The sequence below is a fragment of the Brachypodium distachyon genome, chromosome 3, assembly GCF_000005505.3.
Source record: "Brachypodium distachyon strain Bd21 chromosome 3, Brachypodium_distachyon_v3.0, whole genome shotgun sequence".
Taxonomy (NCBI): Eukaryota; Viridiplantae; Streptophyta; class Magnoliopsida; order Poales; family Poaceae; genus Brachypodium; species Brachypodium distachyon.
Window position 1 is genome coordinate 7,445,442 of NC_016133.3, and position 121,596 is coordinate 7,567,037.

Sequence of the window (121,596 nt, forward strand, 5' to 3'; positions counted from 1 at the left end):
TTTGCGAGGAATCGCGAAACGAACAAGTGTAGCAGCGAGCACTGTTATGAGGCCTGGGTATTCCTGAGTATAGCTAAGGAATGAGGGGCATAGAAATAAAAAACCCTAGAACAAATACGTGTCCTCCGACCTCTGATTTGGGTGTGGCGCACTGCTGAGGTGGGGTTGGTGATTGCGTGCAGCCATGAATTGGAGATTTAGTAGCGTATGGTTTCAACTCTCCACAGCAGTGGAGAACTCCACTAATGAATGCTCATCTGGTTAGTGTTTTTGGCCGATTTTGCTCCTGATGTTGTCATTGGCGGAGTTACCCGGCTATTTAGCCTAGGATTACCACTTGCTATTGATATAATTATCCAACCTTTAAGTTGAAGTTACCAACATGATAGTTTATTTAGTAACCAAGGTGTTCATGATACAGTTATCACGAGGTCATCAGTTTAGTTATCCACCAAAGCACTGATGTAGATATAATTACATGATTGTTCAGCGATAAGATATAGCCTAGTAACTAGTTGTGAACAGTTTTGGAAACTCAAGTATTATGGGGCTGATAACTGCTAAGTTATTACAACAAAAGCCGTCGTCATGCAAGTAATTTACATGTACATGACTAATCATATAAGATATAGCCGAGTGACTAGTTGTGGACGGTCTGGTAACCCATGCGTTTTTGTGTAGGTAACTTCTGAGCTGTAGCAAAAGTCGTCGAAATGCATAGGTGTACATTGTTGTTCAGCGATAAGATATAGCCCGATAACTAGTAGTGAATGGTCTTGGTAACTCAATTATTATGGGGTTGGTAATTTCTTAGTTGCAACCAAAGTCGTCGTTATGCAAGTAATTTAGGTGTACATGACTGATCAGATAAGATATAACCCGGTAACTAGCTCTGAACGGCCTGGTAACCCATGTGTTTTTTGGGTCGGTAACTTCTGAGCTCCAGCAAAAGTCGTTGAAATGCATGTAATTTAGGTGTACATGGCTGTTCACATGAAATATACTAGCTCGGTAACTGTCTGCGAACGGCTAGGTAATCATGCTCAATTGGGCTGGTAACCGATATCCACCGAATAACTAGTTTTGAATAGGCTTGATAATTTATGTATTTATCATTGGTAACTGTCAAGTTTGAAAAAAAGTAGCCGAAATATATCCAAGTGGGATCTAGTTTTGAAGAGCGGATCGTAAATCGGATGTGCCGTTACAGAGTTAAAGTATTTTGAATTTTCGAAACATGAAGAATCTTCACTGACATCACCATTTTCGTCTTATTTGCATGCATGCAGTACATACCGTCCTTTTTGTTTGGTTCCACGGAGAAATATGCGGAAGGAAGAGACGTGCAGTACCTAACCAGTGGGATGACGGACTCACGCGCACTCACAAAACGGATCAGAGGAAGAATGACGGGAATCGTACGGTAGCTATGATAACTGCCATACGTTTGCCATATAGTCCGGTCCATCCATAATAAGTGTCCATAGTACACCTTATCATGGATCCGATGGAGTACAAAACTTTCATCTTACACTACTTTACATGTTTTCAAAGCTATAAAAACTTTACTACGGGAGTATTTTAGGTTTTGAATAGTCACGCTACTAGACTGTTGTACAAATATTAGTAGGAGAGAGAACAAGATCCGTCCACGAGGAGAGGAAACAGGTCCACCCAGAGGAGAGAGAACAAGAAGAAAGCATGGTAAAAACATTGGGAGCGTCTATTTCTCTGTCAACTTAGAAATAGTTATTTCTCAGTCAACGATCATAACCATCCGATTAAGATTTTCTCATCCTTTCTACTTGTATGATCTTGCACGAATCTCAGTGATTGGATCCAACAGTTGATAGCATTGACTTAGAAATAGTTATTTCTCAATCGTCTTAGAAATAGCAAAACTGGAAAACATTTGATTACAAGAATGTTTTGATTGGAGTGGAAATCCTTGTAGATTCCTTTGAAGTATAGTTGTTAAAAGTGAGATGGTGACAATATAGAAACTTGAACAAGCATAGAAAGAGGCCAGCCGGTGAACCATGCATGTAATAGTGTAATTAGTGTTTCAAATGAATATGGCATACCCCTACTTAGAGATTATTTTAACGAAGTTGTTTGTTTTATTGTACTAAAAGTTTGATTGCTAGGTCTAAATTTAATAGCTAGCATAATATATTGCCTTTATCCTATAGAATTATTACCTTGAAACAAATTAAAGTTTTCCATTGTTCATAAAATTAAAGGATCGGCTAATTTTTGCTTTATCTGACGGGTGACGGCTATGCATAGCTTTACCCAGGATTCACATTTTGGCTAATATGTTCAAGAAAAATCAGACAAGACAAGACACGTCACAAAGTAAACTAAATATCTTTTACCAACTTTTATATTTCAAATACTATAAGGCATCAAAGTATTGCCACTCTCCTAGTTTCATTAATAACATAATCATTGAGAATCATTCCAACTTAAGTGAATTATCACGATCTACAACAATGACAAGGCAGTGTTCAACCAAAGTCACTCGTGTTTAATTAACACCTCCTCCATTAACTAAGATTTTTCACACTATGTATATCCAGAGACTTTAGCATGCATGAGCCCCATCAGCCTGCATTATTTCCGGAAAGTAGATCGCCCTTTTTCTTGTGGGATGACAAAGTAGACCAGTTAGTCCAACACAGCATTGCTAAGCCAGCTAGCTGCTAGTGCCCCCTAAAGCACTCTACCCCCCTAGAGAGCGACGTTCAGTCACCATTGATCACACCACAAAGCGAAGACACATGTAAGTAATTCTTTTTTCTCACAAAAAGACTCCGACACCAAAGAGGCCAATCTCTCACCATCTCGCCACTAGACCATACCACAGCCCTACAACAGTAAACTTAAGCAAAGCAGCCGTTGCTTAGCTTAACCCCACCCACGAAACGTTCAAAAAGCCGCTTCCCTCTCTCCCCACCACCTTTTCCCGCACTTGCTTCTCGATCTCCCTCCTCTCTTCTCCCCCCCTCGCAAAAAAGCCTCACCACTCACAAACGCCAAATCAACCGAACCGGAGATCGAAAGCAGGCGAGAGGAGATCGCCAAAAAAGCGAAAGCCGCCACCTCCGCGCCGGCCCGGGGAAGAAAGTGCCAAAGCGGTAAAGCTTAGCGGCGAAGGAGAAGAGCGAAAGCGAAAGCGAAGGCGGGGGCGTAGATAAAAGCCGCCATGGTGGTGCTGGCGTTGATTGCTCGTCTCTTCCGCACGGACGTACGCCTCCCGCGATGGAGCTGGAGATCGTGGAGGTCGGGCCGTCGAGCCGGCCGCTGCGGTACGTGCCGGCGCCGGCGCCGCAGTGGCGGCCGCCTCCTCCGCCGCCGCCGCTTCCGCCCCCGCCAATGACGGCGTCTTCAAGCGCGGGCAATGCGGAGGCGGGCGCCAGCGGGGTGCCGGTGGCGCAGCAGTTCGACAGCGAGAAGCTCCCGCAGACACTGCTGGAGATACGGCCGTTCCTGCGCGTCGCCAACCAGATCGAAGCCGAGTCCCCGCGCGTGGCCTACCTTTGTAAGAGCCCTCACGATTGCGCTTTACTTCTTTTTCTATGCTTCTTCATCTTATGATGGTGGTGGGCTGGGGCTTTCTGGCGCCCGCAACATGTTCGTGGAAATGCCGGCAACCAGGGGAGCAACCTGGGTGAAAGATCCACATGTGGACGCCAACGTGTTTAATTACATGGTGCAATGCGTTTTGTTATCTTGGATTCTACTGGTGAGTTTCGGGGATACGAGACCAGCTTGAAGAGATTCGAGGTGGTTTTGGTGCTATTCGTTTCAGTTAAGGAATATTCTGTCTTGTTCGATATCCTCTGGTGTTGGAATTTGGTGGTTGGTGATCATGAGTTCTGTTGCTTAGCCATCTACTGCTGTCCACCTTGGCTATCGATGCTATTTTGGTTACAAGTGGTACTTTTGAGATTCCTCAAAGAAAAAGGGTCTGTTGGGCTTGACCGCTTGAGGCACATCTTCTTGAATATTCAGTCTTTCCTTCTCATGGAAAAGAGGAATATGACACACGATCAGATTTTAAGTGCTTATATTTCGAAGTCTGGATGGTCTGCCATAGAACCACTGGTCAGAGCTTCTATTTATTCTTGGTAACAGTCAGAGCTGTCATCGTCTAATCAGCTAATGTTTCTTCTGCAAAGTACAGTCCTCCCGAGTTGGTTATTGGAAGCCTTGAAAATAAAGGTTGTCTGATCAGCTGGCGAGTAAAAAAACCATAATTTGTGCTGCAGTAGAAATTTACATCAGTTAACATAACTAATTATTAGGTGGCGTAACTTGTGACACTGCATCACTGAAGAGCTCATTGGGTAGTCACTAGGAAAGAAAGGCCAAATACCTCAATTACCATCTTTCATTCGGTTGGAACCTGTCCTTTTTTTTCACGTCATGGAGTATTTTTCTTGGTCAATTAAGCAATCGGTTTCCAGTGGGGAGCAAATTATTATAATCATTTGATAGATCTAGGAAAGCAAAAGTGAGTATTTTCTACAAGCTATATTTTTTTGTGCTTTTACAGGTCGATTTCACGCGTTTGAAAAGGCTCATATGATGGATCCCCGTTCAACAGGGAGGGGTGTTCGGCAATTCAAAACTGCACTTCTTCAGAGGCTGGAGCAGGTGTGTACATGACAAAAATGATCTTAATTCTTATGGCATGAATGCATTTTTATTTAGTTTATATATCCTAAAGATTGAAGCATAATATTCATGCCATACATATATATCCCATCTTAGCAAACAGTTTTTGTTTCATGACATCAATGCACATTTTATTTTTTATTTCACTGGGATATATTCACATGGTCACTACCTTTCTTTGTTAATAATGCGCCTCATGTTGGACTTACTTTTCAAACAGGATGAGAAAAGCACATTGTCGAAGAGGAAAGAAAGAAACGATGCTCGAGAGATTAAATCATTCTATGAGAAGTAATATTTTTTCTAAGCAAACCTGCAATGCAGACTACTTTCTTAGGCAACACTGCTGAACTCCTGTCGTCAAAACCAAAATGTGATTCCTGTTCTGCTTCCATAGGAAAAAGCAAGCTAATTCACACGAACTCGTGCCTGTCCTGGGAGAAGTTCTGAAGGCTGTTCTCATCGGGACTGGTTTGGAGGTTGTGATATTTTTCACAAGTTGATATTTATTATGTATGATGTGCTATGTAGTTAACACTTTCATAAATTCGCAGAGCCTTATTGCTGGTGAAGATTTTGCAGACAAGTCAGGCCTTTTCCGATACAATATTATTCCTCTTCATCCTAGATCAAGTCAACAACCAATCATGCTTCTTCAAGAGGTTTGCATATTTTTTCAACTCAAAACCCCATGAAGTATCATCCAGGTATACTATTTGTCCAAGGGCAATTGAAGTGTCACTTTCTAGTAAGGTCATGTCTCATGGCATCTTCATGTTTGATGTAATACAAAACGCTCTGGATCCTTCTTGGTGCTAGGGTCTGTCCTGAGCTGTCCAGATGGTATTTGCCGAGAAAATAACCAATCCTCATCACTGGATAAATTTTCTATACAACCAAAGTATTAATGGGCTAGTGTTCTAAAGAATCTGTTTTCCCTTTTCTAAATATGGGCTTTATCTATACTCTCATAAGATTCGAGCTGGTGGCACTCCGTTCAGCCTCACCAAGACTACCTCTTAAGTTGCTAGAAAATTATCATAATTTCTGTCAATTGTATGTAGTAGGCATATGTTTCATGATCTTTAGTTGATTCAGTTGGTGTAGGTTTTGGGATATTTTTTATTTAGTGCCTGTATTATACATTTTTAAGCATTATCACTACTGTTAAATACACATATAGCTTGCATGAAGTTTGCTATGATATACTATTGTTGCAGATCAAAGTTGCAGTGTCTGCGGTGTTTAACGTTCGAAGTCTTCCATTAGCTAACGTCAATGATGAAAAAACTCATATGGATATTTTTAGATGGCTGCAAAGTTGGTTTGGGTTCCAGGTAGACTAGTGAATTATTAAAATCTTAAGTAATACTATGGTTTTTCTCTTGCATTTCAGCTCAGTAATTTGGCTTGCTTTTTTTGGTGGTGTAGAAAGGGAATGTTGCCAATCAAAGGGAGCATCTCATTCTTTTGCTTGCCAATATGCATGCTCGGTTGAATTCCAAGTCATCCTCTGCTCCAGTGGTACTCATACATGATTATTTTTTGCTTTGTCTATCTTTTGGTTACACTAGCATTTTCATATACTTGTTTTTTAGCTTGATGACAGAGTAGTAGATGAATTATTAGCGAAAACATTCGAGAATTATCTGACCTGGTGCAAATTTTTGAGGAGAAAAAGCAACATATGGTAAACATATACAATTTTTCATTTCTTTAGATTTGACTAGAGATAATTGAATATCAGATTGACTGAATTTTGAGGAAATATTTTCTTAGTTGTACTGTTTCTCTTTTTATTGCACCTTCAGGTTGCCCTCTGTGAAGCAGGAGATTCAACAGCATAAACTTCTGTACATAGCTCTTTATCTTCTTATATGGGGAGAAGCATCAAATTTACGACTTATGCCAGAATGCTTATGCTTCATCTTTCATAATGTATGTAAAATATTTGTCCTTCACATCTTTGAAGTCTTGAAATTGTTTTCATACAATAGATCCATCCTTTGTAGTTTCTATTGGCTGTATGAATTCTTGTTACTGGGTAATAAAAACTATCATGCAAATGGTTCTGTCTGAAGAATCTATTTATACATGATAACATGATATACTATTTTATGGCTAGTTCATAGACATTTTTCATTGACAAGGGATGACAATGGCATAACAATAAACTTTCTAGACTCAACATATGCCTAGCTAAATTATTTTTGGCACAGTGTTGTGTAAATTGCGTTGGTAAGGTTGAAAGCCAGATTCCTAGTGCCAGCGCCACCTTATAAGCAACTTTAGACACATGTAGGATATGTTGGCACATATGCACCTGCAATGGTTGTGTGCATCAGTCAATGCAGAAGCTGGGGGTTGTCCCCCTTTTCAAAGAAAAATATGGACTTGCAAATGTGCATCCATAAAGATGGTCATATGTGCACTATACAAGAAAGACAAACCGATGATCAACTATTTATATTGTATGGTGCACTATATGTTGACCCTTGAAGCACAAACATTTGTGAAGCATATGACATTCTAACTTATCTGAAAGAACATCCGATTGTATCAAATTCTACACTGTTTGTTTCCATAGAAAATGGCCTGAGTTACCTGCTTTAATTAGCAAGACACAGATTGTATCAAGTGTTTTGCATGCTTTTAATTAAACAAAACAAATTACTGTCACCAGTCGATGGAATATATTTGCTGAAGAGTAATTCCTGCTTATAAGTAGTATGTTGGAATTCTAATTTTTTTGCAAAATACTTTGACCCACAATTGATCCGACTTTTGCAAATAAAGATAACCACTTGTTGTTTCAGATGTCATACGAGCTATATGGAGTTCTCTCAGGAGCTGTAAGCTTAATTACTGGAGAAAAAGTCAGACCTGCATATGGAGGAGAAGGCGAATCATTTCTTAACAAAGTAGTGACACCAATATATGCTGAGATATCTGCGGTCTGACACCACTGCCTTTTAACCCTTCGTTTTAACACAGCTTTGGAAGTCTTAATATGATATCATTTTATTTTTTTGTAATGAAGGAAGCTCTAAAGAACAAGAACGGAGTATCTGATCATTCAACATGGAGAAACTATGATGACCTCAACGAATTCTTCTGGTTAGATACCATTTTTGTTGGCGTATAGTCTTTGATACTAAAGTGTTGTACTAAATATGTTACAATGTAGGTCTGCTGACTGCTTCAAGCTTGGCTGGCCCATGCGCCTCAACAATGACTTCTTTTTTACATCAACTAAAAACAAAAATTCTCATCAAAGTGAGGTACAAAATCCCACAATGCCTCATGGATCCTCGTCAGCACAAAATATTGTTAATTCAGAAGCACCTGACCAAACACAACAGGTACTAAATATATGAACAATGACCATCTCACAACGTATTGCAATATTTGAATTATATATCTAGGAAAGCAGGAAGCTATCTTACATTTTATTCAAGTGAAACAGCTTTATATTCGTATTCACCAATATTGAGGATGTAAGCCTAAATAGCAAAATATTCACTGCTTAGAGTTTGCTCTAAATTTTTCATTCAGGAATGAAAGGTCTACTTTATGTTTTTGTTTTATGTGGTGATGTTGTAGTAAGCAAAGCTACCATGTAACTTAAAAGACTCAAATATATAGTAGAAGATGCATTGCTTGACTTATTATATAATACACAACTGATCTAGCTGCACATTTTCAATATCCATGCTCCCTAAACTTGTGTTTCATAATTAACTTGACATGTTTTTAGTTCTCATAGTGCAACCTAACGCTTTCATGTGCATTCACAAGTTTCGATTTTCTACTATTGCATGTAGCAGACTACAAATGACACATCTCAGCAGAGGTGGTTGGGGAAGACCAATTTTGTTGAGGTCCGTTCCTTTTGGCATCTCTTCAGAAGCTTTGATAGGATGTGGACAGTCCTTGTGCTTGGGCTTCAGGTTTTGTTCTTGCATCAATGGTTGGGGAGCGATCCATTTAGATATAGTTTCATCAATGCCAGATCTTTTGACACATGTTCTGTTTCCAGATTCTGATAATAATGGCATGGCATGGATTTGAAAGCCCTCTTCAGTTACTTGATCCAAATTTCTTTGAGGATGTCCTGAGTATTTTCATAACCAATGCAGTACTTCGAGTTATTCAAGGTTAATTTGGAATTTGCTTGCACATATACATATCATGAATTGCTGTGTTTTGATGAACTAGTACTAACACAGTGACATACCTATATTTTCCTTTCTTTGTATTGTTCTATCTTCATTCTTCAGTGACATGTTCAATCTTTTTTGCAGTAATCCTTGATATTGCTTTCTCATGGAGAACCAAGGGAACAATGAGATTTAGCCAGAAATTAAGATTTTCCATAAAACTTTTTCTTGCTGTTACATGGGCGATCATTCTTCCCATATTTTATTCCAGTTCTCAGAATTATGCTTGTTCTCATAGACGTCCTAAAAACTTTCTGGGAATGTTCTGCCTGTCAAATTATATGGTGGTTGTGGCATTCTACCTTGCAAGCAATGTGATTGGGATGGCATTATTTTTTGTCCCAGCTGTAAGTAGCTATATAGAGACATCTACTTGGAGAATTTGCCATGTATTGTCTTGGTGGTGCCAGGTATTTTCTTTTACTTTCATCAAAAGCAGAATTTGTTTGTTTAGTATTTTAGTTAATATGAGAGAATATCGTTTCTCATGAAATTAACTCAGTGGAATACATTGTCATGCCGTCTTATTTGAATCTAGTTAAATCTCCAAAAGAATTTTTACCCTTTTATAGAGCTATTAGGAAGCACATGGTACTGCACCACATGACTTGCATATATGCATGGCATTACACATTTACACCCTGATGTTGCACTGATAAATTGACAATGATATGTGCAGCCCCAATCATATGTTGGAAGAGGAATGCATGAAGGCCAAGTACCTTTACTAAAGTAACATATGTGTGTTGTTATATTTACACTTTGTTTTATCCATTTGATATGAGCTAAATATTTTTTCTGCGCCACCACAGGTATACATCATTTTGGACGCTTCTTCTGTCAAGTAAATTCTTATTCAGCTACTACTTTGAGGCAATATACATATCTCTCCCCCTCTCTCAATATATAGCATACATAACACGAATATAATTTCTATGCGCCTTTTGCTGTATTATGCAATGCACTTCAACTTAAGATTTATTTTGATCCTAGCTCCTCTGATGCATATAATGGTGTTATGTTAATGATAGAACATAGTAACATCAGTACAAGTTGTATTTGTTATTCTTTTGTTTTGTAGTATTTTTATCTTTGCATTTGTTCTGTATCACCCAACTCTACATTGTTTCTCTGAATATAACATGAGCAGATTAAGCCTCTTGTGGAACCTACAAAAGAAATCATGAAGGTCAATGTGAATAAATATGAGTGGCATGAATTCTTTCCACAAGGTCTTCCATCTGCCACTTGCTTAGTCAAAATTTTCCTCTTTTCCTACTCAATAGGGTATTGCATTAATAATTTACATGAACCCTAAGTAATGATTCTATCTACCGTTTTGTTTTGCACCAGTCAAGAGCAACGCTGGTGCAATTCTTGCAGTATGGGCCCCTATAATTCTCGTAAGGACTCTTACGAACTTCAGTATTTAATTTCACATATGGCTCTTAAACTACTTTATTTCGTTGTATTTTCAACAGGTCTATTTCATGGACACACAAATTTGGTATTCCGTATTCTGTACCATATTCGGTGGTATGTGCGGTATTGTTCATCATCTTGGTGAGGTGAGATGAAGTGCCATTAAAATTGCAATGTGTATTTCAGATGTTTATAGATACTTATTTCTGATTTTCAATGCTAGATTCGCACAATGGGAATGGTTAGAAGTCGATTCTGTACCTTACCAGAAGTGTTCAATGCTTGCCTTGTTCCTCGCTCAATGCCGAAAGAGAAAAAAGGAATATTGCCTAGTTTCTTGGAAAAGAAAATATTTAAGGTGGAATCCGTTTATGTCCTCTTTACCTCGAAGGATCTTTCTTGCCTTCCTTCTTGTTATTTCTCAGATCATATTCTTTTGCAGAATTTAGGTAAATCTGAAAGACATGACCCAACAAAGTTTGCTCTTGTTTGGAACCAGATAATAAATAGCTTCCGCTCAGAGGATTTAATAAGCAATAGGTACATTTTAATGATTGCAGTGCGACATAAGTTTCATCAGGAGCACTTCTGTTCTCTTTCAAATTGCATTTGTTTTGCAGAGAGATGGATTTGATGACAATGCCGATGTCACTGGAGTATAGTTCTCGTTCTATTCGCTGGCCCTTGTTTTTACTTGCCAAAAAGGTAAGTTGAAATATTATTGATACATGGCAGCCCTTGGCCTGGCTGCAATAACACTCTGCTCTTTTAAGACACCACATAATAAGTTCACGGAGGCAATTTATTTTTGAGAAATTGAGAGAATCTACGGTGTTTCTGACATTTGGCAGTGAGTGAATCTATCACTCGAAATATAAATATATAATATAATTTGGGAATATAAAGCACAATACCTGCCAATACTGGATTGTTTTTACCATGTATAACATTTTTCTCTTAACCGTTGAAACACTAGCACTGTTAGTCAAAACACTAGCGATGGATGGGCAATAATTTGGGAATATAAAGCACAATACCTGCCCGGGTTCAAGCCGGTTGAGCGGGGTCTGGTGGTGGCCGACACCACTACTCACCAACTAAGCATCAGTTGGTTCCCATCCTCTATATGCTTAGAGGCATGCTTGAATAATTCCTTTTTTTTTGCGGGGGATGCTTGAATGATTCCTTGTATTGTACTATTTTCATCCCTCATGTAAAAGTTATTCAAAGTCTTTGATGATATGGTTATTAAATCTGTCAACAAAGTTTTATATGTTCTTATGCTTGTCTTCCTTCCATGACAGTTTTCAAAAGCAGTTGATATGGCAGCAAATTTTACTGGAAATAGTACACAACTATTCTGGAGAATTAAGAAGGATGATTACATGTTTTGTGCAATCAACGATTTCTATGAATTGACAAAAAGTATTTTCAGATTTCTCATTATTGGTGATGTAGAGAAAAGGTAATCATTTTACTTCAACATTACCATTATTACTACATCTGGTCTCATGGTTTGTAAAGATTTGGCAGTACATGCTCCCGTGAATATTATCATGATGTTCTACAGATTCTATTCAGGGTGATAGCTGCCACATTTGCTGAAATTGAAAAGAGTATTCAGAACTCAAGTTTATTGGTCGATTTTAGGATGGATCATTTGCCTTTACTGGTTGACAAAATTGAGCGGTTAGCTGAGCTTCTGGTAATCACTTCATTAGTATTATTGTCACTCTTTCCTTTTTTTACGGTCTACTACACTGGTGAAAGTTTTGTATTCCTAGTATTTTTGTAACCTATACCAACATCAAATCCTTATATCTTTATTTCAGTGATCTGTAATTAGAGGATTATTTTATTGTGCCTTTTGCCATACTGGTCATCTGTTTTTTTCTCTCGAGAAAACACAAGCAGCATGCCTTATTGTATTGGTAGAAAGGAGAAGTTATGTACACGCGTGAAAGCAGGCAAAACAACAAATAACATGAAAAGATACTAGGTGATGGCCGAGAGGTGGTAGAGCCTTTTTATTCCTTAGCCTCGTCCTTGATGCTGTCCAGGAGACAGGTCATGGACCGTGTCTCCCCGTGGAAAACACATGCATTCCGCTGATTCTAAACCCACAATGCTGAGAGCACTACGATGGAGTTGGTAGCCGCACGTAGGGGTTCCGAGGAGGTAGGCACGGCACTCTTCCACCAGTCAATGAATTGTTTGCTGACTTCAGGAACACTGGTCATCCATCAACAATGACTTCCTGGAATTACTAAACCCACAAAAGGTTACAAGGGTAATGACAGAGGTGGCTCGAATTACAGAAGTAGTTAGCAGTAATACCAATGGGTGTGAAGGAGGATGAGTTACTTCCTGGAATTCAGGAAATTGATTGCTAGACTTGTTTCTGTGTCTAGTCCATTAGGGACCCATGAGATGGTGCACCATTGAGCAGCAGCAACCTAGGATCGGCTGAGATTACTTACTAGCATACATAACAGTTTGTATCATAGAGAATAACAAGGTATTACAGTGACATGTTACATGGTGATAGATCAAAAAGATAAATAAGTAAATAGCAGTTTTATTTTAATTTTCAGAAGGTGTGAGGGGATACTAGTAGAGTAGTAACGAATTGCAGTGTGTTTCGTTTATGGGGAGTGGATATGACCTTTTCTTCTATTTTGAAGTCTGTTATGTTAGCGTATAATTTTCTGCTAATGATTACCCAGTATACGAACAAACAAGGCCTTGGGTATGAGGTGACAATTTTACTCCAAGATATCATTGATACCCTGATCCAAGATATGCTTGTGGATGCTCAAAGGTAAGAATGTTATTGATCATTCTGTGCTTTTGTATTCTTTGTTTCCTGGTTACCAGCATAATGATCTCCTCTTTCACCAGTGTATTGGATCAGATTAATTCTTCTGAGACACTGATCTCCGATGATGATGGAACATTTGATTACTACAAACCAGAGCTCTTTGCGTCAATCAGCTCAATATCAAAAATCCGTTTTCCATTTCCTGATACTGGTCCACTGAAGGAGCAGGTCTGACATAACCTTTCATTCGCTATGACAGAGTTGGGGAATGGTAGTAACTCTCTGAATGATGAGCTTCTTTGATATATTCAGGTTAAACGTCTGTACCTACTGCTTAACACAAAAGAAAAGGTTGCCGAAGTACCATCAAATTCAGAGGCTCGGCGACGCATTTCATTTTTTGCCACCTCTCTTTTCATGGATATGCCGGCTGCTCCCAAAGTCCGCAGTATGTTGTCATTTAGGTAATACCTGGCTTTTCAAATTGAAAGGACAGTCCACTTCTAAACCTTGAACCATTGCAGAAGTTCACTTTTCAACCTTCACCTCGAAACCGGTTGTTTTTAACCTTGAACTGTTGAATCCATGTACATGAACCCCTCGGCCCTATCCCAAGCAATTTTGAGTTGACTCGAACGACAGGTGGTATCACTTGTACACGTTAATATCTTGCTATTTTAAGTAAAGCAATAAAAAAATCGAGAAAATCTGGAAAGAAACCTGAAACTTTTTAGAAAGTTCAGAAATATTCCAAAAGAGAATCATAGAATTGTTGAAAACATATTGGTAATACACAAACATATGTGGGGATTTACCCTATTTGCGGGTTACCAAATGTTAACCCATTTTTTTCTGGATTTTCTTGTTCGACCTCTAGTAAGTTTCAGATTTTCACCAATTTTCTCAATTTTCTATTATTTTTACTTAAGCTGCTGACATTTCAAGGTGCTGGTGTGTATAAGTGATTCCACATGTCCTCCAAGTCAACCAAAACCACTTCAGATATGGCCGGAGGGGGTAAAGTTATCAATGCACACGGACGAAATTTTTGTTCTTGAAAACGCAAGAAACATATAGACACATGCAACCCTCCTGCATTCTCTGAAAAAAGAAGTACTGATCTCGAACTCTCTCGTGATACAACCATGTAGTTGATCCACAATGTATACCTGAACTGCCTTTATCAATTGTAGTAGTAGATACCTGATTTTATAATACTGACATAACAAATAGAACCGAAATCCACCAGATAAGTACTTCAGTACGGCATTCAAGTGGAACCAAAATCCACCGGATATTTTAAGCTCTGAACGTTTTGGCCTTTATGTGTTTCAAGCAAGTACCACCAATACGATCATGACCAGTTATCATTAATATTCCCTCCGTTTCTAATTAATTGGCGCCGGCTGTTTTGCAAAGAAACCCCTGTATTCCGAAATAAACCTGCAGTCCATGTTCTATCGGAACTTTTGCAAAAAAAAACCTGTTGTTTTTTGAAATCAACGCGCAGTCCACGTTTAATTGAAGATGTGGGCTGCAGGTTTATTTTGGAAATTTACAGGGGTTTCTTTGCAAAACAGCCGGCGCCAATTAATTAGGAACGGAGGGAGTAGTTTCTTTCAATATAAGCAAGTCGTGTTGTCAATTGTAATTGCTCTTTGTTATGAAAATTCATGTCTACATCAATAATAGAAGAAAGCAAATATAGTGAGCATATGTTGATGTCACGATACTTTGTCCAGCATAGTAACTCCCTACTTCATGGAGGAAGTAAAGTTTTCGGAGGACGAGCTTCATTCAAATCAAGACGATGCATCCATCCTTTCCTACATGCAAAAGATATATCCAGGTCAATTATGTTCCGTACTTTCATTTCCGCCTACTTTCTAATATTCCTACTCCCTGCATTGATTTCATTTTGTTACCAAGACTCCTTGTTCTCATTATTTTAGATGAATGGGCACATTTTTTGGAACGGCTTGGTTCAAAGGTAACAATTGAAGAAATCAGATACTGGGCTTCTTTCCGTGGTCAAACACTAAGTCGAACTGGTAATCTGGATTATTGTTGTCATTTCTTGTAAACTTATCTTTGGAGTCCCTGGCTACAAACTTTCTGACTCTTTCCATTATGTACTATCTAGTACGGGGCATGATGTATTACAGAAAGGCATTGAGACTACAAGCTTTCTTAGACAGGACAACTGACCAAGGTGCGCATAGAAACTTTACTACCTTTCTGAATCTTTCCAACCTGTCCTCATCATTAAATTTGAAGTAGTTTTTTTTTCTTCTGAAATGGGTAGAGTTGTGAACCAGTTAGCATCTGAAGTTTGATCAGATTGTTATCAGATAACTGTTCTGATGCTTTTGTAGCTCTCATCTTCATATTTCTACCGAAACCGGTTTGTTTCCAAGAATTCACTTAAAAAACTGTGCAGAATTATACAAAGGACCTGTGGTGCCTGAAAGAGGACAAAGTAAGAGAAACATCCACCAGTCATTATCATCTGAACTAGATGCGCTTGCGGATATGAAATTTTCATATGTCATCTCATGCCAAAAGTTTGGGGAACATAAATCTAATGGTGATCCCCATGCTCAAGACATTATTGAGCTGATGTCAAGGTATGTTTTCGAAAGTATAAACCTGCAGAGTAATTATTATCTCTAGAACTGTGCTGATATTTTCACTTCTTATGTGCCCACCAAAGGTATCCAGCTCTTCGTGTTGCCTACATTGAAGAGAAGGAAATTATAGTACAAAATAGGCCTCACAAGGTTTATTCTTCAGTTTTAATAAAAGCAGAAAATAATTTAGACCAGGTAATTATCTTAACTTAAGACTAAGAAATGCAGACAATATGGTACCCTTTTCTATTTTGTCAGTTCAAGTGCATAACCATTAATATCCTTTATTGTAAAAACTTATGATTTTTCCATCGAGTTCCTCAAATGCTTGTGCTTGCATATTGATTGCTTTCATAGGAGATTTACCGTATAAAGCTGCCTGGCCCACCCATCATTGGAGAAGGGAAGCCTGAAAATCAAAACCATGCAATTATATTCACCCGTGGAGAAGCTCTACAAACAATTGACATGAATCAAGTAATGAACTGGACCTTTTTGTAAAGTTTTGGTTCTCTATAAAAAACTTTATTTTCACTTACATACGGTTGTATCAGGACAACTATCTGGAAGAAGCTTACAAAATGAGAAATGTCCTTCAAGAGTTTGTTAGGCATCCTAGGGACCAAGCTCCAACCATCCTTGGGCTTCGAGAACATATCTTCACAGGAAGGTCTGTAATTGTTTTTCAACACATGTCTTTCAAACTTACAATGTTCGTTTGGATGATATGATATTATTGTTTGTGCAGTGTTTCATCGCTTGCTGGATTCATGTCATATCAAGAGACAAGCTTTGTTACAATTGGACAGAGGTTCCTTGCAGACCCCCTTAGGTAAAAACATGCTTCTTTAATTGATTTTCTAGTGTTAGCAATGATGGCATGAACAAATTCCTTATGTTGTAAGTTTTTAATCTGTGGTAAAATTTATGTTTTCATGTTAGATATATGTATGTTTTTATGAAGGATTTATAGTATGTGTATATAAAAATCCGTTCTATGAAGTTCATCTGTTATCTAAATTGTCATTTCGATGGTTTCAGGGTACGGTTTCACTATGGTCATCCAGACATTTTTGATCGGATGTTTCATTTAACCAGAGGTGGTGTAAGCAAAGCATCTAAAACTATAAACTTAAGTGAGGACGTCTTTGCTGGTAAGTTAATTTTCTCCTTCTATTGAAACTAAATGGTCTTGCTAATTTTGAAGGAGCTGCATCTTCAATATTAACTTTACAGGGTATAATTCCATATTGCGACGCGGACATATAACTTATAACGAGTACATTCAAGTTGGCAAAGGGCGTGATGTTGGTCTTAATCAGATATCTAAATTTGAAGCTAAAGTTGCAAACGGCAATAGTGAACAAACACTTAGCCGAGATATCTACCGGCTGGGGAGGCGATTTGATTTTTTTAGGATGCTTTCAATGTATTTCACAACAGTGGGGTTTTACTTCAACAGCCTAGTATGCTCTCCCTTCCTCCTTCCCTCCCAAGCTCCCTCCCCCTCCTGCTCAACTGCATGTGCATGGTAGAAATCATAGAGAGGAATAACCAAAATGTAAAAATAAAAATACTACTCCACCTTTTAGAATTTGTTCAGCTGCCACAAGTAAAGGTCCATGAGCATAATATTTTCATAATGATTAATAACCAAAATTTAAAAAGAAATGCCAACTTTTAGAATTTGTTTCAGCTCGCACTTAACACTATCATTTAGCTGGCAGCCCTAGATTCAAATATTGCATGTAAAAATATGTATCTAATTGTAGTTCTTGGATTCCAGTGTAATCAATGGTTCTCTTAAAACCTGCTAGCTCGATGGACTCTTTGGCAGTTGAAGTGACCTGCATCTAAGAATCATCTAGTCATTACTGGCTGGACCAAGCTTCGGTTTCTTCTTCTGCCAGAGACATGTAGATATAGTATATTTTATTAACTAAGGTTGGTTGTCCTCGTTGCACCACTATGGCTGGAGCAATGCTCTCCTGCATCACTGTGGCTGGGGCTGGAGTGGTGGAGACCTGCACCATGAGGAGAGCATTGCTCCAGCCCCAGCCACAGTGGTGAAAGTCAGAAGTTTCACCAGTTAGGAAGCTCTAGAATCTCATTTTTTGGTGGGAAGGGAGGTTAGGAAATAGAGTTGTCGTTAACAATCTTATGTAGGCACCACCAAAATATGGTGAGGTGTCACGCTTCATTTAGCAAATTTAGCAATCTCTGTAAAATCTTTGGATAGTCCAATACCACCTTAGAACCTAAAAAATGTTTAGTTTGAGGAATGGAATAGGTTCGTCATTACCATGACATTCCATATGGCCACAATGCCAACACGAGATGAGGAATCTGTTCATGCCATAAAAATCAGTGGAGAACCCACTGATGGAAACCTGAACTAGTCGCTTTCTACAAAGGTTTTTTCTTTCTTAAAAAAATTAGGCTTAGTTTGTCGTTTCCGAACTATGCTGCGCTGAAATTATTTATAATCTACTGTGGAAAAATATGCACGAAAAGCAGGAAAAAATTGGTTAGCCAACAATAAAACAAGCAAAAGCCCGTGCGGCAAACGGGGTTATGCCCCAAAAATCAGTGGAGTCTCTTGATGTATACGGGGAAAAAAAAATCTGTAATGGATGCAAAGTAGGTGGTTGAAACCTGAACTAGTCGCTTTCTACAAAGGTTTTTCATTTTTGAGAAAAAATAGGCTTAGTTTCTGGTGACTGAACTATGCTGCGCTGAAATTATTTTATAATCTGCTGCGGAAAAATATGCACGAAAAGAAGGAAAAAATTGGTTAGGCAAACATTAAAACGAGCAAAAGCCCGTGGGGCAAACGGGGTTATGAGAATCCACCGCAATACGAGATGCGGAGTTATTAGAGTTTGACTTTGAATAATGACAGTAGTACCTTTTACGCGTTCCATGTCTAAAGATCATGAAAATCCATATCCACTCAATAAAGTTTTGAAGGTTAAGAATATGACTAGTTGACTATTATATCCTTTTGTTTATGATCATGATTCAAGGGGTACAGCAGAAAACAATCATTTGTCTCCGCTTTGTTTATGTCTTCTCTGTATACACTCATTTTTATGTGATCCCTTGCATCCGATATTTTGTGTCAATATAATCCTTAAATTTATCACCAACAGCGAGTCTTACTGTTTCAATGGGTTCATATGTTGTGCAGATATCAGTTGTAGGAATTTACGTTTTCCTATATGGACAACTGTACTTGTTTCTTAGTGGACTACAGAATGCTCTGTTGATTAAAGCTCAGGCTCAGAATATGAAGTCCTTAGAAACTGCACTTGCATCTCAATCTTTTCTCCAGCTGGGACTGCTTACAGGATTACCTATGGTGATGGAGTTAGGATTGGAGAAAGGTTTCCGAGCAGCTTTCAGTGATTTCATTCTCATGCAACTACAGGTTGCTTCAGTTTTTTTCACTTTCTCTCTTGGAACAAAAGCACACTATTATGGACGTACTATTCTTCATGGTGGTGCTAAATATCGACCAACAGGGCGTAAATTTGTAGCTTTCCACGCAAGCTTTACAGAGAACTATCAGTTGTACTCCCGGAGTCACTTTGTCAAAGCATTTGAGTTGGTATTTCTTTTGATAATCTATCATATCTTTAGAACATCCTATGGGAAGGTTCATGTGATGGTCACATATTCGACATGGTTTATGGCAATGACTTGGCTGTCCGCTCCTTTTCTTTTCAATCCTGCTGGTTTTGCTTGGCATAAGATTGTTGACGACTGGGCAGACTGGAATAGATGGATGATGAACCAAGGGGGAATAGGAGTGCAACCGGAGAAGAGCTGGGAATCGTGGTGGAATGCTGAGAATGCACATCTCCGTCACTCGGTGCTGAGTTCTAGGATTCTTGAAGTATTGCTCTGTTTACGCTTCTTTATTTATCAGTATGGACTTGTCTACCATCTCAAGATATCTCATGACAACAAAAATTTCCTTGTCTATTTGCTTTCGTGGGTTGTAATAATTGCCATTGTTGGGTTGGTCAAGGTACATGTTACATCTCCAAAATTTTATGTCCTTGTTTCACGGAACTATGCTGCTTAATTGTTATACTAATTTATTTTTGAAAATTCTTATGTTTGTGTGAAATTTTACTGCAGCTTGTTAATTGGGCTAGTCGTGGGTTGAGCTCAAAGCACCAACTCATCTTCAGGCTCATAAAATTGTTGATATTCCTGGCAGTGGTGATTTCCTTTATCCTTCTCTCTTGCCTCTGCAAACTATCCATCATGGATTTGATCATCTGTTGCCTTGCATTCATCCCAACTGGTTGGGGCCTCCTCCTTGTAAGTATCAACAATGCACTCTACCAATTATGCAATGTTGTATTATTTTCCTTGATTTGCCCTAATTCTGCTTTTACCGACAGATTGTTCAGGTTCTGAGACCAAAGATAGAATACTATGCGATATGGGAGCCTATTCAGGTCATTGCTCATGCTTATGACTACGGAATGGGTTCTCTGCTCTTTTTCCCAATTGCTGTACTAGCATGGATGCCTGTGATCTCAGCCATCCAAACTCGAGTTCTTTTCAACAGGGCATTTTCGCGGCAACTGCAGATACAACCTTTTATTATTGCCAAAACTAAACGGAGGTAGTAGATGGTTTCATTCTTGCCTATGCGAATTGGAGATGTGAATATGGTCCATTGGTTGGTCAGAATGACGATGAACCTCTCTATTCTGGTGTATATATATATTATGCGGTATCATAGTTTGCTCCATTATTCTTTGGTTCATGTCTTTGACAAATCTAACAGCTCAGCTTTGATGTAGATATCGATGTATCTTCATCATATATATAGTATCAATTCATGTCCGAAAGTGTTCATTTTCTTAAGGAAAAATGGAACTGTTTTTTGACAGGTCATGTTATGATGAGTATATATCAGAGTAACACGGGGCTCTGCTTTCTTTAGTAGAACACACCATTGATTAGATTGTTCGATTTTGCGATCTTATTATGTATTCTGTCGTTGGTGAACTGTTCAGGCCAGTTACGTCTGGATCTAAAAAAAAAGGAAGCAACAGCAATGATCCCAGTTTCAGTTAACAGTTCATACAAATCCATCCATTCAAGCATCCCCAATGGAATGCAAGCTACGCGCGGCGAGCCATCAACTCTTCCATGAGCCGTCCGACGTCACCGTAGGACGACCCGCCGTGCTCCACCGCTGCCCTGGCTTTCACGCCGAGCTCCATAGCCTTCCTCCGTATCGCGTAGCCGTCGCCAACATCGTTCATCACTCCCCGGATGGCTGCGGCGATCACTTCGCCATCGATGACCCGATGCGTCTCCGCGATGAATGACGCGTAGTCCCTGGCCCCGACGCTGAGCCCGGCCCCGAGCATCTCCACCACGAGCTTCTCGTTGAAGAACTGGTCGCCGAAGCGCGGCCACGTGACCATGGGCACGCCGGCGCTCACGGCCTCCAGCACCGAGTTCCAGCCGCAGTGCGTCACGAACCCCCCCAGCGCCCCGTGGTTCAGGATCGCCACCTGCGGCGCCCAGCCCCGGACGATGATCCCCCTTTCCCCTCGCGCCATTAGCTCCGCGAACCCTTCCGGCATCCACTGCTCATCATCCGATGCGCCCGTGACGACCCACACGAAGCTCTTCCCCGAGATGTCCAGGCCGCGGGCAAGCTCCCGTAACTCCTCCGGCGCGAAGCTCGACAGCGTGCCGAATGAGACGTACACCACGGATCCTGCCGGCTTACTGTCGAGCCAACGCAGGCATCCGTCTGCGTCAGGTGCCCCGGGTGCCGGTGCCGGCGCGACAGGGCCGACGAGCCAGACGCGGCGGCCGAGCGTGGCCTGGTAGTGCTCGACGTAGTCCGGCTCCAACTCGTGGAAGCTGTTGAAGACCTCGCCGAAGCTCCGCTGGTCCTCGGCGTTGACGGTCTTGAAGAAGGCGAACGACCCCGGCTGCTTCCGCGGGTCCACCATCTGGCTCCGCCTCAGCTCCACCCGGTGCGGCAGCCCCGCCAGGGAAACCATGGCGTCAGGGTCGTCATCATCGTCATCGGGGCAAGAAGAAGAAGAAGACGACGGCGGCTGATGTTGTTCCATCGGGTTGGTGCGCAGCATGACGTCGGTGCACGCCCGCGCGAACATGCTGGTGCCGAGGAACGCGAGCCTGGGGACGCCGTGCGCCGCCGCGGCGTCCACGGACCACTGGAAGTGGCTGTCGGCGACGACGGCGTCCGGGGCCGGGTGGGTCTCGGACAGGAACCGGTCGAAGGGGTCGCGGAGCAGCTGGATCGCGCGGAAGAAGCTGTCGCGGTCGGCCGGGGTCTTGAGGGCGCTGCCGTTCTCGACGCCCGGAGGGAGCCCCACGTCGGGGAAGGGCACCACGGAGATGGAGATGGAGATCGCCACACGGGGATTGTTGGCGTTTGCGTTTGCGCGGTCGACGGCGGGGCGGATGATGGCGGCGTTGACGGGCGTGGTGAGGATGGTGCATCTGGCGCCGTGGGCCGCGAAGAGCGCGGCCATGTCGGCGATCGGGATCAGGTGGCCCCGAGCGAGGAACGGGAAGAAGAGGATGTGCGGCGGCGGCGGCTGCTGCTCGTCTTTGCTAGCCATAGCCGCCTGGCCGGAACGCCGGCACGGGTCTTCTTGGGAAGAACACGGCCGGCTAGTTGGTCAGTTTACGAACAAGAGAGTGATGATGATAGAGCTGCAACGTTCAAATCAGCTGCAAACCATGTCCTACTAACGATCAAATTAAGTCCTATCGTCATTCGCCACCCGAGTAATTTTAGCACGAGTTCAAGGGCGTACGTCGTGATTGTAGCTGCAAGTTGTCAAGTTGGACGAAAAAGAAACAAGTATTGTATGGTTACTTGATCAAGTGACGGCCGGAAGGCTAAATAACCAACTTAAACTACTCATCGTGTGGATAAAGGTACCGGCAGGCCGGACGGCCGGCCACCCTTTTCTTTCTCTTTCTTTGCTGTTTTTCATGTGCATGACAGTGTCGCACGGCCACTGGGGCCGATCGACCACAGTTTTTGATTTTCAGAACACCCAGCAGACCCATTTGCGCATCTTATTCATATTTGTATAGATTTTTATACAAATCTAAATCACTTGTTTTCGGTAGGAAAAAATACTGTAAGCCGACGGGTTCCGTAATACAATTGCGGCCAGACCCTCGCCACTGAATAGGTACTACCCCTCGCGGCTCAAGCAGACCGGCCGTTCTGCGCCTCCTGTCAAAGGGCCAGCTCGTGGATTGCTAGCTTTGATGACTTGAACCGCTGAGGCCACCTTCGTCCATGCATCGTGCTCTACCCAAACCCAAATCCTTCTCGTGCATGCAGGCAACACTGCAATAGCCATGGCTGCCACTTGACTTCGTCGAGCCCGCGCCGATCTGTCCTATCGATGATGATGGGGAACGCCTGTGAAGTCTCCCACTCAGCAGTCAGCACCCAGGTTTTTTTTTTTTTGAGCGTCCTCCGACTCTTGCTTGGAACCTGGGAGTCTGGGTCTCTGGGACACGGACGGACAAACGGAACCAGGTCCAACCCAATCTGTGTATTGCATCCATGCCGGCCGCTTCCTCCGAGCCCAGAGGCGGACGCCAGCACCGCACTGCAGTAATGGGCTTGGCCCAGATACAGGAGGGGATCGAGGTGGGTTGGGTTTGATCAAGGGATAGATTGGCTTGCTGGATTCGGCCCGGCCGAGTGCACCGAGATGTTTTCGTTTTTTTTTCAAAACAGAAAAGGAATTGAGAAATTAAAAAAGCACTAAAATAAGATCAAACAAAATTCTGAGAAATAAATAAATTCCAATTCATATTTATAGGGAGTGTCTATTTCTCAGTCGCCTAAGAATAGTTATTTTTCAACCGACAATCGTAACCATCTAATGAAAATTTTCTTATCCATCGGACCTACATTAATATTACATGAATCTCAATGATTGAATGAATCAAAAGGTTGTTAGCATCGACTAACAAATATTATTTCTCAGTCACCTAAAAAATAGCAAAACCGATATTTATATGGAGTAAAATTTGAATGAAATCATTTACTTTTCTTCTATACAACTCAGCTAATTAATTCAAACTCTCCGAATTAATTTCAAATAAAATACATTTAAGGGACTCTTGCACTAGGTAACACCCATTCACAAAACAAATCCTCAGAAACACACGATGCTGCAGTTGTTTAACAGCAAGAGTTAGGGGGCGGGCCGCCCGCGAAGCATGTGATGCTTGCCGGCAAAAGGAAACACGTTCACTCGGTGAAAACTAAGAATAATATAGAAGGGGTCCAGCGACAGCCGTAGGACAGCAAGAGACGCGAATGCGCGTCGAGGGATATAGAAATGGCATGCAGAGAGAGAGAGGAAAAAAACTTTAACGGATGGCTTTGCAAGGAAGGCAAGCTAGCTAGCCAGGCAGCAAGCATCGCAAAGGCCAGATCGATGTGTGTGAGCAGTCTCGTGTAGCATACACATGCTGGGAGCAAGCAAAGCAGGAAGGCGCCGGTGCATGTGACACGCATGTGGAATCATGCATCCATCCATCGCCCCTAGCTAGCTTGTTCGATATGGTGCTGGGAGATGATCGAGAATGTCCTACGGGCAGGGGTGCACATGGGCAACGCATTATTTGCGCACTTGCTTGCAATATGGCCAGATGCCATTATATTGCTTAAGTGGACTTTTCGGATGGAGTCAGGATAAATAGCATAAATTGTCATAACCACTTCACGATCACGAAACACAGTGGAGTAGCAATGTAGTAGATGATCTTTTAAGACACGTTGGGCGATACTGTCATGTGCATGCCCGGCCATGCTATGCATATATGCTTCGTGTTTTCTATCCGGCTAACGGACAGCGGATGACAGAAGGGAAGAATATACCACCGGCCGTTTCAGTTCTATCCGAGACGTACGTATAGTAGCTTCATGTCGTCAGCTTCTGTACGGGCAAATGCATGTTAACGTCAACAAATTAAATTTAACACCAAAGTAGATAATAATATGATGCCTTTCCTTCTACCATTCGGTTAAGAGGGCCGGGAAACGCCCAACCAGGGGTCCATTCAACACATACATGATCAATATATATATGTCGTGTGCCTCACAATTCAAGATTCTCAGCTAATTTTCGTTGACAGAACGGAATACAGAGGACGGAGGAACTTCCAGAATACTGTGACCAGGCAAGCAGGGGCGACGCAGAAGGGGAATGTCGTCATGAAAATGCAATGTTAGCTCCCGAGCCATGACACTGGGAGGATCCTCTGTACGTTCACCCACTACGAATTTCCAGCGAACACTCTCAACCCTGTTATCACAAACACGAGACTGTTACAACGGCGCATCTGAAAATGTTTTCACCATATTGGCAAAATCTATACGAGTGACACATGTCCGTCCGACGGGGCTAATATACGGCACGCGGGATCTCTGACACCTACGTGTTGGTGCGAAGGGAAATGGTAGGTTCCATTGCTCCAAGTAGAGTTCTCGGCTGGATCTATACTGAGTGGATTGTTTAACTTTAAGTCCCGTGACTTTATGTGACTGACTTGTGGGTCCCATGGCTATCTGGTCCGCACGTCAGCCACACAAAGTCAGGTAACTCACCGCAGAGAATTCTATATACGTGGAAGCAGATTAAAGCCGGAAAGGCTCATCAATGCAAGAAAATCTACTCATCTGACAGAATCCGGATCTGGGGTGCAAATTGATGCCCAATTTGCTCTGCACTACTGGAAGCAGATTGGCAGGAAAGGGCTACTAGCAAGGGAGGGGAACAGCATCCAAACACACAAGACTCCCCTCTTTCTCTCTCTCAGGCCCACTGAGTGCAGCACGTGGTTGCCGAGACCTGATGAACTGCCGCTGCCAGCTGAATTCTGAAATCCAGAAGCAGAGATAAACTCCATGATCAACCACTACTTGCAAAGAAAAATAAATAAAATAAATATACAATACATATAATATAACTCATCTCCAATCTACAGTGGTATTCTCTCACTTAGCTGTTGCTAGCTGTCTCCTTTCCGCCCCCATCATGTGACCTCCATCCTTGTTCCTACCCTTTTTCCCTTTAAGAACTCACTCATCAGACTTCTAACTAACCGAGTAATTAATCAACCACAATCCATCCTTAACATGGGCCAACTACGACCTTCTTGAGCTTAAAACACATCACAGAGTAGTAGTACAGTCGGGCTACCAAAGCATCAGTGGAGTTAATGAGCAAAGTTGGTGACGATACTAATTAGCATTGACATGAAACGAAATGAAATGAAATGATATTATTGTCATGTAGTACTACTGCTAGCACCAATAAGTAACTACCACCATATCTCTTGGATCTAATTGATGCGTAGTCCTAAAAACACATGCATGGCGCGCCACTAATAATGGCCATAAAATCACCAACTTATAGCCATGCAATGCATCCACACTAATGTTAGCTTGCCCCCACCTTTGCATGTGATGTGCACCCACACACACACGCACAAGCAATATATACACATCTCCACCTACACTCCCTACACTTGTAGCCCATACACATTACACATTGCATACTAGTACTACTCCTAGCTTCTGCAAGCTTGAAGGGGAAGGAGCGAGGAAGAGTGGAAGAGAAGCAGAGCAGAGGGAAGAAGAAATGGCGCAGCTGCCTCCGAGGGCGCCGAGCGCGGCGGGGCAGCAGGACTGGTCGGCTGCGGGCGAGTTCCTCGGGTTCGCGGCGTCCAGGCGGGGTGCGCACCGGCGCTCGGCCAGCGACTCGGCGGCGTTCCTGGAGGCCGTGCCCATGGACGACGACGTCATTGGCGGCGGCGAGTTCGACAGGCTCGACGACGAGCAGCTCATGTCCATGTTCTCCGACGTCGACGCGCCGGCCGTGTCGTCCGACGGCGGGGGCGGCGGCTTCATGGACATGGGGGACGGGGAGGAAGGGTCCGCCGGCGCGCGCGCAATGGCCGCCGCCGAAGGAGGATACGGTGACCCCAAGAGGGTTAAAAGGTCAGCTTCGTTTTTTAGCACAGTTCATAATTACCGTGGTGAAACAGTAAAAGCACACAATTTTTTTACTTTCAACATACATTTGTTTACTGTATCGCTGGAGCCCACAATTATCTACTCCTAAATTCTCTTTTTTTTGCCGGTAGTCTACTGCATTCTCAGTGAACCGGTAATTTGGGTGTTCACTGTTCACCGCTCGCAAGAAAGAAGAAAAAAAATGTAATTTTGGCGTTAACTACGAGTAGCTGTTCAAATTAACGACCATACATACAGTTAGCAGACTCGAGTAATAGCTAAAGTGGATTTTAGCTAGGAAAATTTACCACAACAAATTTGTAAATTTCATTTCTGAATTCTTACTGAGCACAATTCCTGCAGTGACCAGACTAGACTGAATGTGTGGTACAACAACATTGCACACCTGATCCTTCAGAAATAAAAATAACATACATTTTAGGTTTGAATCTGTAATTTCAGAATTGAAAATTGAATAAAACATTGTTGAGAACTAGATGTAGTGCAGTAAGTATACTTCCTTCTCAATTTTATTTACGGAATTGCGCATTCTCGTTATACTGTATGCGAAAGTAGCCTGAAACATACTCCCTCCATTTCATCATAATAAGTGCCTCAGACTTATTATAAATTTGAGACGTACTATGGATCGGGAGGAGTACCAAAGACCATGAATCTGACTGGCAAATTGGTTGGTTGTTTTTGCTTCAGGATATTGGCAAACAGGCAGTCAGCGCAAAGGTCAAGAGTTAGGAAGTTACAGTACATCTCTGAGCTTGAACGCAGCGTCACCGGTCTCCAGGTGATCATTTCACCTCTCTTGCTCTCACACAGAAATATTACAGATAGACACCACAATGGCAAACTACAAAAGGAAATTAAAAGATAGTAGGAATTAGAGTATACACATTCAATGCTTTTTCACTAGATGTCTCCAACTTACATCAGATTTTTTCTGTACAATCCAGTCACTGATTTTTTTATTCGAAAAGGGGGGAAAAGCCCCGGCCTCTGCATCAATCGATGCACGCAGCCATACAATCCGGTCACTGATATTCTTGAACCAGATATTCACTGTCAAATAAGACATTTTTCAGAGATAACAAAAAGAGAAACTTAACATTTGAGGTCCCTTTGTTTGATCGGAAGCTTATTTACTGCAGATGGAGGTGTCAGCGCTGTCCCCTCGAGTAGCTTTCCTGGATCACCAGAGGTCACTGCTCACCGTCGGCAACAGCCATCTCAGGCAAAGAATTGCCGCCCTCGCACAAGACAAGATCTTCAAAGATGGTAATGAACCGTCCGCCTGAACCCAGTGTTATGGTCTGCAATTTCGTATTCGATTGCACATTTGCAGCCCCAACCAGTGCAGTAAACACTCACAAAGAAAGCATACATTCTATTCGCATGTTAAATATCTGCTGATGGAAACTATATACCTAGCAACAGAAACATAAATTTCACAAAACGATTTTTCGATTTGCCTCTTAGTTAAGCCAGCCATGAGGCGTCTTGTTTAAGCTCACCCCAAAGATGCAATGCAGCTCACCAAGAGGCGCTCAAGGAGGAGATTGAGCGGCTAAGGCAGGTGTACCACCAGCAGCAGATCAAGGCCACAGGCGGCGCTGATATCGCTACGGCCGCCTCGATGCAGGCCAAGCAAGAGCTGCTGGCGTGCGAGGGAGCCGCAATGCGATAGCGAGAAATGGCACAACCAGCCTCTTTTTGTGGTGATTTTTCTTTTCTTTTGGTGATTCATCGTGTGGAAAGACACGACTGTTAGTAGATCATTTGTGCAGTTTGACCAAGTTCGTTGTTTTCTTTGTATGTGATGTTGGCTCACCCTAGCGATAATTGTGCTGGGATGGGAAATTGTTGGTGGATGTATTGTTTGGACCGTTCTTATATTTGTTTTCGGTAAAGATATCTGCAAGATGGTTTCTCACATTTCTTCAGTCTTGGGATTCTTGCAAACTGTCATGGCATACTAGATTACTAGTAGTATACTGCTTGCCATGTTAAAACTTGGTTTTGCCAAGCTCAAACAAGGGTAATGTCCGGGGTGTCATCATGAACACCTCTAGCCAACATGTCTACCCACACGCACGTTGTTGAAAGAAGAACGATACCGAGGTTGCATCCATATGTCATTGTCATCATACAAATACTGCTCCCGAGTTGGCGACTTCGAGTTCACCGCAGACGACCAACACCGGAGTAGAGTGATCGATAAGCCAACTTACTCATTGGTCAACTACATAGACCTGACCACATAGTAAACGCTGCTCCCGAGTTGACGACTCTGACTCCACCGCAGACGACTAACACTGGAGTAGAGTGATCAGTAAGCCAACTTACTCATTGTTCAAATATATAGACCCAACCCACATAGCAATTTTTGAAAAATCTCAAATGCCCGTGAGGTGGGATGGTAAGAGTGCAAAGTTTAGTTCCACTACCTTGCTATGACAGGGGAAGATTGCAAAGTGGCAGGAGATTGGGAGGAGGCATCTCCAATAGCTTGTAAGTTATACTGTGGATAAAAATATCCATGCCACCAAAACCAACAACACAGTATACAAGTAGTTCAATCGGTTGTATCTTAGTTGTCCAATGCCAAGTGAGAAAATATGCATACTTGCTCTCTCATTTTACTTAAAGTTTGTGCATGAGTTGTATGTTAATGTACTAGATAACTGTGGTTCTATTTTCGGATTCGAACAGTTTTGACTTCACATGGAACACTTTTTTTCTCAGATTTTTCCACATCGGATGTCACGATGGTGTCAGCCTCTCAGAAATGGTCCTTGAACTCCAAATCCGTATATATTTGGCCCGTCAATTATGCAATATGCATCATGGAATCCAATATGGAAATGTCTAGGGGAAATCGCACCACCGCTTGAATCCGGGTGTGAGACCAAAAGTATCTTGTTTTGCTAATCAAGAGAATGAATTTATATGATTTCGAGTTCATGACCATTTCTCTATTTTATCGCTAACGGAGGACCAAATGTACAGATTTCAAATTAATCGAAAGACCACTTCTACGTACACTTCTCTTATTTATCTACTCCATACTCTGTATCTTACGTGGTTTGCACCTTTCCAAGCCAAGTTTCACACGCCCTCGATTCCCGTTCATTATGTCTTGTCTAAGACATCGGATCAGCTCCATGTTTTAAATACTCCCTCCTTTTCACAAAGAATGGCACGCACGCATTTCAAGATTTTACTTTGACTAACAATTAGACTAATGATTTGATGGTTTTGTGCCACAAAAACTATGTCATTGGATTCGTATTTCAAAAACTGTCGGAGCACGGTCTCCTGCACCGGGGATGCCGAGCACCCCCTTTTTGGTTCGGCGGAGGGCGAGGTCATCGCTCCGGCGACCGCCGACGTGGCGATAGACTCGAGGTGTAGACACCAAAGTTTTACCCAGGTTCGGGCCACCCGGAGGTGTAATACCCTACGTCCTGCTTTGAGTTGTATTCACAAATTTGAGTGCGTACAGATCACCCGGGGAGTTCCCGGGTTGGCTACTTAGGTGAATGCTGTGCTATGTTCTAATCACTCGGGTTGGAACCGAGCGGAACCCTTTTACCGGTGTCATCGGTGCTCCTTTTATAGACAAGGAGATACCACAGGTGCCTATGCATGCAGCGTGACACGTTTCCAAGACGCGTGTCACGGCCGCACGAGACACACTTTGGTTGATCCGCGCTGGACGCCATGCAGCACCCTGTCTACTGTACACGGTAGAAAGAAATGGTTCGTAGGGTAGTCGCCCTAGCCTTGCTCAGCAAGATTAGGCCTGCCGATAAGACTCCTGTCGGTGCATTAAATGCACTGTGCCCGCCGTCTTGTCCGGTCTTCACTGTTCTGCGGGTCCCGCCTGCATGCCCGAGCGCGGGTTGCTAGGGTGGACCCTCCCGGCTAGCGCACCTGCTAGTTCCCGGGAGGAGTTCCTTCGGCTTCCCGGGACCGGGTTCCCGGGAGCGTCTTGTACTCGACCCATAGCTTTAACTTCACCAAAGGCCGACTCCTTGAGGCGGGCTTCCCGGACTCGTCGCTTCCCGGAAGGCCTTCCTGAAGGGGCTTCGTCACTGAGGACCCACGCGTCCCGTATCAGTGGGACCCCGTGGGCCACTGGTACGACAGTAGCCCCTGGGCGTGGGCCGGCAGCCTTGAAGCTCCTAGCAAGTGCTATCCTTGGTCAGTTGCCGGGCTACGCTCTATCTGACGCGTGGGTCCCAAGGGGGAAACCCCCTGGCACCTGGCCTCGCGGACCGCATTTATAGTTCCACTTCTTTGAGCGAAACGGTCAGGCGCCCGATTTCGTGCCTTATCTCCCTTAAACACCAGAGAGTTAAGGCCACGTCGCGCACCCCCCTCTTAATCTCCGATTCTTTAGGGCTCTTTATTGCCGATCGTAGGAGTGTCCGTTGCAGTCCGCCAATCCTGATAAATACCCAAGGCCGGCGGCGGGCACACTCCATTGTCTCTCGCTCCTGCCATCATCTCCTCCCAAGCTCCCCGCTCCCCAACTCTAACCGAACCACCTCTCCACCTCTGCCAATGTCTTCCAAGGGCCAGAACCGTCCCAAGGGGAGCACCAGCAAAGGGGATAAGGCCGGCAAGAAGGAGCTGTCGGACAGGGCCCGGAAGGAGGAGGAAATGCGGGCTAAATTTGCCTTCTTCCCCCCACCCCCCGGGTACAACGGCGAGGGGGTCGACAAGCTGGACTTGGCGCTGGCCACCAAGCACAACGAGCATGTTCCGACGCGGGTTCTCCCCGTCGGTGCGGAGCGCGACGAGCACTACTTCCGGATCTTCGGGAGGTTCATCCTTGCCGGATTCGTGCCGCCGCACTCCTACTTCCTTTCAGCCATCATGGAGACCTATGGGCTCATCATGGCGCAGCTTCACCCCATGTCGTTCTTCACATTGGCTGTTTTCGAACACCTCTGTGAAGCGTTCGTGAGGATGATGCCGTCGGTGGCACTATTCCGCCACTACTACTATCCGAGGGTGGAGAAGAAGGCTCCCCTGTCCTCGGGGGTAGTGTTCCGATTCTGCGACAGGATCAAGTCAGAATTCATCAAACTGGGGAAGAAAAAGATGAAGCACGAATGGCGCCGCGACTGGTGCTGGGTGCGCACCGACGAGCTCCAGGAGTTCCACGAGGAGCCCCTCGGGCCTCTGAAGGGCTCTGATGACTGGATGCTCCGCGACCAGAAGGACGAGGAGCTGGCCCCAATTTGTGCGAAGATCAAGGCGCTCCGTGAGGCTGGGCTCACGGACACGGATGTGGCACGCCACTTCATCGGGAGGCGCGTGGCCCCCCTGCAACGGCGCTCGCATCCGGCGTGGATATACACCAGGGCCGGCGATCGAACCCGGCTACAGCACACGGACCTCCTCCCGGAGGAGGTGCAGTTTTGGGTGAAGGGTATTACCGGCGAGGACAAACCTTACCGGCTGCCCCCCCGCTTGGAGCGCACCCGCTCCACGCCGGGATCCCGAACCCAGGAGCCCGGGATCTCCCACTCTACGATGAGTGGGAGATCATGGAGGACCCCTCGGCGCAACCCTCCCCCCCCCCCCCCCGCCGCCCAGGCCCGAGAAGGGCAAGGAGCCGGCTGCCGACTCTGGGAAAGGGGGCCAAGGCCGGGACTCCACCAAGGCAGAGGGCTCGGACTCCGACGACTCCTCGCCTGGCGTCGGAGGAGACCTCAGCGACGATGACGGCGACGACGATGTTCCCCCGACAGCCGGCAAAGTCGTGCCAGAGGAGGTCGACAAGGAAGAGGACGTCCCCCTGGTGAGGCGGTCCACGAGGCCAGCCACAACTCCAGGAGCCTCACGGTGACGCGGGGGCCGGTGCCTCCGGCGGCAGCGGCGCGGCTGCAGCAGCCGCTCCGACCAACCCGGCGACTCCGACAGTTCCCCCCGCGCGAAGCGGCCCTCCGGCGAGGAGCATCCTGGCGGGCAGGGTGCTCAAGCTCAAGCCGACGGGGTAAGTCCAATGTTGTCCATGTGAAATCATATGTGATGTGTAACATTGGCAAGTGTTTTAGATGAAACATTGATGTGGATACTTTGGATAATATGGATATTTAAGTGATGACATGTATCTTGTTTGGACTTAGTGCTTTGCTAGTGGTGTGTTGATCCATTAGTTTCTTATGTGAAAACATGGCGTGAGTTGTGTGAAACTTACCCTGAGTCAAGTCGTGGACTTGTGCTCGTACTGGTTATTTGTGGGTTCGCTTTCAGGTGTTGCCGGAGCTAGAAGAACGTGGTCGATGACGGGATCGAGAGACGAAGCTTGGGAAGCTGAGGTCGAGGATCAAGGTCATGCGGGACGTTCGTGCGAAGGAACAATGGAAGTGAAGACTACGATGATCAGGGAGGGCACCGGTTTGTCGTATGTTGTTTATACCGGAGATGTACGGTATTGGAGATATTCGATACGTGATGGTCGAATTTTGAAAACATCACAAGAAGAGTTGATGGCATGAAGTGACATCGAGGTGAAGATATGTAGGTCCAGCCGTGGCTGGATGAGAGCTGTTTAAAGATTAAACAGTAGCATCATCAAGATGGCGTCGGATGGAAAAGTGATCCACATGAAAGTTGTGAGCGTCGTCGAGACGAACAACTTTGCTTTTGGAGTCATCTCAATCCGAGGTCGTATGCGGGCCCCACGGGCAAAATACTGACCGGGACAGAGGAGTCCGTGTTGGATTCGGATTCGGTTTAGGGTTGCGAATTTTCCCTTATAAATAGAGGGCATCCTAGCTAGGGTTTTAGTAAGGACGTGAGGGAACTCAAAGCTTTGGATCTAGATCAATTCTTGGAGAGTTCTTGGATGCATGGTTGCATCTTTTGTAATCGATCGACATCATTGCAATAAAGAGATTCGTTGGCCGTGTCATCTCTGTTCTTCTCGGATCTTCGTGAAATGTTCGTGCTAGATCTTTCTAATACTTTGGTGCAGGTTCATCACAAGTTCATAATACTTTGCTGCAGGTTTATCACCGGATCAAGAGAAGATTGCAATTAATTCATCTTTCTTGTTATTCCTCGAAATTGGTTTTAGATTAATCCTCGTAACTTTCTGTCAGCTATTACTATTTTGATCATATCTTTTTATTGGTAAGTCCGATTGAGCTGATTCTTATTGTGTTGGTTAGATAATTTTAATACCTTTATTTTCCATACTCATACGTATTTTTTGGTTCATCCAATCAAAAGTTACGGCTGTTTTACTATCACGGACAGAAAGGTGATTTAGGGTTTGAACTTTCGGGAAAAGTTTTAATTTGCTTCCGCGCAATCATTCACCCCCCCTCTGATTGCCTATCTCGAAGTTATTTTGTGCCTGACTAATCTATTTTTGCGTTTTCCAGTTCGTCGAGGAAGAGGGGGCAGACCAGCGCGTCAACGGCAGCCCCAACCAAGAAGCCTCGCGTGGCATCGAGCGGCGGCGACCAAGACGCTGCTGACGCAGCAGTTGTGACGGCGGCAGCACCCGCTGGGGACCCAAGGATCCCCGATTCGAGCTCGCAGGGCACCGGCCCGGCGGCAGGTACGTGCAAGTTCAAACACTTCCTTTACCTATTCGCGCCAATCCACATGCTTGACGCAGGTGCCGTTTGTGCAGCTACCGGAGGGGTTCCGGTTGCGCCCGCGCCTATAGAGGTGCGGGTGATCGACCTCACTGGCGAGGTCAACGACGATGACCTCCACCGGAGCTCTTCAGCAATCGGACACGGCGCCTGCCGGGGCCGCGACTGCTGCTACAAGTGACGCCACGCAGGGGGCGCCGTCTGAGGCGGGCGACACAGAGCAGCCTCCGCCAGCCGGGGCGGGCGGTGGTGCCCTGGAGATGACCCCGAGCCCCCAGCTCGCCCCTCCGAACGAGCAGGGAGCAGCGGGGCTCGTCCAGGCCGGGGGTGCGCCATCAAATCCCGACACGCCCTCGGGGTCGCGGCGGGGTCCTCCTCCTCCGCCGGAGCCGCCTTCAGCCCGGGAGCGGGGAAGCTCGCCGGGCGGACTTGGGGTCGGATCGCCTTCGACCCCAGCGTGTTCTAGCAGGGACACCAAGTGATCGACAACATCTAGCAGCAACAGCGGATGCTCGTCGATTTCTTCAACGACGCGCAGCAGCATCACGCCTGCGTAGTGGCAGAACTGGGCGCAGCACGACGGGAGGCGGAGGAGCAGCGCACCGAGCGGCAGCGGCTCCGGGAGGAGCTCCAGCAGGCGCGGCAAGCCGGGGCAGCGCCTGCTGTGCAAGGGTGACGGAGGCGCAGGTCCTCCAGCAGCTGTGGGATCTCCAGCAAGAGCAACAGCGGGAGCTCGAGCTGGTAAAGGCCACACAAGCCAAGAGCGAGGAGGAGCACTGGGCGGCCCTGGACTCGTTCCAAAGGCTTCTGCAGGAGAAGACGGACTTACTGTCAGGCTACTCCCTGGAGATCCAACGCCTCCGCCGTGAGGTCGGAGAGCTGGAGACGGCGGCTACAGCAGCCGAAGCCTCAGCGTGCCGGGAGAAGGAGCTGCAGGACCAGGCCCGCTCCCGGGAGCGTGAGCTTGTAGGGTAGCTCAAGGCCGCCCAAGATGCCAGCTTGTCCCTTCAGGGCGAGCTCAACATGGTGCGGCAGGAACTCCGGCTAGTCGACAACGACAACACCAAGAAGGCATCGGAGATCGGTAGGCTGAAGTCCGAGTGCCGCGAGCACAAGCTGCCGGCCCGGGAGGCTCGCGGTGCGTGCACCGCGTTGCGGGCCCGCAGGACATGGGAGGTGGCCAGGTTGAAGAAGCTGGCTGACTCGGCGATGGAGGTGCTGCAGGGGTTCGACATCCCTGTGGCTTCCTTCGACGGGACAGACATGGGGAGCTTCACTTTGTTCTTCGCAGATTTCGTCGGCCGGCTCAGCGGCCTACAGAGCTGTGTGATGGCCTTGGGGGACCGGCAAGTCGGCCTTGCGGCCGAACAGGTCGCCGGGCAGATTCTCACCCGGGTCCACTCCGCCCACCCCGACTTCCCGTTCGAGTCGGTGTTCGACGCCTGGTCGGACGAGGAAGAGGCCAAGACCCACCGGGAGGCGGTGCAGGGCGTCGTGGACGAGATGGTGGCGCGGATGTAGCGCGGACGCGCCTGACATCGATGCAGCCGCCCCGGGAGCACCTCCCGCGTAGTTTCCTTCCTTCCTTTTTATTTTCCTGCAAACGGCGCGTGGCGCCTTAGAACTTTTTTATGTTAGCTTTCCCTTGTCATTATCAGTGTTACTCGGTAACTCGTTTGGCTCAAGCTTCAATATATATCCGATGCTATTTTTACTTGCTTCTTCGCTTAAGACTAGCTTGCCGGGGAGGGGCTCTGTCCTTCTCGTGTTTTAGCATTGCGTACCCGGAGACTTGCCAACTATGTGCCTGGCCAGACTAGGGATCCGGGACGGACCCGCGGTGCCGACCTAGGACCAAACCGCAACGGCTAGTCACTCCGCCTGTGGGTTAACTACCCCAGCACGCACGCCTCCGGGACGGACCTACGAGCCACGTGTGGGGGGCGTCCTCACCCCGCAAGCGTCCTTCCTACACTCCGGCAACACGGGGACCGAGCTTACCCCCAGCAAACCAGTGTTACTAAAGGGTAAGACCAAGGACCCAAAATGAGATACTTAGATTCTCGCCCTTTTTGCTCTTGGAGCACCTCGTTGAGAGCCGTGGCAAGGACGCTGTGGTAGTGCACCCTCCAGCGGCATGCGCGGAGGCATGCACCACCACAACGTCTTCGCGACACCCCTCGCCTGCTGCATCACCATTTCTGGTGTCGTTTCGTAAGAGATGTGGCAGGGCCGCGATGGTGGGAACACCCTCAACGACAAGCGCAGAGGGATGCACCACCATCGCCTCTCTGTGACATCTCTTGCCTTCTTGCCCGTTGCTGGCGTTGCACTTGTCCTAGTCCCCTTAAATAGCCAAAGCGCTGCTCTTGCCTCCACACGCCCGGGACCACCAGTCGCCGCGTGGAGGCACTGGCCCTGTCTCAGTTTCCTGCATCAAGCCTCGAAGTAATTGCCATATATGTTCAACTTACTCGCAATACGACGACACCCGTGACCACCCCACGAGCATCACAGTGTGCTTTCGCCTTATCTCTATCCTGCATGTCAAATTCCTGCAGTGCCCAAGGTACATAGCAATTTTTTTTCGAAATGTACGAAAAACAGTATGAACTGGATGACCTCCTGCCTCGCAGCCCCCGGGCACAGAAGAGTCAACCTCAGACCTGGTTGTGAGCATCTTTACATTTCCATGGTGCCTCGCTGGCATGTAGCACGTTGCGGACGGGTCCGGCAACTGATAGGCCTCGTTCGGGTCGTCCCGGTAACGAGTTTGGTTTTCGGGGTTCCGGCAGCCCCCTGCTCACAGCCAAGGATGAGGAGACAATTCTGTGCACCTAGAGCAGGAGACAGAAGCATTCACAAACAGCAGAGCACAATATTTACCAATGCAACACTTATCTTTTTTCAACTTTGTGCTAGCGGATTACAATCGGGCCTTGCCCGGCTACACTAACTTAAAGAGGCACGCTGCCGCAGTGTCACCCGTGGGTAAGGCACCACCGTTTCATGGGTAGAACTTGCGTAGGTGCTCAATGTTCCAACTATTGGGCACCAGCAAGCCTTCTTCAGTTTCCAACCGGACAGCCCCCGGTCTGGTCACCTGCACTATCCGGAAAGGGCATTCCCAGATTGGAGTCAACTTGTTCCCGGCCTTCGTTCCTTGTATCCGGCACGGGACGAGGTCTCCAACCTCGAGCCCCTGGGGACGGACTCTCCTGTCGTGATAACGACGGAGTCCCTGCTGGTAGCTTGCAACTCGTACAGCAGCCCGGCATCGAATCTCCTCGATGAAGGTAAGGTCATCAATCCTCTGCGTCTGTTGGCTCTTGTCTCCGTACGTGCATACCCGAGGTGACCCATACTTGAACTCGAGGGGCCGCACAGCTTCTGCCCCGTTGACGAGGGCAAACGGAGTTTGACCCGTCGCCCGACTCGGTGTGGTCCGCAATGACCACAGCACGGGCTGGAGTTCTTCAACCCAGTGTTTCTCATGGCCTTTGAGTTTGTCAAAGGTTCTCGTCTTGAACCCCCGCAGCACCTCTGTGTTGGCTCGCTCAACTTGTCCATTGGTCCTCGGATGAGCAACAGAGGCAAAGTGAATCTTAGTGCCCATGTCCTCGCAGTAAGCTTGGAACACCGCACTAGTGAAATGCGTGCCGTTGTCGGTGATAATGCCGTTAGGCACACCAAACCGGCACACAATGCCCTTGAAAAACTTGATGGTCGCCTGCGCCGTGACGGCTCGGACAGGCTCCACCTCGATCCACTTCAGGAACTTGTTGATGGCCACGAGTAAGTACCCGTAGCTGCCAACTGCTCTCGGCAACTTGCCGACGATGTCCAGCCCCCAGACCACGAACGGCCACGAGGATGGGATGACTTGCAGGGCTTGCACTGGTTGGTTGTTCTTCTTGACGTGAAACTGGCATGCTTCACAGGTCTTGACTAATTGTTCGGCATCGGCTAGTGCTGTCGGCCAGTAGAAGCGGTGCCGGAACGCTTTCCCAGCTAGTGCCCTGGAGGCCACATGGTGTGACCATGTGCCTCGATGTATATCCTCCAGCAACGCGCGCCCTTACTCCTGAGGCACGCAGAGGAGCATGACTCCGTTAGGACGCCTCCGGTAGAGTTCTTCGTCCACCAGGGCGTACATCTTAGCTTGCCGGGCCACTCGCTCTGCGGCAATGTCTTCTTCCGGGAGGATCCCGTCCCTGAGGTAGCAAATAATATCCGTCCCCCAGGGTGGTGGCTCCCGGCTAGTATATGCCACCAACTTGGCGGCATAGTCCCCTGCAGCTGCAGGGTCACCCTGAGTTGCTGGAGGGACTTCCCGGCAACTGTCTTGGGGTCGACAGAGGGCTTTGGCTGCCTCTGCACGAACACCTCAGGAGGCACCTTGCCGCGTTCCGCTGCCCATTTGGACAGTTCATCCGCAACAAAGTTGTCCTTGTGCTTTACGTGCTTGAATCGAAGTCCTTTGAACTTGGACTCCAATTTTCGCACTTCCTCCACGTACGCTGCCATCTGGGGCCAGTCGTAGTCCTTGTTTACCTGGTTGATCACGAGTTGGGAGTCTCCGCGAACAACCAATTGCTTGATGTCGAGAGCGATCGCCGTGCGTAACCCGGCAAGTAGTCCCTCGTACTCTGCCGTGTTGTTGGTGGAGTTGGCGAAGTCAAGCTGTATCACGAACTTGAGCTGGTCTCCAGTGGGCGACTCGATCACCACTCCGGCACCGGCGCCCTGCAAGCAGAAGGCGCCGTCGAAGTACATGACCCAGTACCCTTCGTCCAATGTGCCGGGAAGGCTCGCTTCCAGCTCTTCTCCCTCTATGCCTGTTGACGTCCACTCCGCGATGAGGTCAGCGAGAGCAGTGCTCTTGATGCTCTTGGTGTTGGCAAAACACAGCCCGAACTCCACCAGCTCCATCCTCCACTCGGCCACCCTCCCGGTGGTTTCACGGTTGGTGAGGGCTCTCTCTAGGCAGAACCCCGACACCACCGTGATGCTGTGCGCCTGAAAGTAGTGGCGCAGCTTCCTTGAAGCGAGCAGGATCCCAAGTAGAAGCTTCTGGACCTGCGGGTACCTTACCCGGGCATCATGCAACACCGTGCTAACGAAGTACACGAGATGCTACACTAGCCGCTAGCGTGGGCTGTCCCTCGGATCCAGGGGCAGAGGAGGTAGCCGGGGGTTCCATCGGCTCGCCGAGAGCCCCCGGCCCTTTCGTCCCAGCCCCCGGGACTTGCTCTTCCCTCTCGGCAACGAGCATGGAGCTCACTACCTGGTCCGTCGCTGCTAGGTACAGCAGCAACGGCTCGCCCGGTTTGGGGGCAACGAGGACCGGCGGCGACTTCAGGTACCTCTTCAAGTCCTGGAACGCCGCTTCCGCCTCGGGAGTCCAATTGATTGGACCCTTCTTTTTCATCACCTTGAAGAAAGGCAGGGCTCGCTTGCCCAGCCTTGAGATGAAACGTCCGAGCGCCGCAACGCACCCGTGAGGTGCTGGACGTCTCTAACCTTGCGGGGTGCCTCCATCTTTTCTATCGCTTCGATCTTCTGCGGATTGGCTTCGATTCCCCTGTGAGAGACCGAGAAGCCCAGCAAGTGTCCCGAGTCCACACCGAACGTGCACTTCTCGGGGTTAAGCTTGAGCTTGATCCTGCGGAGACATCTCCTGCAGGTCGCCGACGAGCGAGTCCCTATGCCGCGACTTGACGATGATATCGTCCATGTAAGCCTCGATGTTCCGGCCTAGCTGGGGCCCCAGACACTCGCACAGGGCGCGCTGAAATGTCGAGCCCGCGTTCTTCAACCCAAAACGCATGCACGTGTAACAGTAGCAGCCAACCGGGGTGATAAACGTTGTTTTCTCCTCGTCTGATGGTAGCCGGAGAAGGCATCCAGAAAGCACAAAGACTCACAACCCGCTGTAGAATCTACTATTTGGTCGATACGGGGTATAGGGAAGGGGTCCTTTGGACATGCACGGTTAAGATCAGTAAAATCTACACACATGCGCAATTTATTTCTAGCTTTAGGGACTACAACAGGGTTTGCTAACCAAGTGGGGTACAACACTTCCCTGATCGCCCCGGCGTTCTTGAGCTTCTCCACTTCCTGCTGGATGAAGTTCTTGCGTTCTTGTGCTTACCGGACGGGCCGTGCGTCTGGCCGCACCGCCAGCCGATGCTCGATCACCTCCCTAGGGACTCCGGGAAGATCTGACGGCTCCCAAGCGAAAACGTCAGAGTTCTCCCGGAGGAAGGCGACGGGGGCGCTTTCCTATTTGTCGTCGAGGCTCGCACCGATGGAGACGGTGCGTGCCTCGTTGCCGGCATGTAGGGGCACCTTCTTGACCTTGGTGCCCTCCTCCTTCAGCTTCGTGCCCTTGCTTACGCATGGGCTGGAGTAGGAGCTGCCCCCGGCATCCTGCCCGGGAGCGGCTCGCGTCTTCTTCTGTGCAGGTTGTTCACCCGCAAGTGGATCCTCGTTCCCGGCAACATCATAGTCGCCGGGATCTGCGGAGGTCTTCACGACCTCGCCCACACACCAAGCAGCGTCCTTCAGGTCGCCCTTGATGGAAAGAACGCCGTACGTTGACGGCATCTTCATCACGCCGTAGGCGCAATGGGTTGCCGCCACGAACTTGAACAGCGCTGGCCGACCATTGATCACGTTGTATGGCAACGGGGTGTGAGCCACATCGAAAATAATGTCCTCAGTCCGGAACGCTTCCTGGGAACCGAAATTCACCGGGAGCGTGATTCGCCCCATGGGCTGCACCACTCCGAGGTTGATCCCCCGGAACGGGTCGGTGGGCTTCATCTGCTCCAGGGGCAGCTGAAGTTTTTTCACCAGCTTGGCGGACAGCAGGTTGAGGCTTGCCCCGATGTCCACCAGTACCTTGGTCACCGTCACGTTGTTTATGATCGGCCACACTACGAGTGGGAGCACCCCTGAACCCAAGGGACGGATCGGGTGATCGTCCGAGTTGAAGGTGATCGGCACATGCGACCACCTCAACGGCTGCTGCGCCTCCACGCTGGGGAGGAGGGCACAGACCTCACGCGTGAGCCACTTCACGGCGGCGTGAGACGTGAGAGCATACGCTCCCCCGTGGATGCAGGCGACGTCGCAAGGCTCCTGGAAGCCGAGCTCGTCGGCGTCGGCGTCGCTGTAGACATCCTCGTGCTGCTTAGCGCGAGGCTTGTCGCGTCCCCGGGGAGGCCGGTCCTTTCAGCCGCGGGCCTGACCGCGACCCCCCGCGGGTTCTCCTTTGTTGCCGCCAGCTGCGCCACGGCTTGCCCCGCCGCGGGGGTTGTTCAAGCAGTCCCGGGAGAGGTGCCCGATGTCCCCGCAGTTGAAGCAAGCCCCGGCAGCGCGGCGCTCCTCGTGGGGCTGCTTGCACTTCTCCTTGATGGTCTGGAGAGTGCGGCAGTCCTGCGCGTCATGGGTGGCGTTGGTGTGGATGGGGCAGCACGTGGCCGCTACTGGCTTGCTACCTGATGCCCCCGCCGACGCCGCCTTCTTGGTCGGCCTCTGGGAGCCCCCGGCTCCGCGGCAGGCACTTGCTTCCCGCCGCATTCCGGGAGCTCTTCTTCCCGGAGCCCTCTGGTGGGTTTGCTGCTGCTTTGGATGCAAGCTCGGGTGCTAAGCGCCCTTCCTCGCCATCGCGCACTTGTGCGCGAGCGCGTAGAGATTCCTTGTGGTCCGGATCCGGTGCGTGTTGAGCTTCTCACGCATCTTCGGGTCCCGGACGTTGATGGCGTACATGTTAATGATGGCAGCCGCTTCCGCCTCAGGGATGGAGTAGGAGAGGTTGGAGAACCTGTTGGTGAAGTCCCGCAATGTCTCCCCCGGTTTCTACACGACTGTGTGCAGTTCCGCCATGGTTCCCGGGCGCTTGTAACCGCCCTGGAACGCGTTCACGAACTGCTTGCGCAGGTCAGCCCAGGAGGCTATGGACCCAGCGGGCAGGTTGAGCAACCAAGTCCTCGCTGATCCTTTAAGGATCATCGGGAACCAGTTGGCCCTGACCTTGTCGTCGGCGCCAATGGCGTGCATGCCCAACGTGTAGGCCAGGAGAAAATCCTTGGGATTCACAGTCTCGTCGTATGTCCCGAGCGTCGGCGCTCGGAACTGGCGGGGCCACGACACCCGGCGCAGCTCGCGAGTGAACGCGGCGCAGACGTCCTCGGCGCCCATGGGAGCATCTTCCTGCTCCTCTGGGCGCGGGCGTTCTGCTTCACGCCGACGCCGGCGCTCCAAGTGTGGGCGGAGGTCTTCCTGCTGGCGGGCGTTCAGGACGCCTCGCGCATCACCCCGTGTAACGGTCGGTGACGAATCCGAGGACCCCATGGGATCCTCGCCTCCTTGCCCTCCCGCCGGGGGAGGGTGTTCTCCGTGTCCTGAGATGCGGGGCGCGTCTCTGCGTCCCGTGTTCTGCCCCCGGCCTGAACCAGCCGGGGCGCCCTCGCCTTGCGGCTGCTGGGCGGTGAGTGCAAGGAGCGAGTCTAGCTCCGCACTCCATGCTTCATGCGTCGGCGTACCTTGCGGTGGCTCGTAGCGCACCATGACACGCGCAGCTATGATGGCTTCCGCCGGGGTCTGGGCGGGAGGCTGCCAATTCTCCGACCGGCTACCCTTCGCCCTGTCACCCCGTGCCCTCCGGTGAGTGGGGCGAGACTCCGTCGGCGTCGCACGCGACACGCGGTGCTCTTAGCGCAGCTGCCGCTGCGCGTCTTTAGCCTGCGAGGGGACTCACTGGCCGGCGCTTGCGGCATTGTGGCCGCTCGCGCGGCTGGGTTCGGCGCTGGGAGCCGCAGGCCCCCTCGGCCGGTTGTCTGCCGACGGCCGAGGAGGGGGAGGTGGCAGCTGCGATTGCTGCTGCTGCCGTGGAGGGGATCCCTGGTCTCCTTGTGCTTGTGACGCGCGCGCAACGTCATGGGACCGAGTGCGCATGGTGAGAGTGTCGCGCAAGTCGACCCGGGGCTCGTCTGCCTTCTTGGGCGGCATGGCGAGCTAATCGTTGAAGATGTCGTAGGCGGTCAACCGAAGCTTTCTGCACGCCCCCCTACCTGGCGCGCCAGATGTCAGAGCACGGTCTCCGGCACCGGGGATGCCGAGCACCCCCTTTTTGGTTCGGCGGAGGGCGAGGGGATCGCTCCGGCGATCGCCGGCATGGCGATAGACACGAGGTGTAGACACCAAAGTTTTACCCAGGTTCGGGCCACCCGGAGGTGTAATACCCTGCGTCCTGCTTTAATTTGTATTCACAAATTTGAGTGCGTACAGATCACCCAGGGAGTTCCTGGGTTGGCTACTTAGGTGAATGCTGTGCTATGTTCTAATTACTCGGGTTGGAACCGAGCTGAACCCTTTTACCGGTGTCATTGGTCCTCCTTTTATAGACAAAGAGATACCATAGGTGCCTATGCATGCAGCGTGCCACGTTTTCCAGATGCCCAGACGTGTCACGGCCGCACGAGACACACTTTGGTTGATCCGCGCTGGACGTCTTAGCTTTAACTTCACCAAAGGCCGTCTCCTCGAGGCGGGCTTCCCGAACTCGTCGCTTCCTGGGAGGTCTTCCTGAAGGGGCTTCGTCACTGGCGACCCATGCGTCCCGTATCAGCGGGATCCCATGGGCCACTGGTACGACAAAAACCTTTCCAACAATATAAATTTTTTAACATATAACCTACATATATTTGTGTGATCGTTGGTCAAAGTTCGATCTCGAAAAGCGTGGGCGCCATTCTTTGTGAAATGGAGGGAGTATTTTGCATTTGGAATCCATCGTGACTTGGGCCTAGAGTGTTTGTTGCATATATTTACGCGCATGCACAACTGCCGTTGCTTGTTCCACAGAACCTTCATTAGGCCCATGTCTTGACATGCTTAATTGGGGTTGACTTGGCTTGATTAAAATTGTTGACTCTTTTCAGCATGCAAACTACCGATATGTCCTCGAGTTTGACTTCTTCGTGCTAATTTTTTTTTCGAACTCTTCATGCTAAATTAATGGATAATTATACTTAAAAGATTTTTTTGAGTAAAGTACGGTTCTACCACGCGTCTTTGCCGGCCAAGTTTCATATGCCCTTCGGCGGCCTTCCCGTCCATCCCGTCTTCCGTTGATGATGTTGCCGCATCCCACCTGGAGCCCTGACGTGGGGGCGGCAGGCTGCATCCGGTAGTTTTTTATTACCTCGTAACCACATAAATTAATTACGTGTTCTTTGAGACGTCGGATCAGCTCCATGTTTTAAATGTTTTACATTGGAATCTATGGTGACTTATGCCTAAATTGTTATTGCATAACATTCGGTAGATCCTTCTTTTGCCATTTATGCGCATGCACACCACGGATATGTCCTGGAGTTTGACTTCTTCTTCGTGCCAAATTATGGGATAATTATACTTAAAAGATCAAACTGTAGTTTTAGCAGTAATTTTAAATGAAGTTCTCCACAGGGATTAATGCAATGATTCGTTTCCAAACCTCAAGTTAAATTCACAGATTAACAAGTTTTGGACTGAAAAGTAACAAAGAAACCACTAGATGTAATGTTTTTGGGATTTTCAGTTAACTATAGCAAATCCGGCATAGAAATCTGAACTAACTAAAGAAACAGACAGATTAACTGAAGAAAAACGACACTAGCAGAGATGATTTAGCAGTGACAAAGATAGGGTTTAGACAAGCATGTTGTTTTGGAAAAGGAGACAAATAAGAGAGGATTTAGAGTAGATTGACAGCAATGGGTTTGAGACAAGGGAAGGGTTTCAGATCAGGAAGAAATAGCACAGCAAGTCACAACTAGATCAAACAACAACAGCTAACTAAAGTACAAGAACATAACATGACAGGAAAACCGATCACAGATCAAACACAGCAAAATAAAGATTCTTCTCACGACAGAATTGAATTGTAGACAAGGTTAAGCATGTGAATTCAGCGGCAAGTTACAAAATCTCAACAATAACAAGCAAGAACAGACGATGAACTAGAAGAGAAAGTGGGTCAGGGCAGAGTTTACTGGAGAATTTTTGCTTCAATTGAGGTGCTAAGGACAAGGAAAGACCGCTCTGCCTAACTATACTATGAACTCGCAAATGAAGCTTATTAATCTCCATGAACATCCCTGGATCTCGCCATCTTCTTCTCCCTTCTTCCTCCTTCCCCCAGTTTCTGGATCTCAACTACTCCCTCCTCCTTGCTTGTGTGTGTGACGCAGAGAAGCTTCTGTCTTTTTATGCTCTCCTTCTCTTCTCTTCCTAAGCTCCCAACGTCATATTTTGAATTATGCACCCAGCCCCTTACTTTAGCAAACTTGACACCGAAGAAGATTCCTTTTTTGGCCAGCTTTTAGCTTGATCATCCCTTCTCCTTTTTCCTTTGTTTGCTTTTGCTTTTCTACTCCATGCTTCTCTGCACCTTTTCTTCATGATGTAGTAGGAAATAGTATTTTGGTGATTTTTCGCACATTTTCTGCAAAAAGAACACGCAGTGTTGTAAAATGACAAGTTTGGCCTTTTTGATAGAATTAATTCTAATTCAAGTGATTCAAATTCAAGTAGATCAGCACCAAATATTTTTGAAATTTATTTAAGAATAGGAACTGATCAAAGAATTTTTTAGTACAGGATGGTTCACATATGTTTCTTCATTCTCTCTCGATTATAATGTATGGTTTTGGCCATGCAGTCTTTTGCCGACCAAGTTTCATATGCCTTCCCCGTTCATCCCGTCTTCATAAGAACCGTGTGATCGATTACCCGTGGTGTTGGAGCAATCACTGCACCGGCAACGGAACAAGTGGTCCTCCTCGCCGTTCCTAACGGTGTTGCACAGGTAGTAGAAAGCAAACGTGCAGTGATGATGTTCAGGGGACTGATGATGTTGCCGCTGCTCCACCTAGAGAGCCCATGACGTGGGGGCGGCAGGCTGCATCCGGCAGTTTTTAATTACCTCGTAACCACGTAACCAAAATGTGGAAGGAAGTGGCTGCACACACCTGTCCACTCGTCGTGTACATTCCTGCCGTCCGCTCATCCTGCCTTTTTTCTTTTCTTTGCGTTGCCCTTCTTCGAGAAAAGAAAAGCCGGTCGCTTCTTTACAGCCCCACTAAATCCTGTGCTTCCCTGGCCCTGCTGCACAACAAGTTGCACCAGATCTCACAACAGACCACGTGTCGGTCGGCCTGGACGTCGCGATTCGCGAACGAACCCGCAAACGCCACCAAATGTCACGTCGGCCTCTTATCTCGCGCGCCGGCGCGGCCGACCCACACCAACCCACCACTCGCCGGCCCGGGCTAGCTCCGACCCATCCCGTCGTCACCGCGTCCGCGGACTTCCTAGCTTTTAATAAACGCCGCCACATGCTACGCCGCGAACTCATTGCATTCCGCTCTCGTCTCGCCCCCATGTCGCCGCCGCCGCCGCGCCGCATCCTGGTCCTCTTCGCAGCCCTCGTGTGCGCCGCCGTCTCTGCCCATGGCCGACTCCTCAGCCCAGACGGGCTCCCGGGGAGCGCCTCCTCCGACGCAGCGCTCCGCCTCCCATCGGAGCAGCAGCAGCAGCAGCCGGCGCCGCTGCGGGCGGCCGGGGAGGAGGGGTGCGAGATGACGTACGGGTTCCTCCCGTGCACGACCACGGCGGGGGGGAACCTCTTCCTCGCCCTGGCCTACGGCTTCCTCATGTTCAAGGCCGCCACCTACCTCTCCGCCGGCAGCGAGCTGCTGCTCGAGATCCTCGGCCCCGGGATCGTCGGCGGCCTCTTCCTCCCCATCCTCGGCGCGCTCCCCGACGCCCTGCTGATCCTCGGTCGGTCCCTTTTCCTTTCCCTCCCTTCTTTTCCCCCTGTTGATCGTCATGACTGATAATCACTCCTCTTAGTTTTCCGATCGTCGTTTTGCCTTTGGTACTTGTACTTAGTAATGCATTTGTTTATGTACGATTTCTCGCGATATTTTGCAGTTGAATGGTTAAACTTCTTATCATTTTAAACAGAGCAGCTAAGCTCTCTATACTTCACGGACCGAGGATAGGTTGATTATCTGATGATATAATATTGTTCACCTTTGGACGGATTCGCGTGAAAAATGTTTACTGTCCTGCTTGAATTTATTAATTATGATGGTGACGTTACATATCGAATTAAGTTTTATTCGTCCTACATATAAGCTTTTGTTAGTGCTCGATGATGCCTGTTTTTGTTGGAGAAATCGTGTGAAGCTGCAACAGTTAGATGGATAGTTTTTTTTTCGAGGACAGTTAGATGAATAGTATAGTAGACTGGACTCGTATAGGTACATAGTACAAAGTGATGATCCCCCTTTTTATGAAGGAATGGTTGCACTCTTGCGCGCATATGCTTATGACATGATGGTCAATTGATATTCCCTTGAGGTTTCAGTGTCATAACTGCCTAAATCTACCAAGGCAATACCATTACTACGTAATAACTAATTTTTGTGTTTCGTGTTTTCTACCTGATTTCATATTTCACAGTGCCTTTAATTGTCGTATGGATTTATATACTTGTATTTACGTGCAAAATGCATGACGTTTCTGCTTTTTTGCATTTCAGTTTCTGGCATCTCTGGTACTAAGGAGGTTGCTCAAAGTCAGGTTTTGATTGGAATGGGCTTGCTTGCGGGGTCGACAGTCATGCTTTTAACCGTACTCTGGGGATCTTGTGTTGTTGTTGGTAAATGTGACCTGACAGAGGATTCAACTCCAATTGATTCCCGTGATACGAAACGCTTCAGTCTTTTTGGTATGTTGGTAATCACTATTATTTCTCAAATTCCAATCTGGGGTCTTACCAGTGGAAATTGCATTAAGTTTAGCTGACATCTTCTTGACTTGCAAAACAAACTGTTGATCTTACCTGCCTGCTAGTAGTTTCATATACTTAACTACAATGTGATGCTTCACATCACTAAAGTAAGTTTAGAAGTGGCTCTTTATAAAAAAAAAGATAGTGGCTGCAGGTTTTCAGTTTGGATTCAAGGGTTTTAGATAAAGAATAGGCTTCAAGAAACTCAAAGGCATTTACCGAGTCACGCAGCCTACAAAATTATGCTTTTCACAACAGAAACATGTTTCTACATGCTATGAGCAACCGAGCATCATGGCTGCTAGTTATTATCTTCTTTGGCATAATCTAATTTACATGGTTTCTACTGGTACAAAAATGATGCATTATATCGTTCTAATATTTTACTCAAGAACATCTCTATTGTTGCAGGCTCTGGTGTTTCCACTGATCTGCAGACCAGCTATGCAGCAAGAATCATGGCGATATCTGTTCTTCCCTTCATTGTTGTTCAGATACCGAAAATTCTGAGGCTCCATTCTGGTCAACGTTTAACTATCCTGCTTGGGTTTATTGTTGCGGTGCTACTTCTGATTACTTATTGCCTATATCAGGTATTGTACTGACTTCAGGGAATTTCCTTATTATAATAAACATTTCCCTCTAGCTTAGAATTGTAAATTTTGTCTGAAAAGATATGAATTATTTGCATCAAGACACTGTGAATAAAATATTGAAGACCGTGAATCTGAATAACAAATGATACCTCTTTATCATCCATATGACCTTTTCTAGTCACTTCCATTTTGGTAAACGAACTGAAATCTGGTTACACATGTTCATTTACGAGCTGCTAATTTTCCTAGGGACTGTTGCAATTACTCGTAGTTGATTACAATCATATTTTGATCTAAATTGCTCCATTAAACAATACTCGCATCTTTCACAAACAGATCTTTCAGCCATGGATCCAGAGGAGAAAGTTAGAGTATTCAAGACTAAAGCATGTAATGTCTGGACTTCTGAGGCACGCCCAGAAGCATGCTTTTGGTCGCCTTTTTCATGATGATGGAACACCAAATGTTCCTGTGATAGAGAAGTATGCCACTGGCCCACATTGTGCCGCTTACCTACACTTGATAAAAGAAATTCTTTTAAATGATGCCGTTAAAATTTGCAGGTTATTTCACAAAATTGATCTGGACAATGATGGAAGGATAGAACGTGGTGAAATACAAGCTTTCATAGTTGGCGTTCAGTTTGAAGATATTGACTTGGATAGTAACCTGGCTGCAGACCAAGTCATGGCTGACTTTGATAGATCACAGAATAGTTTCATCGAAAAGGGGGAATTTGTTGATGGGGTCTTGAGATGGCTGGAAGAAGCTAAGCGTGCTGTTGTTGCTTCTGGTGCCTACTCAAAAAAGTTTATGGAAGATTTTCATGCCGTAAGTTTGTAATTACATGTTTGTGCAGATATTTTATCCATCAAGATAAATCACATCATCCTAGTATAATTTTGCAGACGGCAAGGGATGAACATGCTGCACTGCTTAACAAGGATGAAGAGGATGGTGAAGCTATTGAAAATCGAACCTGGACCTGCTTTAAGGCCGTTTTACTTTTGCTTCTGGGAGCTGCAATGGCTGCAGCATTTGCAGATCCACTTGTTGATGCCGTGCACAATTTTTCAAGTGCTACAAGTATACCTTCTTTTTTCATTTCCTTCATTGCGATGCCTTTGGCTACTAATTCCAGTGAGGCTGTCTCAGCAATAATCTTTGCTAGCCGAAAGAAGCAGCGCACTTTGTCTCTGACATTCTCTGAGGTATGTCTGTTGGATACCTTATGTTTAGTGTTGACTATTGGTGCAGTCAGATAAGTCACCTTCATTGTGATTGATTGCTTAGTCTCAAGCATTTCCCTCTTTCCTCTAAAACGTGTTACTCTTTGGCTCTCCTACATTGTTAACCTATTTATTTCATAAATTATATATTTATTAGATATTTCAAGGTACTTTTGGAAGAATTTAAAACAATGTTTTCAAAGAAGCTAAATTTCTTCAGATTGCGGACTTAGGCTTCGTTGATGTTTCGTTCTATAGTGAATTCAGTTTAATTAATCGATTGGCTAGTTCCTCCTAGGCCTAGCCATCCATTCATTTGATATACTTGTTTATTGCAGCCATTCATAGATTCATCAAGCTGTTTAGCTACCTTCTTTTTTCTTCATCAAGCTGCAAACAAATATTTACTATGTTTGAAACGTCTGAGAGGAAAGTCATTGGGTTCAGATTTTATCCAACTAAAGGACCTTTCTTGTGAACTAAGCCTTACTCGTTAACACAAAAGGACTGGATTGATGGTATTACCATTTTGAGCTCCAAGTTGGTTGAATTTAATTTACTAAAATATGATTGGAAAATGTGCTTCAAATAATTGAAATGCAAATTTGGTTGATTTGACTAATTTCTGTCATTGGTTAGTATAAGCGGGTACCAGCTTTCCGCAGTCGAACATGCATAATGTCGCTTGTTAGGTAGTACCTTACAGTTTGCTGTTGCACCTCTTAATCTCATGGGATCCCCAATCTAATTATGCCTCAGTTTCTGCAGTCATACAAAAAAACGAGAGAGAATTTCATGTGATGCCATCATCTTTAACTGCAGGTCTACGGTGGAGTGACCATGAACAACACGCTCTGCCTTGCCGTGTTCTTGGCTCTCGTGTACTTGAGAGGCTTAACCTGGGACTTCTCGTCGGAGGTCCTGGTCATCTTCCTCGTGTGCATCATAATGGGTCTCTTCACCAGCTTCCGGACCAAGTTCCCGCTCTGGACGTGCTTCGTCGCCTTCCTTCTGTATCCCTTGTCGCTGCTCATGGTCTACATCCTTGACTACAAGTTTGGCTGGTCGTAGTCAGCCTGACCTCAGTAGTGATTAGTGAGGATACGTCTGATGTAGATGGGAGAAATGTAGGCATGAACCACTTGTCTGCTGCTTGTAAACCTCATCGGGTATCAGTGTTAGCTGGGATCGATGGATTGCTGGCTTCGTACAGCGTGACAAAATGCATACTTCGGACAGTCACTAATAAGCTAAGATGGACTCTGTAATACGACATATTTATGTTCGGAACACCAGAAACGGTGTCACTTACTCACTTCTCCGGTCTAAGATAATCCTTGTGCATATATTTGGCAACAATTACAATCGCTTTTTACACAGCAGAACTGACTAATGAATTGCTGACCTAGAGAATTAGCAGACGATCAGACGATCGGCTTACCATCCAATGAGTCATAGCTCAAACGGAAGTACGGGGGCAATCTTATCAGAATACTCTCTCCGTCCAAAAATGCTATCGCCTTGCTTTTTCGGCCCGGTTACATTACAGATGCATCAGCCTGTTTGGTAGCCCTCAGAATACTCTCTCCGTCCAAAAATGCTATCGCCTTGCTTTTTCGGCCCGGTTACATTACAGGTGCATCAGCCTGTTTGGTAGCCCTCATTCATTTTATTTGGTAGAAATGAATTGAAATCAATTTTTTTATAGGATTCCATTAGGTTGAAACTGAATTCTGAATTAAAAAATCATGTTTGTGTGTCACATGGATTTGTTGAATGGGAGACAATTCCACATAAATGACAGCATTTAAGAAATGATAACTTCTAGAGAGAAGTGGGGGGTTAATCTGTAGTGTGATTCCAAGAAATTTTAGATTAAAATCCTGTAACAAATTTTGCGCCAGCCAAACAAGTTGATTTCTGAAATTCAAAATAAATTTGAGCATTCTAGACCCAAATAATGAGTGCCAAAGGAGCTTACAGGTGTATTTTTTTTAGCTCCTTTATTTCCCCTTCCATACAGGAAAACACAGATGGTTTATTGCACGGGGAAAACTTAAGGGACCATAGCGCATATGAGGCCACAGCAATTTTCTACTCTAAATCAATGACGATAGGTTGGAAATCAATAACAGCTCGTTTGGCACCCATCATTTCGGTTCAGTATCCTAGAATTCATTTTAGATTCCAGAAACCAACTTCTTGTTGGCTGGCGCAAAATTGGATAGAAATTTGATTCAAAATTCCATAGAACCACACCATAACTAAGCCTAATTTCTCTCAAAAAGCCATTATTTTTCCGAAACTGTCTCTCTCTAGAAATTCATGTAGCAAATGAACATGTTTTTTGAATTTGGAATTCAAATTTTACCAAATGAAATCCTATCAAAAGTTGGATTTCATTTCATTTCTATCAAATGAAATGAAAGGAGGAATGCCAAACGAGCTTAAGAGAAACCCTACGGGCGCGGAAGACCGGTAATGAATCGAATCAACAATGTACGAATATTCAATTGGTAGGAGTACACAATTAATATACACCCTCCGTCCAACAAAAGATGTCTCGACTTTCACTAAATTTAAATGCATCTATACACTAAGTCATTTCTAGATACATTCAAATTTTGATAAATTTGAGACATCTTTTATTGGACAGAGGGAGTACAGACATAACATGACACGGATCTATCTACTGATTTATCGATGCACGTCTGCAACGATGAGCTGCCCGAAATACCTCCAAACAGAACAGAGCAACACTACTCTCGTCGCTCTTAATATTCTGATGTGTTTAATCCCTGTAGTAATCTAAATAGCACGCACTCCGTAGCTTACAATGTGGCAAACCTGCAAACCAAGAGAAGATGCAGGACACATTGCATTGATCGACAAAAGCAATCAACCTTCTCAAAATGTTTGCAACTTTCGTAAAAAATGAAATTGCTTGCATTTACAGTTTTCAACACTATTCCTAGCAGCACATCACAACTTCACAAGTAGTCGACGTTGAGCACCACCTGATCCGGTGGCCGTTCCGGCGGCGGAGGGGGGAGCAGCTGGAGCACGCTGCAGCGGCAAACCGGGCACGTCGCGTGGTCGCGCAGCCACTGGTCGATGCACTCGGTGTGGAACATGTGCAGGCACGCCGGCATCCGCCGCACCGCGTCCCCTTTCTCCACCTCGCCGAGGCACACCGCGCAATCGGCGCCATCGACGCCTCCCCTGTGCACGTAGCTCGGTATGCGGTCCGCGGCGAGAGCGGCCCGCAGCTCGTCGCGGGTCGTCATCATCCTCCTCACCTCCCGCACCGGGCGCGGGAGCTCCTGCAACGACGACGACGAGGACGACGACGCCACCGTCCGTGGCGCCGGAGTCTCGCTGCCGTGCTGCTCGCGTGGTGCCCCCGTGGACGGTGCCGGTGCTGACGAGGACAGCCAGCGTGGCCAGGGCGGGCGCTTGAGGTCGGCGTAGAAGCTGCAGCAGAGGACGAGGCTGACGGTGGTGCAGAAGGTGGCGAAGATGGCGAACATGATGGCGTGGCCGGAGTAGGGCCGCTTAGCCTTGAGGAGGTGCACGACGGCGACCGGCATGGTCACGAACCCGACGGCGAAGATGGCGTGCGCCACCACGAAGTCGCTGCTCCAGTGGTAGCAACTGTCGCGCCTCCGCTGCAGGGCGGGCATCTGTGTGGGCTCCTCCGTTCTTGAACTCTCTCTACCTGGGATGTGGATTTGCCTTTGCGTGGGGAACGAGCGCCGGGGAAAATTACTCAGCTGCGGGAATCGAAAATATGTACGGAGTACAGTACTTGTCAGTAAGCTGCTTGGACATCTCAGCGGTCGTCATTGTAATGTGCGCGGCACATAGCTGGGAGATGAAAACGATGAGCTTACGCGTGTTAATTAGTGGCAATTTCAAGTTGGATCAGGTGTTGTCATTGGTGTCGTATGTATGCGACCGCGATGCATGCTGTAGTTTGTCCTTGTCACATGGGTTAGTGGACTACTTTAGGATTGTCCGAGGTTTCATTTCACTGTTTCTGCTAGAGCGGTTGCTTTACATCATCCATCGATTTAGTCCATGCTGAATGATGTGACTACATATGCTGTTTTTTCCTCTCCGTCTCTGATTTATTTGTCTTTTTATTTTTTTTGAAGGATGCCATGTCTGTTAGATCTGTTGTAAGGGATAGAACTGACTTAGAATCAATTCTTTCTGAACATGTACAATGTAAGGTGTTTAATCAAAATAAACAAGATTTTGAGTTTTGTCTAAGCACTCGTGCCTGTGTTCTATTGGATAGGTAATTAATTAGACACCTCTGATATAAAAATAAGCAATGGTGTTTAAAAGTAAACCAGTTTATTTTTTTTATTTTTTGATGAAACAACCATCAGCGGGTTATTTATTGCCAAAGGACGATCGAAAAAGAATTTCGACCACCGAAAAAGTGGCCCCGTTTATAAGGGAAACTGGACCGAAAAACCGAACAGAGAAAAAACATAGAAAAAAGAGAACACTAGAGGTTGGAGGTAGGGTTCAGAGGGTCTAGAGAAAAACCAGTTTAATTTTGAACACCACCTTAAGAACTTTGCATTCTGCATGTTCTTAGGCTCCAAATTCTTCAAAAACGGTTTACCGTTCTCTATTCATAGAGATCATAGTGAGAAAACCCTCATAAAACCATGTTGGTTTAATCCCGTCCCTGTCTTAATCCAAGGAGAATAGAAGGGATTGGAAGAATTCTAGTTCATTTTCTTTTAAATCCTTTCCGACATATCTATAAACTCTATAAAGTTGAACTCCACTAAGTTAATTTAGCAAGATGCACATGCAGACTATCCACGTCACCACCATGCTCAGCCTGGGCGTAACATGGGCAAAATAAAAAATAAAAAAACAAATCTCGTTCGGTTCCCTCTCCTTGCTCAATCTGCTCGACTTGGGAAAAGAGAAAAGAGAATCCCATTCCTTTCCCTCGCTCGATCTGCGCCAACAAGCGCCGGCGAATCGGAGCGCCACTCTCCTCCGGCTCTTGCTCCCTAGCGCCCGAGGTCCCACCACCCCCTGCTCCCTCGCCCATCCTGCCTCACCGCTCCAGGCTCCTAGCCCCTGGAAATCGCAGCCGCTCGATCTCCGACCACCGGCGTGGCTGCCTTCCTATGGACGGTGGAACTGAGCTGCCATGTCATCGACGTCTCTTCGAGATCCAGCCGCCACCTGCTCCCCAAGTGCACCGATACTACAAGAGAATCCTACATTGCCGGCGGCCCGAAGCCTCCGGCAAAGGCCGTCGGCACGAAGGCATACCAGCAAAGGCTTCTTTGCCGGCGGCCTTTTTACGGGCCCTTTGGTAAATCCTTTGCCGGAGGCTTTTTGCGGCTCTCGGCAAAGAAAAGTAGCTAACGGAACGAAACGGCACATGATGGCTTTGCCGGCGGCCAGCCTTCGCAAAGAAAAAAAACATAATTAAAAAATAAAAAGTAATTTATTTGCCGTAGACTGCAGCCCTCGGCAAAGAAAGTAAAAAGTAATTAAAAAAAGCAACACCGCCGGTGCTGCTGCAGGTCGCCGCTGCTCCTCCTCGCCACTGCTCTCGCGCTGCTGCTGCTGCTACTCGCTGCTGCCCCTCGCTGCTGTAGGCCGCCGCCGTTACTCCTCGCGCCGCCGGTGCTGCTCCTCGCCGCTGCTCTTGCGCTGCTGCTGCTCCTCTCTGCTGCTGCTGCTTCATGCCCCGCCGCCGCCTCTCCTCCTCGCTGCTGCCGCCCCGCCACTGCCTCTGCAACCCCGCCGCGGACGCTGCTGCCGCCCCGCCGCCGCCGCTGCCTCCACCCGGCTGCTGCTGCTGTTGGAGAGAGGGGAGGAGCCGCGCAGGGGAGGAGGAGGTGCGCGGGGAGCCGCGCAGGTCACCGGCACTCGGCCGCGTGGGGAAGAGGCGGCGTGCACGCTGCTGCCCGCCTGCATAGGAGCCAACGGAGAGGGAGAAGGAGAGAGCTCGTGGGGGAGAGAGATGATAGAGAGATAGGGCCATAGGGGGAGATAAGAGAGAAAGAGAAAAAGAGACGTGGCTGGAGGAGAGATCGGGAGAGATAAGAGATTGAGAGAAAAAAGAGATCGGGGGAGATAAACGATATCGATCCGTGGCGCGGTCACGTGGATCGGTGACGTGGCCGAGACTAGGCTGCCGGCAAAGAGTTTCAGGGGCTTTTTGGTTGACTACCTGAGCAGTGTGTCTGAGAAAAATTCGTGCCTGCCACTAGCCTGAGATTTTACTGTATTGCGCCTATCCAGGCATATTTGAGAAACTGTGTTCGGTTGGTGGCCCTGAGAAATTAATAAAGGTAGTACATATGCATGGCATTGGGTAGAGAGAAAGTAGATCAAACAATTAAAGAATCAAGTGCTTATGCCTAAGCTCAGGCCTCCTATTTTGGTGGCCTGATTCAGGGTAATTGCATGCGTGTGGGCTCAGGTCAGGCAAGGGAAAAAAGAGTCAGGTAAGCAACCAACCAAGACTCAGGCTTTACTCAGGTCAGACAAATTTGTCTCATGGTGGCAACCAAACAGCCTCTCAGCCTTATTTCTTTTCTTTTTCTTTTGCATGTATAAAATTCGTAAGACTTGACCCATTTAGTTATTTATATTAGTCTGTAATTTTTATCCCAAGTTTGCATACCCATAGCATGACACCATGCAAAAAATTGTCAATTATTGATAAAGTCTTAGTATTATTTCATTTTTTCCTATTAAACGGCTCTAGAAAATGATAAGTAATTATTTTTACATATGAGGTGTTGACTTTAATTCATATTACTCATCACTGATGCTAAGTGAAATCACGGTAAAAAAAATCAACTCACAAACCGTACAAATTATTGCGAAACTTGGTTCGGGACTTGAATTAGAAGGTTCATTCTCGAGATCGTTCAATTTGTGAAGAATGTACCCTTTCACTTTTGTGTATTGATTTGAAATTTTTATCCAAACCTTATATACCCAGAATATGACTCCATGACAAAAAATTGCTAATATTTGACAAAGTTTTAGTATTATTGAATTTTTTTTCTCTAAAACGGCTCTAAATACTGATAAATAATTATGTTTACATAAAAGTTTGTGATTTTAATTCACATTACTCATCATTAACAGTATATGAACCAATAGTGAAAGAATCAACTCAAAAAGTGAAAACAATATTGCAAACCTTGTTCAGGACTCAATTTGGATGTTTGAGCGCTAAGTTCAGAAACTTATACGAAGATGTTGCAATTTGTGAAGCATGCACCATTTTGATTTTGCGTATGGACCTGTAGTTTTTATCCCAAGTTTATATACCCATAAAACGACACCAAGCCAAAATGTGTTCTTTTTTGACAATGTCTTAGTATTATTTCATTTTTTTTCCTATTAAACGGCTCTACAAAATGATAAGTAACTATTTTTACATAAAATGTGGCCATTTCAATTCATATAAGTAATCATTAATGACAAATGTAAGCACAGTAAAAGTTTCGACTAAAAAATGAGTCAAATTAATGCGATGCCTTGTTCGGGAATCAAATGTCGAGGTTCACTCTCGACATCGTGTATTTTGTAAAGTATGTACCATTTTAGTTTTGTTTATTGACTTAAAAAATTTATCCCAATGTTATACACCTATAACATGGTACCATGCAAAAAATTGTGAAATTTTGGCAAAGTTGTAGTATTTTTTTTTCATTCTTCCCTATTAAAAGGCCGTAGAAAATGATAAATAAATATTTTTACATAAAAAGTTATCATTTTAATTCACATTTCTTTTCATCAATGCCAAATGAAATTACAATAAAAATTGGAACTCAAAAAGTGGTGGTTTAAATCATAATTTGAAAGAAGAGAGAAATGAACACAAACAGGAAAAAAACAGACAAAACTCTTTGCGGGAGGCCTTTTTTGCCCGGCCTTCGGCAAAGAGGCCTCCCGTCACGGTGTCGTTAGCTTCAGCGGCAAGTCCACGTGATCACCTTCTTTGCCGGGGGCTTTTGCTTTGCCGGAGGCCTTTTATAGTCTTTGTCGGAGGCTTTTCTTTGCCGGAAGACTCATCCGGGAACAGGTGATGCCGGCCCACGCCTGGGGGCAACTGTCGCACCAGTGGCACGTGGGGTACTACCGCTGCGCGACGCGTGGGCCCTGTCCCCGAGTACCCGGGAGGGTTTCGTCCCGGGCAGCAGCCACGAGCAAGCCGGCAAGCTACCAACTCGGAAGGGCTAGTGGGGCTTCGGGGAGTATTCCCGCCTGGGCACCTCCCGGGAAGCCGCTTCCCGGGAGGGGGGTTCCTGGTGCGTTGGACCTGGGCGCTTCCCGGGGAGCGACTTGCCGGGAGAAGGGGTTCCCGGACGCAGGCTCTCGCCTCAAGGGTGGGGCCCAGCAAGCAGAGCAACAGCTACACGCGGACGCGTGGCGGGCGTCGGGCGCGCGGCCTCGCCAGGGCGAGGAGTGAGGCGCACGGCTCATTAAATGAGCCGACAGGAGAGCGTTACCCGTCCAAATCAGGTGAACAGTGGCTGTCCAATCCTACCCTAGGGTTTTAGACCGCTAGCGGCGGAGGTGGCGCCCATGCGTGCCACCAGCTCACCGGGAGGGAGTTGTATGCCTCCCCGTTCGACACTTGTAATGCATGCGCCCCGGCACCTGTGGCATCCCCTTGATTATAAAAGGAGGACCCCCGCCGGCGGTCAAAGGGTTCCACATCTTTCTGGGGTTCAGCCAGTTCAGTCGGTTCGCTAGGTCCTTCCCTCTAGCTCGTTGGTTTGTCGGCAGAGCCAACTCGTAGTGCACACAAGCAGTGGCCTGAAGTAGAAAGTAGTATTTAGCAAGAAAGGAGAGAGTGCCCGGGGACCCACCCCTGGCAAGGTGTAAACACTTGATCCATAATCAATACTAGATCAGACAGGCATGACGTAGGGTTTTACACCTCCGGGTGGCCCGAACCTGGGTAAAAACGTGCGTGCATGCGTTCTTGGTTTGTGCGCACCTCAGGTACATCACTTCGCCGGTCGTGAAGGACCATCGGCCACGCCGGCGATCGCCGGAGCGATCCCCGATGCCCCTGCCAAACCTAAAAGGGGGCCGCGACCGCACGCTCCCGGTGTCGGAGCCCCGCGCGACGACAGCGAAGATGTCAGTTGTATGTAACTTTATTCGGTCCTAACTAGTTAAGTTTCAAAACATATGCACAATGTGGATACTCGGGAGACTGAATTCTGGATGCTAGAGACGGTTGGTTTCATTGCAATAAAATGGAGCCGGGGAGGGGGTCCCTGTTCATCTAAAAATGTATATGCATGCACAATGTGCAGGGTAATGCGATTTCTATTTGGCGACATAAATATACGACATGTACGTGTGTGTTCAGAGTAAATTGCACAAAGACACATATATAGCGGCTCTTGTAACAAAAAACCACGAACCCAAGGGTTTTTAACAGATACCCACTAATCATACGCTAACAAGTAACAAAAAACCCGAAATGGCTGGTTTGCCCAAGTTAACTGCCCGTGGCCCACATGTCATACAAAGCATCCTAATTACTAGATCAAGTGCAAGGAAACGGCTCGAGCCGACATATGAGCCGGCCCAGGCTATCCCCTTCAGGGTGGCTTCTCTCAGGCATTACCTGTCGTCTTCTTCCTCCTCCTCCTTGATCCATTGCCTGCTTCTTCACCGGCGAGCATGACCGCGACGCCGGCGGTGATCGGCCTGAGTTCTTCCGCCCCTCCGCCGCCACCGCTCCATCCACCAGCCTCGCATCAGCAGCCGCAGCCCCATCCGGCCGCTTCCCAATCCCATCAGCAACCACAACCCCATCCAGCCGCCTCGCATCAGAAGCCACATCAGCCCCATCCAGCTGCCTCGCATCAGCAGAAACAGCAGCCCCATCCGCCATCCTCGCATCAGCAACGGCCCACGATTTGCTTCAACACGCGCTGCAAGGACCCCAAATCGGAAGGCCCACACCACCGCGGCTGGCGCCTGCGCTCCGGCGACTTCAGCGAGCTCTGCGACCGATGCTAGTACGTACGGTAACTCCTTAATTAACTCCCCCCCTTCGCCCCGCTCGATTCGTGCTTGGGCTCCTCTTCTTCTTCCTCCTCCTCCTCCTCCTCCTCCTCCTCCTCCTCCTCCTCGCTGCAGTTCGGGCCTTCGGGTCCCCAGCCGTGCTTCGGGGCATTGGCGCGGGAGAGGCGGATGAGCGGGCGGAGGCTGGGGCGGTCTAGCTCCTCCAAGGCGAAGAGCGGCGGCGGCGCGCACCTGGGCGTCGTGAGCCCCGTGCGGATGCAGGATCTAACTCCGATGGGGATGCAGGATCTAACTCCGATGGGGCTCCGTCAGCATGGAGCTGTGCACACACGGGCTCAAGCTTCGGCCGCCTCCACGGCTCCTCGGCCGCCGTCGGGGGCCTCTACAGGGAGAGAGGGAGGGAGGAGGCGAGGCAGGCGGCGGGCGCGGTCGGCATGAGAAGAGCCAACAACGATGGGAAGAGCCAGATGCACTCGCAACCGGAGCTGGTGAAAAAGAACCTGGAGTGAGAAGAGTGAGAGAATGGAGAGAGAGAGGGGGGGGGGAGCTGCCGGGAATAAGCCGGCTTGAGCGGCCGGAAATGAGCTGTGAGGCAAAGAACTGGTTTCTGTGTATCACATGCGGGCCATGAAGGTTAATTAGTCTTAACCGGTCACTTTCAGATTTTTTGTTATTCATTAGTCTTCATGTCGTGGGTATCAGTTAAAAAAACCTGGATTCGTGGTTTTCTGTTACAAGAGCCGCTACGTATGTGTTTCTCTGCAATTTACACTGTGTGTTCACATTCATGAATACGGCACGAGCAAATCTGACATAAGCTTAGTCGCATATTTAGACCAACATCGACTTATGCTTAACGGCTACTTGTTGCACGTCGCAAATTAAGACAAGGCACGTGGCCACTACCTAGATTGTTTACCAAGAACTTTCGGTTTCTAGATAGCCAATTGAGTTCTTTTATTATGCCGGATGAGAAATATGAAACAAGTATGTACTGTAGCATATCCGGCACAATCTTTATTTATGGAAGCTGCCTCTGGGATCGGTTGATTAAGGATTGAAGCTTTCTTATACTGTAAGTCAAGCAATACAGAAAACATAAATAAGGAATGCCCCAACGGGGTAATCATGTGGCAAATACTCCTGTCTTTGACTTAGTGAACCCATCGTATTATCGGATTATCAGTACACTCTATATATGTAGAGCTCGATCGATTCAAAGCAGCAGCAGCACTGCATCGTCGGAAGACGAAGCAAATTAAGATCAATGGCTCTGTCTCGAAGCTCAAAGCTAGCACTTTCCTTCATCTTCTTCTCATGCTTCTCTCCCGTGATCCCTTCCCTAGCTTCCTCCGATGACTTCCTCCAATGCCTCTCGGAGACCATGCCAAACAACCTCGTCTTCACCCAGAGCTCGCCTTCCTTCACATCCATCCTGGTCTCCTCCATCCGCAACCCCAAATTCTTCACGCCGACCACGGTGAGGCCGCTCTGCATCGTCACGCCGACGAACGCCTCCCACGTCCAGGCCGCCGTCATCTGCGGCCGCCGGCACGGCGTGCGCCTGCGCGTGCGCAGCGGCGGGCACGACTACGAGGGCCTCTCCTACAGGTCAGAACGAGCCGAAGAGGTGTTCGCCGTGGTGGACCTCGCCAGCCTCCGCTCAGTCAGCATCGACGCGGCCACGGACACCGCGTGGGTGGACTCCGGCGCCACGATCGGCGAACTGTACTACGCCATCGCCAAGGCGAGCGGCGACCGGCTGGCGTTCCCGGCGGGCCTGTGCCCGACGATCGGCGTGGGCGGGCATCTCAGCGGCGGCGGCATGGGCATGCTTCTGCGCAAGTACGGGCTCGCCATTGACAACGTCATCGACGCCAAAATGGTCGACGCCGAGGGCAGGATCCTCGACAAATCCTCCATGGGGAGCGACGTCTTCTGGGCGATCCGGGGCGGCGGCGTCGGCGGGAGCTTCGGGATCGTGCTTTCATGGCAGGTGAAGCTCGTGCCCGTGCCGCCCACCGTGGCCACCTTCAGCGTCCGGAAATCGGCCGCCGAGGGCGCCGCGGGGATCCTAGCCAAATGGCAGGAGCTTGGAGACCTCCTCCCCGAGGAGCTCTTCATACGGGTGCTCGTCCAGAAGCAAGGGGCCAACTTCCAGTCCCTGTACCTGGGCACCTGCGCCGAGCTCCTCCCCGTGATGCGCGCCGCGTTCCCGGAGCTGGGCGTGAACGCGACGCACTGCAAGGAGATGACCTGGGTCCAGTCCGTGCCGTACATCTACCTGGGCGCCACGGCCACCGCCGAGGACCTCCTCAACCGGACCACCTCCCTGGACACCTTCAGCAAGGCCACGTCCGACTACGTCCGGCAGCCCATCCCGGAGGCCGTCTGGGCGGAGATCTTCACGGCCTGGCTCGCGAAGCCGGAGTCCGGGCTCATGATCCTGGACCCCTTCGGAGGCGCGACCGGCAGGGTGCCGGAGTGCTCGACGCCGTTCCCGCACCGCGGAGGGGTTCTGTACAACATCCAGTACATGAATTTCTGGGGGAAGGATGGTGGTGGCACGGCTCAGGTGAAGTGGATCAAGGAGTTTTACGCCTTCATGGAGCCGTACGTGAGCAAGGACCCCAGGGAGGCGTACGTGAACTACAGGGACCTTGACCTGGGCCAGAATGTCGTCCTCGGTGACGGCGACGACGGCGTCACGAGCTATGAGGACGGCAAGGTTTGGGGCGAGAAGTACTACAAGGGGAATTTCGAGAGGCTCGCCATGGCCAAGGCTGAGATCGATCCTGACGACTACTTCCGGAATGAGCAGAGCATCCCTCCACTAATTTGTGAGAAGAAGCAGACGTTGAGGAAGGCGGCGCACGGTCACGCTCAAACCGTGTAGTACCTGCACACAATTCACTCCTGCTTATTACAGCATACTGTATGTTATCTTTCTTGTTTTTTCCATCGTGTGTTTTGCGTGTCGGCGCCTTTCTTTGAATTGTATGCTCGATTGCTAATCGAAACCAGACTTTACGACTATCAAAGCATCCTCTCTCTTTTTTTTCCCCCCCTTCTACGTATCACTTTTCTGTCACGCTTTGAGCTTTATGTCTCCACGTTACACCTGCTGGTATCGAGTAAAGAAAGAATTCTTTGCAACGACACCGTTGTTTCTGATCTCTGAAACTCACGCAAGTGTCAACTTTGTTGCACGCTCACTGAATCAGTTACTAGGTTGTTTCTGATCTCTGAAACTCACGCAAGTGTCAACTTGTTGCACGCTCACTAAATCAGTTACTAGGTTGTACTACTATATGAAGTTGATGTCTAAGCTTTGCTTGCTCAGATGTCAAAATGGAGATGGAGAGACCAGTCAGGCTCTGTGAGTTTAGCTCAATAAATTAAACAGAACTACGAATATAAATCGATCGCTTTAAGAAGAAATCCTGTGTAGAATATTGCTGTATCTTTGTCACACTTGCAGTTCAGGTGCATCAATGGATGTTCTGACTGATACTGAATTAAATGGTGCTACAACAATAGAGTAACAACTCTGGCAATACTCAGAAACTCTGGCATCCTTAGAGTAAATAACTACTCCGTCATAGCGACATCGGAGACATCAGTATTCATCCATCAGTAGCCCGTTGAAGTGCAAACTAAAGTTCAGTACTGTTCTATTGAATTGATGCACCTAACAGTTTACCCAAAGTAATATATTTCAACATGTTCATCCGTCAGAACGTAATTATCTAGTATTCGAATTGAAGATAATTACCGAAGTGTATCCATCCTACTCAGACTCACCGTGAAAGTACTAAAATACCCTTTTGGGAAGAGAGGGTGTGCTGAAGTAACTCTTGTGTGGAAACAAGGGACTTACATCGGTTCGTAGGCACTGTCTCAGGTGGTGTGGAAACCAAGGTATTCTCACTTTTTGGGAGATCTGATGAGAGCCAAACGATCTTTTTTCCGTTTTGGATCATTCTCTATCAAGTATAGCTCTCAAGTGAGATTCTGGGAGAATTCTTGGCTCGGTGGTCGTCCCCTTCGAGACCAATACCTTTCCTTATTCCTCATTGTTCGTAACAAACACGATACCTTGGCACAGGTTCTCGTCTCCTTCCCACCAAATGTGTCCTTCAGGCGCAACCTTGTCGGATCTAATTGGTGGATTGGACCAACCTCCTGACTCGCCTTACTACTATGAACCTATCTCCTGGACATGATGAGTTTCGCTGGAATCTTCACCCCAGTGGTTTATTTTCGGTCAAATCAATGTACCATGTCGTGGTCCATGCTGATATGCACGCCGATATCTAACAAACGTATATGGAGATTAAAGATTCCTCTAAAAATTAAAATTTTCCTTTGGTTTTTGCGGCGGGAGGTCACTCTTACTAAAAACAACCTGTTAAAGCGGATTTGGAAGGATGAGACCGTTACACACCTTTTTTTTCCGATGTGATGTCTCTCGATCTGTGTGGTCGATGGTCCAAATAACTTCAAATCTTTATCCTCCCCGTGATGTTGCTCACATGTTTGGGCCTTGGTTACGGGGTGTTCACAAAAGATTGAGCGCGCTTCTTATGTTCAGGGTTGCTGTTTTATGTTGGGCTATTTGGCTGTACAAAAATGATAATGTTTTTTTAATAGAAAGAATTTAACTTCTCCAATGCAGGTTTTGTATTCTTGCATGCATTGATGTCGTACTTGGTTTAACTTCTCGAGCCGGCAGACCGTCATTTGGTTTTGATGACGTGCAACCAGCGGGAGCAAGTTGTCAGTGACATTTTTACCCACTATGAGTGGCGGTCTAGTATCCGTCTTGATGTTGATTGAATCGTTATATTTGTTTCATTGTAATAAGTTTGTTCGATACTTCCTCCTTCCCAGTTTATTTGTCGTATTAGCATCATCACAATAACCAATGAATCCATCTATGCATGCAAACCGGCTGAAATCATAGTTAATTTCTGGCTTTTCGAGTCCAGCGTGTACTGCTCCTTTCCCACGGCTAGCCATCAGCCCACCAGTGCATGCCCATGCATGCGTGCATGTTGGCCCACAGCAGCATGTGCCGCCTGTGTTTCTCCCCAAGTCTACACTCGCGGAGTGAGCTGCATTAGTTACCGACCTTAGACGACATTTTTTCTGGGAAAAAAATAAAAAGCTAAGGCGACAAGTAAATTGAGAAGAACTGAGTACTTAATTATTGGATGTGTGTGTTTCGAAATAGAGACCGGAATGTGATATTGTGTGATTGTTTCGCTCGATATAACATTGAGATCAATAAAATCTTTCATTTTCGAAAGAAAAAACTAACTCCTGTGTAAACCATCCTAGCAATCAGATGACTTAGCATTGAGAATGCACCCAACTAACACAGCGACCAAACGAAAAACCTAAAAAAGGCAAAGCCAAGAAGTGTAAACGTTCGCGGCGGTCAAGCAAACATGAAGAAACTACACATTCCACGACCAAACATGAAGAAGGAATTAATGCTGAATGGCACACCGTCTTATAGAGCGAGCCACTGGGTCTTGTTGACCCGGATCTGACTACACCACTAGTGAGTCTCACAAAGTCCACAAATCCAAGTTGTCAGGAAGGCGATGGTACAATCGGACATTGATCGAACGTAGGTGCACACACCCGAAACCTTGCGGGTGAAGAGCTAAGGATCCATTCCCTCCATTTCATAAAAGTTGACGTATTTCGTTTCGTTAAGACAAGCTTTTGACCAAAAATTACTCTATCAATATGTAAGTTATATGATACGAAACCATGATCATTAGCAAGAACTTTTAAAGACGAATCCATTGATATAAATTTCATGTATGAAAAAATACATATCAATAGAGTTTCAATTGATCAAAGACTTATCTTAACGAAACAAAATACGCCAACCTTTGTGAAATGGAGGGAGTACTACGAGTGGAACATTTACCTTCACATTTTTTTCAACAGTTTGACTGACCATGCAAATCATATAAATTGGGACGGTCACACTAGAAGCATGGGTGTTGACAAATGCCAGTGTTAATAGAAAAAAAACTAACAATGCTATTATGCTACTAGCGCTACATGCGTGCTTCTGAGTTCTGATCGACCAGAGAAGTAGCTGCTCACAGAATGCCAATGTGCATCCACGGTTCTGAACTTCTGATCCCGCGCGCGTTTTCTGTCGCCACCAACTCATCATGCAAGAAACAATATCTGAAACGGACATGGCAAATTAATGTCAGCGTACGTCCTCACACAATTTGCTCCGGCAACAACGGCGCGAGCACGTTGCGCCGGCAGACGGGGCACGTGGAGTGGTCACGCAGCCACAGGTCGATGCACCGCCGATGGAACACGTGCAGGCACGCCGGCAGCCGCTTCACCGTCTCCCCCTGCTCCACCTCGCCCAGGCACGCCGCGCACTCAGATGCGCCGCCGCCCTCCGGCTGCTCGTACGTCGTCGGGATATCGTCCGTCGTTGCCACCCGCGCGCCGCCTCCTCCCACCGGCGGCTCCCGGGCCAGAACGACCAGGTGACGACCCTGTCCTGGAACCACAAGGTCGCTGCCGCTGCCGCTTTCTATTTCTGGCCGTTGGCTTGAGCGTGCGCAGCACCGGCACGGCAGGAAGAGCAGCCAGCCGACGGCGCCGCGGAAGCACCGGCCCAACGTCGTCGACAACGGGAAGTACATGTCGCAGCAGTTGACGTACATGCCGCCAGCGATGATGACCCAGAAGAGGAGGACGACGGCAAGCACGGCGACGGAACAGTTGCTGAGTCGTCCACCACGCGACTCGGAAATGATCAAGGAGAGGAACATGGACGCGCCGCCGAAGCACACGATGCTGACCATGGCCAGCAACAACACGCGGCCGAAGCAACCCATGGCCTCAGCTCGCTATGGCTAGCTAGCTAAGCCACCAGCCAATACTTCTTCAGCGGTTCACTCTCAAAGCCTCGGCGGGGGCTCGATCAGGTGAATCAGCTCGCAGGTCGTCGCGCAAATTCCATTTCGTACCGAGGAAGCAAGCGGTTCACTCCAAAGCCCCGGCGAGGAAGCAAGCGATCAGCCTATGGGCGGCTCATGTACATATGCAAGATTGATTTCGGCACTAATAATTTGTTTAATAATACGGCATCGGCATCGCCTAGATGATCGGTGTATACGTCGTCGCCGGCATTTCTACGGCGGCCTTATGCGTTTGGACTTTGGAGTGGTGCGGAGATGGCGATCGAGGTGCTGGAAATGCATAGTTGAGGATGATTTGCTCTAAGCGTACGTCGCAGGTGCGGCAAAAAGATGTGTCACTTGTTCACCGTTCCCTTTCTTTTCTTTTTTCTGGCTTTTGTATTTTGTATTTACCTTTCTCTTTTAATATATTTGGCAGTAGGTTAACGGGTCGGGTTGGCGGCATCCGACAGGTGGGCCCCATCTATAAGAAATCAAGTCAAACCGCCAAATCACTGAGTTTCGGACTGGTTGAGGCAAATTTACTCAAAATGTGTGATTTTTTTGCGGACAGTTTTTTTTGTTAACTGTGTCATGATCCATTTTTATTCGGCTCAATCTTTTTTTTTCTAAAAAAAAAGATTGAGCCGAGTTTAATTGCAGTCAATTAGAAGAATAAAGAAGAATTACTGCATTTCGTAACTTATTTTTTCTCTTTTTATTTTGTTTCTTTTTATTTAGACCTTCTTCATATTTAGTTTTATCTATTAATTGATAGTATCTACCGGCGCGAACTCGAATTTGATCGCCTTCCTTTCAATAATAAAAACTCTTTTGTTTGTAAGAAAGGAATGAGAGAGATATGGATTAGAAATTGAATTTCCCCTTTTTTTTCTTTCTCTTTTTTTCTATAGATCAGACATTTGTTTATGGAAGAAAAATAAAAAGATTTAGTTCATATTCACGAAGCCCCAGATTTTTGGGCCGAGCTGGATTTGAACCAGCGTAGACATTTTGTCAACGAATTTACAGTCCGTCCCCATTAACCGCTCGGGCATCGACCCAGGAAGAATTTGATAATCTATGATTAATCTCCTTTCATAATACTCCCTACCCCCAGGGGAAGTCGAATCCCCGCTGTTCGGCGAAACCACTGCCCAAAATTGTTGATTTTTAAATTTACTCTCAGTTTTTTTTTCTAGAATACACCCAATCAGGTGTATCATTGATTTATAGAAGAAGAATTTGCTCCGAAGCGGCTACATGCCCAAAGGGCCGACACACGACATAACTAGCCGTTATCTCTCCACTTTCTCGGGATCGACCCGAAGCCTAGACCACTAAGGAGCCCAGCACGAATCCAGGCCTCCGCCTCAACACTTAAGCCACTCAGAAAGGAAGCTAAAAGGACCGGGGCATGGTCGAAGACCACCCTATTCGTAAACCTCCAGACCGACCAGAAAATCAGCGACGAGCTCGTAGAGAACTCCTTGCGATCCTTGCCGGAGAGGGGGATAGCCAACCACCAATCAGAGAGAGTGGCCTCCGGCCCAGGCATCCATTCCACTTTTCCCCACTGAGCGAGGGCCTGCCACCGGACTTGTCTCACAAAGGAGCAGCCGAGGAGGAGGTGAGAGATAGTCTCGTCCTCCTGGCCGCACAGAGGGCAGCTCTCCGGGTGATCCAAACCGCGACAAGCGAGCCGGTCAGCCGTCCAGCACCTCCCACGACAGGCAAGCCAGGTGAACAGCTTGCATTTAGCCGGAGCCTTAGAACCCCAGATCAGCTTGGCGTAGTTGAAGTCCAAACGGCCCTCGAAGAACGCCAGGTAGGCCGATTTGGCCGAGAACTTGCCCGTAGTCGTCCAACTCCACCGGAAGACATCGTCCCCAGTGCCCAATTGAACCCGCTGAAGTCTTTCCCAGATAGCAAGGAACTGAGCCAGACCAGCATCGTCAAGGTCAGGGTCCACAGCAGCCACCCATCTATTATTGGCACAGGCCTCGGCCACCGAGAGGTCACCGTCCCGGTGGGGCGCGATTTTAGGCGCAAGGTCTGAGATGCGCCAACCGTCAATCCATGGAGGCAGCCACTTACTCTCAGTTTTTAAACACACATGTTGCAATGGCTTGCTGTTTGGCGGAATTATATCTATTAAAATGTATTGCCCATGTTTCCCTGGCAGTGCGGACATTTGGGTGAAAGTCGTTAGATGCATCCAATTCAATTAGATTTAAGTCGACGAATCAGAACCTTTGGATTCATATCTGGATCTCATTTTACTCTTCTTTTTTAATCATCTGTTTCGAATCTTAAAGCACAAATCATATCCAACTGTTGAGAAATCAACTTATCTCTAACTAAAAATCACTGAAAATCAGACAATTTAGATATAGCAAAACCGATTCAATTAATATTCCTTTAGTGGTACTTTGTATTTTCTCATATGGAGACCAGGTTCAGCCACATATTCAATTTCCCTTGTATGCAACATCCCGCAGCTTGAATGAAACTGCATGTGGGTACTTTGTGCACGCACATGAACTACTTCCTACTTCAATTCTTTTTTTCTTTGAGAGGACTTCATTCAATTCTTTCAAAACATCATATGCAATACATTTCAGCAACCGGAAAAAAAAGTCGTCAGTGTGTACAATAGTTTCTGTATGCGACAGGGCCGTAAATCAGGCATCACGATCTATACCCTGTCCAAAGCTTTTACCTTTGTTATTGCAATCTCCGTAACATTCCAAAAGCATATGCTCGAGTCGACGACGCTGTTGATGTAGAGAAATGCAGATGGCATACGTCGAGACCATTAAAAGATGGGATATATATGCATCCTTCATCTACGGGAGAAAAACACTGGAAGAAGAAAGTTCCAAAAGGACTAACTGGTGTGTTCCTGATCGATCAAATGTCAGTTCCCTCTATCTGCCTCGAAGGATTTAAGCCTGTGTTCAAAACATTTGATATTGGGCAAAAAGAGTACTCGGCCAAAAAGAAAAACACTAAGGCCCTCTTCTTTTGATCAGTGCAGCCGACAGCTGAATCAGAAGAGAAGGGACAACGAGCAGTGAGGCCAGGAGAATGAATCCCTTTTTGGAAAAGAAAAAAAAAGAGAGAATAGCTAGCTAGGTGTATGCTTATGTAAACATTAAAGTTCACAAAACCATACTTTTTTGAGCTAGGTTTTAGTTACCGGACAACGGTTATGACTACTGTCTTACAAAACCATAGTTTTGAGACAGGCCTTCTGACAAGACCCAATTCAGGTAATTAAAGGTGTTTGACAGTATTTCTGACAAAAGACCCACTGTCAGGCGACACGTCAGACAGACCGGTTTACAAACGTGTTGTACATAATTATGTTTTTGCTGGCATTTTGGCTTTGACTCAACACTTCCTGGGTGGGCAGAAGCTGGCGTGAACAAGAAAACGAATCGACACGTTCTGCCCAAAAAACTGTGGTCATGAAAGACTATTCGTCCGGCTTTAGGAGGTGCTTTAGCTTGTGCACTTGTGCCAACGCAGCCCCGATTGCTGGACTTTTGGATCGAACTGACCCCACCTGCACTCGATTCACGTACGTTTTCTATTCCGTTGCCCAATGAGCTGAGACTAATACGACGCTGATTCATCGGCCGCCGCACGCGCTTCCCATATGTCCCGCACAACGTGTGCAAGGACGCTTCTTATTGTTGGACTGGATTGTTCAAACTAAGCGCCCAGGAAAAGCGGACGGAGGGAGCAGTTATAACTGTGTCCGGTGAAACCTAACCCCAAGAAGTATGTTTTTTATGAAATTAACTCTTCTACTCCCTCCGTCTAACAAAAAATGTCTTAACTTTGACCAAGTTTGAATGCATCTATACACTAAGTCATGTCTAAGTACAATCAAATTTTGACAAACTTGAAACATGTTTTGTTGAACAGAGGAAGTATAAAAGAAGTTGGCTTTATTTACGCAGTCTACAAGAAGTGGGTGGTGATGATAATCGTTCCATGTTCAGTTGGAATATGGAAGGCAAATTGGGCAGGATGCAATCCACCAAACTAGGGACTAGTACGCGTCGTCCTCGCGCGAGAGCCGCCGGATCTTTTCAGTGCCCGCCAACCGTCGTCAACGCATCATCTTTTGCATGCATGGCTTTGATCATGCAGGCTACGAATTTACACACCTCCATATAATTTCGAGCTCTGTAGTTCTGTTTTACAAAGAACAAAGATCTGTCACACCATTTGGGACGGCAGCGGTGCAAAAACGCTGCACCGGCAGACCGGGCACGTCGTGTGGTCGCGCAGCCACAGGTCGACGCAGTGCTGGTGGAACATGTGCAGGCACGACGGCAGCCGCTTAACCATCTCCCCATTCTCCACCTCCCCGAGGCACACAGCGCACTCCGATGCGCCGCCAGATCGCCCTTCGCCATCCTGCTGCTGCTCGTACGCTGGAATGCCTTCCACGGTGGCCTGCCGCGCGCTGCCGTGCACCGGCGGCTCTTGGGGCAGCCCGTCTGCTTGACTACTTATCTGCACCACAAACTCTGGCAGAGCAACGGAAGCGGGGCCGCCATCCACGATGCTCGGGCGCCCCCACTGACACGGTAGGCAGAGCAGCCGGCCAATCCCGCGGAGGCACCACAGGGGCGTGCCCAGAGCCTTGGCCGGCCATCTCCCCATGGCCGCCAACCATTGGTAGGACAGCTCGAAGAAGGCGTGTTCTTGGCAGATTTTTGAGCTGACCATGAACCAGACGAGGAGGACTATGAAGACCACGGCGACACCGGCTCGCACGCCAGTGCCGGGCTCCAACAACAGAGAAAGAACACACAAAAATAGATCGACGTAGAACCAGATTGCTCCAATCATGGAGATGATGAACATGATACCGAAGACCAGAATAAACATGCAGTCGAAGCAGTCTCCCATGGATGCCAGTGCCGGGCATGTCCGTAGAACGGCGCTCAGGCACCGCAGCTTGGCAAGTTCGACGTGCTCCGACGGGCACGGCAGGCAGAGCAGCCGGCCGACCCAGCGGAGGCACCACAGTGGCGCACCGATAACCTTGGCTAGGCATCGCCCCACGGACGACCCTTGGTACTGGTAGGGCTGTTCGAAGAAGTTGCGCTTGCAGAACACTGCGCCCAACATGAACCAGAAAAGGAGGCAGAAGGAGACCATGGCGACACCGACTCCCGTGCCAGGCTCCGATAACAGAACGACGAGCATGCAGATGAATGTAGTCGTGCCGACGATGAAGAGAAAACTAAAAAAGACCAGTTCAGGCACGAAGTCCATTGATGCGAGTGCGCTACGAGTATATATCCTCTGTGTTTTAGGCTAGCTGTCTGTCAAATGGGTAGCAAAGCTACCATCTACACAAACTAATTTTGCATATATAGCGCTTAGGTATGAAGGATGCATATCTTAATGAATGGTCTCGACTGCCGGCGCGCTACATCCGCAGCGTGGTCGACCATATGCTCTTGGAATGGTGCGGAGAGTTCCGTAAAAGAAAAAATGGTGCGGAGATCGCAATAGATTGCAATAACAAAGTAGAAGCTTTGGAAAGGGTATTGGTTTCCACAAGACAATCGTCATGTTTGATGTACGGCCCTGTCGTGTACAGAAGCTAATCTACACGTTGACGACCTTTTTTCCGCTTGCTAGAATGCAATCCCTCTGTTCCTAAATCACTACTGGAAAAACAGAATTTGCTTTTTTTTGTTAGGTCAACCACACGACTTTATTAACTCGCTAATACTTGTTTACAATTAGTCCGTATACTGTGTGACAGAAAACTAGGAACTGACTCTATCCAATCTGACGACACGCCATGCAAGACGGCAAACCTAGCACACTCATGGGCTGCAAACTTAGCACCACGCCTAACAAAAGACACCTGAAAACTGATAAAACAACGACTCAACTCTTCTATCTGCAGAGAATAGGAGCAATCAATGCTCGGTGTAAACAATGCTTGTCCCAGGGACGAACCAGATCTTCACAATCTCAAAGATAACTCTCGTGAAGTTTTTCTCCCTTGCCAAGCACACTGCGTCCCGTAGAACAAGGGACTCGACGATCAGAGGGTTAGAGATCCCCTGATATATTCGACTCCGAGCTGCCACAAATCCATTAGCATCTCTCGAGCCACACAACCACTTGCTGCTCGGCCATCAACATCACTAATAGCGCCATCGGAATTGATCTTGAAAACTCCAGCGGGAGGGCCATTACAAGTACACGATGTTCTGGGCTGTTTCATCTTATCCCCATCCATCTTCTACTCTGGGAGCAAAATCGTCTCCATGCAGTTTCAATCGACTTGCCCGCATCCCTTGGCAAAGACGCACATATGCTGAGGGCCAAGAGAAAAGCACTCGGCAAAATCACAGCCCACCGTAGAGTGGGCGAGAGGCACTTGGCAAAGTGCTGGCCGAGACAAATTAACAAGGGCCAGGTCACTTTGCAAAATAATAAAAATACAGTCGGCAAAGAGCAGTCCACGCCAAAGTTGGTGTTCACGTGTCCCGGCCCGTCGTGGTTGATGGATGGAGAGAAAGCACATTCATCATTGTCAAGCGTCTCCTGAAAGACACCCGGCAAAGACTCTTTGTTATTTTTTCTATTTCTCTCTTGGTTCAAAATAGGATGTCAACCATATATTTTTTAGTTTAAATTTTCATTTAGCATTAATGGTGATTAACTTGAACTAAAATCACCACGTTTTTGTAAAAATGATTATTTATCATTTTAGAATTGTCTAATATGAATAATTAAATACTCCCTCCGTCCCACAATTCTTGTCTCAAATTTGCCCTAAAATGGATGTATCTATTCCTAAAAGGCGTCTAGATACATGTAATATTCTGACAAGAATTATGGAATGGAGCGAGTAATACTTAAAGATTGTCAAAAAAAATTGCCGGCATGGTTCCTTGTTATGGATATATAAGTGTTTCCATAAATATGACAAGTTAATGCACAAATTTATATGCTTCACAAAATGCACTATTTAGAAGAAGTTTCCAAATTTAGGATTTAAACCTCCAAACTTAAAGTCTGAACTAATTAAGTTTTGCAATAATTCGATCACTATTGAGTTGAATTTTTTTTACTGGAGTTTCATTTAGCATTAATGATGAGTAATGTGAAATCGCCACTTTTATTTACCATTATCTAGAGTTCTTTAATGGGAAAAAATAATAATACATAAAATCGCCACTTTTATTTACCATATTATGGCTATATAATATTAGGGTAAATAGGACAAGTCAATAAACAAATTTAAATATGATACTATCTTGCCAAGCAAATACACGCAAAAATTTAAAAGAAAAGAAGAAACGTTTGCCTTACCAAGTCTATCGAGGATCCCAACACTCGGCGAAAACGAAGAGCGGCAATCGACAAAGCTTCGCTAGTGCCGCATCTAGGTCGTCCACGAGTATCCACGACCGACGTCGATCCATGCATCACGTCACCTCACCGATCCGGGCGACATCACGATGGATCGACCCCCCATCCCATCCTCCTCCTCAGGAAAATAATTTTTTGCTATATCAACAGCTTCAATGTCAGATGAATATTATTACATGCATCGTAAAATATATTTTCGTAGTTCCTGCTTTTACACTGTATACGTTAACAATTTTTTTGCAGGCAATCAACGGGATGGGAAGGGGGGGGGGGGGGATTCCCCACCACTATATTATTACTTCAAAGAACCAGAGTATTACAATAGGGGGGGGGGGGGGGCATAGACACGCCACAAGCGGATGACTACCTTTTTTAATTGCATTTCAATCCAAAGTTCATAGAAACTACCTAGTGACTACCACCGAAGAAGCGATCTCCGACATGCACGAGAGGAGTGCCTTCGACGTCCTCGAAGGGCAAACCATTGCCGAGTCAGTATCAGTTACACAATCTCCACCCGCTTGGTCGGTGGCTGAGTGGATCCGAGCACCAACAAGTCTACGAGTGTTGTTACCCAGTGTATCTAGTCGAAGGGCGTCACATAGGAAGAAGATGGAAGCCAGCATAGCTAAGCAAAATCGACTAGGGATGTCTCCCCATTCCATAAACATAACCTCAACAATGGACCAAGAGTAAAGAAGCAACACCTTCGAAAAGGAAAAAATGATGCCTTCCAAAAAAGAAAGAAGGAAAAGATGCAATAACGCCTTCCAAAAAAAAAGAGAAGGAAAAGATGCAATAACGCCTTCCAAAAAAAAAAGAAGGAAAAGATGCAATAACGCCTCCACCGTCGATCCGTGACACCGGATCTGGGGTTTCCCCCAAACTCATGGATGCTCTGATGGAATCCAAAACAGACGGCCTCCAAGGAGTTGAACGGCACCCTCAAGAGTCACCGCGTCATAGGCACAGAAGCCCCAGATTTCTCCGCTAATTCCAAGAACCGAGCACATACTTCGTCGTATTGGAGCAAAGGAAGCGCATCATAGCATGGCAGCCCAGAAAAATGGCCAGATCCGACGGCCCAGACTAGAAGCGGCGCACGAACACCAGCCCACAACGACAGTTGCCCAGCTTGGATCTGAGGTGCAGACCAGTGCCCCGCCTCCCCCACCAGACAGAGGCACGCTTGAAGCTGGATTTGGATGAGAAGGGGCAGGCGACCTTCCTGTCCCTGGCTGTCACCGGATCAGGACGCCTCAGAGCGACGGAAGGCCCGCAGACTGTAGTCCATCGCGGGGAGATGACGACAACCTCGCCTTGGGAGGCGGCGGCCAGGGGCGGAGCCGGGGGGGAGCGAGCAGGGGTCAGATTGTTACACCCTAGCCTGTTCCGGTGGGAGTTGTTGCCGGAGACAAGCTAGACGGCGGCGCCGCCAGACTAAGATATCGGGAGAGAGCGTTGTTTCATTTCTTTTCATCGATAACGTTCTCAGGTTAGCAAGCTACCTCTTAGTAGTCAAAGCCCAACAGCCTCCTCAGGCCCAAACGCTAAGTTACATACTTAAAGAAACTGGACAGGCCAAGCAAAACTGAAGACAATTAAACTGTACTTGTTGCATCAGACGGAGGCTCGTCAGATGTAACATTGTCCCACCCACCCCTCCCCCCTTGAGAACCAGCTGGTCTCCAGGCTGGGGCATCCAGGGAAACTGGACTTGAGCACCTCGTAGTCCTCCCATGTTGAAGAAGTAGCTGGAAGAGTAGTCCACTTGATTCTGACTTGAAGATAGGCCTTGTTCCCTTTTTGATCAGACGGCGTTCGAGAATTGCTTCAGGAACCAGCTCAGCAGCGTCCAACACAATTGGGTTTGGTAGTTCATTTGACTCTGCTGTATACTTCGGAATGAATGGTTTCAATTGCGAAATGTGGAAAACTGGATGCACCATGCTAGAAAGTGGCAACTTGAGTCGGTATGCCACTGATCCAACTCGCGCCTCCACTTCGAAAGGCCCATAGAACTTATATGAAAGTTTAGGACAGGGACGACTCACCACTGAGGATTGTGTATATGGTTGCAGTTTAAGAAGAACCTTGTCACCCACTTGAAAAGATCGGTCAGTACGATGACGATCTGCCATATTCTTCATGCGAAGACGAGCTCGCTCCAGGTGGTTCTGCAAGAAAACCGAGTGCTGGTGACGCTCCTGGAGCATATCTTGTACACTGTGATCTTGAATCGATGTCAGATCAGGCATGATGCCGTACGATGCATCGTAACCATAAATCCACCCTCCAAAAACCACACCTTTGACAGCAGCCCCCTACACAGCAAAGGAATTAACCCCAACAATCATACCGTAGGAACTATAGCCTCGATATCTCCACTCCGTTAGCCGAAGCAGCAAGAGCCATCAGCATAGGAACTCTTCCATATGCTGCCATTTGCTCATAACTAAAACCACATATCACAAAACCATATTTTTCTGAAAATGAACTATAGCCTAGAACAAAGTCTACTCCCTAAGCAAAAATATACAAAAAAAAAATCCTCTCAACACTGCAAATCCTAGCAGTCGATAGGCCAGATTATACATCAGTCAAATTCCATGCTCATCAATTTCAGACAGGTATGGCACACGCGACACATGACAACTACAGTAACCACCATCAACATAAATATATAAATAGAGAACTTGGATTTAATAACAAAGAAAAAGATTTAACAACTACAGTATCCGGCCACGCCCCTTGCCTTCTGGTGCTCCTTCCTCTACATGACCATGCCCGTGCAACATGGAAGGTACTCTTCATTGAATGACATAGATTTCATATAAGCTATAGATATGCTCAAAGAATGAGACAATCTGAAACTAAACGGTGGCTACATATGACCTTAATAAGAACAAAGGTACAATTTAATCTACGATGCTTCATTTTGGGTAAACTATGTTCTCTCACTTCCGTCAAATTCTGCTGTGAACTAAGCATGATATAGGAGGATTTTTTACCACAACAATAAAAATCTAGATAAATCAAAAGAAAACTGATCAATACAAACCTTCTTTGGAAAGTGAAAATCGAAGTTGCAGAGAGAATGTGCTTGCATAAACCATCAGATTTTTTTTACCAAAAAATAGAACTGATTGAAATCGTAGAAGCAGATAACCTGGATATTTATTAAAATATGACATGGTCAGGTGGCAGCTCACCTTCTCGTGCCTAATCTCTTTAAACTGGATCCACACACTTGCCTCAAACTTGACCCATGGCTCACATTCTCAGTGTCGTGAACCAGTAGAAGAATGTTAGACATGCCAACCTAAGTCAGTAATAAAAATAGCACATTATATTGAATTACTTTTCACATCACATAACCAGGTAAAGATCAGTAGAGAGATAGGGACAAAAAAGCAACAATGTAATCAACAATCACATATCATGTTTTGCTTTCCAATTATTCAACTTCCAAAAAGCTAGATAAAAAGTAGCATTGCATCTTTTCTTATCAACATGAATAGCAGGTACAAGCTCTATTTTGGCATTGGCATTGGCATTGCAAATAGCAGAAAATGCAAGATTTTAATTTTTTTCCTAAGGTCAGCATTACAGGATCAATCACTATCTGTTGTTGCATGTAGTTCAAAATAAGACATTAGAATTTCCTCGATGTTACAGTACATAGTAACTAAAAGCTTTTGCATTGAATTCAATTAATTATTTTACTCTTCTTTTGATTGGCTTTCTAAGATTCAAGGAGACATATGCTTGTTCTGTTGTTGGCTTATTACTCATTACAATTGGTTCTAGATATTTATTCTGGTTCTCACAGTTCAATAAAGAATATTGTTCAGATTCACTGATCTGTGCCTTGTAACTGGCCCTCACTACATGATCATAATGTAGGCTTGTAGGAGCAGTATTTCCTTTCAACCTCCTCATTAGAAGCGTTCCGATATTATCCACTTTAAAGAATCAAACCAAAGAGAGAAAATGATTATTTACTATAAAGAATCAAATCAACAGAGGGCAGTTAAATAGTCTGACTACATGCATGGAAGATCGATCTAAAACAAAATAACTAAAATGAGCAGAGCACGCACCGATCATATTACCACAAATTAATTAAACCTTTTTGAACCCGCCTTCCTGCACACGCCGACATTGATGGACTGGTCATCAAGCGGTCCTTCCCCTTCTTTGGCGAAGACACCAGTCTACAGCAATTCCTCCTCGGATACGGCAATGTCAATAGCGAATCGAACTTGTAAATTAACAACAGAATGAGATACTACCGAGTTTCAAGAAAGGAAGATGGAAGGAGTAGGATGCAGTTGTGCAGGTGGGGAACGGGGCTGTGTGAAAGTATAATAAAACAAATTTATAGACTCTACTTTTTTTGACAAATGAGTATGCACAATCAAGGAGTAACATACATGACAGAGAGATTATTTGTCCATCATCGCATGAGTATGGCTTTCCTATGTTACATTAGAGGGACATGGTGAAATCTAACATGAAGTGTTACCTGACATGTAGCATCCAAGGTTCCAATAGATAGATTTCATTAAAAATCCTGAACTGTAGCATCAAAGTTTCAGTAGATAGATTTCAACTTACCTGACATTACTAAGTTCATCATTGATACTTCAATTACCACATTAAGTTCTTCCAATGAATATGGATGCTCCGGGTCCTTTACATCTCTAATCTGATGTAAGATTGTAAATGAGTACAAAATTATTATGCTAGCAGGACCCCGGATTAATAACATATACCATGAAAGCAAGCTACACCTACATACATGCAGAAAAACCAAGAAAGAGGATATAAAATATTTCTAGCTGGTCTATAGGCTCTGCTGCATTTTCATATGTATTTTCTAGTGGCAGCCAAATGCGCCTCTCTTTTTTTCTCATGAACCACAGGGTTAGCATTTGACAATTCCATGACCATTTTCCTCTGCAAGACAACTAATTTGGATAGGACGGACAAAATCCTGCAGGTTAAAAGCACAAGAATTGTCAAATGGTAATTCCTGGTTGCAAATTGTGTCAAGTGGAAACTTACACTGTTTCTGCAGGTTCCAAAATTTGAATAAGACTGACAGACTGATAAAAGCTAACGTTATCTTAGGCTTTCTATATCTTTCCCCACTTTTTGACAGTGAATTTGTTAACTTATCCTAGATACAGGTTACAGCAAGATAATATTTTGTGCCCTCAAACAAGTACACGAAAATACTCAGCCCTTGCTCCCTCCTTCAGGAGCTTCCATACCCTGTCCAGACGAACACTGTGTTCCCTCTGTTTCTCTCTTACATCTCTTACTCTCCAGTAAAAATATTATTTGATTTTTCGACACAAAGATTGTTCATTCTGAACAAAATAGATTGGCCCTTCCACTTTAAACCTAGTATTGGATTCTTCACAATACAACAATAATTTACCTGGCATGTAGATTCTGGCAATACAACATTATAAGAATTCACAATCGAAATACTTCATACAATCTCCCTCTCCTCCATTCCACTCAACCAAAACATCTAAAGAACCTAAGGTTCAATAAATTTTCGCTTGTCAGATCTAAGTTCCCACAAAGAGAATCGACCCCCCTCTACTAAAACAGATTTCCATCTACAGAACTCATAGTTCAAGAAATTTCTCACAAATCAAATCTAAGGTTCCCAAAGAGAAAAACAGGGGGATAGGGAGTGGAGAGAGGATACCCTTACCTGAATCGCTTGCCGTCGCCTGGATGTCAGAGGTCGTTACCGGCCGGATTCCTTGGTGCGGCAGTGCCTGCGTCATCCAACAGAGATGCAGGGGTGTTGAGCGAAAATCAAGGAGGGAAGTGCCTAGCGAATGGAACAGAGAGGTGAGGCGAGGTTCAAGGGCGAGTCAACGTTGAAATCCCGCGAAGGACGGCGGCGGGGATCAGCGCCGAGGCTCGTCTCCTTCCCACCGCCGCACGCCTCATCTCCTTCCAACGGTCGTCGTGACTCACAAGCCTCCCATCAAGCTGGAGGCAGAAATATCTCCGCGCTCTACGCGGCCGGCCAGGGGCTGGAGCCTCGAGCACCGACATCGTGGAGGAAGATCTGCAGGGCCAGGGGACGGCGGCGGTTGAGGATCCGGACAGCAGGTGCTGGGCGAGGACGACGGCCGGGAGCAGAGCAAGGCCGAGGGTGCCAGAAGCCCAGAACACACCCGAACACACCCCCGAACCGATCACTTTCACACGGGTGATTTCTTCGCCCTTTCACAGGGGTAAAGATATGCTTCCATGTATCTGCGGTAAGATTTATGTGCCTTTGACGATCGGATTTCATGTATACTAGCTTTGTACGCTGCGCCGTCGATCACTTGATCACCTTGTTGCCATATTTTTGCTTCTTCATGGATCACCTACGATTCGTAGTTCTAGATACAGCTTTGCCGCGCCGCTAATCGATGCTTTTCTATTTGAGCTACACCACTTGGTAGGTCTTTTCGTTTTGTCTTTTTTTTGTTCAGGTGGTAGTAGAAGAAGCAAGTCATTAAACATCAATTCATTTATGGATTTTGTCTAACTATAAGCAGGTTCATCAAGGTCTCATGTCCCAGATGAAAACATTGTATGTCACATAATGTATGATAGGTAGAATGGAAAATAAACTTTATTAGGCCGAATACAACCACTTGGATAACACTGTAAAAAAAATGCGAAATACAAACCTAGTCTGACTCCTGACACTTTTCAAAATACCATGCTGGACACTAACACCTTGGTATGTTTTCTACTAAAAAAATGAAGTAAAATCTGATGTGGTTGCATTGCACAACTGCATCGCTGGGAAGATCTAACAAATTACCTAGAAATAAAATAGCCACCTCAAGTGATTTTGCATACAGATCCTAATGACTTGTACAACAACAATGTAACTCTTCTTTCTTGGGAGAACACAACAGTGGAGCTGAATTCTTTTACCCCCATGACACAACACAAACTCATGACATATGGTTTCATGAACCAATATGAACCCTCAGGGAGTAGCTTGCATGTTCTTCCCTTACTACTCCATGCCCACGGGGTACAACTCCCTCTGCATTTGTGTACTGCAACAACACCCACATGCAAGAATACATGAATGCAAATACAATAATGTTTAAATTCAATAGATACAAGAGAACGAATCGATAAGAAAATTGGTTTGCTTCTTAATAAAAGAAGAGATATTTAATTCTGATCTAACCCGCAAGATCAAGATACACCATGAACATATATCAGGATTGAAATTGCGCAGAAATTGACCCCGTGCCATGTTGCCATGATTCTAGTCATGAACCTGGACATCATGCATGTGATAGATCTTATCAGGGACATAAAAACCTATTTGTTCCTTAGAGAAAGGACGAAAACAAAATTAGTAGTGAGCCACAAGTGTGTGAATTCAAAACTAAATGATGATGGATTTGTCAACAAACCTACAATCTCTCGGTTCACATAAATATGTATTTTCCTTCTATATATTTTTAAAAGAAGACATTTATTGACGCACACAGCCTAATATAATTCATTAAATTTCTTAGTAAAGAGTTGTTTTATAGGTGAATGATATCATTGTGTACAAGTGTATTAATCAAAGTAGCCGCATACATCGCTAGCACTCTGAGTTTTACAATGAGCAGATTTAACCAAGAGGGTAACAAAGATGTGCTTGCTCTTCCTCCCCAGGAAGTTTCAGGCGCTCCATGCCGACGGTTTCTGTAGCATCAAACTTTTGTCACAATGGAGGTATATATCAATGAAATATTAATAGTTTGGATTTTAAAAGAAAAGAAGACAGTAATAATAGCATATATCATTTTTCCTGGAAATAATAGTACGGAGTAACAATTTATAACAAATACTACCTCCGATTTTAAATTGTTGTTAAAATATTACGTGTATCTAGATGCTTTTTAAGAATAGACACATCCATGTTTGAGCAAATTTAAGTTAAGAATTTAGCATCAGTAGCAGACAAAACCACTTGCATGTAGGCAAGCACAAAGAATTCTCAATTCCTAGCATGTTGCTTCATCTCCTAGCGCATCTCAAAATTAATATAGCATCCGGCGCTAATCAAGGAAGAAGTAACAAATAACAAGACAGCTTATAAACTCTCAGGTCAATGGATATCAACCAATACTGTCAACTAATACTAATTATCTCATTGCTTGCTTCTACTTGTTAGATTACCCTAACACGAATTAAATGACAAAAGTATTCACTCCCACGAGCAATTGGGTTCTGGAAATAAAAAGCTTGCTGTGCACATAACATTGAGGTGACAGTATACATAGTTGCAGAATGAGCACTTGTACAGGAAAAAAAATCAATCTCAAGGGGAGATGTAACAGCAGCTATCACTTCGGAGAGTGTGTCCTGGCTTCCATTGCGATCCAGCCAGTTTAAAATGGCAACATAATGAATATTTTGGTGTAAACTGCTGCAAGGTAAAAAGGATATAAGAATCCAACATCAACCTCTTGAACCAGCAAAGCGGAAATATCTAGTTACCTCTTTTGATGGAACTTATGGAACTTATAAGACTTTTCTGTCAAAGAAATAGAGCTTCTCACAGGCTGGCAAATATACAAAAGTAAATAACCAATCAACATTATTTAAATTTAAATTAACTTCAAAACGTAGAGATATTGGCTACAAGCCTACAACATGATTGCTCAATTAAGATCCAACGATGGGAATATTGAAGGGCATGCGGCCGAGAGAAGAGAAACAGAGTACTGTGCAACAAGGCCTGAAAAGAAATAGATGAAAGATAAACCTGAAGAGAAACCTGTCAGCTAAGGGGAATTCCCCACTCCAACAGGCAAAACAATGCCGTGCATGCAGCAAAAAAGAACAAAAAATCAAAACTCAGCAACACGTCCGGCAGAACTCCAGGACTGAAGATCGTCTAAAAACAACAGAAACTCAAAACTCAGCAACACAGCCGGCAGATCTCCAGGACTGAAGATCATAGAGGATCAACTCAAACACCATGTCAACAATATTAATTAACCTCCTGCTGAAAGATGTGGGCGTTCCTTTCCTTCCAAATTCTCCAGTGGTAAAGGTATCAAAATCAGTGCGAAGATGCTTCGGGGCTCTTTTCCTTGCCACAGCCCATAGTCCAACGATGGGAATTTCAAGAAGACAAAATCTAGCATCCAGAATCATGAATCAAAAAAATTAGAGTCTAAAATACCATGGGTGGAGTCTGCAGCTTGCCGTTGCAGGAACTTGGGGAGGGGTACCAGCGCGTGAATTGTGGTATTCCTATTACGCCCTGCTCGTCGGGTTGCAGCGGACACGATGGCTGGGAAAGCGAGGAGGCGGAAGTGGGTGCCGTTTATAGGAGGGTGAACACCGTGACGGCGGATTCATACAAAGAGAATGGGGGAGCAGATTGAGTACGTGGTGGCGCAACTAAAATTAGCAAATAAAGGTGCAAAAGTCCTGGGATGCAATTCAAGTAGGGGACATCTGCAAATGCGTCTGGTTATATGTCAGATTGCGCAAAATCAATTGACCATGTTGTGACCAAACATCTCTAGAAACAAGCATACATAGCCGGGCAAAAAAAGAAGTGTACCTGTTCATTTTTTTTCCTTACGACCTCTTGAGTCCGGGTTCCACTATAAGAAAGATAATGGAACAAAACAGAAAGGTTCACCCACACACAGAGTTCGCACACACTTTCTGCCCACGGCTAGCAAGAACGCACCCGAGTTGTCAAGCAACAAATGAAAGTAAAGGAAGTACCACTGTCGTCTATTACAGACGAACAAGGTCGTCAACAAAAGCTCACAGAGCTAGAAAGTTTGAAACTGACAAGTTCAAGCCCCCCCCCCCCCCCCCTCTTTTTCATAGCACCTGGTTCCTGGATCAGTTCGCCTCCTCACCATCATCCATGATACTTGTTAATCTCTTCCTGTCAACCGCAACTTGCCCAGGGTGTTGTCGCAGCGCTTCTTCCTGCAAGATCCTAGCTCCTTCACGCAAGGCATCTCCATCACCACCAGTCTGAAGGACTGCCCAATATTTCAGAAACGCACAGGCATAGCATATCAATTCCGCGGGAGATCAAATCAGTCGGTGCTCAAAACAAGCTCTGTTTCGTAATTTCCATATTGCCCAACAAATCCCTGCCAACCCAACTATATGTAGATTACAACTGAGTCTTAAATGACTCGAGATCCAATGTAAGTATTGTGAAAAGGAAGATGGTCTAGTGCCAGCCCCAATAGCAACACCCACAATCCCCCAGGTGTATTTAGCCGCGTCACAAGTAAAGAAAAGGTGATGAATTGTTTCATTGTTTGGACAAAAACGATAGGTGATATCGCCATGTCATTTCCTACGAAACATATTATCTTTGGTCGCAATGGCATTATGCCAAATCAGCCATAAATGATGGAAGGACCTGACAGAGCCCTGATTAGCCAGAAGATTATACATGGATTTGACATTGTATTTACCATTCTTAGACCATATCCAAACAGGTCTATCCTCTTCCCCATTCACCCCCATGCACATTAGTTTGGAATTCAGTCTGGTGTAATCATATTGACAGCTCTAATCAAGCCACCTCCTGAAAGTGAGGCGCCAACGTCTAGCAACTATATCAGCCACAGAACATCCAATAGCATCTGATGTACTAAAGAGACTGAGGAATTGGTCTTTCAGTGGAGTATGACCACACCAGGAATCACCCCAGAAGTCAGTTCTTCTCCCATTGCCTACTATCATCACCCTCCCCTTCAGATATAGTTCTCTAATATGAAGCAGATCCTTCCCACCAGGAGAATCAGATTGTTTCCCTTTGATATTGTGAATAGATTGGCATATACCAGATTCAGCCTCTAGCTTCCACCACCATTTATAGAGTAGGCTAATATTAAATAGCTCCAGATTCTTCACTCCCAAACCACCCCTAATTTTAGGTTTGCAGATCAATTGCCACTTGACTAAGTGGTACTTCCTTTTGAGACTACCCCCCTGCCACACGAACTTTCTCCTGATCTTATCAAGTTTCTCTAGATTGGTTTTAGGGACCCTGTGCATAGAAAGGTGGTACACTGGTGTTGCAGACAGGCAAGCATTCAGCAGAGTAACTCTCCCCTCAATTGATAGAGCCCCCCCTTTCCAGCCAGCCAACTTCTTCTCCATTTTTTCTTCCAGAATAGACCAATGTACCTGTTCATTGCAGATTCAGGTGGGCCTCTAGCTTCCCATGCCAAAAAAATTGGACAACATAACAAGATCCATCTAACCGTCATACATGTACAGCCCCTGCATGCCAAATAAAAACAACACTAGGCTAGCTGAGTGACAAAATCCATGGAATGAACTCAAAATGCCTTGATCTTTAGATACGAACCAAAGTACAGGTTTACAATTCCAGTCAAAGGCAAATGCAATGGCATTTCATTTGACATCCGATTGCGCATAGTGGACTAAGTGCAATTGAGAAAAAAGATCAGAACCTGAACAGGTGGAATTTGTACATAGAGTTGAAGATATGATTCACAAAATGCAGTTAGCGGCCAATAAAACTACTGGAGAGCAATTCCGGTATCAGAAACAAAATTGGCAAAAAGGTGTGATGCAATTCAAGAAGGAGGCAGCTGCAACTGCACTCTGATCACAAAATAAACTACATGCAATTGACCTTGTTGTGACCAAAAAGCAAAGTCAAAAAATTAAGGGACAAAAAAGGTGTGATGCAATTCAACAAGGAGACAGTTACAATTGCACTCTGATTACATACCAGATCGCGCAAATGTAACTACATGAAATTGACCTTGTTGTAACCAATAAACAGTCAAAAATTAGGGGACAAAAAGGTGTGATGCAATTCAAGAAGGAGGCAGCTGCAATTTCATCTGATTACATACCAGATTGCGCAAATGGAACTACATGCAATTCAAGAAGGAAAAAGCTCATATGAAAATCCAGAATCAAATCATACTAGTTGAGAAATTACTCTTCTGCAATTTCTCACAAATGCAATTGCAACTCCTATGAAACCCGATTGTGCATTGTAAGCTACATGCAATTGAGATGCATATACAAACGGGGCCAGATTTTGGTTCATTTTGCCTATGATCCACGGTAGAGTAAGTAACAAAGTTGGGACAAAAAGAGACAGATTCAGCATCTGGGCGTAGAGCTGGACAAAAATCAGAATCGACACATACGCCTTCACAATTACTCGTGTGCAATCACAATAAGGAATAAATGGCCTGGTTTTGTTAGAAAATATTAATGTAGCCCAATACTGCAGTGGACATGCCCGTTAGCCCATTTAATAACTTGGCTCTGTATTATGGAACCCAAGAAAAAAAAAAGATCAAGGAGAAGAAAGACACAACGCCTCGAGACAAGGCAGCTCACAAAAACTAGAGAAGAAACACAAGAGAAGAAGGAAGAAACTCAGGGGGACTGACGGCCGATCAAGGCATATGGATAGTAACCTCAACATGCAGACGCCAAGGTATTTGTCCTTGCTCCCTCCCCTGTTCTTACCCCCATACATCGTTGCAGCAAAATAAGGGAAAACAAAGGTTGATCAGATCAATTGTATATATCAAACGCGTCATCGTTGTCATTGCTAGGATTGTTGCTGACGTCAATTGACCAATCAATTGAAGTGATACTAGATGATGCCCCACACGTTGTTGCGGAAATTTTTAGTTAACATAAAGAGTATTCAAAATTGAAAACATATAATAAAATTGTGCATTCTTCACTTAGTTGGAATAGCTTGATGCAAGTAACATGCATGCATGTGCAAAAGTATGAGTTTTCCAGTAAATAGGTGTGAACAAATTAATCATGTGATGATGTGGCATGCTTCAATGTTTAGAGAAATCAAATAGTGAGTTGCTTCTACTTAGATATAGAAGATTATGAGAACAACGATACCGATTCTTGCCAATACATAACAAAGCGTATTTGGGGGCAGTGTACAGCTTCCATATGAGGTAACATGCCCCCGACACCCAAACCCCACCTCATAACCAACTTATGTTTGGTCTGATACTCTGATTACTGCACATCTACAGAACAGCAGCACAGAAAAGTTAACTGAACATGAAACATCAAAAATTGATCTATGCTAATTCTGTTAATTATCTTCAGGCTGTAAGCAAAATCTCTGCTTGTTCCTGGAATATCTACAATTTTTGCTTATGCAGAGTATCTATTACTCAAATGGGATTGTTCCATGTTAGCACTGGCATCCATTAAAACCACTTGAGCTGTGTTGTAAGCAAAATTCAAAACATATTTAATAAACAATCTATATGACAAAAAACATTGAATACAAAACAAACTATGATATTTCAAGGAACAAATTGACACTTACTGACAAGGTTCTCTGCTTACCTAAAGAGCTAGAACCACCAATTAACATTCAAATGAAGCATATAAATGACCGAATGAGATCAAAAATCACCAACAATTTTAGTCAAAATAACATGTCATATCCTTTATCGCATTTTGCCATTGCAAGTCAAAGGACAGATCCACATCATATAATCTAACATCAAAGAATCTGCATGAACAGCAAGCAGGCCTTGGAATGCAACACTTCCTAGGTAGAGCTCAAAATAGAGCAAAATCAACGAAGGACTCACCGGAAGAGGAGCAGCAGACTCCACCGTCGACGAGATGAGAAGGAAAACGCGCGCCTCTGCTGCCTTCGCCTCGCCAAATCCACCCCAAACGAAAAAACAGAGAAAAATCAAAGGAAAAAATGTGAGATTAAGCAAGCTGAAACAGTCATTTCGCTCGGAAAAACTCACCATGCGGATCGACCAAGCTCGCCGACGACGAACATATGTCAAAATCGCCTCACATCTCCCTGTGTTCACCTCATGAAGCAAAAAAAGTGAGAGGGGAAAACACGAGCAAATGGACCACGGCAACCACTTGAGAACACCAGAACGGAAAGGGGGTCTCACCGGATGGGGCGCGCCACCCACGAGCAAAGACTCCGCCGCCGACGAAGACTCCGCCACCCAAGAGCTCAGAATGGCCTCTCCGCTTCACCCTCTCCAGAATACTTGAGGTCACACAACCCAGGAAGAAGACAACCGGGGTGGGAGCAAAAAAGAAAAAAAGCAGCCCACCAAACAGTCACGGATCTTGATGCATGCATCAACGGCTTACAAAATCGACTGGTTTTCTCAAAAAAAAAAACAGCCACCTCGTGTATTGCAAAACAGATTTTTTTTAATTCATTTCACAATTCACACTGCATTCTGCATCTAGAGAGCCCACCTCGGGCATCTGGGTTTCAATCCACGACTCCTTTGGTAACCATCATTTGGATATAGAATTGTAGAATTCATTTTGAATTTAGAAAACAACTTGTTTGGTTGGCACGAAATTAGCCAAAGGAATTCAATCTCAAATTTCATGGAACCACATTATAACTAGTCTCAATTCCTCTATAAAAACCATCATTTCTCTAGAATTGTCTTTCACTCTTCAATTCCATGTGGTATAGACAAACGTGATTTTTCGACCCGGAATTCAAATTAACCAAATGAAATACTATCAAAAATTGGATTTTGATCAAATGAAATGAATTCTTAGTTGCCAAACGAGTGCCAGTGAAATCATGATGGCAAAGGAACCTTTCCTATCAAACATTGTTCACATTTCCTTTGTCAAAAGGAAAACATTCAAACGAAAACATCTCCTATGGAAATCCTCTGAACCAAAAAGGGAGTTGCGGCGACATCGAAATGACAAAGATCAAAGATGTCACACTCACACACACCATTTGGGAGGGCAGCGGTGCAAGAACGCTGCACCGGCAGACGGGCCGGGCACGCCGTGTGTGGTCGCGCAGCCACAAGTCATCGCCCCCGTCCATGTTGGGTTTAGATGCCTCAAGATCAATCACATGAAGACTCACACGCTCACACAATAATCACTGGATTATGGCCAAAGGCACCTGTCGTGTTTTGTTTTTATTTCTTATTACAATATCTCTTACAAGTTTGATACAAACCAACCACATACACATGTATATATACGAACCACAGAAACCAAACCAAACCAATTAGGACTCAACATAGTTGTCCTGGTCCAACTCTAACTAGTACTTTAGTAACTCTAATCCTAAACTCACACACGCCAGCGCTCCTAATCATATTAGGACTCCTACTTACTCAAGATTATGCTAACAGTCCGATCTCTGCCTGGCGTAAGCACACCGCGCACCCCGACGCGCCGCCAGCTAGCCGTCCGCCCTCCTCCTTCTCCTGCTGCTCGTGGTCTCTCACGGTGGAGGCCTCACGCGCGCCGCCGCACACCAGCGCTTCCTTGGCCGCCTGGGGCAGCGAGCCTGCTTGAACAGACTGCGGCAGAGCAACGGAAGCGGAGCCGCCGGCGCCGTCGACGATGCACAGGCACCGCAGCCTGGCTGCTGCGGCGCGCTCCCACTGGCACTGGCACCGCAGGCGCGCGCCGAGAGCCTTGGCAACGCATCGCCGCAGCTCCGACCGGTGGTAGGCGAAATCGAAGAAGGTGCGGTAGCAGATTTTTGCGCAGCACATGAAGCAGACGACGAGGAAGACGGAGACCACGGCGGCACCGACTCCTATGCCGGGATCCGACAATAGATCCATGCGATGCGACCGACGGCGCGTTCCGTGTATCGGTAGCGCCTACGCAAACTGATTTCGTGTGAAGGATGCATAATGGTCGATGGCGTCTCCACGCCCATTTATAGCGTCGACCTTATGCTTTTGGACTGGTGCGGAGACGGCAATTACAAAGTTTAGGCAAAGTTAATGCTTTGGAGCGGGTATTGATTTCCACAAGACAATGACAATCGTGATGTTTGATGTATTCACATAGTGTTACAAAACCGGCTCTACATGATACAGTAACTGCTGCACGTTTTTTTTTTCCAGTTTTGCCTGTCGGTTATTTTTCAATTGGATACCGCCTGATTTTTTTTTATCAATCCAATTAAGATTTTCATATCCATCGAATCCATACTAATCTTATAAGAATCACAATGATTGAATCAAAAGGTTGTTGTCATCGTCCCTGAAATAGCAAAACCGTTTTTCAATGGGATACGATACCGACAGAATTCTTTTCACCGTTGAATTGGTATCTCTGAAATGTTTTGCGTCTGTCCGTGGTCTGCTTGTTTTTGCCTTGGTGTGTCCAGTTTCAGGTGTCCTCCGTTCCATAATTTTTGTCGAAATATTACAGATATCTCGACGCCTTTTAGGAATAGATACATCCATTTTTGCGCAAATTTGAGACAAGAATCATGAAACGGAGGCAGTACTTCGTTGTGCCTTCCTGCTAAGAGCTAACCAAGCTGAAGAAATCGGACCTTGGCATTTTGATTTGGGGTGTGACAACGTCATCGGGAGGCTGGAATTAACGGTGGAACCACGCAATCAACCGGGAAGGAAGACAAGAGAACCGACAAGGAAGACGTCGGCGCCACTCACACACCTCCGGGAGGAAACAGGGCGAAGACAGTCGCACCGGCAAACAGGGCAGGTCGAGTGGTCGTGCAGCCACACGTCGATGCAGTGCTGATGGAACATTTGCAGGCACGCCGGCAGCCGCTTCACCATCTCCCCTTTCTCCACCTCGTCAAGGCAGACCGAGCACTCCGGCCATTGGCTCGCCCCTCCGGATGCTTGTACGCGGCCGGGATGTCGTCCGTGGTGGCGCGCCCCTGCGCGCCGGCAGCTCCCGGGGGAGCACGAGCATCCGACTCTGCCAGTAGCCTTTCTCGCGCGCACCGGCACGGCAGGCAGAGCAGCCAGCCGGCGCCGCGGAGGAACCGCAGGGGCGCGCGGCGAGCCGAGACCAAGCAACGGCGCGGCGCCGTGGGCCAAGGGAACAGCGGGCCGCAGAACATCACCAGGATGATGGAGACCACGGCAATGGAGCCTTTGCTGTGCGGCCTCCGCGATTGACTGACGAGGGACCAGATGATCAACGCCGTGCCGCCCATGCAGACGGTGCTTCCGACGGCCAGCACGCGCACGCGGAAGAAGCAATCCATGGCTGGCACCCGCGCGCGCGCGTGGCTCCCTTGTTTTGCCGTAAACTGGATGACTAAGCTGCAGCCTATACTATTTCTTCAGTAATTCAATGCGCGAACGCGCGATATTTCTCAGGTATTTCCAAGTCTCGGTCTCCAGCGGGAAGCCTCGCAAGTCGTCGAGCAAGAACTCCATTTCGTACAGAGGCACGCAACCAGCCAACCAATGAGCCCACCATCAGAAGAAGAGTTCTCCAACTCCGAGCGTTTTTTTATTTTCCGAACCGGAGATCCAAGGACTCGATCTATTAATTATTAATTAAGAAGAATAGAATTGTCCAGTTAATTAACGGAAAACCAGACAAAAACCGTAACAAAACGTCCATAATACCATCATGAAACATGACCGCACCATGGACCACCCTGACCGACCTGGCCACCCACACTCACTCAACGCACGCTAACGAAGGAAGATTGCCGTCGAAGTTGCACGCAGAAGCCATCGTCATCACACAAACACTCCTCCTGAGCTGGCGACTCCGACTTCCCCCACTAGCGTCCAAGAACGGGGACTCCGCCTCCAAAGACACGCAAGCTCATATCGGCCCATGCCAAACAGTCGGTCATCCTCGCAGGCGAACAAAAGATGCCGATTCTGATGGCGAGCTTCAGAGGGGCACTATGCAAGGCCTGTGCCGAAAAGGAACCCCAGAAATCGGACCACCTCCCACCAAGTCATCGTCATCACGCATCACTCCTCCTCTGAGCTGGGAACTCCGACTCCCCAATAACGAAGCAACCAATTCTGGAAAGCCAACGGACACGTCGGAAAGACCGACTACCAAAACCGACGCCGCAGCCCAACCTCTGCCCAACACCGTCGTCGCTGCCACTGAAGTCGCCCACGGACACCGGGGCAGCCACCACCTTGCACCAAGCCACTGGTCCCTCCAGCCGGTTCCCGCTCCAAAGCGGTGCCCCCAAGAGGGAAACGATGCCAGGCATCGACATCGCCCGATCCGAGAAGACCCGGATCTAGGGTTTCCCCTGGAGCATGGGGTCTAGTCGAGGGGAGGAGAGCTACACCAAATCGACGCCTTCAGGAAGGTAACAACGCCCATCCCATGGGCGTTGTCGTCGCTGGCTCCGGTGACAAACGAAACCATGGCTTTCGCCCAGCGCAGCTCAAACACAACCCCGCCCAGATCTGCTATTCCACCACGCGTTCCACTCGATGTTGCCATCCGTGCTGTCAACCCCGAGCAGGGAGCCCCGTCAAGACGAACATCGCGGCCCAAAAGTCGCGTCACCACGGCGCCACAAAAGAGGCCGCACCCCATCAGGAGGTCCTGCCGCACCGCCGGGGAGCCGCACTCGTCCACGACACCGTGCCAAGCCACCAACACCGGCCACTGACGTGGTTAGGACTAACCACGTACTCGACTCGAGTATACCCGGTACAGCCTAACTGGGGCTCCACAAGGAAGCCTACTTTGACTCCAGGAGTCTGCATGCCAAGTCTTGGGATTCAAGATAAGGAAGATTAATTAGAGTGTATCTACTCATTGTAACCGACTTGGACTCTACCTGAGACCTGAGTTCCTGCAAATATAAAGGATCAGGAGGGGGAGCCAAGAGGATACCCCCAACTTAGATAGAAGTCGCCTAAACGCACTCGACGACTCGGTGCATTTAGACTCTGCGGCACACCATTGTAATCGACTCATCAATACAGATCCGACAAGTAGGACGTAGGGGTATTACCTCATCGAGGGTCCTGAACTTGGGTAAATCGTGTCCCATGTGTCCTTATTAGCCGACGAGTTCGTCAACACACACTCGAAATTTTTCCTTGATACAAGTCCATCAATATAGACATTGTCGAAGTCACATCTTCGTCAGCCGCCCAAACCCAGACTCGGCCCGCACCCGCACCGTCGCGAGCTGCCGGAAACGCCGCTCCGCTGTCGGATCTGCAGCGCAGCAGTCTGGGGACCTCTCCCAAGCCTGCGAGCCGCCACGCCAACGGCTGCAGGACCGGACGCCCTCGCGCGCGCCGCCAAAGCCGTGCCCGCTTGCGCACAGCCGACCCCTACAGCGGTCCCCGCCGCCGCAAACGCCGCCAAGACAGGAGCCCTCGCCGCCACTGTCCTCGACCACGACCCAGGCTTAGCCGGCGGCAGCCTCAGGCGGCGGCGAGGGAGGAGAAGGGGAGGGAAGAGTGGTGGCGGCGGCGCTAGGGTTTGCCCCTGTGCCGCCCGCAGGAGAGGCAACGCGGGGGAGGAGAACTCCGAGCGGTTTGATGCGCTGCCTACGATTGACATCGCATAGTTTAACAGCACTGCATCGAGGAGATAACGGATGCATATCTAACACGGTCGGTAGCATTTCCACGGTGACCTTTTTTGCAGTGCGCAGATAGGATCGATGTTAGATACAGTTGGACCTGGAACTGAACAGGAGAGGATGATTGGGGGTGGTGTAAGACAAGTTAATGATGTTCAGGTCTACAAGAACTATACGTGTTCACAGATCATCAATTGAACTTAGTAATATAAGTTATATGACAAAAAAAAATATCATAAAAAAGTTATTTCGATTATGATCTGATGGTATACTTTTTTGTGTAATAGAATACAAATTTAGTTGATCAAATTGATCAACTAAAACGGTGAAGACCTAAATTGTAAGAGGAAAGTATCCATGAAAAATAAAAAAGAGAAAAAAATATTTTCGCTCCTTCAATTGGTAGCAAATTCTACAAATGGTCCCTAAACTTGAAGTCGTATACATTTGGTCCATCAATTGGAAAAACCGAATACTTTTGGTCACTCTCTCAGATTTTGAACGATTTTGAATCTATGTTGAGCGGTTTTCCTCCGAATTTTCCACGTCAGATGTCTTCATGGCATTATGTTCTTCTTAGAAATGGTCTCTGAACTCAAAATTGTATACATTTAGTCCCACAGCTATGCATAGTGGCATCAGACGTGGAAAATTCTTAGAGAAAACCGTGCCACGTAGAGTCAAACCAGTCAAAACCGTCCAAAACCAAAACATGGACTAAAAGTATCAGGTTTTATCAATTGAAAGACCAAATATCTACATTTTTTAGTACGTTAAGGTACCATTTCTAAACTTTACTGACAATTGAAGGTCAAAAATATAAAAGAATGTACAAAAAGAATATGACTAGAAAGAATGCCACCCGGCCCTACTCCCGACCTGACTATACGTGCACAAAACCGTCACTGCTACCCCGGAAGATATGTACACGTTTCTCCTATAACCTACACCGGCGGCAAAGCACCCTCAGCCGGCGGTTCCATCTCTAAGGCCACAGCTTTCCCAGCAACCTTGCGCGGCGGCGAGAGGTCGCACCGGCAAACAGGGCACGTCCGGTGCGAGTGCAGCCACATGTCGATGCACTCGACGTGGAACAGGTGCTTGCACTTGGGCAGCTGCCTCACCATCTCCCCTGCCTCCAGGTCCTCCAGGCACACGGAGCACGGCTCGGCGCCACCGCCGCCGCTCTCGAGGTCGCCGCCAGCAGCAGCAGCTCCCTCTTGGCCGCCACGGGGAGAGGACGCCGCCGCGTACGCGAACCTGGGCAGCGCCTCGATGGCGGCCTTGGGGAGCCCGAACGTCCATGCCGTACTCCGCGGCGCCGTGGCGGGCTCCGGCTCGGCGGCGGCAGACGATCTCCCTCTGATGATCCCGACGCGCCAGCTCTCCGGCGCCAGGCACTCGCCGATGCCGAAGGCGAATAACGCCAGGACGGCGAAGAGGAACGCCTTCCAGACGCTGACCGTGGCCACGAGCACGCAGAAGACGAGCATCGTCAGGAAGGACACGGCGACGCCGTAGCAGGTGCCGCGCCGCCTGCCGTGCCCGTTTGAGCCCTCGCCGCCGCGGAACCACGCCGGGAGCATCGCCAACAGGCCAGGCATGATCACTTTCTAGCGGCGGGCGGGCGGTCGATTCTAATGTTTGAAGTAAACTGCTGCTGCGGCGATTGCTGTGTGGCAATGGCGAGTGTTCTGCGGGGAAGAAATAGGCAGAGCGTTTGAGCCCGTGGGATTAGAGCGCGCGCGGCAACGATGGATGGTGTTCGATTCTGGAGAGCGCGGCTGCCTGGCGCGCGGAAGATAAAGTATGTCTTTCTCTGACGAAAAATGCATGTTTCAGGTCCTGATAGAGGGTCAATTTTCATGCGCTGGCCATTACTATTAGCTAATTTTTGGCATGGTAAATGATACGTACGACACGGTGGAAAGCGACACAAGCTTTACCCACACGGGCACACATGCCCGGAGCAGGACTATACATGGTAGACGTACGAGGAGTCTGGTCAACAATAGCCTATCTCTGGTCAATCGATGAATACCTCAATTTGTTTATTTTAGTTGGGGGCGGGCTGACTTGAGACGGTATGTAAAACTAGACTTAATTTTGGGGTGTGTCACTAGGCGCCTGTTTTTTCATATCAAAACAGGAGCCTTTTTTTTGCAAACAAAACCAGTCGCCTGCTAGTTAAAAAGAAACCAGTCACCTAAGACATAGAAGGACTAAACACAAGATCTAGCAACCAGTCGTCTGATCCTTGATTAAAAACCAGTCACATAGACAGCCTTCTGACGGGTTCTTTAAGAGTGACAAAATCAAACAAAACAAAAATCATGTTCTGGACAGAGTTCATAATCAAACATATACTATCCATCATGAACAAATAAACAGAAGAATGAAATTCAAAGGGTACGGTGATTCAAAGGTCAATTGCAATAAAGTTTGATCATAACACCGATTGCAAATTGTAACTACATGCAAGTAGACCCATCAAAAAATCTAGGACACTGCCATTACATAATGAAGAAAAGAAAGAAACAACAGGTGGTGCAAAATTAGAAAAATTTGATTGCAATTGCATTCAGTAACAAAATCAAAATAGTGGCCTGATTGTTTAATAAAAAAACTGCCTCATGACCAGATTCATGTGTTGGAAATATGCCCTAGAGCCAATAATAAAGTTGTTATTATCATATTTCCTTGTTCTTGATAAATGTTTATTATCCATGCTATAATTGTTTTGACAGGAAACTAAATACACGTGTGGATAAATAAACAAATATCGTGTCCCTAATACGCCTCTACTAGATTAGCTCGTTGATTAAAAGATGGTTAAGGTTTCCTAACCATAGACATGTGTTGTCATTTATTAACGAGGTCATATCGTTAGAAGAACGATGTGATGGACAGACCCAAACCTAAGCATAGCTTTTGATCGTGTCACTTAAGTTTAAATTGCTAATGCTTTCATTATGTCAAGTATCATTTCCTTAGACCATGAGATCATGCCACTTCCTAGTACCGAAAGAATACTTTATGGACATCAACCGTCATCTCGTAACTGGGTGATCATAAAGATGTTCTTCGGGTATCTCGAAAGGTGCTTGTTGGGTTGTATGGATCAAGACTGGGATTTGTCTCTGGGCCCTCTCGGTAATATAACATCCTAATGAGCTTGCAAGCATGTGACTAATGTGTTTAGTCACGGGGATATTATGTTGCGGTACGAGTAAAGAGAACTTGCCGGTAACGAGATTGAACTAGGTATGGTGATACCGACGATCAAATCTCGGGCAAGTAATATATAACGAGACAAAGGGAATTGGATACCGGATTAATTGAATCCTCGACATCGTGGTTCAACCGATGAGATCTTCGTGGAATATGTGAAAACCATTATGGATATCCAGGTCTCGCTTTTGGTTATTGATCAGAGAGGTGTCTCGATCATGTCCGCATGTTTTCGAACCCATAGGGTCACACACTTAACGCTTAATGTCGCTAGGGTACGATGAGATAATAGATGGTGATATCGAATATTGATTTGAAGTCCAGGATGGGATCCAGGACATCACGAGGAGCTTCAGAATGGTCCGAAGATAAAGAATTATATATGGGAAAACTGTTTCGGAAAAGTTCGGGATATTTTCCGGTATGGACCGAGAATGTTCTACAAGGTTCCGGAAGTTCTCAAAAGGTTCGGAATGTTCCAGAATATTCCTGAGAATTTAATCGGGCCTTTATAAAATTAATTAGAGCAATCTAATTAGTTATCCCCTAATGGGCCTAGGCCCATTAGGGGGAAAGGGGAGGAACAACTGAGCTCGTGGGGAGGGAGTCCTCCCGGGACTCCTTTCCGGGATCCCCTGGCCGGCCACCTCTAGGAAAGGAAAGGGAAAAACTGAATTAGGAAATTGATCCCTATGTGATCAAATTCCTATTTCTTAAGAGGCAAGAAAGGAAAAATGAGATTGTCTCTCTTACCTGCCTTGCCGTCGGCCTCCTCCCCTATATAAGGAGGGAAGGGGCTGCCCCTTGGATGCCCCTGCTCTCCCTGACCTCCTCCTCTCACGCGCACGGTGAAGCCCTGCCCGTGGAAAACTTCACCATAGCCTACACCACGCCATCGTGCTGCTGGAATCTCATCGACCTCTTCTCCTCGCTTGTTGGATTAAGAAGGAGGAGACGACGTGAAGCTGAACGTGTGGATACTAAGGAGGTGCCGTCGTTTTCTACACTGAGATTGATCTCGTCGAAAGTTCCACTACGCCAACAACAATCCTATGATCGTAACGCTTTGTGGTCTACGAGGGTATGATGCTCATTATCGCTCTCGTTACTTACATCTACTAGATATGTTCTTAGGTTTCTTCCGCACATCTCGTAGGAAATTTTTTGTTTTCCATGCAAAGAACCCTTCATCATGCTCTTTGAATCAACTACAGTACACTTGTCCAGTCTAAAACAACAGAAAGGGAAGGAAACACCCTAACACTAACTGAGTTACAAGTTAAGACAACAAAATTCAGCCTAAAACTACTAGTGTGCGAAATATCTCAGAATTGACAAACAATGCTGAAAATTAATAGTCTGCGATTCCAATAACAAGCAAATGCAATTGCAATTAATAAAACTTCCGATTGCTCATAGTAAGATACATGCAATTGACTAAAAAGAATAGATAATGGGCACATTGTACCTGTGATCCACACTAGACTAGTGACAAAATTTCAGACAAAAGATATTCAGCCTCTGGACATAGGGGAAGACTAAGGCTCAACAACAACAAATAAAGGATGGAACTACAACCGTGCAATTCCAGTAACAAAAAAAAGGCAGTAGCAATTCATAAGACATCAGATCGCACAAAGTAAACTAAATGCAATTGAGTAAGAGAACAACAAGGAACAAATTTACGGTTCATTCACATTTGGGAAAGTGCATTTTTGTAACTATGATGTACACACGGAACTAACGATCGACAGATAAGGAACAAAATTTATGGATAGCAATTAACTGCAATTGCATATCAAAAGACACACGATTGCAGGTATTAAACTACATGCGATGCAATAGCTAATACTAATTAAAGTGGATTAAAGTAGGTTCAGCTAATGCACAAAGATGCTTGGGTTAGGTAAATAAAGGAAGGTCTAAACTACACAAAGGCTCACAAGGATTATTATTTTTCTTGCAAAAGGACTAAACGACACAAAAGAGAGAAAAAAGCACAATAGAGAATTCTTCAGATACACGTATCAAAAAGGCAAGATGTAAATACCAGATCGTTAATATTTTCAATGATCAAGTCGGTCTCTGAATAATCTTTGGATGAATAACCATCCCGCACTTAACAAAACCAAAGTGAGAGATTGACAAAAGGTATAGAATAAACTCACTTCATACACAAGGATGGGGAGAATTCTACATCATGTCTAGTGCAAATAGGTAAGAGGCAGAAAAACAATAATGTAATTGCAACAATGATTTGAGTGCAATTAAATTTAAGCTGTGCAAAACTAGGGAAGATGGTGATATATCCAGAACAATAAGTTGCAATTGCAACTTGGGAGAACTGAAAATGCAACAACAGAATGAGTGCAATTAAAATTAAAAAGCAGTAAAATGGCTCCTGACGACGAGTTCAAATTGGTTTCGCATCTAACTAACACCTCGGCGCCTCCAACTGGAGTGCAAACTCCAATTTGAAAAAGGTGCAATTGCAAAAGTACAAGTACTGTGATTGACTCTGAATCAGAATCATAAGTGCAATTGCACTTTGGCACAATTTAGTTGCTAGGTATAAGTAATGCAATTGACAATAAAATGCAGTCCAAATCCATCCCATAATTAACAACTAATGGTGCTTGGGGAAGCATAAATCATAAGTGGATATTTCTGTTCCTAAAAAACAAAAATAATTATTTTGACAAACACAGTCACGCTCTACCTGGGAGTGGCCAGCTAGCACCCGAAGAGTGCATACTCTTTACCTGGGAGTGGCATTATACCACCAGAACATGCACTTTGGCAACAAAACAGAGCATGGGAATCTAAATAAGAGAAAATAAGATTATATGTACTCTCCTCTAATGTAGAATCAAAATCAAAATAGTCCCAAATTTCCTATTTTGCAACAGAGCATGGGAATCTAAAACACATATAAACCCAAAAAATGTAATTGCAACAACTTAATTCTAGAATTGCACTGCATGAACTTTAAAAAGTTGGAAATTTTTAGTTTAATCATGTAAGTGCAATTCAAATTAGAGGGAGCTGCAATTGCAACATAAAATTCACCTGCTAGGACACGAAAAAGGAAGAAACGAGACTTCCCCAATCAGGGTACCCTAAGAACAGAACACTACGACAGCTGCGTGGAAAAAGGCAGCAACAACAAGCTGAAATCGAGCGATGAGCATGAATCGAAATCACAAGCCTAGTCAGAACGAGCAACAAGCAAACGGAAGTGAGAGATGGAGTCTAACCTCAATCCACAGTCAACAAGCCTAGTCAGAACTGATCAGGCAAGTCGTTTTCAGCACCTACATGTATATTTTGCCCACTTCTTAGTACTGCTGATATTGTGCACAAATTAACTTGAGTTGACAAAATGCAGGGTTTCTCGTCGGCATGGTTTACTGAAGCATTCAATTCAACATATACAGACTATAACACACAACAACAATTTGGAACAGCTCAGCCAAACAATGCAGAATACAACAATTTGCTAAGGGATATGACTTCCCTTGGTGTAAGTAAAAACAAAACCTACCTTCTAAAATAATGTTCTGTTTGTGAAAGCTGTTAAGAGATAACTTGCAGATTTTTGAATTCTTACGGCACAAATTGGTGATTTCGATACAGATGACAATTTCTTCAGTGGTGCACGGATGATTTAAATATAAAAATATAAACAAATAACTCAAAAGAGAAAATATGCAACCACCCAGAAGAGAAATTAACTAGCTTTTGGTTTTGCAGCATACCTACGACATGACGATAGATCAAACAATTGATATAGAACACATGGAGATGTAGGACCTAGAGAAGACATACATTCTGACAAATAACATAGAACAGGCGGTCAGAATTGAGGAAGAAATTGAAGAGGCGGATAATGATTGGATAAATTATGATGAGATTCAGGAAAATGGAGAAAACTTGCTGAAAACAGCCAAGAAAATAGCAATGATGAACTGCAATGCAAGATGATAGTGTACAAGAGAGCACAAAAATGAGTGCTCGGGGAGCACCAGTAACACTTGATCCAGTGCAACCACCCCTGTGAAATCAAAATGCCATTCCAGAACAACTAACGCAGCTCAAAGTAAAGCATAACCAAGCACGAGGAGGCCAAGCTACAAGTAACATATGCAGAGCAAACACCGCCGCCGCCAAACACCACAATGCAGACCTCGCCGCCGAACAAACCAAAATTCTGAGTACAGCTAATTTGCACATCCCTTGCACGCCTAATAGCTGACTAGAGCTCTCCGACGACGGCCACGAAACAAACACCCGTGTCGCCTCTGCCGTTTTCCCCTCGCCACACCTGAGCCAACGACGCAAAAATCAGAGCCAAAAGTACAGGAGAAGAGGCACAACAAAGGAAAACAGATCGCAAGTACCGCTAGCCACGTCAGGGGGTTCACCGGAGGACGGCGGAAAAGCAAAAGCCTCCTGATGACAAGCGCGCAAAATCGAACCCCTCTCGACTCTGCAGTGTTCACCTCGCCAAACACCAGAGCCAAATCAGCAGCAGACAGGCGGGGGCTCGCGCACGCGAGCCGCAAAAAAATTGCTAGACGGAGAAGTAAGAGCGGGGAACTCACCGGAGTAGGGCAGAGAGGAACCACCCAGGCCGCCGACGAGAGCGAATCAAAGGAATCAACCCTCTCTTGCCTCTGGAAGCTTCGCGTAGCTACGCCCCCAGCCAAGGAGAAAGCAAAAAACTGAGCGCCCGAAACGAGGAAACACATCAGTTCGCAGAAGGGGCGCCGGGGAACTCATCGGAGGGCGGCGGCGAGCAAAACCCGCCGACGGCGAGCGAAATCGCCTCTCCATGTCGCCCTCTCGACTCTCGAGAAACTCGTGGTCTACAGCTGAGCAAAATGACAGACTGCGTGGAGTTCAGAAAGAAGCGGTCCGAGCCTGGAAAAGAAAAGAGCCAGCCCGACCAAAGTTTCCCGAATCCTGATGCGTCAATCCAGGTGAAAATCGTTAATTTTGCCCTTAACCTCTAGTTCTGTGGTGAAAAACTGTAATAATAACGTCTTTTCAAAATAAAGATCTCCTCCTTTTAAAAATATAGTGCGAGTGCCTTCCAACCGTTTATAAAAAGTTGTGCTCAAATACTCTTGTTGATTGCCTAAAGTCAAGAAAACTAATTAGTACTCTATCCGTTCACAAATAAGTTTACTTTTTAGAAGGACGAGGGTGTAGTGCTGGTTGATTCGATCCAAACGAAAAGTTGCGAAAGCTCATCCTATGCCACACATCTTTGATCCAACGGCTCATATCATGGTTGCATGTTTTCATCCAAAATCGTTTACAGTATACTTTCTCCCTCGGGTCTAACTGAATCTTTCCCTTGTCTCAAAGCTTGTGTACTAACCTCTGTATTTTTATATTTTCATCGAATTGAATTAGGTTCTAGTCTGTGTATAGCGATTATAATTCTGATATCGGTTAAGAATATATGAATTCATTTCATAAGAACAACCCAAGAAATGCCTGCACAAAACGTCCCGCTTACTATTCCTGAACTGAAGACAAATAAGAAATTGCACAAATTTGCAGGGAGAAGAACTGAGTACAATAGAATCAGAATATATAGAAACGCAGTGTGGAGACATGATTAATTAGTTGCAGCCCATGCACAGCTTTACGGAATTTTGTGTGCTGAATAAAAATTGACATCGTCGCAACTTAAGATGGTGGAGAAACAGTGACAGACACTTGTACATGCCCTTTCCTAGCTACACCGGTGGCAACGACTCATCCGACGACTCCGGCGCCCCTTCTACCGCCACGGCGACGCCCTTCGCTACCTCCACCATTGGCGGCGGCGCGATCACGCAGCGGCACATCGGGCACGTCCGGTGCGAGTGTAGCCACATGTCGATGCACTTCACGTGGAAGACGTGCCCGCAATTCGACAGCCGCCGCACCATCTCGCCGCCGCGCACGTCCTCCAGGCACACGGAGCAGCACATTGCCTGCTCCTGCTGCTTGCCGTCGACGCTCTCCAGCGGCGGGCACGTGTAGGCGAACGCCGGCGGCAAGTGCGCGGCCGGCAACGACGCGCACGCGCACCGGCCTGGCACTGGCACCCGTGTCCGGCCATCAGGAGCCGAGAGAGCGATGAGCGCGCTCGCTGGCCTTCCCCTACTGCCGCGAACCCATGTCCTCGGGCTGGGAGCGAAGCAGCCGAGGATGCCGAGGAGCAGCGCGGCCACGGCGGCGAACGCGAATGCCTTCCAGACGGCGACGGAGGCCGAGGCCACGAGCACGCAGAAGAGGAAGATGGAGGTGCAGAGCACGCCGATGCCGTAGAAGACGCGGTATCCGTCGGCGCCGTTGATGTTGTCTTCGTCGGCGGCGGAGCTCGGCGACCCCCTCGGGTACAAGTTGAGCATGATCGACGAGCAGATTGATAGACTCGACTTGTAATACACTGGACTGGAGCAATTAGTTGTGTTCGCGCTTGTTGTTGCACTTCGGTATGTAATTAACTTGATCAGTAGTACTAGTATGGGATCGATGTTGCAATGAACGGATGTTTTCGTGGCAAATAAATAGTGTTCGCCTATGGGGTTTTGGCGTCTCGTGGCAGCCACGGCGTGGATGAAAATGACGGCGTTGCCTTGACGTGTGAGCTCCGTGGCATCCAGATGCCAGATACGGAATTGGAGTATTGGACGGCTCGTGTTTATATGTTTGTTGCAGTGTGCCGTCTGAACGCAGGGCCACCGCCACCTTTTTTTTAAAGCATCTGGTTTTATTGGATCAACAAATTTGTGTACGTGGGATCAACAAATTTGTGTACGTAGGATGAAAAACCTGAAAGACAAACCGACAACAAAGATTCCTAATGAAAATAAAAGTTACGTCAAGATAATTTGAAGCAACAATCTTTAGACCCATCATCCGTATGTTAGAATTTCTTCATGTCTCTGGTGATGAAATTGCATAAGCCTAAATCTGCACAAGTTGGACTAACCTCATACATTTTAAATAGCCACGTGAGTCGCTCACCACAACCGGTGAGAACTTAAAATCGTTGAACGGACTTTGGCCGGAGACCCACCCCTTACAGGACAGGTTGTCGAACCACCTATTCGTCACCAGACTGACGAGGAAGAAGAACAAAATAACGAAAAAAACATACCGCGAGATCCATTGGTTCTATGGAGTAGATCGTGTAGACTATGCCAGGAAGAGCACGGAGACGGGAGATCTTCTGAGAGATCGCCATGCGGGAAGCCCCTGCCTCACAAAAAAAACTTGCACTGCTAGTTGGACTGCCCAGCGCTTCGGTGAAATGCGCGCCATCAAAAAGGGGCTGAGGCTGGTTTGGTCGCATTGCCACGTGGGCTTGTTGAGCAGCCCTGTAGTCACACTAACTCAATCCTTAAATTTGGTTCAGTGTGGAATTATTAAGCTAAAATTGTCCAAATAAACTTAAATTATGATCTAAAGTGTCACAACAGAGTCTCCAAATAGGGCCAGGGTATCTAAAGTAGAGCTCCCAGGTATCGTATATGGATATGGCCATCGTGTACAACAGTTTATGCTACCCACCGTCGAGACCAATTCACCTGGACGACGATTGAGACACAATCTTCGTTTCCCTTTGAGAAACAAAGCCGCTACTAATCCACAGGTCCTGAGGTAAATAAAATCATCTAATTTCCTTTATGTTGTAGGGCACATATTCATCAAAACTTTGAACTTGACAGTATGTGATAGTAAGTATTTATTATACCTCCAATAATAACACATTTCCACTCATTGTCATATATGAGGTCAGTGGCGGAGGCAGGGGGACAAGCAGGGGCCTGGTCTCTCCTAAGATCTAAAATTTCGCCCCAACATTTTTGTACTACCAACTTTGTTCAAAATCTGCGACAAGTAATTTCGGCTGGAGGGAGTGCAAGTTTTGTACTGTTATGTTCTGATCCCTCTAATAATTTTCTATTCTGCTCTGGCCCCTCTTATAATTTCCCCCCGCCTCCGACCCGGTATGAGGTTGAATAGTGGTGGAATGGATATGTTCGTATATGGCCATTACATAGGACGTGGACATGAAATATATTCACGGATTCACCACACTAAGAAAAAATCAGAAAATGAAACCCGAGTTTGACTTTGAAGATCATTTCTATATTACCATGTACATGTCAATCCCAAGAGCCAATCGGATAGGACCAACCATTTCATCCCAGCTTCCATTTCCGCCCGTCATCCTCCTTTCTAATGAATCTCTCCCCAAACTAAATTCAATCTGAACATAGATATATATCCGGAGAAAAGACAGGCCAACAAACTAGTTTGAGCAGACTTCTTGACACGTAATTTTTACATTGGTTATACAATTCGTACTCCAACATAAGTATATTACGGAGGCACTCTCTGGATACGAACTAATGTTGTTGAAATTTGGATGCATTACACCGGAGGCACCAGCTGACGGTCTTTGGAAGGAGGAGCCTCGACCGTGGCCCTGCAGAGAGGGCAAGTGGAGTGGGAGCGCAGCCACAGGTCGATGCAGGCGACGTGGAACAGGTGCATGCACGCCGGCAGCTGCCTCACCGTCTCCCCTTCCTGCAGCAAGCTCAGGCACACCGCGCACTGCGCCCACCCGCCGCGCCCTCTTGACCCGCTGCCTTCACCACGGCCGTCCTCCCCGCCGCCGCCGCCGCCGCCGGCCACGCCTCTGTGGTACGAGAAAGACGGGAGCGAGGCCACGGCGTTGGGGCTCAGCCCGCCGCCGCCCGCTTCTCGGCGCACGACGAAGAACGGGCGGCGGGGCCCCACGTAGACGATGCGGCGGGGCCGGAAGCAGAGGCAGTCGCAGAGCACGATGATGAGGACGCAGGCGGCGGTGACGCTGAAGCCGATGACGAGGAGCGCCAGCGTGTCGTGCGTGCTGTATCTGCCGCCGTCCGCCGAGTACGGCAGCGTGCTGTTGGAGCTCGACGACAACGACATGGCCGGCCGGTCGACCGAGACCCACGGCTTAGCTCTAGCTCTAGTTTCTATCCGTGTGTCAACTGTCAGCTAGCTTATTGTTTGAGAGCTTTACCATCGAGATCAATTGTGGTACTGCTTGTATATATGTAACTTGGATTCTTCGGGGCCGATTTGTATATGTCCAAATGCAAGTAGTTGTAAAAGTATTATTGGCTACATATATGAGCGTTGAAAGAACTGGATGTGATTAGGAATACTGATTAGATTAGTTGAAGAATAGGTCATACCCAAGTTTAGTTAATTGTGTGCGTGCGTCATGCATAACTCGGCGTTACTCGGAGTACATCTTTGGAGATCTAGGTTCATGTCATGTATGCTTCATGCCCTGCATTATTTATGGTTCGCTGGCCCTTCATCCTGGTAAACTGTCGTCTCATTGGTTAAAACAACAACCGCAACTTGCTCTGTTTCTCAACCACTGACATTTCGCTAATGCGGCTTGCTAAGTGCTAACTGAATCCATCACTAGTTTGTGTAGTAGGTTGATGTCAATGGAATATATAGTCACTAACGGATAATCATCGGCTGTTTTTCCTTCATTTCCTCAGAGAATATACCAGGCCTAAACACAAGGAGAAGCTCTGTCTGTCGTACACGGTCACGCTTCACCAGGTAAGGAAGTGTTATTTTCTTCTTCTCTTTTCAGGAAAGAACGCGGAAGTTTTATGTATATAGTCTGGAATAATAAAAGTTATAGCACAGCCCAGTTAGACACGATTAAGCCTGCTCAGCCCAACAGTATGTATAGGAAACCCAAAAGAACCCAAATTCTCGTGGCATCATCAACGAGTGCGAACGAAAATAGATCAAAAGTCAAAACAAAACAATTCTTCGACATGATGCGGCGGGGGTCTTTTCTGACGGCAATAATTGGTGTCTTGGTCTGTAGGGTGTGCCTTTGAATATGTTGTCCAACTGATTTTCTTTGGCCAATCCGTTTTTCTATATGAATTACAGAAACACACTCCTCATTTTTCTTTTTTTCTTGGGAGGATAAAAATCAGCACTGCGCTCTCCAAGGAAATAGGTGTTTGTGTATGGCCTATTCGATTCAAACGATTGATTGATGATTATATCTTCAAGATATCCTGCATGTTTTTTTTAGGGAAAGCAGTAGATCAAATGATCTACTGCAAATTTTATTGCCAAGTATTTACATATGAAGACAAGATTCATTTATTGCCAAGTATTTACATATGAAAAAATGTACAGGGCTATCTAAAAGTTCTAAGCCAATCTAAAAAGGCCGAGTGATACTTTCTCTTGGTCCGGTGGAAGACAAGATTCATTTCTTCCAAGAAAATTCGCCGGCATCTGTAAAGAGATGGATTATTGAAGATGAAGTCATTTCTGACTCTCCAGATGCTCCAACAGACCAGAGTAATCATATCCATACCAAATGGTTTATTAAGCTGCCTATTAATCTCAGAGAGGATGTGAAGTGTGCATCCATGAGGCATGAAGCGAGGGCAAAGATACCTCCAGCATGCAAGGGCAAAGGGACAGTAGAAAAACAGGTGATCTCTGGTCTCAAGGGCGCGTTGCTGACAAAGGATACAGGAGTATGAAGGCAGATGGAAGTTCTTCCTGAGGAGCATAGCTCTGGTATTCAATCTATGGATCATGAGGAGCCAGCAAAAGATCTTGTGCTTAATCTGACAGCTTGAGTCCTACTTCCAGTGAAATGCCACATGAATCTCAACATGTTCAATCATAGAATTATAGAATGAAACTGCAGAAAAGACTTCTTTTGTTCCAGCAGTACACCATGTATCAGGATATTGATCAAGGGCCAGATGGTCAAGCAATAAAGACATCTCCTGAAGTTGATATCCTACATGTTCATCCATATTGTTTATATAAATATTGTGTGCACTCTTATGGACCAGCAGACCGAGATGTCACCGAAATAGCAAAGTCAAACACGAACACTGTTGGCATAAGGAGCGGTGGAGTGGAAGTGGTACGCTGGCTTTTGCCCGCATCTTTCAAAAAGTCACGAACACTATTTGCTGAAACGAAACTGTAGATCGCAGTGGAAGTGTTAGTTTGCAACTTTTATCTTGGTTGAACACACGGTTGGCTTATTTAATCTCTGTGTAGACCGCAGTGGAAATTTTAGTTTGCACACCCTTTTCTTGGTTGAACACACAGTTGGCTTATTTAATCGTGTGCACGCATGAAGCATGCTCGTCCCACATAATTGCAAGGTAGTCCTAATTATTTGGAAGTGGGAGTACTTATCCAGATAATTAATCTCTTATTTTTTTCATCAGTTGTTCTACTTTGAGAACCAATATGTACTCTCGCCGTTCCATATTAAGTGACTTTCTATGAGTATCTAGACGTTTTTTAGATATAGATACATTCATAATTGGACAAATTTAAGTAAGTTAATATAACGGAGGAAATAATTAACAGTGACATAAGACTGTTTGATAAGAACATTTACAAAAGTCTACTCTGAATTAAAATGTTTACATAGTGAGAAAAAATTGGGGGAGAAGAAAACTGACAGTACATAAAAACTCAGACCCTTATCCAATAGTCGACTAAGAGTCAGCTAAGAGTCGAGCTAGTTACCATTATACAACGTAGAATTTAATGTAAATCTAAAGTCAGCTTAAAAACAAAACTCATTCTATTAGCTATTTTATCATCAACTCTGTGTCATGTAAGAATTAGTATTGATTTTATCTTTGTGGATGCTCTGCTGACCTTGGCTTACAACAAAAGAGAAGGTAAGGGTGTGGTAGCACACCCTGCACGCCACGATCAGAACTGTATCCACAAATTTTTTGGTGAAGAATCCGTACACTTAAAAAGGTACATGGGTCCCATGTGGAGTGACGATCTCACATGGTTCTACCAAATTCCTAAAACCGCCTACACCCCAAATTCTAAGTTAGCGTCTTGGGGCCCAAAGGCCTTGGGCACTTTCCAGACTGAACTGTCGGTATGTTCGGGTTTTCGGGTTCTGGGTTCCATTTCATTCATGTTTTAATGTAGTTTGGAGATTGTGTCGGTTTTTCACCTTAAAACCCAAATAAACTACTCCTTCCGTCCCGAATAAAGTACTTTCTTCGCGGCTCCGCTTGAATCCACTTCAGTTAATTCAGGACTGAGTGAGTAATTAACTTGAAAATTATAAGACAAAATCTTTCAGCCAGCCCAAGGCCCTCTGTTCGAGCTCGAGCCTACTAATTCTACCCATCCACAATTTTTCTCTCCAAAATTCATTAGAAAATCTCTCGGTCAATCCAACGCCCAACTAGATCTCTCCAAACCCCGGTTAATTTTACTAGGTCGCTCTTGCTTTCCCTAGCTAGCCTATTTTAGGTTTGTTGGTGGACCTGATTTTCTTTTTAAAATTTCGAAACTCACCTCTAGAACACCGAATAGACCTTATTTTCATTTCAAAATTTCAATACTCATATTTATTTTCTCATCATATATATTGTTTGTTCTTGCTAAAGAGTTTCATAGGTCATAGTACGATATTTCAGTAATCTTCCACCATTGGCGAGCGTGGCTTTGGGTCGTTGAGCTACGAGAAAGCAAGTCCCGAAAGCTATCAGACATGAAAGGTGAAAATGTGAGATAAAAGCTAGCTACCGTAAAATCAGGATGAGAAAGAAGCTAAATTATTGCTCTTAGAGGAGGATGAACATAGTTTGGCTTTCTAATAAAGCTGGGCTGAAAAGCCTATTTTCTAAATAAAAAAATTGCTCTTACATATGTTCGTCTCCTTTGCATTGACCAATGCCGCCATTATCCAGATGGAGCCCTCCCGGATTCTATTCAATCCAATGTAAAATATGTACCCTCTGCCACTAGCAAAGGCCCCCTGTTCTACTTTTTTTTAATGCCAGGACAAAGGAGCTCATCACTCCTAGTAGTTTAAAAAAAAACAGATAATCCCCTGTTCAACTACTCCTGCCCGTCACTGGACGCGAAATTGCACGAAATAAAATCAACCAAAGGCCACACTCAACTAAATTGAGTATAAAGAACATGTCAAAGAGATGCCTAAACAATCAAGAGTAGGAGAATCTTGTAAATCTCTCGATACGAAATTCTACCTAGTGTATATACAGAAGTGCAGTGCAGACAGACCCATTGCTCCAGCGGCGGCCGGGCAGCTCAAACTTTGTCGGCGGCGGCGGCGGCCGAGGCGACGACGTCGCAGCGGCAGAGCGGGCATGTGGCGTGCGAGTAGAGCCACATGTCGACGCACTCGACGTGGAAGAGGTGCCCGCACGCCGGCAGCCGCCGCACCACCTCCCCGTCCCGCACCACGCCCAGGCAGATCGCGCACTGCGCCCACCCTCCTCCGCCGCCGCCGCCCCTCCGGTACGCGGCCTTGGGGATCGCCGCGAGCTCCGCCGGTGCCAGCCCCCCGCGCCGGCCGCCGCCTCTTCTCCTGCCGCCGCCCGCCGCCGCCCCGGACGCCGCCGCTTCTCGCTGCGCGAAGGCTCGCTTGAAGCAGACGGCCACGGTGACGACGATGAGGCCGCACGCGAAGGCGAGGCAGAAGAGCACCACCGTGTCGCACACCCTGTAGCTGCCGATTCCGGCGACGCTGGAACCGCCGCTGCTGCTGTGGACCTCGTGGGACGGCTGGGGGGAAGACATGGCTGGTACGGCTCGTTTGTTTCCCCTTCCCTGGCTTCTTGCGCGCGGCGTGATAGATGTGATTGCAGGATGGGCGGAGTGGGGCCAATAATTAATTAAGCAGCTTGACATTAAAGCCGTAAGTTCGTTTTTCTTTTTTTTCTTTTTTGTTCGGATTGCAGCTTGGGAAGCTTATGGTAATGATTCCGTTTATGTCCCATCAACCCTACCTATGGGGATTGCTTTTTGCCAATGAAATCAGGCCGCACGATGATAGCAACGACAGAGACGACCTCCGATCGAACGGACGACATTTATTCTCTGTTCCTTATCAGGGTTTGCCTAGATATTTAGCTGGGCTCGTGTGGCCGTAAGATGCCTGCTGCTAGGCTGGATATAGGCTCGATTAGAGGGTGCAGCGATGTTAATTAACTGTAATTTGTTTTGAGAAGAAAAAAAAATCGAGGATAAAACAAAAACTTCTCGTTCCAAGATATGACGAACGATATCCAGCAGAAATGTCGGCAATATTATTTGCCGTCATCTTAGGTTTCTTTCTAGAATATGCCGTCATCTTAGGTCTTAGGCTAACAATGTGAATATCAAAATGACTTCTTTCGTTGAGGCCCATTTGAACCATGACAGTCCAAGATTGGAGCCTTGCTAATGGGCCCATTGTACTCTGGGCTGAGATGACAGTAAGGTCATGTGTATTTGGAGTGAAACATATGAATTTGGAGTGAGGCCTTGGTGTTTGAGCATGTTATTTTCTTCCTCTGCCTCAATTTTCCAGATAACTAGGAGTAGTATTAAAGTTCATGATTTGTGGCACACAGAACCAAATAATTGCACTACTCTTCTTCAGCATTTGGGAGAACAGGCGGCGACTACTGTTGTTAAAGCGCACATATGACATGCTAATTCTCAGGTTATCCTTTGCAAAAGTGACACCACTAATTCTTGCTTGTGGCCTAAAGGGAAAACAGAACGCTTTACTGGTTCATCCTTTTTTTTTCTGGAAAGGTTTACTGGTTCATTCACCAACCTAAGATTCACACTGCACTATTTGTCTGTCCTGTGCTATTTTTACTTTCGCTCCATTTTTGTCTCGCTTTAGGCTCTGTCACTTCTGAAACTGATGCGCAGATGTTTCCAAACTGGGTTGCACTCACTGTCACTGCCAGTGTATAAAAATGCTCTTCCCAAGGAATTAACTGCTAACATGCAGGCTAAGGTCTCCACATTTTCCTGGACAGCAAAATCAATCACGCGACCAAATAATTAAATCTAAATTTGTAGATTGGTTCTATCTCCTCCTGACTCCTGCGCGGGGTCAAGCCATCAAAGCAACAAGCACTGAATTAGCGCTCGAGTGTTTTCTACACCGGTTCAGAAGTGGCTGCATTATCCCCAGCAAAAAAATAGATCAGTTCCTAATCTGCACCTACGTAAATTAATTATAGTCAGAAAGATCGATCCACGTCGTAGTCAACACCATGAGGTGTGAAATTCTAAATCCAATCATACACTGGATAATCATAAGCGAGCTGTTCTTCGTATTGGTGTTTGCTTCTCCTCCCTGGGTGGTCCGAACAGTTATCTGCCGAATCCAAAGGTATATTTCAACATCGGGGCAGTAGTTTTCAGTGTTATTTTCAGCTTGCCCGTGCATTGCATAGAAGATGAAGGTGGCTAGACTGAAGAGAGACTGGTTCCAGTTCCGGACAATCAAATATCCTGGCCCGGTTGTTCCCCTGGATAGGCATCAAGTAATTGTTATCCACTTGCTTTGGATGGCTATGACCCAGTTCTGTGCAATTCCCCTGTCCCAATCATCATTCGAATTTGCTGCTCCGTTTCTTTATTCCTCGGCAGACCAATCCACAATCCAGCAGCTCGAAAAAGAAAAGGAAACACTACGAAGAGAAATCAATCGTTTGCTTCATGTAATATCAGTACTTCTTCTCAATTTTGACTAAATTTGAATGCATCTATAGACTAAGTCATGTCTAGATACATCTAAATTTTGACAAACTTGAGACATATTTTGTTGCATGGAGGGAGTACTAGTTATTCAGCACGTCCTGAGTACGTACGATCGTATCTATTGGTCATTGGCGCGGATAATTCAGACGAGGCCAATGAAGCCGAGGTTTTTTTTTTCAAAAAGAAGGGCAACACCCGGCCTCTGCATCGATCGATGCACACAGCCATCAATTATTTTTAATATTCAAAGTGTATGTCTCAAGTTACATCTGAATACAAAGGGACAAAATGATTAAAATCAAGATCCTTCCAGCCTAAGACCTGTGCGTCACCTAAACCGGTTGAAGAACTCCCTGCTTACCATCTCCAAATGGTTGCACCTAGATTTCCATAGACCCATGTTCCTCCGTCCGAAGCAGTAGGGATCAGGTACGGAGCCAGTGGAACGCTTGAAGAACAATCTGCAGCAGGAAATTAGACGAGCTGAGCGTGGAGCACGGGAATAGAAAAAAAACAATAAACTCTCCCTTAACACACTCTTAATATGCCGTTGTGAGGTATTTTTCATGTGTGAAGTCAATTCATTTGCTATCATATCTGATTACACAAATGTTAAGATCATTTGGACTCGGCCAAACTTGATATAGAATATGTAATAGGTAAGTGCACCCCTCTGAACTATGGCCGAGCGTAAAAATTCTTAGCAACGTTATTCGAGCTAGAAAAAAAATGAGTTAGAAAGTCAAGCAAAATATTATGAATTGAGAAAATATACTTCATAGTGGGCAAAATCTGAAATCTTTAGAGAAGTGGGATTAAAATCATTTCAAAATAAAAAATAAAGTACTAGTTAAAAATAAATTTACTATGGGGAACATATATATTTTAAGGCTTCTTTGACGCGAATAGGAAAAATACAGTATGGAAATGGCATGCCATGTTAAATAGTGCAGATTCATATCATGCATAGGAAAGACGTAGGGTTCTTTTCAACAGGTTACAGTGGATGGAAATTTTCTTACGACATCTACTGCAAAATGAATACTAAGAAAAAAAATCCCCTGGTTTGCAAACCCACGAATGAAACAATCTGTGTAAGAAAAATTATAGAGGACGACGCAAATTCATGAGGATTCAAGAGTACATGACACTCTGATCCTGTGTGTCCTTATTCTCATGTTTTAGAAATCCCGCTAATCATATCTCTCGTCAATCTTGCGATGGCACTGCTATGAGGAATATGTACGTGACATGTTAAAAATAATAATTTTGAAATTTGGTAATGTAAACATCCAAATTTACTAATTATTGACTGGCTCAAATCTCTTTTTGCCTCCATGCAGGAAACTTCCGAAAATTAGGAATCGAAACAAAGTTAGATTACAAGGATGAACCCCTAGCGGTGGGATGATCGATAAGAAAAGAGAGAAGTACGTGTAAGAGAGTGGCAGACCATGGTGGGGCTGAAAACGGGCGAAATCTTTCCATCGGTTATGCAAAAAAAAAGAATATTTGAATCAATTTGTCCACAAAATTGAATTTAAAAATCAAATATTAAGAAATAAGCCCGCAATTAGTATCAATTTTGTCCATTAGCACCATCAGGCCCATGGCTCCATCATGCGCGCTTCATTTCTGGCTCCACCATTGGTCCACGTCCACATTAACCAATTCTAAATACCTACCCCGTATAACATGTTTCAAATTCCCTCTATGGCCACTCGTAATTTTACATCTTCCATGCCTCCACAATGTTTTCACCATGGGGTCCTCCAAAGTGAGGCTGCACCAACCTTCCACTAGCGCGCGTTTCTTTCCATTCGATGTTTTACGCTCCTAGACTTGCGCTCCGGCAAACATCACATTATAACCGCATCCGTATTGTATTTGCTTTGTACTCTCTCCGTTCGTAAATACTTGCACTAAAACCACGACAAATATTTAGAAACGGATGGCGTACTCTGTATTCATTTCCGAATAGGAGCACATCCTTTCGTAATTTCCAATTTCACTAATTGCTGGGCGGACGTACGATCTTGGCCCCACGCTACTCTCATCCACCGAGCTGATTTCCGTGTGCTCAAAATAATCCGTGTGCTGGCCATCCTAATCCGTGGGGGCAACCCACGCCACACTACACTCACACTTCAAACTTACCCAGGACCGGAAGTTTCTTTTTTTTCTCCCCCATCGGAGGACCAGAAGTTTCCAGCAGCATGTACGTATTCCAATCCAACGGCACCATTTGTGGAAACAAAAGCCCACTCCTCACCGCACCAAATCAAAATTATTTATTTCGCACTTAATTAGCACAATCAAAGCCCCTGTCATGCGTGCCTACACAAGCAGAGCACCACCACACCGCCTGGCCATTCCATTCCCCCTTCACGAATCCCAGCCTTCCACCAGGTAGGAACCCCATCATTATTCTTCGCACCCAAACCAAAACAGACAAAAGTTTACCAAGAACCGCACGCCACGACACACTGCCCTGCTTCGCTTTGGCTTTGGGAGTGGCCGAGTGGCATCCAACAGCGGTTCTTCTTCTCGCTTGGCTGGGCAGGCATGTCGACGCCGGGAGGAGCGGGGGCGTCGTCGCACGGGGTGTGCTGCAGCTCGGGCGGGACGCTGGAGCTCGTGGCGGCGTTCACGGCGGTGTGCCTGGCGCTGTACGGGGTCATCCTCTACCTCAACTACCTCTACGTGCGCTGGAACGGCCGGGACGGCGTGCACCGGGCCACGGGATCGGGATCTCCTTCTTCTTCAGCGGCGGCGAGGAAGGGGGCAGGCGGAGGGGGGCTCGACAAGGCGGCTCTGGCCGCCATACCGGTGTTCACGTTCAAGGCGGAGGACGCGCACGGGCCGGCGGTGGAGTGCGCCGTGTGCCTGGGCGCCATGCAGGACGGCGACGCCGTGCGCGCTCTGCCCGGGTGCGGCCACGCGTTCCACGTCGCCTGCGTCGACGCCTGGCTCCGCGCGCACGCCTCCTGCCCCGTCTGCCGCGCGCGCCCCGCCCTGCCGCCCAAGGCCAAGGCGGCGCCGGCCGAGCCCGCCGCCGCCGGCCGGATGCCGGACCTGGAAAGCCAGGCTTGATTAGCTTTGCTTGATTTTAGCCTTCCACATCTTCCGTGCGTGTTTTGTTTCCCTGTTTCCTTGCTTAATTTCTCGGGAGCACGAATGGTTTATCAGCCATTGAGTACATAATTTCGCTGTTGATGTGCTTCGATTCGCACCAAGGATAATGTTCGTGCCGTGGCTTGTAGACCTGTGCATTGGTGACCGGTGTTAATACCCTAGTATTGTGGTATTTTTCTCCTTTTTCCTAGTTTGAGGAATCCCAGTGTGCAGCTCCCATCACAACTCCCTGGGGAATTACCAGGTAGAAGTAGACACCTATTTTTTTTTTCTGCTAACTAATTTGATGGTTACTAGATGCCTGGTTTTTAACTAAACATGTGGTGTAGGGAAATTGGAGCTTCAGGTAGTAGATAGGACCAAATATTTGTACTGTCAAAAGAAAATCGATGGGGCCAAAAAGATTGCACAATAAGTAATTAAATTAACCTTGACCTGTGCATTGGTGAATGGTGTTTTTTTTTTGGTGAACGGTGTTAATAATGTAGTGTTGTGATGTTTTTCTCCCTTTTTCCTAGTTTGAGGAATCCCAGTGTGCAGGTGCCATCACAGCACACTGTTACATGGTGGAAGCAGACACCTATTTTTCCAGCTAATTAATTTGATGTGTTATTAGATGCCTGGTCTTTAATTAAACGTGTGGTGTAGGGAAATTGGAGCTTCAGGCAGTAGATAGGACCAGGGATGCAACCGGGATCCCGCGAAAGTTCCGTTTCTAGTTCATTTTTCAAATGTTCTATTCAAAATTTTGCTCAGAATTTAAATAAAAGATTTGAGAATTGAACTAGAAAAGGGATCCCGTTTGCACCCTATAGGACCAAATGTTAGTAATGTCAAAAGAAAATAGATGGGGCCAAAAAGATTGCAGATAAGTAATTAAATTAACCAACCGGCTAGTTTCATTGGAGCCAGTCAGGTGATAAAATTGGGGTGCAGATGGTGGATCAAAGAACGGCTGAAAGTGACGTTACAATTCCATTGGTTGCTTTCGGGGATTAAACAAGCCCATTATAGCAGAAAGGATGTAAGGGGGGGCTTTTACCTGTGGGTAATGGAATTTGGAACCTATAGTCTCCAGACAGCTAAGGTCCTTTTTGGGAGATGGCACATGATCAGCCTCCTTCTGGCATATGAAAGATAGCTCATTGACACTCCATTATCCTATCATCGTCCAAACATACTGTACCGGTTAGTGCTTGTTTTAACAATGGGGTTTGATTTCTTTTTTCCCTGTGCGATACCTCACAAGTCACAACAGATCGGGCCTACCCTGAATATGATGTTCTTTCTTCTCTTCTTTCGACATGTCATCCCCTGGTTAGAGTTACAGATCGCAGGGTTCGCATTGTGGATCACTCGCAAAGTTTTTTTTTCCAAAATATGTATTAATTATCCGTTTTCAGCGGAGGGTTCGAACTTGCTTCTTTGGTTATTTGGCGATGTTCAGGTCCTTTAAAATGCAAGATTTTTGTTTGGTTTTTCCTTAAGGGGGGAGGATCAAAGTTAGAGCAGTTCTTCATCATCAGAATGACAGCATATCATGGATCAAAAATTTTGTCCATTCGGTTATGGGGTTTTAGAATTTGTATCATCGTGGGAATGACGCTCGAAATGTCCACAAGGTGGTTTTATCAAGCAAGATTTCGTCATCGGCGGCGTCGGCACTATAGTCTCACATGCTCTTTGCAGATTGTGTCTTGGGAATGGAATGAAATCGGGTGGGACATTGTGTACTTGGTAGATGGGCGATGTGCTTGGAAATTGGAATCAGCATGTTGTGGTACTGTTTTTGGGCTAAAAGGGTGATAGAACCATCGGGTCGGTTAGTACGGAGTCCCAAAGCCACACACCTTGGTTGATAGTGCTTTTCGGTTGCGAACGAAGCCCAACTCTGACATTGGTCGGTCACAGACGAGGCCTATTTTGGTTTCCCTCTTTTGGCCAGAGGTGTTGGGTGAATGAGTGATTGTCTGGTGCGAGATGTTATTTGCTCCCACTATCAACGAAATGAGTGAAATATTTTGCCACATTAAAATAAGTTTATTAGGTTTCTCTACTAATGTAATGTCAAATTAAAATAAATCTATGCTAGTGAACTGGGCCGGTTTTTCGTGAACCGTTAGAACCTTGATACAAACCGCAACGTTCTGGACCCTGCTAGTGCTAAGTGTTACTCCCTCCGTTCCATATTAAACGAGTCAAATTTGTTCAAATATGGATGTATCTATGACTAAAAGGCGTTTAGATACATGTAATAAAAAGTCACTTAATATGGGCGGAGGGAATACTGCATAACGTTTGGATGGCTGCTTTGATTTGACTTGTAAACAAGGTAAACTTTGGAGTTACGGTCAAAGCATGACAGGTTTTTCGTTCCACTTACATCAATTCGATCCAGAGCCGTGTATGCCACTCGATGTGAGGCTGAAGTGGTCTGATATGTACTAAATCAGATTAGTCAGATTGGACAGCTCCACTAGACTTGGTGGTCACTTCCCCTGACATCATGGCATTTGGGCAACCAGACTTGCCGGCATGACAGGTGGGTGGCCTCCGTGGGCGCAACACATGATCAAATCAAGGCACAAACAGTGTGGTACTATGCTAGCCTTCCTACAAATATTATTCTCTGTTATCCAGTACCAAGTGTTCCTCGCACAAAGGAGTATGTGGCTAATGCTCCATTATAATATGCCTCAAGCTTAAATAAAACAAAGATTTTTTTAGTCTTCGTGCATAAGCCTCAATCTCACTCCTGAACAAGATAATGCTTTGGACCATGTTTAATTAGAATGGTTGTTGACCTGTTGCTTGGACCATGTACATTATCCTTGTTCACAAATCAAACAGCAAGGTGCCTGGCTAGGCTAGATACCTCTGTTTGTGCTCGTTTGCTAGCCATCAGTCATGCCATGCTCTAATTATCAGTTGATTCTAGCGAGTAAATCAGTCTCTGTCTATCATTCAAAAGTAAAAAAGTTTCCCTCCCCTGTTACACTCACTCATTTCCAATTTGTGCTCGAGGACATAAGCTACACCACTCACTCATGTGCCTTTTGCAACTTAGCGATCTCAGTTAAGTAGGCATTGACCTAATGACCGGCTTTTACTATCGCAGTCCCCAGATTGATTTGTTTGCCTCCATCTGAAATTGAAAAGCTAAGAACCAACCATTAGATCCCGTCAATTACATCACCGTGTACGTTATGCACAGTTCGCTAGATGTCTTCTTCAAGTCCTCCTTCCTTCACTGTAAATATCTTCCGTGACAGAACAATTGCTGCAGTGTGTCGGATGTATGCTTCGAGTGAAAATTTGCAGGGATTCTCCATCCCTGCCGATGATGACGGAGCCTTCGGGTGTCGTTACCTCGTTGGAGGCTTCATCGAGGAGATAAATCCTCCCACTTGGATGTTTGGAGTTTCTGAGTGAAAACCGAAGATTTGTCCATTTTCGGATCGGGCGACGATGACGTCTTAACGTCGTTTTCCTCCTTGGAGGCATTGCCTTGGAGACCCCGACTCTAGATCGCTTTCGGTCGCGTGCTTAGTCATAGGGAGTGCTTCTCCTAGGTTTTGTCAGAGGTTGGGTGGTTTCTTATGTCACCTATGTTCTTGTTTATGTCTGGCAAGAGAATGCTTTTATTTTTTCTTTGGCGTGGTCTCGATGTATGATGCCTTTCGCACCGACGGCACATATGTGACATGTTGTTTTCTCGGTGGTGTGTGTCCTTTCGGCTGGCCGATGGCACAAGACTGTGGTGGAATGTTCTTGGTTGTGAGTCATGCTTCGATTTCATCGGCGGCATTCTCCGTCACGGTGGGTCTCTGTGGCGCATGGCCCATCGACTATGTCGGCTATGTAGGTGTCTCGGTGTGACCTGGGCTGCGCACTACCCTTTGGCTTCATCGACGACACGGTGATAGGGGGCTTGAAAACTCGACACCTTCCGACTAAATCGTTGGCGCTCCTTGTTGTGCATGTCTCTCGCTATTGGCATGTTTCGAGATCCTAGGTTTCTTTTTCCATGTTTATGTTGCCAAATGCTGCCGTTGTAACCGTTGTATCCCAATTTTTTTATTTAATTAAAATGGTGCAGGCTAGCTTTTGCCCATTGTAGTTCTCAAAAGCAATTGTTGTGGCTGCGTAATTCCTCCCCCTTTTTCTGTTCCTGTTGTTGTTAAGCACATAAGCACCAACCATTTCTCGAGTAAGCGTGTGTGTGTGTGTGTGGGTGGGGGGGGGGGGGGGGGCAGGATATGGAGAATGGGCCACAAATATTGCATGCATTGCCCATAGCTTAAATCACACGACATCTCCGCTGAGTACGAAATGTTGTTTACAACGTTCTGATATATTTCATCCATCCGGAAATAAGTGACTTGAATTTGTATAAAAATCTATACAAATGGCTTGTGCACCTGAGACCAGGGAAGGAGGTCTCCAAAAATTCACCATATTCTACATTATACTATGTAAATAAATAAATTTGCAAAAATAAAGTATGTATAAAAAGTCTTAAATGTCGAAAAATGAAATATACCCTCAAGATCTCGTAGCCATACAAGCGAAAATGACCGTCAAGACAAAAATGGCCTAGCCGGCGTGGCCAAGCTGAACAGTGTAGAAAAGAACGCAAGTATCTTTTATTTGGCGGCAAAATAATATTTTCAGCATCAAATTTGAAAATAAACAAACCAGAATTGAATGTACCAGCATCCAATTGGCATGTGCAAACGGGAAGAAAAAAAATACCAAGATGAATGATCACCGATTCGCATCGCATCACCCATCACGTGCTCGGCCAGGGCTCCCGCGGCCAGTTTCGGCGCCAGAATGACGAGACCGCGGAAAAGAAAAATTGGAAGGTTTCCCTTCCCCCCCTCTTTCCCCCCACGCGACGCCAAAGGCTAAAACGAACGCCAGCCCCGCACCAAAATGGAAAATTTGCTTCCCTCCACGGCTCCGCTGCTGTTTCCGCCGCTTGCCCGCTCCCACCAAGATTCCCCCGAAAACAAATCAAATACATGCCGCATTTGAGCATTTTCCCACTCCCTCCCGTTCTCCCCAAACCCCCGAAATTTCAAACCCAGCGTCGGGATCCCAAATTCTCGATCTGCCTCCCCTTCCGATCCATTACAAATACCAGCGCCACTTCTCTCCCTCGATCCAAAGCTGCTAGCTACCTATTCCCTTTGATCTCCTCGCACCAGACCACCGCGTCTCCTCGCCTCCAGGCTCTAGCTCACAAAGATGGCAATTCTTGCCTGCCGCAGCAGCTGCAACAAGGAGAAGGTGCCGCCGCCGCACGGCGTCGCCGTCAAGAGCCACAGGATGAAGAGGGCCGGTGCGTGCGGCATGAAGGCCAGGAATCGGGTTCCCCTACGCGACATCACCAACCTCTTCCTGCCTTCGGCCGAGAGCGCGTCAGCCGCCGCGCAGCTGAGGCCGCGAGAGGAGCCGGCACCGGCGCCGGCGCCGGTGGCCGCGCGGAGTGGTGCCCCGGACGTGGTTGCTGTGCAGGGGAGGAGGCTCTCGCTCAGGAAGGAGTTCAGATAGCGCGCGCTTGGCGCAGTTTTTTTTCTTTCCTT

At 46.4% G+C, this 121,596-nt stretch overlaps 15 protein-coding genes and 3 long non-coding RNA genes across 39 annotated transcripts; 5 read left to right on the top strand and 13 right to left on the bottom strand.

Moving 5' to 3' along the window:
* The first annotated feature begins 3,228 nt into the window (after window positions 1-3,228).
* LOC100833179 (putative callose synthase 8) lies at window positions 3,229-20,686 on the top strand. Of its 5 annotated transcripts, none has more exons than XM_014901275.2 (41): window positions 3,240-3,544; window positions 4,562-4,662; window positions 4,904-4,974; window positions 5,081-5,162; window positions 5,238-5,345; window positions 5,904-6,020; window positions 6,115-6,207; window positions 6,282-6,373; window positions 6,495-6,621; window positions 7,500-7,637; window positions 7,724-7,800; window positions 7,871-8,045; window positions 8,508-8,633; window positions 8,723-8,840; window positions 8,988-9,313; window positions 9,583-9,635; window positions 9,716-9,776; window positions 10,054-10,135; window positions 10,257-10,306; window positions 10,385-10,471; window positions 10,549-10,683; window positions 10,768-10,865; window positions 10,946-11,030; window positions 11,630-11,790; window positions 11,907-12,030; window positions 13,052-13,146; window positions 13,227-13,374; window positions 13,459-13,610; window positions 14,889-14,995; window positions 15,099-15,197; window positions 15,290-15,358; window positions 15,587-15,773; window positions 15,860-15,971; window positions 16,134-16,253; window positions 16,331-16,446; window positions 16,525-16,608; window positions 16,818-16,930; window positions 17,013-17,242; window positions 18,967-19,809; window positions 19,923-20,108; window positions 20,192-20,686. In XM_014901275.2, exons 1-41 carry the CDS (start codon window positions 3,265-3,267, stop codon window positions 20,420-20,422), a joined length of 5,859 nt encoding a protein of 1,952 aa, XP_014756761.1. In that variant the 5' UTR covers window positions 3,240-3,264; the 3' UTR covers window positions 20,423-20,686. The 5 variants fall into 5 exon arrangements, with proteins under 5 accessions (XP_014756763.1, XP_014756761.1, XP_014756762.1 ...); XM_014901276.2 differs by having other exon boundaries at window positions 8,508-8,564; XM_010235795.3 differs by having other exon boundaries at window positions 8,511-8,633.
* Window positions 20,687-20,833: 147 nt separating this feature from the next.
* On the bottom strand, window positions 20,834-22,543 carry LOC100826246 (scopoletin glucosyltransferase). Its single transcript, XM_003571951.4, has one exon. It carries the CDS (start codon window positions 22,409-22,411, stop codon window positions 20,924-20,926), a length of 1,488 nt encoding a protein of 495 aa, XP_003571999.1. The 5' UTR covers window positions 22,412-22,543; the 3' UTR covers window positions 20,834-20,923.
* A 3,738-nt stretch (window positions 22,544-26,281) lies between these two features.
* LOC100828100 (basic leucine zipper 19) lies at window positions 26,282-28,802 on the top strand. Its single transcript, XM_003571957.4, has 4 exons — window positions 26,282-26,832; window positions 27,559-27,649; window positions 28,011-28,137; window positions 28,392-28,802. Exons 1-4 carry the CDS (start codon window positions 26,474-26,476, stop codon window positions 28,544-28,546), a joined length of 732 nt encoding a protein of 243 aa, XP_003572005.1. The 5' UTR covers window positions 26,282-26,473; the 3' UTR covers window positions 28,547-28,802.
* Window positions 28,803-46,765: 17,963 nt separating this feature from the next.
* Window positions 46,766-51,498, top strand: LOC100833492 (sodium/calcium exchanger NCL2). 2 transcript variants are annotated; one of them, XM_003571117.4, is made up of 7 exons: window positions 46,773-47,321; window positions 48,088-48,276; window positions 48,751-48,932; window positions 49,272-49,417; window positions 49,499-49,766; window positions 49,844-50,146; window positions 50,987-51,498. In XM_003571117.4, the coding sequence occupies exons 1-7, from the start codon at window positions 46,877-46,879 to the stop codon at window positions 51,233-51,235; spliced, it is 1,782 nt and encodes a 593-aa protein (XP_003571165.3). In that variant the 5' UTR covers window positions 46,773-46,876; the 3' UTR covers window positions 51,236-51,498. The 2 variants fall into 2 exon arrangements, with proteins under 2 accessions (XP_010234099.2, XP_003571165.3); XM_010235797.3 differs by having other exon boundaries at window positions 46,766-47,321; window positions 49,272-49,766.
* A 1,656-nt stretch (window positions 51,499-53,154) lies between these two features.
* Window positions 53,155-53,847, bottom strand: LOC104583982 (probable E3 ubiquitin-protein ligase ATL45). The gene has a single exon (XM_010238042.1). The coding sequence runs from the start codon at window positions 53,845-53,847 to the stop codon at window positions 53,155-53,157; it is 693 nt and encodes a 230-aa protein (XP_010236344.1).
* Window positions 53,848-59,787: 5,940 nt separating this feature from the next.
* Window positions 59,788-63,264, top strand: LOC100833798 (berberine bridge enzyme-like 28). Of its 3 annotated transcripts, none has more exons than XM_024460429.1 (2): window positions 59,788-60,225; window positions 60,509-63,264. In XM_024460429.1, the coding sequence occupies exon 2, from the start codon at window positions 61,491-61,493 to the stop codon at window positions 63,117-63,119; it is 1,629 nt and encodes a 542-aa protein (XP_024316197.1). In that variant the 5' UTR covers window positions 59,788-60,225; window positions 60,509-61,490; the 3' UTR covers window positions 63,120-63,264. The 3 variants fall into 3 exon arrangements, with proteins under 3 accessions (XP_024316197.1, XP_024316196.1, XP_003571166.1); XM_024460428.1 differs by having other exon boundaries at window positions 59,788-60,216; window positions 60,485-63,264; XM_003571118.4 differs by having other exon boundaries at window positions 59,788-60,216.
* Window positions 63,265-66,477: 3,213 nt separating this feature from the next.
* LOC104583983 (E3 ubiquitin-protein ligase EL5) lies at window positions 66,478-67,113 on the bottom strand. The gene has a single exon (XM_010238043.1). It carries the CDS (start codon window positions 67,111-67,113, stop codon window positions 66,478-66,480), a length of 636 nt encoding a protein of 211 aa, XP_010236345.1.
* Window positions 67,114-71,118: 4,005 nt separating this feature from the next.
* LOC112271412 lies at window positions 71,119-73,181 on the bottom strand. The gene has a single exon (XM_024460430.1). The coding sequence runs from the start codon at window positions 72,475-72,477 to the stop codon at window positions 71,410-71,412; it is 1,068 nt and encodes a 355-aa protein (XP_024316198.1). The 5' UTR covers window positions 72,478-73,181; the 3' UTR covers window positions 71,119-71,409.
* A 2,868-nt stretch (window positions 73,182-76,049) lies between these two features.
* LOC100834411 lies at window positions 76,050-80,972 on the bottom strand. 14 transcript variants are annotated; one of them, XR_002964327.1, is made up of 4 exons: window positions 80,336-80,972; window positions 79,222-79,600; window positions 77,814-78,818; window positions 76,050-76,925 (listed from the first exon to the last, which is right to left on the bottom strand). It is a non-coding gene; the product is annotated as an uncharacterized LOC100834411 (long non-coding RNA). The 14 variants fall into 14 exon arrangements; XR_002964325.1 differs by adding an exon at window positions 76,961-77,039 and having other exon boundaries at window positions 76,050-76,778; window positions 77,814-79,600; window positions 80,336-80,958; XR_002964320.1 differs by having other exon boundaries at window positions 77,814-79,312; window positions 79,406-79,600; window positions 80,336-80,957.
* A 265-nt stretch (window positions 80,973-81,237) lies between these two features.
* LOC112271413 lies at window positions 81,238-81,951 on the bottom strand. Its single transcript, XR_002964329.1, has 2 exons — window positions 81,836-81,951; window positions 81,238-81,698 (listed from the first exon to the last, which is right to left on the bottom strand). It is a non-coding gene; the product is annotated as an uncharacterized LOC112271413 (long non-coding RNA).
* Window positions 81,952-89,822: 7,871 nt separating this feature from the next.
* On the bottom strand, window positions 89,823-90,275 carry LOC104583984. The gene has a single exon (XM_010238044.1). It carries the CDS (start codon window positions 90,273-90,275, stop codon window positions 89,823-89,825), a length of 453 nt encoding a protein of 150 aa, XP_010236346.1.
* Window positions 90,276-91,243: 968 nt separating this feature from the next.
* LOC104583985 lies at window positions 91,244-91,687 on the bottom strand. The gene has a single exon (XM_010238045.1). The coding sequence runs from the start codon at window positions 91,685-91,687 to the stop codon at window positions 91,244-91,246; it is 444 nt and encodes a 147-aa protein (XP_010236347.1).
* Window positions 91,688-94,956: 3,269 nt separating this feature from the next.
* Window positions 94,957-95,616, bottom strand: LOC104583986 (RING-H2 finger protein ATL80). Its single transcript, XM_010238046.1, has 2 exons — window positions 95,273-95,616; window positions 94,957-95,197 (listed from the first exon to the last, which is right to left on the bottom strand). Exons 1-2 carry the CDS (start codon window positions 95,614-95,616, stop codon window positions 94,957-94,959), a joined length of 585 nt encoding a protein of 194 aa, XP_010236348.1.
* Window positions 95,617-97,331: 1,715 nt separating this feature from the next.
* On the bottom strand, window positions 97,332-102,166 carry LOC100837276. Of its 2 annotated transcripts, none has more exons than XR_002964330.1 (4): window positions 101,848-102,166; window positions 101,644-101,732; window positions 97,997-101,567; window positions 97,332-97,892 (listed from the first exon to the last, which is right to left on the bottom strand). It is a non-coding gene; the product is annotated as an uncharacterized LOC100837276 (long non-coding RNA). The 2 variants fall into 2 exon arrangements; XR_731279.2 differs by lacking the exon at window positions 97,332-97,892 and having other exon boundaries at window positions 98,615-100,557; window positions 101,002-101,567; window positions 101,848-102,165.
* A 699-nt stretch (window positions 102,167-102,865) lies between these two features.
* Window positions 102,866-103,780, bottom strand: LOC104583987 (RING-H2 finger protein ATL80). The gene has a single exon (XM_010238047.2). It carries the CDS (start codon window positions 103,651-103,653, stop codon window positions 102,994-102,996), a length of 660 nt encoding a protein of 219 aa, XP_010236349.1. The 5' UTR covers window positions 103,654-103,780; the 3' UTR covers window positions 102,866-102,993.
* A 1,905-nt stretch (window positions 103,781-105,685) lies between these two features.
* Window positions 105,686-106,228, bottom strand: LOC104583988 (E3 ubiquitin-protein ligase EL5). The gene has a single exon (XM_010238048.1). It carries the CDS (start codon window positions 106,226-106,228, stop codon window positions 105,686-105,688), a length of 543 nt encoding a protein of 180 aa, XP_010236350.1.
* Window positions 106,229-110,228: 4,000 nt separating this feature from the next.
* Window positions 110,229-111,026, bottom strand: LOC100834717 (E3 ubiquitin-protein ligase EL5). Its single transcript, XM_003571120.4, has one exon. The coding sequence runs from the start codon at window positions 111,014-111,016 to the stop codon at window positions 110,414-110,416; it is 603 nt and encodes a 200-aa protein (XP_003571168.4). The 5' UTR covers window positions 111,017-111,026; the 3' UTR covers window positions 110,229-110,413.
* Window positions 111,027-114,988: 3,962 nt separating this feature from the next.
* LOC100835023 (RING-H2 finger protein ATL80) lies at window positions 114,989-116,201 on the top strand. Its single transcript, XM_010235799.3, has one exon. The coding sequence runs from the start codon at window positions 115,436-115,438 to the stop codon at window positions 115,961-115,963; it is 528 nt and encodes a 175-aa protein (XP_010234101.1). The 5' UTR covers window positions 114,989-115,435; the 3' UTR covers window positions 115,964-116,201.
* The last annotated feature ends 5,395 nt before the right edge of the window (window positions 116,202-121,596 follow it).

Excerpts from the sequence above, each read along its gene's own strand:
- LOC100833798 (XM_024460429.1), top strand. The coding sequence starts at position 61,491 with ATGGCTCTGTCTCGAAGCTCAAAGCTAGCACTTTCCTTCATCTTCTTC.
- LOC112271412 (XM_024460430.1), bottom strand. The coding sequence starts at position 72,477 with ATGGACTTCGTGCCTGAACTGGTCTTTTTTAGTTTTCTCTTCATCGTC.
- LOC100833179 (XM_014901275.2), top strand. The coding sequence starts at position 3,265 with ATGGAGCTGGAGATCGTGGAGGTCGGGCCGTCGAGCCGGCCGCTGCGG. Across the intron at positions 8,634-8,722 it reads TCCTTGTGCTTGGGCTTCAG|ATTCTGATAATAATGGCATG; the intron begins GTTTTGTTCTTG and ends TTCTGTTTCCAG. Across the intron at positions 14,996-15,098 it reads CATGCAAAAGATATATCCAG|ATGAATGGGCACATTTTTTG; the intron begins GTCAATTATGTT and ends TCATTATTTTAG.
- LOC100835023 (XM_010235799.3), top strand. The coding sequence starts at position 115,436 with ATGTCGACGCCGGGAGGAGCGGGGGCGTCGTCGCACGGGGTGTGCTGC.
- LOC104583987 (XM_010238047.2), bottom strand. The coding sequence starts at position 103,653 with ATGCTCAACTTGTACCCGAGGGGGTCGCCGAGCTCCGCCGCCGACGAA.
- LOC104583985 (XM_010238045.1), bottom strand. The coding sequence starts at position 91,687 with ATGGATTGCTTCTTCCGCGTGCGCGTGCTGGCCGTCGGAAGCACCGTC.
- LOC104583983 (XM_010238043.1), bottom strand. The coding sequence starts at position 67,113 with ATGGGTTGCTTCGGCCGCGTGTTGTTGCTGGCCATGGTCAGCATCGTG.
- LOC100834717 (XM_003571120.4), bottom strand. The coding sequence starts at position 111,016 with ATGTCAAGCTGCTTAATTAATTATTGGCCCCACTCCGCCCATCCTGCA.
- LOC104583984 (XM_010238044.1), bottom strand. The coding sequence starts at position 90,275 with ATGGATCTATTGTCGGATCCCGGCATAGGAGTCGGTGCCGCCGTGGTC.
- LOC100833492 (XM_010235797.3), top strand. The coding sequence starts at position 46,877 with ATGCTACGCCGCGAACTCATTGCATTCCGCTCTCGTCTCGCCCCCATG. Across the intron at positions 48,277-48,750 it reads GAAACGCTTCAGTCTTTTTG|GCTCTGGTGTTTCCACTGAT; the intron begins GTATGTTGGTAA and ends CTATTGTTGCAG. Across the intron at positions 48,933-49,271 it reads TTACTTATTGCCTATATCAG|ATCTTTCAGCCATGGATCCA; the intron begins GTATTGTACTGA and ends TTTCACAAACAG.
- LOC104583986 (XM_010238046.1), bottom strand. The coding sequence starts at position 95,616 with ATGCCTGGCCTGTTGGCGATGCTCCCGGCGTGGTTCCGCGGCGGCGAG. Across the intron at positions 95,198-95,272 it reads GCCATCGAGGCGCTGCCCAG|CGGCGGCGGTGGCGCCGAGC; the intron begins GTTCGCGTACGC and ends CGACCTCGAGAG.
- LOC100828100 (XM_003571957.4), top strand. The coding sequence starts at position 26,474 with ATGGCGCAGCTGCCTCCGAGGGCGCCGAGCGCGGCGGGGCAGCAGGAC. Across the intron at positions 27,650-28,010 it reads GCAGCGTCACCGGTCTCCAG|ATGGAGGTGTCAGCGCTGTC; the intron begins GTGATCATTTCA and ends TATTTACTGCAG. Across the intron at positions 28,138-28,391 it reads AGACAAGATCTTCAAAGATG|CTCACCAAGAGGCGCTCAAG; the intron begins GTAATGAACCGT and ends GATGCAATGCAG.
- LOC104583982 (XM_010238042.1), bottom strand. The coding sequence starts at position 53,847 with ATGCCCGCCCTGCAGCGGAGGCGCGACAGTTGCTACCACTGGAGCAGC.
- LOC100826246 (XM_003571951.4), bottom strand. The coding sequence starts at position 22,411 with ATGGCTAGCAAAGACGAGCAGCAGCCGCCGCCGCCGCACATCCTCTTC.
- LOC104583988 (XM_010238048.1), bottom strand. The coding sequence starts at position 106,228 with ATGTCGTTGTCGTCGAGCTCCAACAGCACGCTGCCGTACTCGGCGGAC.